The sequence below is a fragment of the Cheilinus undulatus genome, linkage group 4 (assembly GCF_018320785.1).
Source record: "Cheilinus undulatus linkage group 4, ASM1832078v1, whole genome shotgun sequence".
Lineage (NCBI taxonomy): Eukaryota > Metazoa > Chordata > Actinopteri > Labriformes > Labridae > Cheilinus > Cheilinus undulatus.
Window position 1 is genome coordinate 28,167,203 of NC_054868.1, and position 121,128 is coordinate 28,288,330.

A 121,128-nucleotide genomic window follows, 5' to 3' on the forward strand; every position below is an offset into this window, starting at 1 on the left:
TTACAGTTTGAGCTGAGCGCTGTGGTTCAGCTCTAATCTGTACCTTACACTCTGCTGCTCCTGGGTGCTTAGCTCTCTATTTGCTGTGGTGACTTGGTTAAACTGGGGCCTTATCTTGCTGCCTCTCCTCTAAACCAGGTGCTGGTGTTTCTTCCCCTCTTCAGTCAGCAAAGTCTGGCTTCTGTTTAATGAAATGATGTACTCTGTTTCATAACAACAGTGTGCAGCTGCAGCCTCCCATAGAATAATTGGCTGTTTTTTTTTTTTTTGTTTGTTTTTTTTTTGTTTTTTTTTTGCTTGGTGTTAGTTTGCAGAGAAAGATAAGAAACCTTTATTTGATATGATGAACCTCCTGTCTGAGTCTACTGCTCCCTCATGCTGCTCTCTGCATGTATAAATAGGGCAGCCAGGGCAAGATAGTAACTACAGTCCTAGTCAAAAACATTTACAAAAGATTTTTTAAAAATATTTGAATAACTCCTACAGAAAATATAAGAGGAATATCTTTGTTTTATTTGGGATTTTCTAAAAACTAATGGAAAACACCTTTTTTTTTTTTGCAATAATTGATGATTGTCAAATAAATTTCAGACACTTTGTCCAATTTTTGAAGGGAACCCTGCATCCTAATACAATTTTATTCTTTTGCCTTATAAAAAAACAAAAACAAAAACCCCACAAAACTTCTACATTTATGGAGAATGTAAAATATAAAGTCACATGTAAGATTTCATTGCTTCACAATGCACACTGGATGGTAATGCCAAGTGGTTGCATTGTTTTTCATTCTATTTTTCCTCCTTAAAGCCTTTTTTAATTTTACCTTTGTGCAGTCTTAGACAACTGAAAAAATAAATGTTTAGAAGAACAAAACAACCATGACTACCAAGAGTGCATGGAACCACAACCGCATTCTTTTATTTCTTCTTTTTCTTAACATGTAGAAATCTAGAGTGTTTGCTTGTTCAACATACATATAAAATAGATTATTTCCAATCCAACAAAGTCAATATGTCAAACTTTGCAGGGCTTCTGTTAAGAAAAAGAAGGAAAAAAATGCAATCTGGTCTAGGATTTTCAAAATCCTGTAGAAATAAACTGTTTTTTCCTTTGAGCTTTAGCTGACTTCTTTTAGTTTAAAAACTACCTATAAAACTCTTAATTTTTGTGAAAACTTGGTGATTATACATTTTTGGACTTTAATAAACACAGTAAGATAAAACTTTAGTTGGTTTTAGTATAAGGACAAACTGACAGAAGTACAGCCCTAACAAAGCAATAGCTACAAACACTCATGTAAAGTCATCTGCTAACTCCAGCTCCCTTTACTGTTAAAAATGATAAGATTTTCTTAGTTTTACCCAAGTTCAATCCTTAAACTCAATCTTTCTAAAAAATTCTGTTCTGCTGCCAGAGTAAACTGAAAGGTTGGGATAGACATCATAACATTATAGGGGAAATATATAACCAAAAGATACCAAAATAATGGGATGGGCTTGGTGGTGAATTCATAGAAGCTCCAGACTAACACATATACAGATTTCATGTTAACTACTGAGCTGAAATTTAGAATACAGTGTGTGATTTTGTTTTGCCTTGATCTTTGAGTTTTGTTTTATTTTGGTATTATTTTTAAGAGATGAGGGAAATACCCTTAAACTTATATTAAACTAATACTTGCACTTAAAGCTGTATAATATTATAGTTTTTAATAATAATACAAATAATAATGATAATAAAATAATAATAGTATAATATCAGTACAATACAAGCCTACTAAATAAAAGCATTCACTGTTTTTTCTGTTTTTTCTTAGGTTATTAGGCAGTAGCATGAGCGCTCCACTAAAAGGTGCTGTTGTGCTGTTCAACACTTCAACAGCTATCAGCAGATGTAGAAAACCCTCCTTTTATACCCATTAGTACATCATACAAGGTGCAGCCTCTTCCAAATAATATTAGAGAAGATAAATTGCCACTTTAATACTTGTTTTTTATGCAAGGCATGTGAGAGCACATCACAGCCAAGGGGAACTAAACAGCACATAAACCCTACTGAGCTCCTGGCAGTGCAGTGCTGTTGTCTGTATTGGGTGCAGCTATGGAATAAAATAACCATGTGGTGGGAAGTTTTATTTGTAGCTGAGAAAACCAGCAAAGTATCCATGTATGTGTTTGGCTGCAATGACTGCAATTACTATCATTTTTTTAGAACTTTATTTCAGGATTGAAATGTACAAACAATGTATGAATGTAGAAATTCGAGTACAACTTTCAAAAATAATGTAGCAATGAACTGACAAAAAGAATTATAAATTTAAGGAAATAAATCAAATTGAATTCACGGCAAAGGACAAAGAAAATTAAAGAGTAATGAAAATAAATTAGAGCAAAAATTAGAGCAAAAACAAGGGGGACAACTATATCAACACATTTTGAGGGAAAATAAATCAGTTCAATTTATCAATGACAAAAAACTTTAAACTGGGAGCATATGTTTACAGTTCTTATATCTTTCTTGTTTTTGAATGAATTGGTTCTAATATATAACTCAGTTACTTTCTAAAAAGCTGCAAAATAGGGTTTTGTTTTTTTAATCTTTACATTGTGAATGAGGAATGACTGCAAATCAACAGTACCTTACGTTACGTAATGACGTCGTCCAAGGATTAGCTATCGATAGCAGAGGAATCGAACAAGAACAGGAAATGCAGCATGAGAAAAAAAGAGATGTGTTGTCTGAAGTTAGTCGGCTAACGTTTACGTAAACTACACTGAAAGAACTTCTCACTGTGGCGTTTTGCTAAATGAAGCATTTACTTTCTGTTAGGTATAGTCCGAATTTAGTCATCCTCGACTAACTCGTCACCTTCCTTGACAACAGGAACAAACTGTCAGGTAACGTCCAATAACATAACGCTAACACTTAGCCATCGGCAAGCTAATGCTAACTAACACAAAAAGTGCCAGATTTTTGACGTGCCGTCTGCTATGCGTCGATATTGTAATCCTATAACCACACAGAAAAGGTGACGAATAAGAGAACATGATCTGTTTCTGGTTTTAGGTCACATTCAAACATCTATGAACAAAGCCGATTTACCAGCTAGTAGTAAGACGGCTGTCAAATAAATTAACCCAAGTAGTGTTAGCGGTTTAAATGTAGCCGTTATTATCAGTAGGCCTGCACCTCTTCAGTGCCATCATTCTGTGTTTATGCAGCGATAACCGGTATGTTAACTGCTATTTGGTGGGAACTATTTGCTAGTTGTTTTAAGTCAGATGGTTTAATGTTGACTTAAGTCAAAATGGGAAAAGCACTACGTTGGCAATAAACCCTGACCAGTAAGACCACCACTATTAAAAAGCCTATCACAAAAGTGCATGTAATGCATATTCTTAAAAACATGCCTCAGCCAGAAAAACCGTGATGCCAAATGACACATCACACAACACAGACTGATCTCTGATTTTATGCAAAAGTAAGCACCCTATTGTAGTCTGTGAGATGAGATTTTGGAAGTAACACAAGAAGGCTGGATAGGAGGGTGTATGGAGCACATGGTTCCCCTTAAATAGGAATACTTTGTGTCATTCACTGATGCTGATTTTGATCTTTTTTCCTGCGTGACAGGATGGATCCAGCTCTACTGAGGGAGCGGGAGCTTTTCAAGAAGAGAGCTCTGTCTACTCCAGCGGTAGAGAAGAGGCAAGCTGCTTCAGACTCTGGGTCACATAAGAAGAAGAAGCCCAAACCTGACAAGGAGAGTTCATCAGGGTCCAAGCACAGCAATGGTAAGTGAAAGATATCCGCTTTAAATGACTCACCATGCTTGAATGTTACAGGCTTCAGTGATGTAGATGGTAGTGATGGGAAGTCTGGCTCTTTTTAGTGATCTAGATCATTTGGCTCAGCTCAGCAAGAAGAGACGCCTCTGTTGGCTGCCAAAGGGCACTTCGTTTGGTTACCAGTTAGGCTTAATTTGCCTTGCCAAATTTAGCAGTGTCACGAAATATGATTGATATTAATGCTGGCACTTTACTCCAGTTATACACCATTTTTTAAACTGATAAAAATATTGTGTAATCATTTTTCAAAATATTCTGTGTCTTTAAAACACCTTATAGGTCAGATGAAATCTGCTAACTGGCTGGGCTGTAAGACACACCTGATAAAAAACACATTACACCATCAATCATGAGTCCTTAATGCATGGTGTGCCTGTGGTAGAGCAGTATTGAGAAAAGATCATCCCTACTGATCAATCACATAACACACACAACATTTGTATAAATAGTAAAAGAAATAATTATATTAAACTGCTCTCAAACTGGATCCGGACCTTATTGTTCCTGTCCAAAAGACGAACTTGCTTGTTTAGTAATGGCCCTGCGCTAGTAGATGGGTTTTGCAGAGATAGCAGCTGTGGCATTGAGGACAGATATTTTCATTTTTATACCTGATTTTGGTGACCATCATCAACACTTATTTGTTTTTAATACACTAGTTGATAGTCAATTCCAAGTAGGTCAGTTTTGCCATTCTATGGTCTGATGTTTTAATACAGCAGACTATTAAGTTTATTCATAATGTTTAGGGGGCTCACAGTGGCCCCCCTTAAGTGTGAAGAGCCCTAAGGAACAGTACATTTTTCCGAAATGTATGCTTAAATATGATTTACTGCTGATATGTGTGCTCCATGATATATCAACAGTATAATATCAGCATAAATGGGCATATCTGATATAATCTTATATAACATTAAACTTTTTGAGCTAAGAGGTATCAATATAGATATCATGTGAATAATATTGTGCATCCCTTCTTAAAAGGAATTTTAAAAAAATAACCATGGATAACCCTATCATTAAAAAAAAGAAACCATTTTACATTGATTAAATCATTTCAGAACCATTTCATATAGATTAAGGCAGCATACCTACATTATTTTCATCATTTTGATATTGAAGGTTGAGGTTCCTTTCTGCAGTATCACCTGACGTTCAGCCAATTTATCCCTTTAAACTGTTAACATTAAAACTACCAGGCTAATTTATGTGTCTAGATTACATATGTAGACATTTAGATGTGTTCTTATTCTCTGTCACCAACCAGAAAACAAATAGTGAGCATAGTTATCTAAGTTAAACAACATACACGGTAGAGTACTGGTAACTTTTCTGCTTATGGAAATACAGATTCTTCAGCTAAGCCTTCTGTTTTCAGGCACTTCAGAAAGTTTTTCAAAGGGATGCATGATATTACCAGCATAATATTGGTATTGAGAATTATAAGCGTAAATAGTGAATAATTGGTATTAACAAATTTGAACATTCTGCCAGTATTCACAGCCAGTAGTTGGCTATAAAATCTGACCTTTCACCTATTAATATTGGCTGCTTGGACAAATAAGTCAGTGGGATAACAGGCTGGACCAGCAGACCTAGTATGTCAGCTGAAGTCTTTTTCTTCATTCATCATCAATCCATACACTTTAAATGGTGTTTTATGGACTGGGATTTGTTACTTTGTTCATCCTAAAACTTAAAATTGTGTGTTTTAAGGACTGAAGTTTTAGATCTAAATGACAATAAATATCAGTATCAGAAATCTGCAAAAATCCAATATCCCTGTTTTTTAGCATCTGTCAGCTTCTAGAAATAATTTTACTGCTCTATTTTTTCTTCAACCGTGTCTTAATTGTTCATAGGACTAAAAAAAAGGTATTGATCATTTTCCATACTTGTTAAAGTTTGAAAAGAGATGCAAAAAATGTAATATTTTAGACCAAAATACCATCAGTTGTCCTGATATATGCTAACAGGCTAATTTTAAGCACATGTATAATATGATAACCACTACACTTTAATTTGCCAAATAATCTTTAAGATACAGAATCTTTCCTGTCATTTATCTGCTCTTTCATAAAAAAAACACCTCTATTACATTTGCAGTGACAGTTTATTAGGCATTTTGTGTTAAGGCATATGAAATCATACATTGTGCTCAATATGTCATGATAGATTACATCACTGTCCAGCAATCTTGTATGACTTGACTTGTCATGAGATAATGTTGCGATGCTTAACAACACTGAAATACAGTTCACTAAAGAACAGAGAAACACTGGCTTTGTCTAAAGCAATGATGCTCAGCTAAGCTTAATCACTTTTTCATTGTTTGCCAGGTCTCCTAGTGGTACTGGCAAACACAAATCCTTCAATTAAGACAGCACTTCTTGTCTATACAGCCTTTTTTTGTTGTATATAGTTGTTTTGTGTTGTAGGAGCTTATTTGCATCCAGCAGGTCACATGTATGTGCAGTACTCATAGGGACAGATGTTTTGACCTAACTTCTACTAAATCTAGCATGTGTGTTTTTACATTAATGTCACAAATTTCCTTGTCCAAATTTAAGTACCATCATTTTACTGTTAATACAAGACTAGCTGTGTGCACTCTTATTTCTTTTGGTAGTTTTTTGGTGGGATTTTTGACCTCAAAGTGCCTGCCGTGTGTGTTTAGTGGTAGTGAATGTAGCTTGTGTGGATTTAGTCCTTTGGTAATGAAAGGCCTAGCTCCAAATCAGTGTAGAACTGCCCCTCTCCTTTTGAACAATGTTCTGTTCTGTTGTCTTTCCTTTTACCCTCTGCATCCATCTAAATGTAAGCACTGGCACAAGTGTACCACTGTTGCCAGTTGCAAAAAGTTCTCTTCTCAGGGAATCAGGATCTTTGTTTTGATCATTATGAGTTCAACAAAGAGACCCCACTCCTCTTCTTCATCTCCGTCCTCGTCGCCACTATACCACCTCAGTGTGGGATTCTGGCTCCTTGCAAATGCTTGTCATAAGTTTGCTGCAGCCTCCTGGCCCCTCCTCCTGTAACTGCTGATGCGTTTTCCCTTTGGCACAACAGCCGCAGTCCAGTAGCTCATAAAGCACGGCCAAGGCCGCCAGAGACAGGACAGTGAGGATGAAGAGCAGGAGGATGATGAAGCAGGCCACATTCCAGCCATCATGGAAAGGGTAGACCTCCTGGACCTGCAGAGACACGTGGGAGAGTGGGGCTGCCTCTGGGTGCCATGGGAAATTACTTGGTTGTATTGAGGTGGTGGTGTTTGCCATGGTTTCTGTTTTGTAGACATATAAACAGAGATTGTTAATGGCTGCGATAGTGTTTGGTTAGAGGTTTCCCTGCATGAGATCAGTGACCGCATTGGTGGAGAAAATTACAAGGTGGCTATAAAGCAATTGTTTCTGCAATGAGAGAATCATTAAGAAAAGAAAAAGAAACAAACAGGTCTTAAGAATATAACATTTGAGAGTGTTTGGTTTATTAAAATCATACCTTTATAAGAAAAATCAAAAATTGAATGCAGTGTTTTATGTCATATTCCTGGATTCCATTCTCACTTTCACCCAGCTGATCGGCTGTTTGACAAGGCTAATGTTTCACTAGAGATAAACATTTGATTATGTCTCTTTAAACCATTCACTTCCTTTTAGCTACTTGACTCTAATGTGATTACAGCTGCGCTACGTCACTATTAATCATTCTATAAAGTGTAAATCTGGTGTGTCATTTACTCACAATAACCCCCTGCCTTCAGAAAGGACTTTAAATGAAACATAAAGACAGTTTTTAGGAAAAAAGGTAAACCCCTCTGTGCCTGAAAAAAGTTAAAAAAAAATGGTCTGCACTGTGCACATTAAAAGGCCTCTTGTGTCTCCTCAGCTCTTTCACATTGTCAGCCAACCATTTTAAATCCTTTGGGAACAGTGTGCCAAAACCTCTTCCAACACGCAACATTTGCATGTGAGCATACATGCACACACATGCACACAATCACTGCCATTTTTACAGACACCAAAGAAGCTGACCCAGATTACCAGAGTGATCCACACAAGGCAGTTGACAGAGAAACATAAGTGCTTCTCTTTACGCAAGGTTCATCCTCTGAGGGCACTTCTCATGTGCATTTGTGTGGGTGTGTTCCTTCCAGGATGTTATAACTGTATTTTATTTTAACCCACAAGCAGAGATAGGTGTATGCTGTCTGTGTAACAGTAAGGTGATATAAGCCTTGTTGTAGTGCCCTTATTTGTCTAAAGAGATTACACACTTTTGTCTCAGGACAAATAAACTGAGTAAAGGATTCACACTAGTGCCCAGACTCAGCATGATGCTGTGTTCTCTGTCAGAAGTACAGCAATAACAACGTCTGAGAAATAGTATCCTGAAAAATGTACGGTCTGGTTTTGTGGGATTGTTTTAAATAAGCTGTTATTGTGATTGAATTTTCGAGTAAAAAAGGAATTACATTCTGGACTTAATCTTTGGTTTGCATACTGAATGAAATGCTGTAAAACAAACATTAGTAGTCCAGGCTTTTATTTACTTAAGTTTTGAGATATAAAAAAAAAAAAAATAAATAAAAATAACCCTGCTTTTATTTTGTAAAGGCAGTCATATGAGCTGAGTTTTTAATTATTTTCAGTAAAACAGGTCCACAACAAAGATAAGAAAGACTATGTGATTGTAAATTTATATAAGAAATACAATTTAATTATATGCTACATGCTGAAAAAAATACTAGTACAAGACAATTTTGTACATATTGTATATAAAAATGACTACAATAATGTACGTACATTCAGGGAAGTAGTTGGTGATGGGTTTAATGGAGCCGACTGTACCACATTGTTTTACATTGTTTACAGAAATGTTAAATGTGTTTTGTGACGTTTTCTTCTCAATTGATGCACCTCAAACTCACAATATGTAAAATATGCTGCCATGGGAGCTCTCAGCTCTGTTAAAAAAAATTGCACCTCATAAGCCATATTTACTAAATAGAAAAATGACTCTTTGTGTTCATTCAAAAACTTCTCATTATGAAGGAGAACTAAATGCACTTCTGTGGTCATGCTTGAGGTGGTCCCAGAATGCGCACATGCTCTGGGATCCAAGGATGCGCCTTTGGTGTTGCTTTCAGTGTGAACGTGGAGGTGCATTTTGAAGTACATTTCTCCCTCATTATGAAAACTTAATCAATGAAAACAATGAACAAACACAACATAAATATGCCTTGTAGGTAAGGATGTTCCTAAGCTTCTATTTCCCCATTCGGCTAAACGCTCATAGAAAATAGTCAAATTTCTCACAGGGTCATTGTGTACTCTCTACAGCATGGCTAACATTAAAAGCTAGCACCGCCAGCCTTTGTTCCTCTTTGCAAATTAATACTGTGCTTTGATATGTGGCCTCTTTTCACTTTGGTTACGTAGTTATACGCGAGTTCACCCTTGACAGCCTACATACCACTTTATTTCCATTTACTACTTTAAAAACTGTCATACCGCGCTGTTCCTACTACATGCTAACTGCTAAGCTGCCGCTGAGCTGATCATATTTACGTCCGGTGAAGTGCCGTGGGAAAGCTCAGACAATAAGGCATTAACTGAAGCTACAGTGGCCTCTGGTGACGGAAGGTTCATAACAGTTTAAAAGTGCATTACAGGCCAGGATTTCAAGCCCCTGTTTATAAAAATTATGGGTAATTAGTTTAACCAACTTGTAATCACCGGCACCAGCTAATTTGATCAACAAATTTAACAGTTTAACCGTGCATCCCTACTAATGGGGTGCTGTTTTATCAAACAGAGTCCTCAATTCAGAACACGAAGTAGTATTGCAAAAGAGGCAGTGCTGGTGTCTATCAGCTAGAGGTTTCCAATTCATGTTATGGAGGTGAGTTTGGACCGATGGCAGCCTCCATAACAAGATGCATCCTGGTAAAAGGATAAAAATTATGGTTGCTCTGTCTCCGAAAACTTTTGGAAATATTTGAGATATGGTTATTTCAATAAAATAATTAAACAAATTGTATCTTCAATACTTCATCCCATATCTAGCATCCTGATGTACAAGACTCAGGTCATGTTATCAACTTCACTTATAACGATTGCCATGACAACTGTCTCTTTGAGTTGCCAGATATTGCCCTCCAACCCCCGCTTCCCAGAACAAATTGGCCCCCTGCAGCATCTGTTATTTGACTTTAAATGAGCACCACCCCATGCAGGCTCTTTAAGGTGTTGTAGGAACATATATTGCACTCTGGCTTCATAGCAGCTGCTCTCTTTCTCCATGCACACACACACATACACCAGACACACGCCTAATGCCCCTGGCTGGCTCCTCATAGATGTCCGCCCCTCATTGATTTGCCCTGAGTGCAGCAGTTTGCACCGAGCCATGCATCTCAACAAACACAGAAAGGATGAAAATGCTCACAGACATTTCTGTATGCCTGGCATTTTAAGTGTGGGAGTGCAGGCAGACAGATCCATGTTTATTTAATCCACTGCATTTTTAGTCCTGGCCTATTTATTTCTCTTACTGCCGACAGTGCTAATCTTTGTGTAATGGTGTAGAAATAAATAACAATTTGAACAGCTACATGGTAAATATGATAATGTTCAATTTGTTTTTTTCTAATGCACAAAGAACTAGCTTTTGGAAAATCTGCTTTAATTAAAAATGTATGACTGACCCTGTAAATGCTGGATTATTCATAAAAACCCTTAAAGTGGTAGCTACAACAGATTACAGCCTGTAGCTAAAACTATATCTGTGGATTGTGTTGATCCACCAGAAATTGATCTAATATTCTGATGATGTTATCCTAAAAATCATGTAGACTCACCTGTGTATGTGTAAGTGCGCCTCAGGCTTGAAAGATGCCAGACATCGGATGCAGTCTCTTATTTTTGATGCTTCACCTAATGCTCTGTCTTCCACTCTCTCCCTCCTCCGCGTTCACTCCTCGACCTGTTTTCCTCTTCGGCACTCTCATGCGCTTTCACCCACCAGTCGTGCACTTGCTCACTTCGCTTCGCCACTCCTTGCAGTGCTTCATGTCTCAGCTGAACAGGGGGGGTTCTCTTCATCATTGGCTCTTTGCTTTTAGCCCTGCCTCTGCACCATTCGCCAGCCAGCCTGTCACACTCCAACTGTCTCACCCTCTGTTTGGCTCTCACCAACAGAAACTCCCGCCCACACCATGAATCATTCATGAATCAGTGTCTGTTTTCAGCTTTGATTGGTGAATGCAGAGGCCAGACCTCATACAGTCCATGGGGTGAGCAATAACAGAGGACCCCCAGCAGAGACTCGGACCAGGTGCCACAATTAAAATCATTCTGATCTCATCAATCTTATGATATTGAAAGCAGTGCTCATAGGACATTCGTGAAGAATTGAGAATTGAGCTTGTGACATTTCTCTTTTTTTTTGTCAGCAAAACAAAACCAAATATGTTTGGCTGTGAAACAAAGTCATGAATGTCTTTTTCTCTTGTCTCTTCTTCTTGTTTTGAGTCAATCTCCTATCCTGCAGCTGTAAATGCTCACTAGTACATCTCAGTGGTTTAGGAAATTACATTTCATCAAAGAAACCCTTTAAGGAATATTTTTAACATATTTTAATTGATTTTACATGAGGGCTGAATAAGCCTTGTGCCTTCCCTTTCAGGTCTAAACCACAATTCTATAATGTAAATGCCTGTTTCTATTTAGGTTAAAATAACCTTACATACTGTTCACATAACGGAGGCAGTACTTGATATGTAGTACAAAGGAGCCAGAGATGCCAGGTTCTGTTTGCAAAAACTTTAGAAAATCACTTCAGATTTTTTAAACTCTCCTGGTTTGCTCCACAGGTGATACTAGTGCTTGAAAGTTATTCAAGTTTCAATTTCAATCTCAATCGCAGTTTTGGCTTCCCATGATCATAAAAAAACGGACAACCATGATTAAATGTTTACAACTCCACATGCTGTGTTGCACTTGTTTAATCCATGGGTTTTGCCATATCATAAAGGTCTTAGTACTGAAATTTTTGGCTGTGAGAGTAATTCTCTTTGTTTATTCATTGTTACTATATGTCATTATTTTACGTGTTTGTTTTTCACTCATTCATATAAATTCATCACTTGTTTCTTGGAGTATTAGCCTAAGTGTTTAAGTACCTGGAGATGTTGTAAAATTAATGAGTACCCATCATGTTTCTCTCAATAATAAGAAAAATAATTTTGCTGTTGATTTTTCTTGTAATTGAGCTGCCCTAGCTTGTACAGTGTCTTTTCATTTGGTATGCATGGTGATAATGTATCAGTTAATCTCTTAAATATTGGTGTTTTTTCCTCAGTCAGATGTAGGGCTGAAGGATTTGCAAAGACAATGTAATTGCGATTTTTTTTTTCCCAATATTGCGATTTTGATGTAATGTGCAATTACTTTTAGGTTCCTTATCTTACCTATTATTTATCAAACACAAGCATAACAAAGTAATTCTGTATTACAACCATCACAATATTAGATCAATTAAAGTATTGAACGATTTTGAAAAAAAATGTTTGAGATTATTTTGGCTCATACTGCATAATGAATATGAATTGCTGCTTTGAAGGAGTTGATAATTTCTGTGTCATTCTTGTTTTGATTAAGAAAAACATATGAAAGTGCAAGAAAGGTATGATTTTTGTTAAATATTCTAAAAAAGACTTACATTTTTGCAATGTGAGTAGAGTGTAATATCTCTCTTTTGCAAAGAAAATGCATTAAACTAGTATTTTAATACTTTACAGGTTAAATAAATATTGCACTGTCTGCGATTTCAAAATTGCAGAAGGCCATATTGCGATTTAATCTAATTTTCTATCGATTGCCCAGTCCTAGTCAGATGCATGGCTATACATTTGTTGGCTGTTCAAAGGCCAATTTTTGAAGTTCTCGTTTGTTTTCACTTGCATTTATAATACATGTCATCAAGAGAGTTTCTCCTGACTCCATGGGTTGTAACAGTTATACCTATGATATTATCAGGTCCAGCAAGTGGATGATCATAAGGGATTACATTTTCAGTAGGAAGAACAGGCTCAATTCGATGTGCTGCATCCAGGGAAAGGACAACAGGGCTATAATGACTACTTGGGTATGCAGCCAGAGAATCAGTTCTTTCATGGTATTTTTGGAGAATATGATGAATGTGTAATAATGTGTACTGGTCAAATATTTGATTAAAGAAAGAGAAATGCAAGTTGCTGTTTGTATTGTATTTAAAGCTGGTATACCAATCACATGTACTGATTGTAGACAGTTTTGCCAACATAAGACTTTTTACATACTGTATAACTGTGGCATCCATGAAGTTAAACAGCATCAGCTATGTAAAATGAATAATTCAAACGTAATTGTTGTGGTTTTTCTCTCTCTCCCAACAGAGTCTAGTAACGGTAGCATAAACATCAAGGCAAGCTCTGGTTACAAGTTTGGCTGCCTGGCAAAGATAGTCAATTACATGAAGGTAAGCTTCTTGGAAAATGTGTCTTTTAACAACTGAACACTCTTATGAAATAGTGCTGATTTAATTTCTCTTTGAAGTTCTGCCAAGATGCAAATGAGCCCTGTTTGAGACAAATGTGTTTGTGGAGACTGTTCCTTTTCAAATTGATTTAAGCTGTCACAACAGCATCTACTTAATTGCTAGATTTTAAGCTTGCCCTCATCCCCATCAAAGCTCTTTAAAAGATTGACTCGTTATCCTTTGTGTCAGCATAGTCCACTGCGTAACATTTGGTCCTCACTCTTGCTTTCGGTGAGTTAACAGCTTGATTATCATGCTGTGGCTCTGCAGAGAAGCAGCCAAGCCCTCTCACACGAGCTGTCTGACTCATCCCTAGCTGTAGAGCACACACTCAAGTTAACAGATTTTCTTTTAATGTGTGCATTTTTCGTGCCATCTGTTGCATATGCTGTGTTTCCAGCCATGTCAGATACGCTGACAGTTGGATAGCAGGCGGATAATTAATGCAGACATTTGGCTAAAACCCTGGTGAATGTGTGCAGCTAAGAAATACTTTAAAAATATTCAGATCAGGAAGACTGTCTGTATAAGTTGGTTCTGTCTTTCTTTTTCCTTGGTGTAAATCCATGTGTCTCTCTTTCCTTAACTTCTTAAGACAAGGCATCAGAATGGCGATACACACTTCCTAACACTAGATGAGATTCTGGATGAGACGAAACTTCTTGACATCAGCATGAAACAGAAACAGTGGCTAATGACAGAGGTATGTTTTTTCTTTATAAATTTGTATTATTTTCTACCCCAAACCCTTTATTTTCCTTCAAATACATCTAGAGGCTTGGATGTACAGGTACATCTCAAAAAATCAGAATATCATGAAAAAGTTCAATATTTTTTGTCACTCATTTCCGGAAGTAAAACCCATATATTATATAGACTCATTACACATAGAATGAAATATTTCAAGCCTTTATTTCTTGAAATGTTGATGATTGTGGTTTACAGATAATGAAAACCCAAAAATCAGTGTCTTAGAAAATTACAATATTGTGAAAAAGTTCAATATTGGAAAGTCATGGTGTCACACCCTAATCAGCTAATGAACTCAAAACACCTGGAAAGGTTTCCTGAGCCTTTAAATGGTCTCTCAGTCTGGGTCAGTAGGCTACACAATCATGGGGAAGACTGCAGACGTGACAGATGTCTAGAAGACAGTCACTGACAGCCTCCACAAGGAGGGTAAGCCACAAAAGGTCATGGCTAAAGAAGCTGGTTGTTCACAGAGTGCTGTATCCAAGCATCTTCATAGAAAGTTAAGTGGAAGGAACAAGTGTGGTAGGAAAAGGTGCACCAGCATAAGGGATAACCACAGCCTTGAGAGGATTGTCAAGCAAAATCCATTCAAGAATTTGGGAGAGCTTCACAAGGAGTGGACTGAGGCTGGAGTCAGTGGATCAAGAGCCACTACACACAGACGATTTGATGATTTCATTTTCCAGCAGGACTTGGCACCTGCCCACACTGCCAGTGGTACCAAAAGCTGGTTCAATGACCATGATGTTACTGTGCTTGATTGGCCAGCAAACTGGCCTGACCTGAACCCCATAGAGAATCTATAGAGTATTGTCAAGAGGAAAGAGAGACACCAGACCCAACGATGCAGATGACCTGAAGGCTGCTGTCAAAGCAACCTGGGCTTCCATTACACCTGAGCAGTGCCACAGGCTGATCGCCTCCATGCCATGCCGCAGTGATGCAGTAATTTATGCAAAAAGAAGTCCAAACAAGTACTGAGTGCATAGAAATGAACATTCTGTTCAGAAGCCTGGCATTTCTGTTTAAAATATCCTTTTTTATTGATCTTATGTAATATTCTAATTTTCTGAGACACTGAATTTTGGGTTTTCATTATCTGTAACCCATGATCATCAAAATCTCAAGAAAAAAAGGCTTGAAATATTTCACTCTATGTGTAATGAGTTGCTGTAATATATGGCTTTCACTTTCTGAAATGAGTGACAAAAAATATTGAACTTTTTCACGATATTCTATTTTTTTGGGATGAACTTGTATGTTAGCTTTGTAGAAATACTCTTTCAGTATAAAACTGCCTAGCCTGAAGATAAAAATTAGGGCTCCTGCACAACCTGCAGTTATTGCTGAAAGCCTTAAACAGCCTGTTTTATATGGTAAAAAAGATGGTAAACTCTTCTTTTAAAAAGAGACTGAAGTAGGATAGGATGGGAAACTATTTTAATGCCTTTTATTCATTGATATTTATATGACACTAATTATTATGTTTCTTCTTTTATTTGCGTATCGTGTAGCTTTTAATCTGCTAAACCAAAGACTTGTTAGAAGCTCTGTATTCTTCTTCCTGTTAATCCCAGGCCTTGGTCAACAACCCAAAAATTGAGGTCAGAGATGGAACATATGGATTCAAGCCAAAGTACAACCTCAAGGACAAGAAAGCCTTACTGAGACTTCTCGACAAACACGACCAGCTCGGCCTAGGAGGAGTGCTGCTGGATGATGTGGAGGAAGGACTGCCCAACTCAGCAAAGGCCATTAAGGTAACATAACATTAATTCAATTTATACTGAAGCACATGTAAAGTGTCTACCAACTCTTTGATCTCTAGTGTGTTCAGACACCACAGTTTTCCCTCTTCAGAGCTCTCATGTGTTCACAGGCTTTGGGAGATCAAATCATCTTTGTGACAAGACCAGATAAGAAGAAGATCTTATTCTACAATGATAAGCACTGCCAGTTTGTTGTAGATGAGGGTGAGTGTACTTCAGCAGCGAGATGGCTCGCTCTTTCTCCCGCTTTTCACATATTTACCTGCCAGCAGTTTTCACCATGAACTCATTTTTCAAGTGTCTTAAGTTTACAACAGTCTGAGTTCAGATTTGTCTTTCCCCATTAATGACTTTATGACTTTAAAATACCGCTGCGGTTTAAATTACCATAAAAAACTAACACTGGCCTTACTCAGGCTAACATTTTACCTGAGGTTGAGCAAAATAATGCAGAAATGATGTATAATAAAGGTAAAGGTGCAACCTCTCCACATAACACAGGTCTATTAGTCCAGTCACTCTGCTTCGCTTTAAAAGTACAGTGTGTAGTATTCGGTAGCATTTAATGGAATAAACTTGGTAAAAACAGATCATCATAGCTCCATAATATTTATATGTTTGAATTAGTGTTTAATCATATGAATATAAAAATGGTGCTATTTTTGATAACTTAGGACCAGCCTTTTATTAAACGTAAGGAGTGTCAACCTCCACAGACTGCCATCTTGCACTGCCATGATTCTACAGCATCACTGAAGGGACCAAATAACAGCTCCACATTTTTTAAAATTCCACTGGTTGCTAACATTACCACCAGAAGTTACCACTGCAATCTACAGTTGCAAAGTGAGTCATGTAATATTCCTCAGTTACTACCCAAGCACACACTGGCAGCACTGCACTAACCAGGAAATGCTCTCAGAGCTGCTACTGCATCAGCCGAGATGTACGAAACAGCTGTTCTCTCAGGAAAAACATGCCACCGCAGTAATAGGACAGTGGCTTGATTAACTACAGCCAGGTGGATCTAGTCACTGCCAGTAGGGATTTTTATGAAGAAAATAATAGGAGCAGGTGTTTGGAAGGTGCCAGTGTGTTTTGAGCTCAAGATACCACTAATATTACCAATCTTTCACGCTTCAGCCTAAAGTGTTTTTCTCAGAACTGAAGTTTGTTTCTTTATCAGTCCCTGAGCTTAAAATGGGTTTTAAGGACAAAGAAATCGCTCTAACTCTCTTTAATCAAGTTATGTTTATTCTATTGAAGGTCAAGATGCATTGAACTTATTTCAGGCTGATAGAAGTTTTGAAAATTTAGATCCTGGTATCTTATTGTGGTGGTGGTGGGTTCCTAGACTAAACCAGCTGAGAAACACAGATTTTAGCAACTTTAAATACAATGTTACTTTTAAAAATCCTAAAAATGACTTCAACTGTCACAAAATTAATCTGGTGCCTTAAGTATTTGTTTATTGCGTACGCATCACATTCTAGCCATGTATAAACGTATGCTTGTATCAGAATTATTTTTGGCTGAAATATTTTCAATTTGTAGAATTCCAGAAACTGTGGAGAAGTGTTCCAGTTGATTCCATAGATGAAGATAAGATCGAGGACTACCTGAAGAGACAAGGCATCTCCTCAATGCAGGAAACAGGACCAAAGAAAGTGGTGAGTGACCCCTTAGCCTTATTTTATTCCTGATTCTTTGATTCAGAATACTTCCTCTGATTTCACAAAAAAATCCTCACTGAATTTTAGCGTTTGTTCTTGGCTAATCAATGCTGATTGTGTTTCTGTGCTCCCTGCAGTTACCAGTTCAAAAGAGGAAGAAGCAAGGTGGGCAGAGAAAGAGACACTTCAAGACCCACAACAACCATTTGGCAGGGGTGCTGGAGGACTACTCAGATGGTGTTCCTGTGAAGAAATGAAATTCTTCCCCCTCTGCATTTCCCTCATGGGGGCAATGAATAAAATCTGTAAATCAGAAATGGTTTGGAATAGACCCTGGGTACACAGCGATACAGATGTTTTCATGAGTGTTTATCTCAAACCAACTAGCTTCTTCTCCTTTGTTTGCGCTCCTTTTGGTGATCAGTGACCTTGTATTACTTGGAGCGAATAGCAACTGTGTGGTGGAATCTTTTTTGTTAATTGATCTGTGATAACTGACGGACACTGGAGCAAAAAAGTAGTGAGACCATTATTAAAGGCACTGAACGGCCTTAACATAACCATCCTGACTGGGGGGCTCATCAGCTTTGTTAAAGTGAGATTAAGTTTAAGTGTGTAAATATTTTCTTTATTTTGTTCAGTTTTTGCTAAGACGTGTGTACTGAAGGTTTTCTTTGAGAACACAGCAGTCTTTATTCAATGACTGCCTTCAGTCCTGAAAAAAGGAACTGTTGAAAACAGGATTGTGTTTTACAGTGTGTCACATTGGGGTATTTCATCCAGCATGAAACATCTTGGACTTCAAGTGAAACTGAAAAAATATGACTCAATTTACTTTGTAGCGAGATTGCAGAGTGGTGTAAAACAAGAGAACTTTTTGAACTTATTTTAATAAATGATGCTGTTACAGAATGCTGCCCCATGGCCTGATTTATGACTTGATAACACCTGTCAGGGACCATTTCAAATGCAAACATGTGGCCTGAAATATTTCACTATATTTGTAATGGAGCTTGAAAATATGTTGTTTTTTTTTGTTTTTTTTAATTGTGGGGAAAATAAACTTTTTCCACAGTATTCTCATTTAAGACTTGCACCTTTACAACATAACCTCTGTAGCAAAAAAAAAAAAAACATTCTGAGAGTTTTTTGGTATTATTTAATTAATAATAGAAAACAGCATATCAGCAGAGTAAGAAATAGATGTTATGCCCAGCCAGCTGTTGACGTTAGAGTAGAAAAAATCAGCAAATAAGAAGAACTAAAGATGCTAGCTGCTAGGTAAATATTATATAATAACAATATACATTCATGTCTTTTTTCAGCAAGATCAGTTTAAAACAAGTCTGCAAAACATTTACAATTCTACTTAAAAGTGATAAGGCCTAGCTAGCATTGTGGCCTGTTTTGACAGTCTTCTTCAGATGATGGTAGTTTGGCAGAATCTTCATCAGAAAGTCGAGCTGAAGAGTCTGAGGCTGTGAAGATGACATGAAACAAACATGTCAATAGGCTGAGAAAACGTGGTGTTTTTACTGCTTCAAACTCAGACACGGGGCATGTTTGAAAATCCTGAATTACCAGACTCACAAAAAAGGATGCTTCAAGACAACAGTTTCTGTGTTGCTCTCTGATAAAATAACTAATTACACAGTGTTTCAATGATCTTGATTGAGAAAGAGAATAGGTCTTTGTTTTTCTGTTTAACTTTGGAATGATCTTAGATGGAAATTTACCAGCAAAAGTACATGTTTAACTGTTTTGTTTACCAGAATGAAAATAATGTTGCAAGTCAGTGGTAATAGATGAGAGTGATTAAATGTACATTTATTGTTAAGATAGTTACCATACACAAGAGGTGGTCAACCAACCGTAAAAATGTACATTTAATATGTAGGCTTCTAAAACAATAAGCAAAATAAGCACAACGTACTGTATTAGGATTGAAATTTCTACGTTTCCCTCATGCCTGCCTGATGAACCTATTAGCATCCAGTGTAACCTGCACATCCATACCTGCGGTCTCTCTGTCTGAACCCGCCTCATACATCCAGAGCCGTAGATAACCGTGTTCTCAGGTATGACCTCGCAGGTGTTCACCTGACAGAAGGCTCCAATGATGCAGCCACTGGTAAGGATTACATTCCTTCCCACGTCAGCTTCACAACAAAACGGAAATAGTCAGTTACTCTCTTTGTTAGTCTTGAATGCTGCAACCATGTTTGTAGATAGAGCTGTCCCTTTTTGAGACTTAGTGAGACCATGTGTCTTGAAACTTAACAGTCTCTTATCTCAATGATAGTACTGAAAAGAACATTGCAGTTAAACACTTGCGCAAATACACTGGGACGTTGCCAATGCATTTGTGCAATTTAGACAGTATGCAGGTGTTTCCTTGCAATCTATTATAAACATAAACAACAAATGATCCAATACAGGACGTCCAGGACTTACATTCTTTGTTTCCTTGGCATGGAAACAGTCATGTTCTGTTTAAATTTTCACTAATATTGTGAGAAATTTCTGATATTATGGCAACACTTTGCATGAGTTTTTTTCAGAATGAGAGCACAATGACGGCTAAACTGATTTTAACAGCCTACCTTTAGATTCAATCACGTTGTTGTCCCCAATCTTCATGGCTTGGGATACTGTGGTTGCAGCTCAGGGAAAAAAATCTTTTTTAACTTGAAATTTAAGAAATGCTTAGTACATTAAGATGCTTGCCTTTTAGAGTAAAAAAGGTAAGTTAAAAGGATACCACACCCAACTTCAAACACATTGTTCATGCCAATGGTCATTGTCTTTGGTTCCACTTCTGACTCTGGTGTGATGTTCTCTGGATAACTATGGAGAAGACCAGGAAAGGTCAGAGTCAAAACGTATGAAAATATCGCAAATCTACTACGTGTGATGTAAAGGTGCATCTCGGAAAATTAGAATATCATGAAAAAGATATTTTTATTGCTTTTTTAATTCAAAAAGTTACACTTCCATATATTTGAGATGCATCTCATACAAACTCAAATATTTCAAGACCTTTTTTGTTTAAATCTTGATGATTGTGGCATACAGTTCACAAAACTCTACTCTCTCAAAATATTATTGTGGAAAGGTCCAATTTTTTGTCAGTTATTTCTCTCATTTTGGTTCAATACACACATAAAAAAATTCATGGGGAAAACTTCTGACATGACATTTCTCTAGAAGACTTCACAGGACAATTCTGGTGTGGCGTGGCCAAACTGGTAATGGAAGAGCAAATCAGCACAGCTTGGTTTGGCTCGGCACGGTCAAAAGTCACAATGGAAGAGCCCCAAGTAACTGACACCCTCCATGAGGAGCATAAGCCACAGAAGGTCTTTGCTGAAAGGGCAGGCTATTCTCATGCTGTAACAAAGCATATTAATACAGACTGACTGGAAGAATAAGGGCTGTAAGAAAAGGTGCATTGATAAACGCAGCCTTCAGAAGATTACCAAGCACAGCAGATTCAAGAACTCAGGGGAGCTTCACGAGGAGTGGACTGAGGCTAGAGTCAGTGGATCAAGAGCCTCCACACACAGACATGTCCAGGAAATGGGCTACATCTTCATGTTCCTGATGCCAAGCCACTCTTGAACCCCATTATTCAACATTATATGACAACATTATAATTGCCTCATCTGAACTAAGGTGGGAAAGAACTGGACTGTCACTCAGTGGTCCAAAGTTCTGTTTTCAGCTAAAAGTAAATTTTGAATTTAATTTGGAAACCAAGGTCTCAGAGTTTGGAGGAAGATCAGAGAGACATGGAATCCAATGCGCTTAAGCTCCAGTATTTTCAGTTTCCACAGTCAGTGATGGTTCGGGGTGCCATGTCATCTGCTGTTGTTGGTCCACTAGACTTTATCAAGTCCAGAGTCAACGCTGTCAACAATCTACCAGAAGACTGCAGAGCACATCATGCTTCAGTGTGCTGAGAAGCTTTATGAAGATACTGATTTCCTTTTCCAGAGGGACTTGGCGCCTGCCCACAGTGAAGCCAAAATTACCAGAAACTAGTTTGCTGTCCATGGTATTATTGTGTTTGACTGGCCAGCCAATTGGCATGAGAGACACCAGACTCAATAATACAGATGGGCTGAAGGCTGCTATTAGAGCAACCTGGGCTTCATAACACCCCAGCAGTGCCCTGGACTGATTGGCTCCATGCCACGTCACTTTGATGGAATAATTTGTGCAAAAGGACCCAAACCAAGTGCTGAGTGCTCAAATAAACATAATTTTCCAGAGGCTCAGTATTTCTGTATCATAAATCCTTTTTTGTTTTGTATTTTGTGGTATTCTACTATTTTGAGATAATTAATATTAGCTCTTTGTGAGCTGTAAGCATCAAGATTCAAACAAAAAAATCATCAATCATCTAACTTTGTATGAGATGAATCTAGAATATAAACAAGTTTCACTATTTAAATTAAATCACAGCAAAGGCGCCTTTTTTTTCATTAAATTCTTATTTTCTTTCAGATGCAACTGTAAAGTCTTTGAATCTTTATAAATATGCTAGGAAAAGTGAGTCACCTATTGATAATAAGAGCTTGCTCCTCGATCAAATTGCCTTCTCCAATCACAATAGGTCCTGCCTCTGCGATGATACGGGCTTTTGGGTGGACAACTGTTCTGGGGCCTAAAGAAACACATGATTTAAAAGGTAAAGTTTTCGTTTCGAAACAAAAAAGTCTATATTAGATTAATATGCGAAAATGTTGACATGTTAGCCGTCACCATTTGCAAAAGACCCAAAAGAAAGCATCTTACCTATGGTGACATCGCCTCTTATTTCACTTTCCACACAAACAACAGCTCCAGCGGCTATTTTGACGCTGCAAAAAAAAAAGTAGAATAAAAAGCAGATAAAATCAGTGGTTAAAGGGTGAAACATTAGCTAACGTTTTCTGCTAGCTTATTCGCTTATCTGTCAAAGCGAATGTTGAGTATCTTCTGGCAACTTTGTAACGTCAACTCAGTCAAAGTTTTGTTTATAATTCACTTTTAGCTTGAGGGTTAAACTTTATCAGTAAGTTTACAACAATATTACCTTTTCTGGACGTTTTGTTTATCTGCCATTGTGATGGATGAAAGAGTGAGGCGTAGTTGGTTCGATCGGTATTCGATTAGGACACCCTTGCCTAAGCAGCGCATGCGCATGCGTCAATAGTGATTTAAACACGTCACTGTCCGGAAGGCGAGAAGAAAACATGTGAAATCAACTTCATCGTGTGGCGTGGTCGGAGAAAAAACCTGAAGCTTACCAGCAAAAATGTCACAAGCTACAAAACGCAAACACGTCGTCAGAGAAGTTCTTGGAAACTTCGTTACTCCCACAGAATCCCAGCAAATAGTGAAGATTACCGGCAGCCGCGGTAATAACCTCCATGAAACTGTGACGGCGCAGGGGGAGTCCTTCCTGGTCAGCATGCCAACCAAATACCGCAAGAACATCTGGATCAAGAGAGGGGACTATGTGATTGTGGATCCCATTGAGGAGGGGGAGAAGGTAAAAGCAGAGATCAGTTTCATTCTCTCCAAAGATCACATCCTCTACCTGCAGCAGCAGCAGCTCTGGCCAGAGGGGTTCACAGAGGAGCCATCAGGGAAGGATGGGACAAAGGAAGAGCGGACTGGACAGGAAGAAGAAGCTAGCAACTCTGAAGATGAGAGTGATCTTTTTGTGAACACCAACCGCTGTAACTACCAGTACAGCGAAAGTGAGGATGAGGACAGTCAAGAAGAAGAAGAAGAAGATGAGGAGGAGGAAAAGACTGCTGCTGGTTCTTAGTGCCAGAAGAATGGCAGTGACAGACAATCTAGATTTAAAGTGTAACACTCATGAGCTGATGTAAAACTGATTATCTTAGCTACAAGTTTTGCTAGAGCTTTCTGTTTCCTTCTCATCCTCCGTGCATCTTGGAAGTTAGTGAAGCTGTAGCAGATATACCTGCCTCAGCTTGTGGAGGGAATTTGAACAGTTTTCACACCATACTGTTTTTCTGAAGGATGCAGTTGCAACTAGCTGGATCCCATACCTATTTTGGACATTTTGTAATTTGTCAAAACTATCTGCCATGAAAATTTGATCTGATTAAGGTTTGCATTATCATGAACTCTTTTCACTTCAAATTGTTTTCGTGTTTGTCAAAACGTGTGCTTAAAAACCTGCTGTGATTCACTTAACCAAAATTACTAAAATTAAAGGATGTTGTTTTCCATAATTTTCTAAAAAAATGTCACCTCTGGAAAATTTTGTGCAAAAGTAATACAAGCATGTACATGGAAATACATTTTGCAACAACTGCTAAAGATACAGGGCGAGAAGGGAGCCGTACTCTTACTGCTAGTGCAAACAGCTCTATTAAAACTTGGATTTTAGAACAGCGCTGAGCCTGTCATTTTTTGTTTTTCTCAATTAAGCCCTTAATGTTGCAAAATAGATTTGTAAAATAAAAAGCGGTGAAAAAGAAACCTTGAATATGAGTGATATATTTGAAGTTTTTTTTTAAAATAAATGATAAAATACAAGGGTTACAATGTGCATCCGTTTATTAACAATGATGAGCATTTGAAACATGGTAAAATGTGTTGCGCTCTCATATTATAACTGACACAGTCCTTTTTCCTGGACATGGCTCTTGATCCACTGACTCTAGCCCCAGTTCACTCCTTGTGAAGTTTGCCTGAGTTTTTGAATCTGCTTTGTGTGACAGTTCTCTGAAGGCTGAGCTCATCCCTGTTTCTTGTACACCCTTTCTTACTACACATTTCTCTTCCAGTCAACTTTCATTGAAAATGCTAACAACAGCCTGCCCTTTCAGCAGTGACTTGTGGCTTACTCTCCTTGTGAAGGGTGTTAGTGATTGTCTTCTGGACAAGCTTCAAGTCAGCAGTCTTCCCATGGTTGCAATTGTGTGTACTGGACCAGAGTGAGAGAATGAGGGCTCCAGGAACCTTTGCAAATGGACTCTGCCATATTATACCAAGATAGTACATTTTAGATTTTTGTGAGTTGTAAGCCGTAGTCATCACTATAAAAACAAAAAGTCTTGAAATACTGTAGTTAAGTTTGTATGAGATAAATCTAGAACATATGGAGATTTAACTTTTTTAAGTAAATCACAGGAAATATGCCTTTTACATGATATTCTAATCTATTGAGATGCACCTTTATATCACTGTGGACTCCATTTCCTGTCAACCTATGCATTAATTATTAACTATACCTGCATATTAATGACCCATTAGAGCTTAAAAGAGCTAAAACTTTGTGTAACACCCTGAAAATGTAGTTGTTTTGTAATAATCTTTGCATTGATTAATGCTATAGAATCATCATGATCAGACTTTAGGTTTTTATGGATATTATGGAGTGTCTAAATATAGCTTTTCCAAATTGATTAGGGATGCACACTATTATCGACAAGATGTCAGTAGCTTGCTGGCAGATATGGCCTTAAAATATCAACTAGCAGTATTGGCTGATACAGAAATCTTTCTAATATTTACAAGCTATATCAGCTTTAAATATCTGACTAATTCAGCTGCAAATAGCAGCTATTTATACAAGTAAGTTTGTGGAGGACCAACAGACCTACAACAGCTGACGTCTCCTTTGTTCATCTTCATGAACTCTAAAGTGTTTATTAAGGACTAAAGTGTGTTTCTGGTATTAACTCCGAACTTAAAAATGTGTATTGAAGACATACATTTTAGTCCTGAACTTTATAAATATAGGTGTAGTGTCAGCTAAAACAAATATATAGGCCTTAACATCGGCATATCCAATATTGTCCAGGACTAGAAAATCTAAATCTTTTATTTTTCACTATGAAACATATTCACTGTAGAGAATGGAGAAATAGAAAGCCCCATTTTGATTGTTTCATGAATGAAATTAAACTTTATTTGTGTCAAAAACATGAACTTTTGCAGGATGTTCTGACTTGTCAACATTTATGTTTTGAATTTCAGACCCTTGTTTACTTGATCATTTGCCTTGGTCTAGTCTTTCTCTAACTTAGTGTGTCTGATGCATAATATTGAGATATATGCTTACATTTCTAAAAATTCTATCATATGTTGTATGCGAAAGTTGGTTGGTCTTTGTTAAAGAGAATGGAACACTGGTATATTTTATCTTTATCAGAATAAATTTCTGTACAATTTTACACAAATTACTCCTTTATCTCTGTTCTCTACTGATTCCAAAAACTGTTGGCGACAGTAAACTCCTTTCTCATGGGTTCATCAGGTATGAGATTCCTTGAACTCACTCTGTTTTTGTAAAAGAGCTTTTCATTTTTTTGCTTCATCCTCTCGTTCTGAACTACAGGGTCATCTTACGCTTAAGCCTTGCATTTGACCAGTGTATGCACATGTTTTTCTACTAAAAGCTGCAGACATGTTGACTAATGTAACCTTTGTTGCTATGTACTATCATTTAGTCACATGTGAAATTTCTCATGCTGCTGTCTTGGCCAGGACTCCCTTGTAAGAGAGATTTTTGTATCTCAAAGGGAATAAATAATAATAACACATTTTATTTATAAAGCGCTTTTCATGAAAACTCAAAGACACTGTACAATGCAGAAAAAGAGTAAATTTCATGAAGAGCATCATTAAAAGCAGGCAAAGTCAACACAAATGACAAAAAAAATGACAAAACAAGATCATAATCACAAATTAAAAGCCTGTATAAGGAGGTGTGTTTTGAGAAGTGATTTAAATGTGGGTAGGTCTTTGTAGTTTTGAATATGAGTTGGCATTGAGTTTCAAAGGGAAGGGGTGGCTATGGAGAAGGCTCTGCCTCCCCCCTCCAGGTTAGGTGCTTGGTTCTTGAAGGGGGAGAATGGAGGTTGGCATACTCATGGTTAAATAAAGGTAAAAAAAAAAAAAAAGTACTAAATAAATAAATGTTATATCAAACCCCTTTGCAAAAATGGATACCTGTCACAATGTCTTCAGGAACGGACACTTTTTGAGCCCCATAGCATTGATTTACAGCCATCAATGATCTCCTCAAGTAGGCAAACAGTTGTTGGCGTTATTCTGTACTTTGACCCTTGCCGCTTCCCCTACAATGTCAAAACAGGAAACCGTCGGAAGCGGCATCTGCTATGGCAAAAGGGAAGCTAAAGGGGGGCTCAGTAGACGCATCTTCACTCGCAGGGGTGAATGAAAGGCAAAAAGATATGAAACAACGAGAAAACAATGATTTGCTTTCCCTTTCTGCCATCGCTCTGGTTGTTTCCCTTTTCGTGGTACCGCTGACAGCTGACAGATCTACCTGTAAGTCTGAGGACTGTTGACATAAGTGACAGGAAAAGCTTCGTAGCTTGGCTAGCTTTAGCATCACCAAACGTCCAGCACAGTTATACACCGCCTTCACTTTTCATGAAATTGATTCAGTTCACAGCAACGAATGTGGCATTTATCAACATGTTGAAAACTTTCGTACACATAGATATGTGATACTTTAAGGTAATCGGGTGTTAGCTTGAGGCTAACTCCACCAGCAGGGAGACACAGCTGACAGTCAGAGAAGGAGCTCCAGTCGTTTGAACCTCCCTCCTGTGAGCTGTATACGGATTAATTTTGCATGTGACCATGGGTCTCTGCAGCCATAACTTCAGCCCTCTCACATGCTTTCTTTTCAAGACACCACGTTAGCTCACTAGCTGCAGCTTGAAGTTATATTACGCTTCTTATATAAACTGGGTTAACTACGGCTACCTCACATACGGCATGGAGGAGTGTAGTTGCCTGTAACTTTAGCGAGGTTTACGATTAAGGTAAGCTACAAGAAACAAGCTGGTGGCACAGCTGTAGCCTTCTTAAAATTGCACTAAATCTATAAAGTGTATTTTTTATCTTTTCTGAATTGTACGAGATCGTTCTCAACATAATAGCTATAATGGATACATGGGATAGACCTACTTATTTTATGTGAACAGGGATCTAACAAGAGCGTGGCAAACGTAGTAGTAAATGTGTTTGACTGTGTGAACAATGTTCATGATTTTTGAGTAATCTGAGGCTTCATACTTGGGTGTGGTCAGCTGCTCTGAAGTAATTAGTATCTTCTCCGCATGTTGTCATCTAAAGTGTAACAAACCGATTCGCTGCTGGGTTAAATATATTCTATTATGTGTGCTGCTACATCCTCCAGCTGGCGTCCCTCGTCAGAAGCACATAGTCCTGAGGATGGATGAGGCACTTCTGACAGTCAACAATGAGTTGAACACTGAGGTGTTGGTTTCTTGGGTGTCGGAGCGCTGCTACCAGGTACAGACAGATAAGAGTCTCCTGGGATTGATCATACGGCTGTATGCGTTAAGGATGATGGTAATCTAATGTGGACCATTGTTTGTTTTTTTTTTGTACTAGTGTTTGTTCCAGCCGCTAGGGGTGGTTCCTGCAGGGTCCATTCCTGGTCAACCCAGTTCAATGGACTTCATTGTGGGCACACAGCATCAAATTACACTACAGCTCAACAGCACTTCTGACAAAACGCAGCTCTGCAAGTGAGTTAAAGAATTTTGATCTACATACTCTATAACTGCAAATATGTAAGACTGATAGGTGTCATGATGGGGTTGTTATCTCAAAACCAAGTCTTTAATTGTAAACCAAAGATAATCTGCTAATAGGACTTGCACTTTAGGAAACTAGTAAGACGTGTAATTGGGTTTTGACCTTTGAAAAATGTTTTCCTTGGATCAAAAATCCTTATGATAAAGTTATGGCGTGTTATCCTACATGTTTGTAGAACCCTTTTGACATGATAAACAGCTTTGGGTAACAAGCGTTAACTGAACACTTGAAAGTCTTCAAACACTCTTCACAGTTCGACTTCACAGCTGAGTTGCTGCTGGATCTTTAAATAGTTTTCATGGACAAGCCATCCAGAATGTTTGGAAGAGAATATTTTACAAAAAACATTAAAAAAACTGCCTGCTTAAATTAAAAATTTGGACTTAATTCATCATGTATATGTTTATATACAACAGAGTTTCATGATATGTCTTTTTAAACTGGGCATGAGATGCAGTCTTGTAGGTTGTCATTAGAAAATGTAGAATGATAATGTGCATAGATCTGTTCATAGGGCTGGGCGATATGGCCTAAAATTGATATCCCAATATAGTTTTGCTATATCCCTATACACGATATATCGCGATATTTTGAAATGGCCTCTCAGCAGCTGTATTTAATTTGGCCTCAAATGATACTAGTTTGGTGATAAAAATAGACTGTTCTATTAGATTTTTAATAAAATTGTTTGCAGAAAGTAAAAATCAATTATGGCAGTTTTATTTTGAAAAGTACTTCATTCAATCTTTTACTAATGAATAAAAAATTCATAAACCATGAAATACTCGGTCTTTTACAGTGTGTGGAAAGTCCTGAAATGTTTTCTATGTTATGTTTACTATTGCTGATTATAAAATGATTATTTCCCTCATTAAGGGTGAAGCAAACCTACACAAAACTCACCAATCCTGCATGCAGTAAATGGCCAAAGTCCTGCCGTCTAGTCCACCATTTAGGCTCACAGCTGTGATTACGTATATTAGTCCGCTATCTGTGCTGATGAACGCTGGACCAATGTCTGACAAGTTCATAACATCAGAGCATCTTTAGACCGTATTCAAGAAGCTCTCCTGTGTGATGGGGGGGGGGGGGCTTGTCTGGAGGCGGGAACAGTTTAACTACTCGTTGTCAGTGTTTTGCACTGTAAGGCTGAGATAAGTCTCCGTAGTTGTGGAGAAGTGGATCACATTTGTCCACTGCTGGGCCATCTTCTCTCTGACATGTACAACTCTGGTAGGGAGTTTTCGGCAAAATGCTCGCACCCAGGCAATCATGTTTTCTGGGTTGAGTGTCTTTATGAGGTCTTTTAAATCCTGGCTTTTCAAAATCACTGGGCTCATGTCTTTAGCAGTGTGTTGTGTAACTGCCGCCGTTAGTCATTTCAAAGTCATCTTGCAACGTATTTTTATGATTACCACATGAGTTCGACCTCTTCCTTTTCAAAGTTAAACGACTGCTCAACGCTGCAGATCCAGCGCTGTTTCTCGTTGTCTGTCTCAAAAGTGAACTCCCCGCTAACTTGCCACGCTGCTCTGTTTACCTTCCTCTCCCTTGCTTCTCGCCGCTGATGCGCATGTGCAGAGGAGTTTTATGGATGGGTGGAGGAGAGAGAGTGAGCTCTCTGCTGTGAGAGATGTGTTCAGGGACAGTGGGAGAAGCGAAACTCCAGCAAGAAATGCACGCTGACGGCTCAAAACTTCCACATAATTTATACTCGGATATTCACAATATAGTCATTTTATATATCGTTCGTGGCAAAAGCGGGGATACATCAATTATACTCGATATATTGCCCAGCCCTACCTGCTCAGGTCCTATGCCTACTCAGCGATGGCTGGGATCAGCCCTGCCAGCCCACAATGCTGAGAGGTGCAGGAAAAAGAATGGATGGATTATAAACATATGCCAGAACCATAAAACAACTATGAATAATCTATATGTTTGGCTGGATTTTATACTAATCAAGTCTGATTGGTGACAGGGTTCCATTCCACTTTGGTGAACATGGGAACTACTCGCTGTGGGTGAAAAATCTGAACAACTCTGCGGTGGCCAGCTGCTCTGTAGTGACCGATGCAGAGGCCATCAACAGCTACATGCGTAAGTGTCACTTAGAATTATTTATTTATGAGCTTGTATAAAGTTCAAGATGTAATGGATAGTGCTACATTTAAGTAATACCACACTCTGTCCTCACAGCCATTTTGATAGCTTTTGTCATCTTTGCTGGACTTGCATTGATGTCTGCTATTGCAAGAACGATATATGGGTAAGGACTTTGATGCTTTTGTGCTTTTGTTTCTTTACACATTTTGTGAACATGACTCATTTCTGTTATTACTTACTGAATAACTTATAATTTTGGATAGAAAATATCTGTTCTAATATTGGGGTACTGCTGTATCTTCAGTGTGAATTACAGTTCTTCTACTGGTTGACTGCTGCTTCTTTTTGTTTTTTCTTTTTTAACAGGCTTGAAGTAGTCAGGGGACTTCTCTTTCGAATTGGAGGCTCAATGGAAACCGAGAGGCTCATTAACTCTGTGAGTTTTACACTCTCAATCACAAACATTAAGTCACCATTTAGGGGGGCTGTCATGATACCAGAACTTTGAACTCAGATATATTAGTTATTCTAGCAATACCTGTACCATTCATCATCATCATTTAAACTAAAAGAGTTTTATTGCTTTAAAAACACAGTATCAAAAAGAATCTAAGTATAAATAATGTTGGCAACCTTTCACAACCCTCTGTGTAATTCAACAACTTTGTGTACTGGCCAGTTATTGTATGTAATATAAATTTTTTTTTTTTTTTTTTTTTTTTTTTTTTTTTTTTTTTTTACTTTTAGGAATTAGGCTCCCCTGGCAGGATAGTACCACCAGTTACTGATAACATCCTCCCTCCACCGCCCAGCCCCAGCAAGAGGCTGCGGTCTCTGGATACATTCAGAGGGTAAGCACCCCCACCACCCCATATCTCAGCTTGATTAGAAGGGTTATTAACTCATAACTAGTCATTTTCATATTTTTCACAGTTAGTATGGTCTCTATTCTCCTCTGATGAGGTTCCCTGTAGTTTTATCAAAACAAAACCGTCTCAAGGAATTTAAAATTAACAGAGAAATGTGATACTTATTTATACTTCTTGGTCACAAGCTGTTACTGAACTCAGTTTTTTTTCAGCCAGATTAAGGGATTGAAGTGCAGCAGCAGCAGTTTCCTCTGTGTATTTGTCTTTGTATCTCAAACATTCACCCAAAAAAGAGGGAAAAGAGAGAAAAAGGAAGTGAAAAAAGAGTTCTTAGGCTGATCTGTCTTCATATGCTATCATGTGGTTGTTTCATAGTGTGATATTTTGGCTGCAAACTCTTGACTGGCTCCTGATTAATGATCCCTGTACTAACAGCATTAGCACAGTTCTAGTCCTTTGAGTTGTAGTTCCTGTTCAAAAAGCATTTTTCCCTTAAGTGAGTCATTTACCATTATATCGGTTCTTTTCTACATTTTAAGCTTTATTTTAAATAAGTACAACCATGTGATGTCGCTTGCTTAGGATAAACTCTTGCCTACAGCGCTGAATGCCTTTGAGTAATTATGTATTTTCTCGTTTCCTTTTAGTATCTCTTTAGTCATCATGGTGTTTGTGAACTATGGAGGGGGACGATACTGGTTTTTCAGACATGAAAGCTGGAATGGTAAGCCCAACTAACCTTTAAGAGTTATTATACATGTAACATATACTTCATTTAAATATTTTTAATACCTACTTTGCTGTTTGACTTATGTCATAGTTGAATTTAAACCTGTAATTCCTGTTTTTGTCCATACAGGGCTAACTGTTGCAGATCTTGTATTTCCTTGGTGAGTTCAAAATGAAATTTCCACTACTGCAGATTAGACAGACCCATGCTTGCTGGATTCTCCTCTCATGTATAAACTATCTCACAATGCTAGGCTTGTTATTGGATTATATTTATCAAAAAATAGTTTTATGCCTTGGCTTTTTTTTGTATCCACCCCCTGAATCATGCTTTTCAAACCCTTTTCTCTGAGCTGTTGGAGTGTTTTGTTTTTTTTGTCTTCATGGTGTAATGGCAGCCAGGAATACTGATTAACAAATGACTGCACTCAGGTTATCCCAATTTCACTAATTGTGAGACTGCTTGCACCATTTGGCTGGTCCTTTTCTGAATTAAGTCAGTTATTTTAAATGGGGTGAATATTTATGAACTTACTTTACAGTGCATTTATTTTTTTAAATCCAAGGAGGTGAATACTTTTTATATCCACTGTATTTCAGTAAATATGAGCGAAAACATGTCTACAAACACAAATTCTTAGCCTAACAATAAAAGTTTGAATTTTCTATATAATGGTTAGGTAAGCTCTTAACTTTCTATACCTCTAAAGAGAACATAAAGCTGAACACATCAAAAATCATCTCAATCACTGCTCTTTTTTGTCTGTGTCATGTTATTCCACAGGTTTAAATAATTTCTGTCACTTTCCTTCTTCTGCTAGGTTTGTTTTCATAATGGGGACCTCGATTGCCCTGTCAATTAACTCCCAGCTCCGTTCAGGCTCCACCCGTTGCTCACTGCTGAGGAAGGTTTTGTGGAGGAGCCTCCAGCTCTTCATCATCGGTGTCATCATCATCAACCCAAACTACTGCCAAGGACCATGTGAGCATGAACACATTTCTTTATGTTGACAGCAAGGTTGTGTCTCATTGTTCCTAAAAGCCATACCAAATCTTAGAGTTGACATTTTTTTCCTGTCTGTTTCTACCTCTATGTCTGCTCACCTCCATCCTCATCCAGTGTCTTGGAACAACCTGCGGATCCCAGGTGTGTTACAGCGTCTGGCCTGGTCATATCTAGTTGTAGCCTGCTTGGATTTGCTTGTGGCAAGAGGTCATCTCGACATCCTCACAACGGTCAGTCAATTGTATTAAAAATCCTCTGGCTTTATAATAACCGTTCAAATTTGACAAGATTTAAATGAATTTGCCTCGTCTGCTGTAGATACATAGAAAATTATTGACCTTACTTGTATATTTATTTCAATGTTTTTGTGCTAAATGTATTTCACTGGGGAAACATGGTGCCTGTCTGAGACGTGTATTTGTTCCTAGGATGCCTGTTGGTCCCCTGGTCTTGATATCCTGCTGTATTGGCCAGCCTGGCTGTGTGTGCTGCTCTTAGAAACTGTCTGGTTATGCCTCACCTTCCTCCTTCCAGTGCCAGACTGCCCAGTGTGAGTCACACAGGGCATTTTGTGGGTACTTTTTTTTTATCTATGAAAAAGGGAAGTGCCAAACAAACAAGAAAGATGTGTCCACTCATGAAAAAATATCTCCATATGCATTTTTAGTCTTATGTCTGTTTGTCAGCAACAGCAGTGTAATCTGATAGTCACACTAGGCTTCATAAAGCTTTGTCTCCAATAGTGTAAAAATACTGTTGAATGGGTTTTAACTCAAAGATGTTTGTGTTAAAATAGTTCTTTTCTACCAGTACTGCATTGGCATGTGTTTTAATAATTGGAATAGAACTAAAATTAAATTCAGAAAAGATTTAATTCCACAAAATTCTATTTCCCCCCCTTTTTTTTACTCTTAACCTCACTTAAATTTGTTCTCATTACACTGACCACTCCTCTGCTTTTGAAAACAGAGGCTACCTAGGCCCTGGAGGGATTGGGGACTTTGGCCTGTATGCTAACTGCACTGGTGGAGCGGCTGGCTACATTGACCGATGGCTATTTGGAGAAAACCACATCTACCAGACTCCCTCGTCACGGGTTAGTGAGTTGCAAAACAACCCAAACATACAGCATCAGTGGTTACATTTATTTAATAAAATGGGATGTTAGAGGTATAATATGCAGCATTTTAAGCATTAATGTAGCAGATATCAAATGTATCTTCAATAAAAAATTAGGGCTGTTATCATAAATGCGTTGTTTGTTGTGATTAAGGTCCATGGTAAGTGCATTCTTGTTGTTTTTAATCACATGCTTGATCATCCTTGTAGACACACTTTGGTTAAGTCAGTGCAACTTCTACCTGCAGCCACAGTGATGTAAAATATGGACTTCACTGCTCCCTAATGTCTCATTTCACTTTAAAAACTCACAAACAGCAACGTGTGTTATTAAACGTTTCCTCTTTACTACTCCCTTATTTCTCTTCTGTTGTCATTTTAATCAATAAGTTATTTTATTTGCAGTCAGGTTAATGTTATGATCTTCAATCTACCTGAAGTTCTTTATTTTCAAAATTAAAACAGAAATAGGTCTGTATCCAAACAGGAAGTCAGTTACACTTTGATTAAGACAGAAAAATCCAAAATGAATTAAAACAGTGTTAAATGCAAATATTGGAATTTTAAATCTCTCAAGAAAGGAAATGAACCATTAAGTATAGAAAATCTGAGATTAATGTCATTAGAAAAATTAGTTGTTTGAGAGTCTTAATGAACATTAAACTGACTAGTATCTCTCTTCATCTGATCCCTGCCTCTCGCCCTCTGAGGGATACTGAGGTATAATAGCGAAGTTTTGTCGTAAGAGTACAATTAAGGAGAACCAAGGGATTCTCTAAACCATAGAAAACACTTAGTCTGGTCTAAGAAACCTTTACATAAATAGAGAAATCAACTTTGGGTTGCGTATCTGAATGGACGTCAGTTCTACAAACAGCTAACCTGGCACGCCAGATGGATTTGTTTCACACATCCATCTGGAAAACCACTCATAGACAGTAATTGGGAAAGGGCAGAGCCTTTGAAAAAAAAACTCGGGAGGGTGATTGGATGAAAATTCTGTCTGTTGCATCTTTACAGGCCAATCAGAGCAACAAAACACGTGATGTAGCCGCTACCAAGCTGCGCCCTTACCGAAGGAGTAAACTTCATACAGATCTGCATAACATGAACCATGTCGACTGTAGACATGTCAATACACAACTTTTCTCAGTGCTGTTCTTTAATCTTCTTTTAACGAAGAAATGCCAAGTTCTGATAAAACTGGCACTTTAGCAGCATCCATGCTAATGACTTCCGCTATAATTGCACCGGCTTCTTGTTGGTGCTTGCTTACGTCACGATTCCGCCGTGCCAGAAAGCACTGCCCCTCAACGCTGATTGGTCCTGTCACTTTCTAACCGGGCCCAAATTGTTCAGATGGGAGCTTTGCAAAATAGATTTGCCATTGAGAAACACAGAAGCGGGCGTATCCATCTGTTTTGCAAGGTTAACAAACAGCTACTCTTGGTCACAATGTTGAGGTAGAAGAAGCAGTGCTGTTTGTTTTGGTCTGAGAGACCGGTACAAAAATGTAATAGCTACTGGACATCTACTCTAAAAACACATATTAAGCATAGGCCCAGATGGTTTCCCTCCATGAACCGCAACCATGCAAAATAGGTGATCTGAGGGTAAACAGTGTCCTAAGTCAAGTATGTTTACAAACCCTACATCTGTGTCTTTTTAATAAAGGTGATTTATGGAACTCATATGGCGTATGATCCAGAAGGTGTTCTTGGCAGCATCAACTCCATCCTCATGGCTTTTCTTGGATTACAGGTTTGTAATGTGTATTTTTATGGTTTGGTCCTTCTGCTGCCATCGACCTTATGTTTATTTTTCTTGTTGGAACAAAGTGAGTATTTTTTTTTAATCCTACCCAGGCAGGAAAAATAATCTTACACTACAGAGATGTCCACACAAGTATAATGTCAAGGTTTCTCATATGGGGTCTCATACTGGTAAGTGTTTTTTCCCATTAAACGCCAGATTAAAGTATCTGTGCAGATGTGTTTACTTGCTCTGTGTTACTTCTAGATCTTTAGTGAATAAGTCATTGTTGATGGGCTGGATCTCAGACTCAGTGTTCACTTCTACTTGATGACATGTGTGCTATCTTATGAGATAAAGTATCCAATAACTTACAGGGTGCGATATCAGCAGCACTGACCAGGTGTTCCACAGACCAGGGCTTCATTCCTGTCAACAAAAACCTCTGGTAAAGTTAATTTTTATGCATTTTAAATGGTTAAAATGTTTGTACAACAATTGATTTAGAATTTTTTATAAAGTTGCTACAAAAAATTGATAGATTAAAAGTTGGAACAAATAATCTTAGCCTTGTTTATGATGCGTACTGCTCTACATGATAGCTTTGTGTAAATTAAGAATCCAAATGCACAGTCCATAAAGTTCTGCCCCCAGGGGGCTCTAAACCTTAGCAATAACACAATATGATGAGTACAGACCAGCTGCTGCTTACTTTTTGTTTTGAATTGAGGAGTCTCTTCAATAAAAATTGCACATCACAAGGAGTATCTACTAAACAGAAAACCAACATTTTGTTTTTTGTTTATACCTTTCTGGTAATTAGGGAGAAATGCACTGAAAAAGGCATTACTATGTTGCACTGGAATCAGTCCCAGGGTCTCAAAATCATGTTTTTATTGAACAGTCTTCAGTTCAAACGTGAAGGGATGGGTGGAGGTGCTGGTCTTAACTCACTGAAAATGCAGAGTGTGTGTTACAAAAACCCCTTTTTGAGATCACTCTTTACCTAAACTCATACCTTTACATTTACCCATAAATCCCAGTGCAGGTGATCCTCAGCACAGTCAGCAGTGGTTAGCCACAACAAATAAAGTGCTTTAAAGGTCACACATTTTACCTTTTTAAGACAAGTTTATATTGTTCTCAGAGGTCCCCAAAACATCCCTGTGAAGTGTTTTGCTGAAAAAACACTTCAGTATTGGATTTTAGCCTGACTAAAAACCCCTCTGTTTTAGCCCTGCTCAGAACAAGCTGTTTTTGTGTCTGTGGCTTTAAATGTTAATGAGCTGCCCCTGACTACGCCCTATTCAGGAAATGGATGTGGCTAGCTGAGAGGATGATCAGGGGAAGAGGGTGGAACTTTTTTCCTAGCGGGGAGGCCAGACCCAACCTGGGGGGCGGTGCTAACTCCCCACATGACATCATGAGGGGAAATCTGAGAATGGGTTTGTTTCAACACACATTTTCTGAAAAGGCGAGAAAGATGGTGGGGGGGGGGGGCTGAATCTTTGGAGGATTGTGGACATGACAGGACAGGGGCACATATTTTTTGCTAGAAAAGCGTAAAAGTGTATTTTGCATAATATGTGACCTTTTAATCACAGATGTGGAGTAGTTGCAACCTGCAGAAAATCAATTAAAATCAATTAAAAAAATCCTCCACACAAACTTAGAATTTGCTATAGTCCTTAACAGTTTTGCATGTCTTTGATTGCTCTCCTTTTAGGTCTCTCTCCTATGTGACTACACTGGCTTGTTTTGCGTTTGTGCTGCTGGTACTCGTCTACTACACAGTAGATGTGAAAAAGTGGTGGTCTGGGGCACCATTTTACTACCCAGGTGAGCATTGTACTAAATTATTTATTTATTTAAATGTATTTGCCAGCAAAATATCATTAAGATAATGAATCTCATTTAAAAGATTGTTTTGACCAAAACAGGCACAGTTAGAACTTTAGAACCATGACAAATGAGACAATCATAACATTAACGCTGCCTACACTGAACTTTGTAACTTTAAAAGACAAATTCACCTCTTACTAATCTTTTTTCATAGACTGTGTATTAAGATGATCAATATAATTCCAATAAGCACACAAAATCTAGTTAAGATGAAGGTGTCGCCATGGCTGTGCCTTACGACTAATAAGAAATTCCCAAATAACTTTTGACCTAAGATCTCTCTTCTTGCTCTACACCAAAGATCACGTAGTTTGGATGAACGCCCTGGGACGATTTCGTTCAAATACGACCCCTAAAATATGCCTCGTTTTACCAAAAACTTTAAATTGGCTGCAAAAACCTGTTTGACTTACAATATGGGTCCAAGAGGCTTTTTTGTGCGTCCTGACATGACACATCTGCCCGCTCATGTTCGAAATCCTAGGTTAAACCTGCTGGGGGGGGGGGCTGAATTTTTGAAATGTTGTAGGGGGCGCCTTTTATCCAATAGGCCACGCCCACCTACAAAATGAATATCAATCATCTCAGAATGGCACTGGGAATTTTTATGCCAAGTTTCATTCCTCTTAAAGTGTCCTAAGAACTTGAAAATTCTTCTTCCTGTTGCATGGCCAACAAAAAATTGGCATGGCCATGCCTTTTGACATAGATCTTTGAGCTTCAATTATGTATAAGGTCAAAGATCTATGTCCTTGGAAACTGCCTGAGCAAATTTCAGCATGATTTGGCCAACCATGTTGGTATCGTAAAGCAAAATTCAGGTGTAGTGACTTTCTAATGCCAGAGGGTGGTGCTGCACAATTTTTCAAAATTTCAAATATGAATATGTTCTGGGTGTGACTGTTATCAAGCACATGAAATTTGTCTCAGATACAAGGATGTATGCCAGAGTTATGGCTGTTTAAAAATTGATGGCGAGACAAAAAAGCAACGTTTTTGTATATCGCCCTCTGACAAAAAGTCACAGATTTTTGTACAGACATAAATCCACTTTTTTTGCAATTCTTACTTTTCATGTTGGAGACCCAAAAACTATCAACATTTTCGCAAGACTGGATGCACCTGCCAAGTCCCTTGCGTTTTTGAATATGTTAAGGGCTTCAAAAGTCCAATGATGGAAAATTACACGTCTCAAACAAAAACAATTAGGTCCTCAAACCACTCGGTGCTTGGGCCCTAATAAATTTATGTCAAACCCAGATTATGATGTGAAGTTCTGATCATGCTGACTTTTGTCAAAGTTTTTTATAAATAAATAAATGCTAAAATAGACCAAATTTAAGTCCTGGTTGGCAGTGCTATCGGCTAATGAGTCTAAGTGCAGTGTGTCCTTTACCAGATTATCAGTTTAAAGTAGGAAAAAAGGGGAAGTGTAAGGAAAAATAACAATGCAGCCATAAAATTTACCAGAATTATGTCTGCTCTAAACTGACACAAGACTGTTCTGCTGTGGATGTACTGACCTGTGGGGTCTTTCACATTTATCAGTAAGGTAATTGTGTGATTCAGTAAGTAGAAGGATGTGGTGTCAGTTCAGTGATTCCACCAGCCTGCGTGTCTTTCAATATGTCGGTTCCTATCGTGGGGATCTATATCAGTATACTGTCAATAGTTATTTTTATTTTTAAAAAGTGTTTGCCTTCCATTACAGTATTTTGTTCTGGCCAAGTCATTTATTACAGACAGGTTTGATCTACCTTATTGACTAGTTCTTTAAATGGGTTTTTGGTGAATTAGTGTAAAAATCTCTAATCATTGGGACTTTTTCTTTCAGGTATGAACTCCATCCTTGTGTATGTGGGCCATGAAGTGTTTGAGGGGTACTTCCCCTTCCGGTGGCGCATGGTCAACAGCCAGTCCCACACTGAGCATCTTACTCAGAATCTCATAGCTACCTCCTGTTGGGTTCTCATCTCCTACATGCTTTACAGAAAGAGGATTTTCTGGAAAATATGAATGAAGAGACAATCCAATCAGAATACCAGCGGACATTTCTTTTTTTTCTTTTTTTAATTCAAAAATGCTGGAGTAAATATCTGAACATATTTGGAACCCAGGAAACAGGAGACCGATACTGTATGTTGTCTAAAAACTCTGAATGACCTCTGTGATTGAATAGGGGCTGCTTTCATACAGAAGCGCTTTTGGTTTATTTTTTTGTAGAAATTACTTTTTCAAAGATCATTAATGTATCAATGAATTTCCAAAGACTTAGATTGAGAGTGGTGTATCCTATATTTCCAAGTATAGTTTTAGATAAATAAAAGAATAATTTATGCTCCCTGAACACATGAAAATAGACACCTGTGTTTTAAAAGATTAAAGGTCACATATTATGCAAAACACACTTCTTCAGGATTTTCTAGCAAAAATATGTGCCCCTGGCCTGGCCAGTCCCCCCAAGAATCAGAAAAATCCATTCCCTCCCCCTCGTCTTTCTCCACTTTTCAGAAAATGTGTGCTGAAACAAGCTGTTCTCAGATTTTCCCCTCATGATGTCATGTCCCTGCTTTGAAAAAAATTTCTGCCCTCCTCTCCTGATCCTCCTTTCAGCTGGCAGCTGAGAGGAGGATAAGGAGAGCCACATCCATTTCCTGAGAGGGGTGGAGTCAGGGGCTGATTCAGACAGCTCATTAACATTTAAAGCCACAAACACATGAACAGCTTGTTCTGAGCAGGGCTGAAACAGAGTGGTTTTTAGACATGCTTAAATCCACTGGAGTGTTTTTTTCAGCAACACACTTCACAGGAATGTTTTAAGGACCTCTGAGACCATTATAAACTTGTCTTAAAGGGGTAAAATGTGACCTTTAATTTGTCACCACCCATATATTCATGTTCATTTACTTTAAAAATTAATCCACTCTAAGGCACAATCTCACATGGATCTTCCCTTCTCCTTCACTGCCATCCAAATGACATCTGACATTTCCCATCCAATCTCTGCCCAGCTGTAGCTGTCTGTTCCTATGCCCTGGCAAGCTGACATGTTTTATATGTTTATGATTCCCAACCAGCTTGCACATCTTTCTTCAAAGAGTTCCAACTTGTTTCAAAATGTTATTTTTGTCTTGTGCTGGTCTGGCTTGAACTGTCTGCTAGACTACTCAGTATTTTGCCCGCTGTTTACGGTGGTATTGCAACATGTTGTCTGCACCTGTAAGCTTCCAGAAAACATACAGAAATACAGAAGAAATGAACTCCAGATACTGACAGAAGGTTCTGTCTGTGTACATATGTGTATCCAATGTTAGAGCATTAGTGAGCCTTATGGCTGATAGTAAGTACTGACAATGTTTTATTCCTCATTTTGTACCACAAGCTTTAGCAGTGAGGGGCTGTGGTTTAACAGTTCTTTGTTGACTACCTTATAGTAGTATCCTAGTTTTCATCAGAAGTACTGTGGTATTCCTCTGAAAACTGAAGTGGGTGTTGGTGGTTTAGTCTTTGAGAAAGGAGATGGTAAACTCTGTTTTTTAAAAGAAAAGGCCACCATGGTATGAAAAACAAGTATATATGAATTGGGATTTTTGACACTGTAATGAAGTTAAACATCTTCATAACAGTGTTCCTCAGATGTCTGAGTGGGCATGATATTTTCATTAGCTGGTGTTGTGTGGTGTGGGGGCCCTGAGAGAACATTATTGTTCCTGTTACCTGTTTATCAGGCTGAGGAAAGTGAAGTCGTCATGACAACTGACTTTTAAAACCCACTAGAGATTGCATTTTTATTGCATCAGAACTTGTGTGTGGTTAGCATTTATGAGAGGTTTTCAGAAACTCATAAGGTGCATGAATGTACTTTTATTGCATTCCAAATGCCCGTGCTATATTTGCATTGGCAAAAATGTTTACCAAAAATTGTATCTGAGCACCATTTAAATAAAAAAAAACATTTGATTAAACATATCATGAGTTCAAAGAAAGCACTTCTACTTTACTTTAGTTTCAGTAATATTAACTAAATATCTGATGGGCCTTTCTCACCATGAAGTTGTGTTTCCATTACTTTGATAAACTTTTTATATGAAACATGCTCATGTTGCAATTTGTATAAACTTTACTCTCATAAACATATTTTGCAAAATCATGTTTAATTGAAAGATTACTCAAATATTATAGGACATATTTCATCTAGTACTGTTTTAACTGATGAGATTTTTCAGCAACCTTTTATACTTTTTTAATGTTCAACGTTTGAGAATGAATGAATGTAATAAAACGTACCATTACACATCATTGCTCTTTTATTGTTATATTGTTATTGGTCCCCTTTAACATACAAATTTCAGTTACACTGATCAAGTAAAAACAAACATCAAGTTAATGCTATTTCAGCAATAACACCAAAAGACAAACAACAAGCATGTTGTTGTTCTTGTTATTATCATTATAATCAATAAAAATAATAAGATTTCTTTTTTATAACTATGATTTAAATTATGTTGGCCAACAGTTATGGCCTATTTAACAGAAGCCAAAACTGTAAACGAGTATTTTCTGTTTTTATAAAGAATTAATGCAAGAATATTTATTTCCAGTTTGACAGTTAACATTGCATCACCCTCATGCTGTGTTTCCAGATTTCTATGTTGCGAGACATGCATGGCTTTATTGCTCAATAAGGCGTGGGAATCGAGTTACAGTGAGGGTGCCTGGCGAAAAAAAGGCAAGTCGTGAGGGTTAAGTCTTAATCTCGCGGTATTGCTGCACCGTTTGCGTTCATGTTTATTGTGAGAGTTTTCCCGATCTCGCGCGACTTTGTAACTTTCCCACGCCTGTTGTTTTGGCGTCTGCCCCTCTGCCCGTCGCCGCCCCCTCCCCCTCTTCTCACCTCTTTGGCCCGTCACACCTCCCCCTCTTTTTCTCCCAGCTTTCCCTTCCAGTCTGATTCTCCTGTTATGCCGTTGGCTGTGCTGAGGGGACTTGAGGAGGTGGGGGGATCTCGCGATTGTTGGATTTTTTTTTTTTTTTTTTTTTTTTTTTTTGAGGGGGGAGAGTTATTTGGAAGATGGCGCCCGTTGTTACGGGGTAAGTACTGAAATTTAAAGCTAAAAGTTACTTTTGAAAGTTTGTTTCTTGGGAAAAACTGATAGGAGTTAAAGCGTGTGAGTGATGTTTTGGACAATTCGTACTCTTTTATTTGTTACTCCTTAAAGTGCTGTTTTGGGTATTGGTGTGGGCTAAGTTGTGCATAACGATTCCTCGTAGTAACTTGTAAGGATTCACTCCAGATAGTTGAGTTGTTGTGCGTTATTATCTCTTTTTAAACTGTTTTAGAAACTTTTCTATTATCATTTCACAGTTTCGACGGAACCTTTTTGTCCTCTTCATGAAGTTTATGTTTAGCAAGGTTCAAATTGTTAGACGGATATTTTTGCAGTCGTTATTAAAACGTTAAAGCAGTTATGAAGTTATAGTGAAGTACTGCTAGGTAAGCTCAACATCACTGTTAGCGTTCCCTTTATGGTTTAATTATATATTTCTCTCTAAAAAGTTGCCCAGAGAGTTATCACGGCTTTACTTACTGTGCCACTTTACTGTAGAGCTCATAATGTTATGTACAGTTGTCTGGAAACAGTCTAAAATAGTGACAAGACTCTTCTTCGCTGTTTTGCCTGAAAAGTATGGTTGTACTGTTGCACCTGCATACAGTCCATGTGATGTCTCTCACTGTGCACTTTGGCACAGTTTTAATAAACCCCCTGTCAGTCAAGCTCGCTGGTTTATCTCCATTACCTTTCCCCAGCACTTAGACCACGCGTAAACACCTTGCACCCTGATGTTTTTGTTTTGCAGAAAGTTTGGTGAGAGACCACAGCCTCAGCGTTTGACAAGGTAGAAACAAATAATGCTCATTTTCCCTTTTCAAAATCTGAAACTTCAAAATCACAGGAAGCTTAAAGAAGTTTGCACTATGCTGTAATTGTTGAAATAATTGTTGAAATCTGTTTTCCCTTATTTCAGGGAGGCTATGAGGAATTATTTAAAGGGGAAGGATGATCAAACAGTTCTCATATTACATGCAAAAGTTGCACAGAAGTCATATGGCAATGAGAAAAGGTTTGTATTGGGCCGCGAAGAATAATAACTTTAAGTTTCTGTCTAGAATTTTGTCCAAAATAAGCGTTGCTTTACTTCTGCTTGTGCATTTCAGGTTTTTCTGCCCGCCACCATGTGTGTATCTGATGGGCAGTGGCTGGCAAAAGAAGCTAGAGAATATGGAGAAGGAGGGTTGTACTGAGCAGGAGGCTCAGCCATGTGCATTTATTGGGATAGGCAACAGTGATCAGGAGATGCAGCAACTCAATCTAGAGGGGAAGGTAAATATGCATTCATGTTAACATTGTGCTGGAGGGGTTAACTTCAATTTCACTTCATGTTATGGTTATCTTAAACACTCCCCCAGCAGTAAACAACAAGCTTGTTTCTTGCTCTGATTCACCACCTACGAACCACACAAAGTAACCACAACATAAATGCTTTGCTTTGCAGTTAGACCATATCCTCTGTTTGCCACTGCAAAGCCTTACTTTTCATTGCACCATGCCTCGATTGAAAATGTTCTCATTAGAGTCTAGAGGGAAGTGAAAGGGGTACAGTCAAGAACAAAAGCTCATAGAAAACCACCTAACTTGCGTCTTTCTCCCTGCGTTAGCACTTCTGCACTGCTAAGACACTGTATATCAGTGACTCAGACAAAAGGAAACACTTCATGCTGTCTGTGAAGATGTTGTACGGAAACAGCGCAAACATAGGAGTCTTCCTTAGCAAGAGGATCAAGGTCATCTCCAAGCCCTCCAAAAAGAAACAGTCCTTGAAAAATGCAGATTGTGAGTTGCAGGAAGTGTCAGCACTCAATAACATGCCAGCTGATACAAAGATCCTCTGTAACTCTCGCTCACTCTGTCTTTCTGCCTCTCTTGCCAGTGTGTATAGCTTCAGGCACCAAGGTGGCATTGTTCAACCGTCTGCGTTCTCAGACGGTTAGTACCAGGTATCTTCATGTGGAGGGTGGAAACTTTCTTGCAAGCTCCCAACAGTGGGGAGCCTTTTACATTCACCTGTGTAAGTCTCATAGTCTTCATCTGAGTTTCTTTTTGCCCCATTTGATCAAATCCCATGTGACATTTCTATTGGTTTCCCTTTTCAGTTCTGTACCTGCAGAAAGGAACATGCACCATGTTCCAGCTGTTAACATTTACATGATTTTTGTGCTCTGTGCCCTTCTTAAGTGGATGATGAGGAGTCTGAAGGAGAGGAGTTTGCTGTTAGAGATGGCTACATTCACTATGGCCAAACCGTCAAACTGGTCTGCTCTGTTACTGGCATGGCCCTGCCTAGACTGGTACACATATTCCTATGTTCATCTACTCACATGTGCATGTCAGGGTGTTTCCAACTGGTAATTATTTGTTGATGTGTATTAATGGTTGCTGTTTGCTTCAATTCCTTAGATCATTCGCAAAGTGGATAAGCAGGCTGCATTATTGGATGCAGATGACCCAGTGTCACAGCTTCACAAGTGTTGCTTCTACCTGAAAGATACAGAAAGAATGTATCTCTGTCTCTCGCAGGAAAGGATCATACAATTCCAGGTCTGCATTTAACACACACACACACACACACCCACACACACACACACGAGTTAAAAGCTCTCTCTTTGAGGTTGTTTGTTCAAGGCAGTAATGGTGTGTTTTGGGCATGTGGATACTAAGTGTATGCACTTTAGTATCCAAATGCCCGAACCATATTATGGGTTATACTACTACTGTTAATACTATGCATTAAAAGCCCATATACACCGTGGCGTTATTACTGTGGCTTTGTATCCCTACAGACTTTGTGCAATGTTGCGGCTGTTGATAAGAATGAATTAGCCACGAAGTGCCTCTTTAACAGCTTTACTCCCTCATGTTGTTGTAAAAGTGCTTCCATAGGACACCTTGATTTTGCAATAAAATCTTGTGGTATACTGAACAAATTAAAATGGCATTTCAAGTAGACCAGTTGCGAGGAAGTTTTCCCATTTTTGTTCTTGTTTTAAAAATATTGCACATAAAGAGCTGTTCGGGAACTGAATGATCTGCGCTTTTTGCTGAGCTAAGCAAAAAAAAAAAAAATTCTAAAAAGAGCCACAGTTCCCATTGCTTTGAAGGAGGTGGGACAGACATGAATGAAGCATTGCTTTTTGTTTACTAGCACAACACCACAGTTCATGTCAGTTGGTGGGGTGGTCTTTAATGTTTGCTGGTACTCACTGTGTCCACACAACCAGTCCAGTCCTTATGGAGGCATCCTAAACCACCTCAGGCTTCCAACTGCACTCAGAGTGAGCTATCAGATATTGAACTGTTTTCAGTATGCTTTAAGGTGTGTCCACACAGAGCACTTGTTATTCAACTGCTCACCACAAATATGAGAGGTGGCTATTAAAAAACAAGACTAATGCTGTAAAACAATTCTGTTAAACAAAAATTTTTCAGTACCTTTCTTTTTTAACATACTCCCCTTCTGCATTATCACACCACTGCATTTGGGTTTTGTCTAAGGCACAGGTGTCAAACTCAAGGCCCGGGGGCCAAATTCGGCCCCTGGAACAGTTAAAAAGATGACCTCATATTTCTGTTCTAACTGGCCTATCAGTATGAGGTCTGCAGATTTCCTCTTAAAAATGTAAACTTATCCTGATGATTCAACATATCCTAATTAAGTCACAAAATCTGAAAAAGTAAGGAGTAAAAATATTTAGATAAGAACTCAGGAATGTGGGAAAAGAAATTAATTTTTGTTTTAATTTCCTATTTTTAATTTAACATCTCACAATTAGGACTCAAACTTAGGATTTTGACTTTTAATTTCATACTTTAGGCATTTCAACTCATAATTTTGACTTCTCATATAATATTTTGAGCTTTAAGATTTATTTAAGATTCTAATTTTTAAGTGGTGTTTTGACCTTTTTAATCAATTCTGATGTGTTTGCCTCTAAAAACATTTTTTTTCAATTTCATGTTTTGACATTTCTGAACTAATAAATTTACTGTTCTCAGATTGTGAACCTTTTAACTGATCTTTTTTACTTTTTAAATGCCAAAATCGAACGTTTTTTTTTTTTTTTTTTTTTTTTCATATTTTATTACTGGTGAAATAAGGTTGACAGTTTCTGGTTAAAAAGGTGACCTGTTAGGCCCTCAGGTTAGTCCTGAATCCGGAATCTGGCCCCTGCTGTGACTGAGTTTGACACCCCTGGTCTAAGGGTTGTATTGGAAGATCCAATTTCATCGCATGCAATCAGTTACTCCAGGAAATTTGAGTTTCCTTAAATTTGTTCCGTTATATTTTCACAAATTTTCTTCCTTTTTCCTTTTAATCAGGAGTAGGGAGTTTTTGATGTGCATTGGCACCCAGAACTTCTTGGACATCCTCCTTACCTTCACAAACTCTTTTGTGCGATTAAAACACAAGTGCATGTGACATGCAGTGTTCCCCATACACCTCAGTTCATTTACAAAAAACATTTTGCTGCTGTTTTGTTCAATTTCAATCAGGTTAAAATTGAGTCCATCAATTTGAGTATTGAAACTTTGTTTCTCAGAAATTATGTGTGTCTAAAAGATAGTTTTGGGATTTTATTTCATTCAATGTTTTAAAAAAAGTTGTGTTTGCTGCTTTTTCTACCTTTTAAACAAGAGGATATTAACCTGTCTGCTGACAGCATTTACCTACTGTGGTTTGTTGCTGAATAAGCAGACACTTGAAAGGACCAACCATTTGTTTTAATGAGCATTCCAGGGCAAGGACTGTAATCTTTGTCTCAGTCATTGGAAAGGTCTCTACACTATGATGTCCCTCAATATTTTGTTCCTTTTGACAAATACAAAAGTCTGAAATAAAATATGCTTATGTTTTTCCCCAGGCCACACCATGCTCCAAAGAGACTAACAAGGAGATCATTAATGACGGGGCATCTTGGACTATCATTAGCACTGACAAGGCAGAATACACCTTTTATGAGGGTATGGGCCCTGTCCCTACACCAGTCACACCTGTCCCTGTAGTTGAAAGTCTGCAGGTAAATCATTTCTATTAACCTTACATTTTCTTTTGAAAATATGCTTCAAATACTTTATAGTTGCAAAAATGATGACTAAATTGGTTTACCAGCTGCTTCCAAAATCCTTTTTTTTTTTTTTTTTTTTTTTAACTAAGAATGTAGGGACTTTTGAAGACTTAAAAGTTACTTTTTGTGTGTTTGAAGTTAAATGGTGGTGGAGATGTGGCAATGTTGGAGCTGACTGGACAGAACTTCACTCCTAACCTCAGAGTGTGGTTTGGAGATGTGGAGGCTGATACCATGTACAGGTGAGTGTTTCTATCTCCGCATTAGTGCAGTGGATTACAAATATCACAGCCAAACGGAAACAAAAGCTGAGCCAAAGCCAGATGACAGATCCAGGGCTGTTTCTTGTTGTCCGTCTCTGAACGCTGCTAGCTCACCGCTAACTAGCCTTGCTGCTCTGTTTACTTCCTTCTCTCTTCCATGCTTCTCTCTCCTCTGCTGATACAAAAACGCACATGTGAGGAGGAGAGTTGTCTGGATGGGCGGGGGTGTGAGCGCTCTGCTGTGAGAGACGCGTTCAGGGACAATGTGAGAAACGGAACTCCAGCGAGAAATACACCCTGACGGCTCAAAACTTCCACATAATTTATACTTGATGTTCACGATATAATTAACCTTGCAAAGCAGATGGATACACCCGTTTCCATATTTCTCACTGGTGAATCTATCTTGCAAAGCTCCTGTCTGAACCGCTTGGGCCCGGTTAGAAAGTGACAGGACCAATCAGCGATAAGGGGCAGTACTTTCAGGTGCGACGAAGTCGTGATGTAAGCAAGCAGCAACAAGAGGCCAGTGCCGTTATGGTGGAAGAGATTAGTGTGGATGCTGCTAAAGTGTTAGAAGTTTTATCAGAACTTGATGGCATTTCTTCGTTAAAAGAAGAACAAAGAAGAGCAGTGAGTTGTTTTCTTTTCAAAAACGACAAAAGTTGTGTACTGACATGTCTACAATCGTCACGGTTCGTGTTATTCCTCGATAGCTGCGCACGCGCACTTCGCTATGTCGCGTGTTCATTTGCTCTGATTGGCCCGCAAAGATGTGACAGACAGAACTTTCAACCAATCACACTCCGAGTTTTTTTCAAATCCTCTGCCCTTTCCCAAACGCTTACTATTGAAGGTTTTCCAGATGGATGTGTGAAACAAATCCAACTGGCGTGTCAGGTTACAGTATAGTCATTTTATACATCATGCATGGCAAAAGCCGCCCAGCCTTATTTGAAAGGCAAAAACGTATGAACTTCTCTCCAACACAGCAGGATAGTTTGATGTATACTTCCTGAATACATGGTCACATGGCATATCTATGCACAGTTACCAAGACATAGGGGTTGGTTCAACTTACCCATTAGTTTATCTGACCCCACTCTTCCCTATGTACATCAAACAGCACCAGAATCAGCATTTGAAGCTGTGACCAGTGCATTGAGGATTGTAGCCTCTGTATATGGGCGCTTTCTATATCAGCTACGTTAAACCAGTGCCAAAAACTAAACTTAACAAAAACTAGAAGTTTTTCGGTGAAGAAAAAAATTGCTATAACCTACAAAACAAGTTTTTTTATGTGTTAGCTTTTAAAATGTTAAACATACTATATAGACACACTCTTCTCCTTGCATATGTTTACACTGGCTGTAACTACAGCAAGTGTCTAAATCATAAGTAACAACAAACATGGAACATGCATTTAACCCCTTAACGCCTGAAAACACAAATAATAGCCAGAAAATTCTAATTTTTTGGAACTGAAATGTTCATGTAACTTTCTACTGAAATTTTTAAAAATCCAAATTTCCATAAAATTTAAAAATTATATTTTTAGTATCTCATTTTATTCATTAGGTGTTTTTGGTAACTGATAATCCACTTAAGGGCATTTTCATCATTTATCAGATTGTATTCAGAAGTTTTTTTGAGTAATTTATTGAGCATTATTGCTGACTGATCAGAACAGATCAACTGATCCGATTTTGCAACTAGAGTGCATGCCAAAAAGTGAAATGATCTGAATAATCATTCATTTCTCATCTGTCTGTCCTTGTAGATGTGGTGAGAGTGTTCTGTGTGTGGTGCCAGACATCTCTGCCTTCAGGGAGGGCTGGCGCTGGGTGAGACAGCCAGTACAGGTTCCAGTCACACTGGTCAGAAACGATGGCATCATCTACTCCACCGCCCTCACTTTCACCTACACCCCTGAACCAGGACCCAGACCTCACTGCAGTGCTGCTGGGGCCATCCTGCGGTCACACAGCACCTCTTCATCATCACCAGCATCGTCATCCTCACCTTCATCCTCTTTGGGTGGGCTCGGTGACGGCCAAGGGGCTTATAGCAGTAGTGACTCAGGCATGTCATCAGGAGGGTCGACTATGTCAGTGCTGTCATAGTGATACTTATCCTATACATGTGCTGTTGTTGTTTGTTTGTTTTGACCACTGGATGACTTAGAGAAAATGTGTGCATGGACTTTTCCAAAGAGGGTCATGGACCTATGAAATAGCACACAGACTGAAATGTTTTTAACAGAGAAAGCAGTCATCATCGGGAAAGCTCCAGACTCCAGAGAGATGAGAAATGGACTCAGTCCCCTCTTTAGCTCCCTCTTGTGGTTGGTCACAGACAAGTCAAAGACTCCCAATCAGAAGACCTTTACACATCCAAGACTTGGACCTATGGATGAATCTTGTTCAAACCGTCAAAACAACAGAATTGTGTTTTTATACACTTGTGGGTTTAGAGCTATTTTCACAGTTCTCTCTTTCTACCAGGATCATGTTTTTTATTAAAAACTTGATTTGTCTGTTGTGTGTAAGGGAAAAATGTGTTATAAGAGTTACATAGTTTTATGGACCAAGGATTATTATTATATTATTTTATTCATATTGTATTTTATAAGCTTTTCCACGGTACATTTTACATATTTTGTCATGTTTCTTATGATACTGAATAATAGTTTCAATTTTGTTACCAAATAGATTTTACGTACATCTCCTACCAGGGTCGGATGTAACATTTAGTGTGTTTCTTTTAATAGTCTGAAGGCAGCTCCTCTGCTTTTCTCCACTTTATTTCAACTTCACTGGTGTGTTTGAGAATAATGATTACTTAACAGCAGTGCCTGTTTGTCCTGCATGCTGTGTAACTGTAAAAAGAAATGATCATAATTATGGCAATTACGGCACAAGCTGCTTTGATGGTGTAGCTCAGTGAACCTAACCAGTTAGTCTCAGAACACTTTAAAGATAGAGTTTTGATGAGAAAATGTTTGCATATGCATCAGGTATTAGTATATTCTCAGAAACCAGGGCCTATGTTTTCTTTTGAGTATGGTCAGTGTAAGTCTGAAGACTAACACTGAAATCATAACAAAATCAATCCCTCCTTTACAAAATTATGCACTCAACAAACTCCCTCTAAATGTAGAGTTCTACTAAATCAAGGAACAAAGAAGGATAACTATGTCTGCTACTTTGGATGGGGATTAAGTTGAGTTTGGGTAGGGGCCTTTGTGTTGAAGAAAGCTTTAACATTGTCTTTGCCTTTTAGCTGTGCCTTCAGCCAGCTTTGCTAATCAGTACATTGGGAGTGTGTCTTGTTGTAGTATATTTTTTTTTAATCATGGCTTCTGACTGCAAAGACATTGAAGCATTTGTTAAACATCGGCTTTGGATGCACTCTCGGTCCTGTGAAACTTGGTAACAACCTGTATTAGTCCAAAGTCAGCTTTTTTTCTGCCTCTATACATAACTTTCTCACCAGTTTAAACATATAAACTGAATTTTTGACCTGATAAATTAGTCACCTTTCAAATGTATGTCATGCTTAAAGTTTTCTAAAGTAACAAACTTTTTTTCCCTAATACTGCAACTTCAGTGTTTTAAAGTTTCTAGTAACCATCCAAACATGGCATTAGGAAGATGTTATGACAAAAACTATGATTTTACATAATAACTCTTCATTCTCCATTATTTTTCATGCTGTTATTGCACAGTTTTCTCCTGGTGCCTCATTTTTTAATTTAAATTAAGTTCACTTCCCCACAATTTGAGAATGGATGTCGTGTTATTATTCCAGTTACACTGTTGTTGTCAACAGGGGTGAAAGGATGGGGCACTCCTGGTTGGCCCTGTTTTTAAATCTTTGAATTTGTGATCACTGCCTGGGTCACTTTTTATGTTATTGGTCAGACATATTATCTACTAGCTGAGGTGTATTCTTTTAAGATAAACTGTGAGCTGGCCTGCTGTATCCATCTCATCATGTCATCATACTGGCAGCTTTATTGGCATGTTCATTGCTTTTGTTTTAATGCAGTAACTAAGTGTCTTTACTGTCATGTTTGTTTTGTAATTGTGAGCCCCTCTGTCTTTTCAGTCGGGTGTGCTGCCCTTTAAGTAAATCTCTCCTCTGAAAAATAATGAATAAAAAAACTAAAGCCAAATATTGAAATGTTTATCTATTTATGAAGATGCTGATGCTGTATTGGCTGTGGTGGTCATGTGGTAGGAAAGGCACAAGAAAATAAGATCTGTGTGCTAGCATGGTGGGGAGTGAGCTGGGATATTGGAACTCTGCTCAGCCCTCTTGAAAGGAGGCCTCCTCTGCTCAAAATGCTGGTGAAGTGCTGGCCTTTGGTCTGCATGGTTGACTTGCGAGGGCCAATATTAAGGGCATAATTGAATTTGGGGATTTTTTTTTCATTGAGTGCTTATACTTTCAGCAAGAGAGAATCTTCTTGTTTTTTTAATGTTTAGTTTGCCATAGAAGGCCATTGTGTTACTCTTTCTGAAAAAGGTCCACTCCTCAGTTCCATTATCAACATATATATGAATCGACTTATTATGCATGTATAGCGTATATACCATACTGTGCAGAAGTTTTGGCATGTTTGGGCCGAAATTTGAGGCTGAAGTAAGGCGTGTAAGTACGCCTACCTGAGGGCCCCATTGGGCGGGAAGGAGGATTGACAACCCAGGTCATGCTCTGGATGATGTCAGTATCAAGGGCATGGGAAAATAATCTGATCAAAACAAAACACAGCTTTAAGGCAGAGTTATGGGTAGATGTGGCAATTAAACATAGCCTAGGGTACTGTTAGGGCAGGGAGGAGGGTTGCCACAACCCCCTGGTTGTTGTGTGTATGTTCTAAACACCTGAAAACTTGGTGGTTGCTGGGCATACTACCAGGGGTGCAAAGGCCCGGACAAAAGAAAAGCTGTTAAGCTTGACCTTGGCTGCTGAGCATCACATGTACATGTCAAATGTGTCAACAGTGACTCTGGCAACCCTCCCTCCTCTCTTCTGCCCTGGGTTGTGGAACATTAGGACCTTTGAAGAACTGTTAGTGCTCTACATGCCTAAAACTTCTGCACGGTACTGTATATAGTGCAGGGATGGGAAACTGCAGACCAAGAGGGCCAGGTAGTCTCATTTTAACCATTGTAATTACTAGTAATTTAATGAAAGAGAATACAGTGCACTAACATTTAACATACAGGTATAATTTGTTAATTTCATAGGATAAACACAAAACTAAATCAATTTTAATCTGCTTTTTCAATGAAGTGAACATGGTAGTTACTTGTTCTTTTAATTAATTTTACTTGCATTTTTATTTTATACAAATAGAGCTCAGCAGAAGTTCAAGCAGTCAGACTGTTTCTACTTGTTCATTAGTCACCACTCGTTAATTATCTCTCTCTAGTAATAAGCTGATAATGGGTGTTCACACTCCTAAGTACTTAGCTGATCAGATTCTGCCACAACCTCATTTGACCCATCAGCATGCACCTGTCATAAGTTAAATCTGTCATTTCAGCGTAGATGCTGCAACCCTCCTCCACCCCAGCCATCTCCATTCAGTTTATCAGCATCTAGTCCAGATCCACATACTGTAGGTCTTCTGCTGATCTCATCCTGCTTAGCTCAGTCTCATCCTCCAAGCCACCTCACTGGTTTGCTGGTCCAGCTTCTCAGAAGTCTACTCCTCATCTGATCCTGCATCCCTCATAAACACCACCATCAGTGTCTAGGCTCTAAAGGGGGGTATCCCATGCCTGCTGTTTACTCCTATCCCCTTTAGGTAAACATAGTCATAATAATGGAGTCTAATTGCCAAAGACATTGCACATTTCTCTTTCATTAAAATTTGTAAAATAAATTACTGTTAAACTCATATTAAGTATCTCCTGATTGAAGTACATTTAGTGATGCATTTAAGTTTTATATTGTGTTTTCATGGTAGATTTAGTCATGCTTTCTTTAAATGTGTAATTTATCAGTGTTTGAAATTGAATGGGAGGCTCTATTGTGTGAGATGGAAGACTGCATTTGGCCCCCAGGCTGCCAGGCATTGACTTTCGCTTTCAATGTCTCACACAGCCACTTTTATCATGGGCTCCAAACATGAACGGGGACAGCATCAGGCAGACTGACAATGTTTCAACTGTGCAGGTGCTCTAGCAGTGGGTGCTCATGTTAAACAAAGTAGTCCCTTAACTCAAAAAAGCATGTAATAAGATACACTGTATAAGGCATTATATGTATACGTGGTGGTGGCATGACAAGGTTTAAAAAAGTTTAATAGTAAGAATTGAAAGCAGAAGGCAACAGGTGAATGCAGGATGTGATCAGGAAGGGAGTGCAACAGTTCAGTTTGTTCATGAGGGGGAGAAATTTAAAGAAGGCACTAGTCAGGCCAGCTAAAGGATGCTAATGACTTGGAGATGCAGGTAGATGTGGGAGGAAAACTTGTTGTGGCACAGCAGATATTTTGCACTAATTTCAGTGACCATGGATAGTTTACTTCATAAAACTGATTGTTCCATGGAAAAATCTTCCAAAAGGAAAAAGCTTCAACATGCTGATTAATGGGCAGAAGCTGAACGGAAAGGTAGGGTTTGTTTGGCAGTGGCAGAATGTAGGTGTTTATTGCAAGGTCAGCAGTTTTTATACTTTATTTAATTTGTGAAAGAAGGTTAGGAAGATATCACAGGAAGCAGATAAGTGCCTGCTGGGGGTGAAAATAAAGGTTGACAAGGACCCCTCAACTCATCGGTTCATTCCTTTTCTCATAAACTTTTCTTTTCATGAAAATGAGGAATAGAGCCTTAAAACCCATTCAAGTAGAGGTGAGTATCATACTTCCCTGCCCTCTTGCTAAGCTCTCTTTTCCCTCTTTTCTCTGTCTGGTTTCTAGTTTATCCTGTGTTCCTCACAATTTCATGTAATGTCAGGTATAGTTGTCTGTTTTTGTAATTACAGCTGAGTCATGCTGGTAGGTAGTATCAGTATTGTCACACTAGCTGGGTCTGTTGAGGGGGGCAGTGCCTTTAAGGCTCTGATGACCATGTGGAAGGGTAGGCAAGGTAGAGAATGTCTCCATGTTGGCATAGTGGGGGTGGCTCTGGGATGCTGGAGATCACTGTTCAGCCCTCTGGTGGTGTCATGAGACTCACTCAACAAAAAGCTGGCCAAGGGGAGTTCCCACCTGACAACCCCGGTGAAGTCCTGGCGTCTTGCTGCCCATCTAACTGCATAGTTGACTTGTGGATGCCAGTATTTATGGGTTAAGGATTTCTGCACTGACTACCTAGCCTTTATGTAGGGCACAAGTATCCTTGTGCTTAATTACAAAAACATTATTTTTACAAAGTGGTAAATAAGTTCAAATTGTTGCAGTAAGAAGAATTATGAACATTGCTACATATACTCACTCAGACCCTTCAGAGGACTTACTGGATACTTACCATTTGGGTATGCTCCACAGAGGTCAAATCTGCCCCTCTATTTTTAAACTGAAAGCCAAATTGCTGGAATGAAACCTGACACTTTTTCAGTTTGCTGGGAGTGTGAGGATTTGTGTGCATGCATGAGCAGTCTTCTTCTATGTTTGTGCCTCTCACACTCTTGAAATTTGAACCAATAATTTATAATAAAAGATTAACCTTTTCTGTTAAACTATGTTAAAGCCACTTCAAGCTACATATAGACACACTGTAAAGCCCATGAACAGGTGAACAAATAGTAAGTAGCTCTGCATAGCTTGAAGATCTGTGAACAAGTATACGTGTTTGACCCAGACAAGCCTGACCATGACATGACAAATGACGCATGGTTCCTGGCATTGATAGGCCTAATTCTTCCCATAGTAAAGTTTAGGAGGACTTTAATTGATCCGGTAACTGTTGATGGTTGAACACCAATACATTTGATTCTACTTTATACATTTTAGGAAGTTATTATCTTTAGAATTTTTTGACTGCTATTGCCAGGTGCCTACTCATGTTAGGTCTGTTGTAGCTAGATGTTTAACAAAAAAGACTGCCTCATATACATTTTTGTTTTAATTTGATGCCATGTATAAATTAAGATTTAAGATTGACATGTGGAGTAACTGGATCAGTGCATTGGAGGAAAGTCAATCCCTTTATGATGACAGTGTCAGATTTCGGGACTGCTTGAGTGACTATAATGACTGTTTGGGGTCCCTGCTGCTGGAACGAGAGAGAGAGAGAGAGAGGGAGGGAGAGAGAGAGAGTTCCCAGTAAGAGCGTCACACCTCGACGTCGCCGCATGTTGGGAAAGTATTGACCGAGAAGAAAACAGAGCTGGATTAGCTGTTTTATAAAGAGACCAGAGGCAAATTTAAGGCTCCAGCTGGACGCCAGGGGCACAAACGCAGCCTGCGTCATTTGGAGGATTACAGGCTTTCACGTTGCTTTGTCATTTACTCATCATCAGGAGTCTTCACGCGCCCTTAGAGTTGTTCCCAAAGATCTGCTGAACGTGCTTTAAAAACACCGGATTTTACAAACAATGGCTCTGCTGTGGAACTTTTTATCCTTCTTTTTGTATTTGGCTTGATGTGGAACTTAATCTCATTTTGCTGGAACACCACTTTAGGAATATGTGAGATTGGGTGCGTAACTCCTGAGATTTTTTCAGTATTCGTTTTTTAAAGTTTTAACCTTACAGAGCTGCTCTATATATCCAGCTGCTGGCCTTATTTATGAAGTGAATCATCAGTAGGCTATCACATCTCCCTTCTGGCTGTACCCGTAATAGCAACACAGATCGCTTAACACTTTTCGCAGACTGACACTCCTGTCCTCTAAACGGGGGCTGGTGGTGCGGCATATGTAGCCTACGCTGTCCCACTGTTTTTTTTTTTAGGATTTCCAAATCCTGTAAGAAAGTTTTATCAATCATCCAAGATGCTGCCCCTGTCCCTTCTGCTGCTCCTCGTTTATCCAGCTGCGCTGTTAGTGGCCGCGCAGGGCGCTGGGGACCTCCAGGGCTTCAGCTTTCCCGGAGGGAGCACCGCTTTCGACCCTACCGGTAGGCCCATATGAGTCTGCATGAGGCAGTGAAGCACAGAGATATTCAAACGGAAAAGCTAGACAAAGCTAGCTCCACTTAGCCGCATAATTGACAAATTCATCGTGTTTTATCTGCTTAAAGGACTTTACCCTAGGTATGTGTGCACTTTAAAGCTCCCGTGAGTTGTTTTTCAAAGGTTAACTTATTAAACATGATTAGATTTAAGCCTCTATATAAACAGAGGTAGAAAAACTACACGACTATTGCATTCAAGTAACGGTTGAAAAATACTGGGCTATAAATCTAAATAAGTCAAATTAAAGTACTGAGAAGCTACTGCGGAGTTGTACAGTAAAATATAATCTCCAACCAGGATGATCAGGTCACACCTGTAGCTATAATGAAGTAAAATACAGAAACAATTGACGGTGTTGATAAAAATCTTAAAGAGTTTAATTTGACATTTTAAAAGTGTCTTCATCAGTCCACACTGCATATAATTGACAACATTTTTGAAAGTGTTAAATATTTTACTCTATGAAAGCTGCAGCAACTCTTGAATATCTGTGGCAAGGTGGGTCTCCTCTGGCAAGAACAAAGCAGAGTCGACCACAAAGCAAGGCAATGCACACCAATGAGTATCAAGCTATAAGTGTAATCTAGCAGCACCTAAATTCACAAGGGCAAACTTGGTGGATAACTTCACTCATGGTGCAAATGTGTCACATTAAAAACAACAATCCATCAGAAACTTGGTGAGGGGTCTGCCTGTAGACTTTCTGATGACCAGTTTCACAGACTGTTCATTTTAGACATTGTAATTTGATGAAATGCAGTAATTTGTTGGTAAAATGTATAACCAGTTTTACATTTTTGTTTTTTAAGTCTTTAGTCATTAACATAGTCTGGCAGCTATGTTCATAAAACAACCACATTGCAAACATTACAGACTAAGAAAAAATTCATAAACAAAATAGAGGAAAAGGTCAGAGTGTAATCTGGGATTAAATTATGCATACATCTGTTCTAGAAGTAGACTTTGTTACATGAATGGTAGCTGGCTTTTGCTTATTTAGCTTTAGCTAAAGCTAACATAGCTATGCTAACCATGTAATTACGTTACTACAAAAGCCAATGTAGCTTAAGCTATCATACCTATGTAGCCTACCTGGCTGCTTTGTAAACTAAGCAACTGCTATGTTAGCTACACTACACAAATTGTTATCTTTACCAAAGTTAGCTTTAGCAATATGAGCTTAGATAACGTAGATATGTAGCTTATGTAGCTGCTTTGTGAGCTTAGCTTTGGCTCTGTTTGCTTTGTAACTCTGTAAGCTATGTAGCTCTGTTATTCAACAAGCATAAGGGAGCTACATATGTAAGTTACTGGCTGTGTTAGAATATTTTCAGAGAGGAGAAGCTTTGTTCCTGTAAGCAGATCATTTCCTTGGCTTTTTTAAACATTTTGTAATTAGGTTTCGCAGGCCGAGTTTTTAACTTTAACTTTTGGTATCCTAACCTGTACTCTAACCCTATGTGGAAGTTTGATCAAAATTTATTTTGAAAGTTTCATAGTGAATATTTCCATTCTGAGATGTAAGGCATCTCAGATGAACAGTCATGAGAGTGGCCGTCAGAAATGAGTGGAGTGCAACTACTGTAGACTCCAAACCCAGCAGAGATCACTGTACAACAGATCTTAGATCAATTGACTTTTATAAGAGTTGAACTAACACTGGTGGATCAATACTGTCAAATAACTTTAACACTGAAGACTATTTCACTGAAAACTGTTTCACTGGGAGTTGAAATCAACTCTGACATGTTTGACCCTGAGATATCAAGATTCTAGATTTTGCTGTGTATAGCAGCTGTTTTGGGATGTGATGTTGAATCAACATGTGCGTGTGAGTTAAATGTTATTCAAGTACAAGTAAAAGTCATGATTTCAAAATGTTCTGAAGTACAAGAACATGGAAAAACAACTAAATTACAGTCATTTAGGTAAATGTAATTAGTTACTTTCCACCCCTGTATATTATCCATCAAAGCAGTGAAGACCACCAGCAGATTTATTATTTTCAATATTAAGAACTCACCATTGCATGGTAAGTGGCAACAGGATAAAGAGCAAGCTGCCTAAACAGTCTCAGTTTACATTTTTGCTGCAATGATTATTTACAAGTTTATACATTGGACTAGAAAAAAATGACTCTTGCACAAAATTAGCAAAAGACTAGATATAGAAATACTGCTTTTTCCACTAGATGTGCTACAAACACAAAACACAAACATCAAGATCCTCAGAGGAGCTTTAAACTGATCTTTAATGCCTCAGTTTCTGAATTGCTGTCATTATGTTTTTACAAGACTGACTTCTTAAAAACATATAAAAATATTTGCAAATGCAAACATACCACCAAGATTAAGACCAATTATTTATATGCTTCTTTTTGATATCTGAAACCACTGCCTGGTAATAAGCCTCAGACTAAGGCTGGCTACACAATAGACTAGTGGTTCTAAACTGATGGATCGTGACCCAAAAGCTGTTATCAGTTGGTTGTGAATTTGTGCCTGGTTTAAAAAAATATGTTAAAGTATCTTACATGTACAGTAGTCCTGGGTAGATGTGCATCCATCTATTTCATTTAACACTTTAACTGGGCCAGGAATACATTGTTTGTTTTTGTGAGATCTTGATTTACTTATTCTATTATCCTGGATAGAAATATCTTAAAGACATTTAAGACATGATAATGTCGTAATTTCTAAAGATATTTCAAAACAGCCAACATCCATGATCATGGCAGAAGAGATTGAAATAAAATGACTGCATGCGTATCCTTGCAAATTTCTGTCCATTCTCATGTGCAGTCATTTGTTTTGTACCGTCTAATACAAATGAGTGTGGAAATAAAACTGTGGGAATATTCTGTCAAAAACCCAACTTATTTGCATATAAGACAAGGTTAGAGTAGAGTAAAGATGTTTACATTGTCTACATGGACTGCTCTTAGAACCATAGATCTTTTCATGAGGTTTATTTTGACGTTTTAACTTCAGAACTCAGCAGCTGTCCTCTGCTTTGAGCTTCCTGCCAGTAACCTAATAGTGTCAGCTCACCTGTGGAGAGGGTAAACTCAGGTCAGAGGTGGAGGTTCTGCAGGGACACCAATGACACACATACGCTATACAGACACTGTTCATGTAGACTTTGCATACACCATTGAAATTTGACAACCAATCCAGCTGAGAAGTCTATCAAGAAAGCAAGTTTTATAAACAACCTCCATGTTTTTGCTTGCTGTAAGAAGGTATTTTGATAAAATTCCTTCAAATTGATAAACAATGGTTACTTTCATTTATATCTCAGGTCAAAATTTCAATGGCATCTTATGTTTCAGAGAAAGATGTTTTTTTTTCTCTCCAACTTTTTACAATTTCTCTTTTAGCAGCAAACATGTAATGTATGTTTAATATTGAATTTATATGCCATCCATTCCTCAGTGGTTGCCAAATAGTTGCAAGAAGCTTGGCTCCATATAAAAAAATAAAAGAGGGGTCTGGCAGCAGACTGTACATCTCTGATAGTCCCTCTTGAAGACAGTTTATTTGAGACCCGTCTCTGTGGGAACAGAAATGCAAGCTAAAATCAGTTTTAACTTCCATTTAGGGTTAGGGTAAGGGTTAAGTTAAGGCTTAGGATACCAAAAGTTAAAAGTTAAGAACCTGACCTGCAAAACCTGATTACAAAACATTTAATGAAGCAGAGTAACCAATCTGCTTACTGGAATAAAGCTTATCCTCCATGAAAACATTCTAATGAAGGTCCATTAGCGACGTAAGCTATGTAGAAAATGTAGCTAATGTAGCTAAAGCTAAGCTCACAAAGAAGCCATTTAAGCTATGTAAATAGGTTATCTATGTAGCTATGTTAGCTGTAGCTACATTGGTTTATGTAGTAACATTGATTACCTAGCTAGCATTGCCATGTTAGCTTTAACCAAAGCTAACAAAGCTCAAGAGAGCCAACCTTGCTGTATCTTCTTCTGAAACAGATGGCTACATAATTTAATCCTAGATTAGATCTCTGACCTACAGTTAATCTCTCTTTTGAATATGAAATTTAATGTAGTCTGTACTTTTTGTAATGTGGTGCTTTTGTGAATGTAACTGCCAGACTTTTATGAACAAAGTTGAATGAAAAATCTAAAATTGGAAATATGGCACTTCCATTCTGACAGAGACAGCATCTCAAATAAATGTTCTGTGAGAGTGGCCATCAGAGATGTATGGTCTGCAGCCAGACTGTTTTGGAAAACTACCAATGAGCTTAATCATGCCATTTTTTTCAAGTAATCATGGATTTATGTAGAAAATGACAACTAACTTTTGTCGCAGGATCTCTTTTTCCCAGGGCTCCTACTATCTTCATTGTAGTAGGAGGATGTAACTGTCACAGGAGTTTGCTCTGACAGTAGTTTTACTTGCTGACCCTTCACCATCAGTCCCTACAGCTCCTTGGAATACCAAAACAGGAGTCACAGATACAAAAATGGGCTTTGACTCAGTATGACAGATGACAGAAAGCTGTGCATCATCTTCACATTAGTGACAGTAGTGTACTCTATCCTGGATGACAAAAGTCATACTAAAGCTTTATTATAAGTTATTTTAAAAGACAAATGGTTAAGATAACCAGACAATTTCCTCTACCTGCTATTGAAGGAGCAGTGAATGCAAGGCATTCTTCAGAGGAAGTGCTCCATGGATACCAATATGTAGATTTTAGCACTGAAATGTCTGCATAAAAAGACTACTGTATTTTATATGTACTGTAAGTTGACTGCTACAACATTTTCAAACAGTTTTAAACAAGAGAAAACATTATTTTTATGGTTGTATTGATCCATGTCTTGTCACAGCGGCTGCCATTACACTTGTTTAACAATGCCATTGAAATGCTGGACGTTTAGTGCTGCTTGGATGAACCACAATTATTCTCTGCCATTGGCTGCACATTTTATCACCATAAACATCCCTTGTAACATGGAACTCCAGCCCCTCACTACCTGACGCCTGTGAAGTGGTGGTCCCACCAGACATTTGCAGAATGAGTGGCGACCAGACGTGCTGTTCAGCTCCACCCAGCTTCATTTCTTGCCTCTTGTTTTGAATTCAGGACTGTATTCAATTAAAACCTATGCTCCAGCAGGTCTTTTTACCAGAGTTAACAAATGTTTTGGTTTCATGGATGAATTTTATGTAATGATTGTGAAAATCTGTTAAAAGTGGCCTTCCTGGTTAATACTGGGAGGTACTTGCAAACATTCTGGGATTGATCAAAACGTAAGCAATGGGAGCGGGCATAGTTAACTATGTTTCCATTGGTGGACTCAGAGGGTGTGCCCTCCCCCTCGGTGGCCTAATGTTTGAAAAATGCAACAAAATTGCTCTTCTGGATGGTACATAAAACATGATTCCCCATCAACAGTGTAAGCTGCTTCGGTAGAGCAGTCATTCTCCGAAGTGAAGCTGAACAAGACACAGCTTAGGAAAAGATGGGGGGAAGACAGGCCCTCTGATTTTATAATGCTATCCATTGAGAGGGACATCCCACCTGACCCAAACAAGGTCATTGATATCTTTGACCACCTAACCAAAAGAATAATACTACTTCAATTCCAATTCCCGACTGCCCGTACCTGGACGAAGCACCTCGGGTTGAATGGTTGAACAGTGTTCATATTTTCATGTCTGTTTTATTACAGAGGTGCAGCAGATATGACAACCTTCGTGCACATGCCCTTTTAATTATTAGTGCCCCCTCCTCTCAAATATCTGGAGTCAGCCCCTGTGTGTCTCTGCTTTCATCTTTTGTTACTTTGATTGATTGCCCCCTGGCAGGGGAAGTTATGTACAGTGCATTTAAGTGAAATAATGATTGACACAATATCACTGTCTTCTTGTCTAATGCAGACCCTTGCATGGTGGTGTCTCCCCCATGTATGAGTGAGGCGGACCGCTTCAGCCTGGAGGCCCTGAGCAGTATCCATCAGAAGATTGATGATGACCAGGATGGTGAGATTGAAGTGGAGGAGAGCGTGGAGGTACAGAGCTCACTCTTCATCATCAGATTTACACAACTGAGATGTGGAAATATATTTGTTTATTGCATGAAAGAGACATAAAGAGGAAAGCAGTACAACAACAGGTGTTCTGGCTGGCAGTAGAGTCAAGTGCTACTAAGGATAGCAACAGTATAACTTTGCTTCTGGCTCAGTGACAAACTTGGTTTGAACTAACAGAATACAGTTGACCTTCATAGTCCTCCTTAAGAATAAACTAGTCTTGAACTGTCATTTATGCTCTTTGTAATTTTTCAGCTGACATTTTACTAAGCCACTTAGTTTTGATTGACTAAAATAACCAAAGGAAATACGTTGTTCATATACTATATAAGCAGAAACTATTAGTGTAATTTTGTGAACTTGCATTAAAATGATTTTAAGCCACATTGTTGTCAAAACAAACCAACATGATTCAGCCATACAGGCCTAAAATAAAGACTTTTTGATAATGACCCAATCTGAGTGTATTGAGCCCATTCAATAAGACCTCTTCAATTACTTCTAAGTTATTGGATCCCCAAATGGCAGAACAATAAAGGGCACACATTTTTTGCACATTGTTTCAACAATTTGCAAGTTGCAATACTCCATCCATCTGCTTTTGGTGAAATAATTTATGAAATGAACTATATTAGATAACAAACAACATTGACGGAATTATTCACGTTTTTTATTTAATGATTGATTGATATCTTTATTTCAAACATGTGACACCTTATAAAACAGTTTAAAAAAGAACTAAAACATGTGAACAGCAAGAACAAAAAAATATTAACTCCCATCAACAAATACTTAAGCATCTCAGTTTCCATGATCCAAAAGGAGTAGGAAGAAAATTAAAGTCATTAGACCCTTAATTTTTTTTTATGTATTTAATTACCATTTAAATTATTTATTTATTTATTACTTTGGTTTAAACCCCAATGTAGTAGTAGTAATAGTAGATAGATAGTAGATAGTAGTAGATGAGTAGTAGATGAGTAGTAGATAATAATAATAATAATAATAATAATAATAATAATAATAACAACAACAACAACAACAACAACACATCAACAACAATAATAATGATGATAATAATTATTATTATTATTCACTTTAACTAATGTTATAGTTAAAAGTATTTTTTATTCCCAGCTTGTGTTAATAGTTGTGTGAGACATAGCGATTAAACCCTGAATTCTAGCATGCCTTGCCCTCTAGAATGTAGTTCAGGGACATAGTATCCAGGGGCTCAAGTTGCGGTAGCCATAGAGACATGAGGGGATGGGCTGGGGGCTCATCAGTACATGGCCCCAAGATTCCTCCAGCCATCATATGAAGCCTCAGTTTACAGCCAAGGACACATTCCAAGATAGCAACAACACACCATCACACACACAGACACTCACTAAAGTTTGCAGCTCACCCACATGCTTCAGAGTATTTTCTAAATAAATAAAGTCTACATAAATAAAGGTTGGATTCTAAGAACACCCAACAACCCCCTCACTTTATTTTAAGCTAAAAGGTTGAGAGTGGTTCTTTGACCCTGAACTTGCTTCATGAAAATAAATCTGAATTAGTTGCAACTAACTTTTCCACCTCTTCTTTGTTTCTGCTCTTTGTTTCTGCAGTTTATCATTGAAGATATGAAGCAGCAGCAGACCAACAAACACAGCCACTTGCACAGGGAAGACCAGCACATCACAGTTGAGGAGCTCTGGAGGGGTTGGAAGTCATCTGAAGGTGTGTCTAAGTCAGTATGTTTACATGCAGCAGGGAAAAGTAAATTTATTGTGGTAGACTTAGGATGCATTTTAATGTTTTTTTTTATTTATTATTTATTTAAGTTAATTTAACCAGGAAAACTTAATTGAGATTAAGAATCTTATTTACAAGAGTTTCCTGGCCAAGAGAGGCTGCATACTAAACAAAGACACAGACATACAATACAGATCAATTGTCATGTAAGTCTGACTTAAATTGTACTAAATTTAAACTCTTGAAGAAGGGCTAACACAAACTGATAATGCAGTTAGAGACTGATTTTGTCTGGCATATGTACAACTCAACCAGACTGGAGTGTTGTCTCTGAGTGTTTCTATGTATGCATGCACTGTTGAATTCAGAGGTGTATGGCTTATGGTCTTTGTGTGTCCTTTTTTGGCACGAAGGTGCCCATTTGGCTGTATCTGTATTAGAAATAGAAATAGTTGTATAAAGGTGACAAAAAGTGTTTGAAGTTTCTGCCTAGGTGCCTTCAGTGCTATAAATCATGTGGGCCTCTGCCTTTCTCATTATGGTTGAAGAAGTAACAGTTCCTTTTGGGTTCTATTAAAGAGCTGTGCTGGTTATACTTTTGAGTCAAATTAAAAAACAATTACAAGTCATCCAGGGTATGAGCTGTTTCATCAAAAATGCATCCCTTTACTCTGTTCACTGGTGTACCAGTGCTTGCAATACTGTAGGAAAAAGAGGGAGAGAGTTAGGGTGTATGCTCAGCTATTCATTGCGCTCCCTTTTTAAACTTTATTCTCTCCTGCAATTTCTCAGTGCATAATTGGACTCAAGAAGATGTGCTTCGTTGGCTGAAGGAGTTTGTTGAGTTGCCACAATATGAGAGGAACTTCAAAGATTTCAAAGTCAATGGAAACACACTCCCCAGGTGAGAATATCCATCCGTGAGTATGTTTTGGTCAATCAAAACTTGATCTCTTGTGTGCTGTTGACCCAGTGAGTCACTATTAAAACAAGACAGTTGTTATTTCTATCAACATGCTGAGCTGCCTATGTCATCTGTGTGCAGGATTGCAGCTAATGAACCTTCATTCCTGAGCGGACAGCTGAGGGTTCAGGACCAAAGAGACAAGCAGAAACTCAACATCAAAGCCCTGGATGTTGTTCTGTTTGGACCGCCTACACGTAAGACTAAATCTTTGTAACCTTGTCCCTATTTACTCTAATGTTCATGTTACAACTTTTTGAGCTCCTACCAGACTTTTCCAGTATTTGTCAGACAACTACTAACAACTTCCAGATTTTTAATCCAAACGAGCTCCTGTGTAGCTTTCACACACAATATATTTCAAGGTTATGATTGATCCCAAAAAGACAGGGTACATGATTTGTACAACAGAGGTTATAATTTTTTCTTCCACCTTTTATTCCAAGTGGGAACAATGCAAGTCAGCCAAGAATGGCTTTCAGGTTACCGCTAAAGGACCCCTTTGCAGGGCAGATTGGATATACAAACCCCCCGCTAAATAATGAGTCTCCCAGGAGTCTGGAGGGTTGGGACATGCCCAGACAATCTGAAAATGGAAGTGTCAAGGAGGCATCCTAATTAGATTCCCAAACCACGTCACCAGACACTTTTGATGTCAAGCCTGTACACTTAGTTTTCTCTAAATGTCTGTGCTGCTTATCCTGTCTGGGGTTACGGTTAATTTGGCACCTTCAACCATAACTCCATTTTATTGGTTACTCAGAGCTTGTGATTGTGGTTGGGAATGGGAGTGTATATTACAGATAAATCAAAAGTGTTGCCCTTGTGGTCACCCACCTTTTCACTGCTATGACTTGATACAAGTCTTACTTCTGGTACTGTACCAACCAATTTGTCAATCTCAGATTACTACAAAAGACTCCAAATTACCTCAACTCTTTTGACGGAGGAAGTATTTTCCAGACAAAAACCTTATTACCTCCGCCAAGGAGGTTATGTGATCGGCAGGGTTTGTTTGTTAGTTTGTTAGCAACATAACTCAAAAAGTTATGGATGGATTTAGCTGAAATTTTCAGGAAATGTCAGAAATGGCATAAGGAAGAACTGATTAGATTTTGGGAGTGATCTGAATCATCGTCTGGATCCATAAATTTCAAAGGATTCTTCACTATTGGGAGCTACCACAGCATAACCACAACGTCATAGCTACTATGATGCGACCACTATAGTGTAGCTACCACTGCATAGCCACTATGGCTTAGCCACTACGACATAGCTACTATGCCATAGCTACTATGGAATAACTACTCCAACGTAGCTACTATATCATAGCTATGATTTAGCAACTACTATGTAGCTACTAAAAAGCAGCTACTTTAATGTAGCTTCTACGACATAGTTACTATGATGTAGCTACTAATGGCTACTATGCAGATTCAACACAGAAGTATATATACAGCGCAATGAGGCAAACACTAGTGTATGCGAAGGCATTGACTTTTATCCAAACTGCTGGGCTCTCTTAACTAAAACTCGCCCTTGTTCCCTCTGATAGCACAGTATGATCAAACCAACAGAACCACGTCATTTACATGAAGCAGAGGCAGAGGGGCAGTGCTTAAATCCCAAACCTTAACACCCTTCTGAATACACTTCTCACATAACTGGGCCTTAAAAATCACTTAACACTGACACAGGACAACTCTGGCAGAGGCCAAAGTCCCCGATCCATTTGTCTTTTTATGATGAGTGGGGAATGACTCTCAGCTCATTATACATGGACAGGATGGTGTGCAGCCTAAGTGGCCCTTGCAGAATATGGTTTTCCATATTCCTGCAGCAATTTCACTGGTGTTTTGTTGATAGGAGTGTTTAAATGTGACTTGAATGATGGGGTTCAGTGTCTTGCATACTGCTAACCTAATGTGCTATCTGCCAATTGCTTAGTCTTTGATATGTTTATGATCCTTTTTAACATCCAACATCCCTTTAATTCCTCTTTAGGTCCCCCTCATAACTACATGAAGGACTTGTTGCTGATTGTATCAGTAGTAATGGGAATTGGAGGCTGCTGGTTTGCCCAGGCCCAAAACAAAGCCAGTAAAATCCACATAGCCAAGATGATGAAAGATTTGGAAAGCCTGCAGAGGGCTGAACAGAGCCTCATAGAGCTTCAGGAACAGTGAGTATGGAGAGTATGTTTTTGCACATTATTGCATTCTTTCTCATATGTGACTGCTTTTAATTTTTTTAAACTTTCTCAGGCTGGAGCGAGCTCAGGAAGAAAAACGTAACGTTGCAGAGGAGAAACAGAACCTGGAGGAAAAGATGAGAGATGAGATCATGGGGGCGCAGGAGGAGGCTCATCGTCTGCACCAGCTGAGACAAGGAGCTGTCAGTGAGCTCAGCCGCCTACGATATGCAGAGGAAGAGCTAGAGCAGGTAGACACACTGCATATTAAATGAGAGAGAGATGCAACTTTACAAATGCTCTCTTAGCTTTTTGTTATGTTTGTGATAGTTTTGACTTTGTTATAAAAGAGGGCTTAAGGTTTAATTGTATTTTTTGATAAATCTTCAGCATATTGATCTGTAAAATGATGATGATGCCATGCCCTCAGGTCCTTGGAGCACTGAAGCAAGCAGAAAAAGATATGAATGCGAGCTGGACTGCCTCAGAAGCACTTCAGCAGTGGCTGCAGCTGACCCATGAGGTAGAAGTGCAGTACTACAACGTCAAGAAGCAGAGTGCAGAACAACAACTTGCAACGGCTAAGGAAGAGGTAAGGAAGAGTGACTGCAATGATTACATGAGCAAGTAATAACAAAAAAATGTAAATGCATGCTTGGGCACAGGATTCTAAATTAGGAAGTATTATGGTTTCTTGTAAATTGCATATGCACTGTTCATCTGACCTACGCCTTCATCTGCTCGCAGGCAGAGAGGATTAAGAAGAAGAGAAGCTCTGTGCTTGGGACTCTCCATGTAGCCCACAGCTCTTCTCTTGACCAAGTTGACCAAAAGATCCTGGAGGCAAAGTGAGTTAGAAAATAACTTATGCAATGTGTATCCATTGCAGAAAAGGTATAGCATATGTCACAGTGATCTTTGTATCTCCTAAAGGAATGCCTTGTCTGAAGTGACAGCCTGTCTACGTGAGCGCCTTCATCGATGGCAGCAGATTGAGCGTCTCTGTGGCTTCCCCATTATCAAGAATCCGGGCCTAGCAAACCTCACAGCTCAGCTCTACTCAGAGTCAGCTGCTGTAGGGTTACCTCGAGGGCTGCAACCACCGTGCTCATACCATAGCTCAATCCATGGATCTATCGAAGATCTGTTGGAAGATCCTACTTCTCCTTTAGTACCACAAATGCCTGGCAAGTAAAATTTACAATACATGTTTGATTGGTCTTTATTAGGGGTGTAAAGGTACACGTCTGTACCGTACCGATTTGGTATGGGCCTCTCTGTACGGTACAGACATGTACTGAATGAATACATGTGGACCGAAGCTCATACACAGATAGAAAACCAGAGCGCAACTCACTGTCACAATGTCCTGGCAACCACACAACCACAGCAAACGACAGCAACAGCCTGAATATGCCCAGATAAAAGTGTCCTGTTGAGGAACACTGTTGCCCAGTAAAATACAACAGTGTACAAAGACAGCAACAATAGCGCTGACATTATTCAGCAGCTGACAGCACGTTGTCCGGCGGACCAATGAAAGCATTTAAAATCACTCCACTCAAACTAGAACGTCACTGTAATGAGGAGGATCATCAAAAAGTCTCACCAGCCAGTTATGAATTTCCTATTCTTTAAGATAGTTTTAATTATAACACTGGTGCTCTGGCTCTGTGAATCAAATTAATTTTACTTTCAAATGTCAGCCTCGGAGGGGGGAGCGAGAGGACTCCTTCATGTCTGCAGCTGGGTCATAGGTAAAGTTATACTCAGATTTCCCACGGCTCTAACCTCTTTATCTGCCTAGATGGGTTGTGAAAAGTTCTCTCAAACTTTGTAGTGGGTCCCATTGGTTAAAAAAGTAATTCAGTGCTGAAGTCTGTGTTGAATTCAGCAGGAAAGACGCTAATTTGTATATTTAACAAGCTAACTCGTGGTTGTGTGATGATGCGTTCAAGTTGGCTGGGAAATTTTAGCGTTTAAAGAATGGGTATATATATCGATTTAAAAAAAACAAGTAAATGACAATATATTTATTTATTAATGTTTGTAATCACTGAAAAACTTTTGGAAGGAGGTTGCCGCATTATTTATAATTTAAATGTAATTTATATAGCCATTTATTTTAATACAATTTAATTAAAAAATTTAAAATTAAATTTTATTTATTCGCTTCAACTACCATACCAAATTTTTCTGTACCGGTACACCCCTAGTCTTTATACTATCAACTGTGTTTCCCTGGTGTTAAATCATGTTCAGAGACTGAGTCTTTGGCATAACTTGCATGAATGATTTTTTTGTGCATAGGAAACTCATACATAAAAATATGAACCAGTAGTAAATGGTTGGAGTAAATCTTTATAGAAAATCTGGGCACTCACAAGTTCTGAGCTGTAAGCTAGCTATCAAGATTAGCTTATTTTCTTAATTGTGTTCACTTTTTAGAGTCTGGTCACAACACTAACCCTAGAATAGCTGTTTTGACTGAATAGGGTTAAAATATTTTCCATGGCTAGCATGTAAGTGGTTAGCTTACTTATTTCATCTGAATGTCAACAAGAATTATGCGTAATTTTGAAGCTGAAAAACTTCTTGCACCATTTTTTCACAACTTTGGCTCTTCCTGTTCCATTGCTACCTGCTTTTTACTAGTGATACATATCAAGGGGGCCTTGGACCTGGGAATGAATCCGTCTAAACTTTAGCCCCAAGTCCACTTCTGTTTGGCTGTCAATAATGCAAAGGTATACCTGGGCATCACACTTGAGTCCACTTGTAGGTGGTCTTGGATGCAATTCATGTGGTCCCTGGCACAGTACATAGGGGATGTGATTGCAACCATGCCCCAATGTGGGACAGAGTTACAGCAGCTGTATGATGGCATTGTAACAACAAGATTTCTTCACTGGTTCAGCGGCTTGTCAACATTTTTAAACACACAGTCATGAGAATCATTAGAATCTAGACAACAGACTGTCTGTTATGACTTACATCATCTCACAGATTACTGCACTTTATAGTCACTTAGTGGAGTTGCAAAGGCAACTCTAAACATCTCCTATCTCCAAGAAAAATGGAGAGGGGTCTGGCTGCCGACCGTTCATCTCTAGGGATGGGGATTGAATCCTGGGTCCGTAAAGACCCAGTTCTGTATTTTTCAGACACCCAAAAATGAACAACCTTTTAGCTTATCAATCCTGTCATCGAGTCTGACAGGCTCTGTGATATAATGTCATTTTAAGATGTAACTGATGTAAAAACATGCATCAGTCCTTTCAAGGGGAACATACACTTAAAGCACATTAATGATGTTCATCACATTAAACCAGAACGCCATACCGTCAACTGTCAACCATCTCGAGCCTTGTCCTCTACCAAATCATATGTGAGAGAATGCATTTGTTCACGTTAGGTTTATTTTATGTACAGGCATTAAAAATTAGAGGATATGTAGGATATGAATCACGAACACATTTTGCATGAATCACGCATTTCGACCTCTAACCAAAATGTGAGCACAAATATGTCAATTACGCACATATATAAATTTACTGCATATTTGAGATATGACATATTCTCTTCTATTGGTTGAAAGGACCCGTGCATCCTCATGCATGTCCATCCACTTGCTATGAAGTGAGGGCAAAGTTGAAATTGTCCAAATTTCCCCCTTTCTTAGTCCCTGACTGCAGAATTCAGAAGTAACATTTCTGACTGTAAACACACCACTTACGGCATGTCCTGCTGTAAACATAGACGCAGATTCACACCCGAGAACACACATAGGAGCACACAAACTTTTCCTTACACATGTAGCCCACTCTCAGACATCCATATCTAGTGGCATGAATCGGTTCATTTAATTCTGATGATGTTTGGTGGGTGAAACAGCGCTCCAAACATTCTGAGTCCATGGAAGGACAACCATGTGTGCATTGCCGAAGGGATTAAAATGCTGTGCTGTTGTGATCTGCTGGATCACTGTGGAATGGGGAAATTTAGATCCCTGGTGATCGAGTGACTGCAAAGAAACAGTTGCTACAAGTTGTTTTGGTGCTATAGATACACTGTCAAAAATTGTGTTTTTAATGGAAGTCTATTTGTCCGATTTTGGACAAACACGGATGGATGGAGCCATTTCGCATCAATCGGGTTGTATGGGCACACGTTTTTTTTTTTTTTTTTCCATTTTAATTTTTCTTTAATATGAAGAAAAATAATAACTTTGGCCAAATATGATGCCTCAATCTATTTAAGTGTGAATGTCCTCAAAACGGACATAGTAGGATCCGAGGGTTAGACCACTTCTGTTATAAATATTTGTCCTCATTATGTCTTTCTATCAAAGTATAGAGAAGTATCAATAGTGGTATCGATAAGGACTCGGATTGATAGGAGAGTTGATCAAGGTATCAATATCAATAGAAATTAACAATCCCTGTCCCTTTTAATCTCTGACTGCCGCTCTCAGACTGTCATCTGATACAACATATTTCCCAGAAAGGAAATGCCATAACTTGCCAATAAAATGTATTTCTAGTTTTATTTTATTTCAAATTCAGCTTCACAATGATCAAAGACTGGCAGTTACATTCATGAAATAACCACATCACTAACATGACAGACTAAGCAAAATTTCATAAATAGACTAGAGAAAAAAGTCAGAGGTGTAATCTGGAATTATATATATATTAGAAGTAGTTACACTAGGGTGACCATATTTTGATTACCAAAAACCAGGACACTCGGCCTGGCAATGAGATACTCAAATGATACTAGAAGTTTACTCAAAGATGCCTTATAATTTCAAAACATTTAAAGTATGCCTCCTCTGTATGGATAAAAAATTGTTATATTACCAAATACTATCTATAACCAAAGACACAAATTCAGATAGGCTTCTTTGAGGTTACTCAACATGTTTTATTATGACAAGTTTCAAAAATAATGAATGAAATAATGATAGAAATAATGTCTCTTCTGTATTAGAAAAAAAACCCAAAAACAAAATATACCTCTGCTATATTAGCAATCCAACTTCAACAAAAATAGCTCACAAACTTACAAAAACTAACAAAAAATCTATATCTTCAGTTTTATTCTTCATCCTCATTTTCTTCTTCATCCTGTTTTTCTTCCTCATCCTCCTTGTTTGCCCATCTATATTTTGCTGTAGAGCTGATCTTTCCAAGCAGTTTATTGTTGCTTAACAACTAAGCATGAAAGTCTCTTCAAGAAGTGTCTTTGAAGTTGCATTGCACAAATATCTTTCAATGATGCATCAATTTAGCGGCCCAATGAAAAACAATGAAAACCAGGACATTTTCATCACTTTATAAAAAACAACCAAGACGGCCAGGACAGGATGTGAAAACAGGACATGTCCTGGCAAAACAGGACGTTTGGCCACCCTAAGTTACACAAACGATGGCTCACTTCAGCTTCATAAGCTAAAGTTAGAGCTAACATAGCAATGCTAGCTATGTCAGTGATGTTACCACATAAACCAATTTAGCTAAGTTAGCTTTAGGAATGTGAGCTTTATGAAATGTAGCTAAAACTATCTTTGCTATAGATAACATAGATTACGTAGCTGCTTTGTGAGCTTAGCTTTAGCTACATAGCTTTATAAACTAAGTAGCTTACGCAGTTAACAGAGCTTCATGGGCTATGTTTTCATAGAGGATGAGCTTTTTTTTCCTGTAAGCAGACTGTTAACTACGTGTTATTAAACATTTTGTAATTAGGTTTTGCTGGTCAGGTTTTTAACTTTTAACTTTTGGTATGCTAACCGTTACCCTAACCCTAACCCTAAATGGAAGTTTGATATGATTTCATTTCTTTTAGCTGTATTTCCTTTCTGAGATATACAGCACCTCAGATGAATGGGCTGCAGCTGGACTCTTAAAAAACATGCAGCATGAGCCCATTTCAACCTCTTAGCTGCAAGGCCGATATGGCGTCAGACTGTGTACATAATGCACATGTGCTAGGGCACAGATTGATGTTACTAGTGTGAAAGCAGACCAGCAGGGTCGAGGAGAGGGTGGGCAATCATGCTAGTGCATGGTACGAAACAAATTTGAAAGCACTTTTCTTGTTACTACACACAATTGTATGAGCTAATGTGTCCATCTCTGTTCTTTGTCCAGTTCCAGTTCCACCACTGAAGCGCTCTCCTAGAACACAAGGATCCACCATATGTCGGTCACGTCGTTCAGGCATACTCACTCAACCACAGGCTGCCATGATCTCTTCGGACCCTGATCTTCTCATCCCCATTCGAACCCCTTTTCCTTGTCTTGATGAAGAACAAGGGGTCTTCCTTAAAAACCTCAAAAAACAGTACGTCTTACTGTATAATCTTGCAAATACTACCTGCTCATGTTAGACTGCAGTATTCCTTTCCATGTTCTCCCCTTGTCTTCTCTTTCTCTTACTCTTGTTTTTTTTTCTCTCTGACAGAGATTCTGAAGAGAGGTTTTCAGACACAGAGCATGTGACTTCACCTCCCCTGATTAAAATGTTCCCTAGTCCAACTGTGGATAGTTCTTCCCAAAAGTTTTATCATGATGAAACCGAGCTGCTTTCAGACACCTCCATCATAAAGGCTCTGAGTAAAGAAGCAGAGGCTGCTGTTGAAGCTCCGGTTCGCAAGATTTTTGTGGAAGAGTTTGAAGCATCTAGTGATTCGTCTAACAGGAAGATGGCGAAAGACCTGTTGTTGGATGCTTCTTTGGAAACACCTTCTTTTAAGAAGCCCCAAGAGGATTCTTTGATGGAAGCTGCATCCAGGAAGATATCCAGAGAGTGGAATGATGTTCCTTTAAATGTTTCAGTGAGAAAGTGCCTTTCCAGTGAGTTGGATACAGAAGTTCCAACTAGGAGAGCAGAGAGAGATATGATAGGGGAACTGAAGGACACTGCATCAAGGAACGTGTATCGAGAAAGAGGTGATTTTCCTGTGGATGTGAGAAAGATTATTTGGAATGAAATAGAAGCAAAAACAGATGTGGCACCTAGGAAAATATCAAGAGATATGATGGGGTCTTCAGTGGACAGTGCTTCAAGAAAGGTGCTACGAGATGATATTGACTATCCATTTGACGCAGTACCTAGAAGAAGCACAAGAGATTCAAAGGGATTGCCTATTGACACAGGATCAAGAAAGCTTGTTCGGAATAAAGCAGAATGCCAGCTAGATTCTTCAGTAAGAGCTTTAACTGTGGACAATATAACGGAGACCACAAGAATACCATCAAGAAAGATATCCGGAGAAGAATTGGAGGAGTTTGTTGCAGATACTGCCTCCATAAAGATTTTAAACAGAGAGAAATTTGAATCCCTAATGGATAGTGTATCCGCAACAGAAAAGCAAGAGTTTGGTTTGGACCCATCACCAAGTAGGAGGATACTGAGAGATGATCTTGAGATGTCTTGCAGTTCTCTTAGAAGGAGAATGCCAAGACTGGTAAGGGAAGACAGTGACAGTTCTACAGACACCCCCCCAGGAAAGATGTGCTGGGATAGACTTGATGTCCCACTTGAACTACCAAGACAATCCATGATGAGGGAGGAATTGGAAGCATCTGAATTAAGTTCATCCCAAGGTCCCGTTGAACAGCCAGACCTTATGGTTACCTCTCAGGTGCCATGGAAGTCATCATCAGACTTTTTTACGGTTGGCCCATTGAGCCAGCTTGTTTATGATGGAATCCTAGAGAAGTCCTGCAACTCCATGGCTACAACTCCACCGGGCCTCTCTGCATCAACACCTAACCTGCCTCAGAGCAACCTTCTTGCAGAGGTGGAACAACCTCCTACAAGGATTGCTTTCCCATCTCCTGCAACACCACAGGAAACTGGAGATGAGAGGCACAAGGAAAAGGAAAAGAGCAAGAAATCCTTGAAGCTTAAAAATCTATTTAAAAAGAAAACTGAGCCAACTCAAGAAAAGCTTCAAAGTGGTCTTCAGAAGCTCTAACAGTTGACTTTTCTTCTTTTTGTTTTAAAATTGAGTGAACCAGTCACCCTACATTGCATGAAAAGCAAATGTACCTATGGTTACCTGTGTGTGCACGGACATTTAGCCCTTAAATGAGATTCAGCCAGGATCAATGCTGGTGTTTCGCTGTCTACAGACAGATACTGTACACAGTTGCCAGAAGGCAGCAGTGCCCTTAAACAAGACAATCTTGATCCATTCTGGAACTTTCTTGATTTTAAAGGGTGCTTATCTTTTGATGATGACATGTACATTTACAGGGTGATGTAAAACACATGTTCCTCTGGTTCCTGTGCATGTTATGTAGGTGGATGGGCAGCAGTGCTCCTAACCCTATCAGTGCATTATCTGCTTTTCAGTCAAATTGTTGTTAATTGATTGAATACAAAGAGTAGTATCCTGATGTTATATTTGTTTTTGCATTGTTTGACTATTTAGAAGATGCCAGGAGATTAGGACATGCTGACTACTCCTACCTCTCAACTCTTCTTCACCCCATGTGCCAAAAACCACAGACTGTGCCTGTCACCAAGCTCTCCTCTATATGAGTTATCTATGATTTATGGTCTTGAACAGGTCTTGAATCCACACAACACTGGCAGACCAGACCAACTGAGTGGTATCTTTATTATGTGCCTCATAACTACAAATCCCATAAGAAATCATAGCACACATATCAAAACAGACAATGTCTGTTATAGTAGGGGCTCAGGCACAGGTGTCTTGTGAAAGGGGAAAATTTAGATAAGAAATAGTTAAATGGAGCTGGTATTATAAAGGCTAACTGCTGAAAAGTGCTGCATCGGCATGTTGGCCTGCAGGTGTGCTGTTTTTGAAATGAATGGGACACGACTTGTTATTGGTTTGATTTTTTTTCATGCCCTAAACACACTTTTGAACGATTTCGAGACTCAAGACAACCCTTTTTGTACTTGCACCATTCTTTTTGTCCAAATGCAGGCCATTGAAATCCCAAACGAGGGGCAAGCACACCCTAAATGCACTTGCCAGAGCGCTTAGGCCATACCCTTATATTGTTTGAAGAAAGCTAAAACTGTCTGAGAGTTGGGGGATTTTGACAAAGCTTATTTTATGTTTGAAGCGTATTTGTTATGTGTGACAAAGGTTGATACTTTCTATGATTGAAGCTTTGTCCATTTTTTGGAAGACAAGTTGATGTTTTAACTGGCAGTGTTCTTCTGTTTAACAGAGACAATGCTTAAATACGATTTAAAAAAAAAATTACTTAAGCTGCACACATCATAACTGGTAAGATCATTCAAAGGGTTGGTAAACATATCAGTAACCTTCCTATCATAAAATTTGTGTCATATTTTATTTTTTTAATGACAAGAACTTATTCAATAATTATTAAACCAATAATTAAAATCATAGGATATACCATGTTTCAACTGACAAATCCGATTTTGACATTTCAATCAGAATACCACTGCAGTAGTGGCCCTGACTGGTAATGAAATTACCCCAGCCTCAGTCCTTAAGAGAATTTTTTCTTACTTTTAGATTTGATTGACAATTGCCTTTAATGAAAGTGATTACCACTCAGCATTTACTCGGGATTTGAAACTTTTTAAATCTCCAGAGGAAGTCCATGTGCACTCTTAGTCATGAGTGATTTGTAAATGTTGCTAAATAGACATAGTGCAAACTTTGGTAGGCATAACTGAGGTTGCTTGCTGCTTTTTTTCTTTATTTGGGCACTCCATCCTTAAAATGCACTCAGCTATTTTTCGCTGTTTTCTTGAGGTGCAGTTTCAACAAGTTCTCCATCACAAGAGCAAGCTGCCTTTTAATTGAGTGCATTTCTATGTGTACCTTACATGTTTGAAAATATGATGTTGAAAAAGGTTTATGTTTCCTTAGTTATTAGCTGTAAAGTCTTTATATTGAGTAGTTCATTTCAATTCTCATTGCTCAGAAATGTGGGTCGTTAAAGTTTTAATTGCTTATTTGAATAAATGTTTTTATGTCTTAATATTTTTGTTTCATACAAAAGTTTAAGGACTACATGGAAAAAGAAAACTCTACCAAGTCTTATTCAATGGAAACATAAATTGCCATTTCATTTATTTTTTTCTATCTCTAAATGACTGCGGAGAAAATAAACAGGATGATAAAATGTAGCACAAATTGTACATTGTTTTATTGAACACTACACAAAAAAGGAAAGTGTGTTGTAATATCAATACTTTGTCAAGGAATCATTACATCAATAGTAATCATAATTACATCAAAAAAATCACAAGAAGGATTCTGAAAAGTAGAAATCTTCAGTACATTTTTTATGGAAATATTCAGAGAAACTTGTAAATTTTTTACAGAGCTTTTAGAATCTTTAGGTTGGAAGTTTGAAAACTTTTAGTATTCTAATAAAGTTTAAATTGAAATGTATGATCAGTGTTCGACTATGACATTTAAAGTTTCTTTATTTTTTAAAGTCTTTAAAGAAACTTCAGGACCTATTTAGAAAGCATTTTTTTTATGGGTGTTTTGGGTGGGGGTGTAGAAAATGTCATTTCAATGTTCTTTTACTAATTTTTTGTTTGTTTTTGCCACTGATAGGAACTTTAAGTGGAAATTAGAGGAACATTGGAATTTGAGAGGGATTCTGGAAAACTTTTCCTGCTAGCTTCTGAATTTAAGAGGAAATGTTGGGAATTTCTCATTGGTTATTTTCAGGAATTTCAATGGGAACTTTTGGACATCTTAGTAAAATTTGGGATTTCAAGTGGAAAAAAATTGTAATTTTCATAAACTTAAGAAAATTTTAGTGGAAATTGGGGAATATTAATGGAAATTCTTCAGAGTGTTTTAAAATTTCACACAAATTTTCAATATTTTATGAAGATTTTAAGATTTATTTGGAATTGAGGCTTTTTGAGCTCTATGGAATTATTTCAGAGATATTGAGGAAAATGCATGAAATATACGAAACATTTTTGTTATTGATTTTTCAATAGATTCTTTTGAGGGGAAACCTCAAATTTAAGGAATTTCAAGTGGAATTTTTAATGGTAATTGAAGAGTTTTCTGCTGAAAATTTTCAGGAATTTCAATGACTTTTACAGGATTTATCTCGGAAACCTTGCAGGATTTTCATCAAAAATATCAGGAACTTTTTCTCATGAAAAGTTTTTTTGAGTTTACAAATATTCCCCAGGATTTTGAGAAATGTTTACTTCAGCAATCTGGTATTTTCTTGGAAACAGGGAAATTTAGAGTTGTACTTGTGACTTGTGAATTTTTTTTTAATGTTTTCTATTGCATTTTTAATATTTGAAATTTTCTTTAAAATATTTAACTATTAACTGAGTGCTCGTGAAAATTTCCAGAATACACCTCGAAGGTTTTTGGGATTTAACTTAAAACTTGAGACTTTTTTGGAATTATTTTGACACTTTATTTTTTTCTTATTCAGTCTCTTAAGGATTAAAGAAAGATTCTAGAAAATTTAAAACAATCCTTCATGAATTTTTGGACATTTTTTATGTAATTTTTGTACACCCATCCCGCCCCCATTTCTTGGAAATTTTTAGATATCTTGAGATATCTTTGGGAATTGTAAGATGCTTTTAGTGGAAACTTTCAGGGAAGACATTTTAGATCAATTTTCAGAGAGAAATATTTCAGAATTTTAGAAAATGTTCAAGTCCTTATTTTCAGGAAATTTTCAGACATTGTTATGCCCTAATTTTAAATGTCTAGAATTTTCTGAAATTTCAAGGAAACCTTCAGAAATGTTAAAAGCATTTTTATGTTGTTTTTTTTAAAGGAATATGAATAAATTCAAGATTGCACTTGTTTACCCGTATTTTGCATATTTCTGACAGTGATGAAGTAGTTCATGTTACTTTCCTTTCCATACTATCTGGGCATCCCCATAATTTTTTATGTTGCTTAACATGAACAACATCACTTTTATGAATGTCATTTCATGATACTTGTTACACATGACTTTCCACTAAGAGACTCTACAACTAAAACACAACATGAGTAGATGTATACGTACTGTGATCATACATTTAAAGCAGATGAAGCATTTTTTAGAGAGAGTTTATTGTGTTGTCTCTCTAGTGGGTGGCCCAAGGTTGATCAAAATGGGTGCACATTTGTTTCTCACTGACCAAAAATAAAATCAGGAGCAAATCTGTACTGATGAATATTCAGTAAAATAAAATGCCATCAATGTCCCAGAGCTAAGCTAAACTGATTTCAAGTTTGTTTAATCAAGTTAGAGGATTACACATAAACAAACACATGCCATTCCAGTTTGCAGTAGCTGGAAGTGAATGCATAAGAAAGGACACTGAATTTCACAGAGTAAGTACTTTGAAACTGAATCATGGTTTAAGACCACATTGGTGTACTACAGCACTAATTTAAGACATAAATCCAAAAGTCAAGATCAGAAAATATATCACTTTGCATTCATTTGATATCAAATAAATATTGATTCAGAAATTCTAAGACCAAAACTTATGTGCCCTTTTTTAATTGTTTCTCATCCTGTTCACTAGGGGTCAGTAGAGGAGCTCAGCAGTGCTGGTTTGCATCATATAAACAGTGTGCACATTTTTGCTTGCAAAATTGACCCTTGGTGTCAGTTTTACCAGTGCAAAGTTAAACTGTACACTTTGTCCTTGAGAAGAGGTTGTGATAATGTAGATGGTGTGCACCAATTCTTCAGCATGACACCTGCAGCTTCACTTCATCTGCAAGCTTGTGTCAGTGTGGGTTTCCTGTAAACAATACCTCTCAGACCACTGTCTTAAAGTGTTGAACTTCACTCTCCCATCTTACAGATGGTTTGAAACAAAAGATGGTGAAATAATGGGACAAAAAAGAACAGAAGCGAAAGATCACTACATATTACAAATGTTTAAAATGATTTTATGTTGCTTGCTATAAGATTTGATCAGCAAAAAAAACAAAAAACTTTTTTTTTACGGTGTTACAGGTGAAAATTCTGTAAAGAGTCAATGAAGACTTTCTTACAAGAAGGTTGCTGTTGTTTACAGAAATGTTTTTAATGAGCAGGATTTTTTCATGTCAAAAATGAATATCTGACAATAATATCAGATCAAAAGATTCTAAAGACACAACATTAGTTAAAAAAAAACATAACAAAACACAGTCACATGTTTTCAGATGGTTCCATTTCCTGATTCAGGACATTGTTATTCTGACATCAGTGCATTTACAGGTTTAAGTCATAATATTAAGAACAAATGAAGCAACAAAAACGATGTGATTAACTAATCTAGATGGCGACTAACTGTTAAAAGCTGGTACTGCATTTCAAATGACACATGAGCAAATAAACCAAAACGGGACTGGAGCTGGTCATCTTGAGAGCTTCATCTGTTCACTGGTAAGTTTATGCATCCTGAGGCAGGAACACGACCTGTGTCCAGCACACATCTTTATCCTAAAAGACAATCCTCACTTTGAGTTATAAAGCTTCTGACTTTGTGCCATTGTAAAATTTGCCAAATAATAGCAATGGAAAAATTATAAGGGCTTAAATTCAATGAGGTCAAACAGTTACAAAAACTCTGTTGTTCATTACCTGATTCTGACTTGATATCATCCTGGTTTTAGTCCGTATTTTGGCCCTTTGAGATTCTGCAGAATAGAAAAGTCACCTCCAAGCAGCACCCAGGAAACACATAATGATCAAAGAAAGGCAAAAAAAGGGTTGACAAGTACCTGTTTTCTGGCAGAAGAGATAAACCAGAATGAAGGAGATGAGGGAGGAGAGAACAGTGATGGCTGGAATGATCGGCAACATCCAGGAGGACATGTGAGGAACGTTATCTGCAGAGAGGCTGTCTGCAAAATACATACAAAGATTACACTATGGTTCCTGCAGTCAACAAACAAAACATTTAGAAAATATCTTTACCATCATCATGTTTAAGATGAGAAATGTATGAAATGCTATTTAATATAAATAAATACATTAATAAATAAATAAATAAATAAATTCACTATCAGTAAAGAAAAACAAACAATGAAATATGGTTGTTCAAAAATGTAGCACTTGGACTCATGCAAAGATAAATCAAGCACAAAAACTCTCTTGAACAGTTAAAATGTGTTTCTTTTCAGGTAAATGCTTTCATAAAACGTGGCTATTTTTTGATTAAGCAATAAATATAACAATGTAATGCTATGCTGATCCCTTAATCCCCAACCGCAGAAATCTTCATGAAGAAAGGATAATAAACAGCTTAAAAACAACTCACAACATATCAGACCTAAAGATTTTTAGGAAATCTCTGTTTACTTTTTTATTTCAGTGGTTGTGAACTGAAATTTGAATGCTATGCATTATTGAAACCAGTTATATAAAATTAAATACCATATTCAGTACTGTGCATAAGGTTTTAGGCATTTGGGCCAAAAAGTGAGGCTGAAGTAAGGCACAGATGTGGTAAGTAAGCAGCAAGAGGGCACCATCAGGTGGAAAAGAGGATTGACACAACCCAGTCATGCTTTGGATGTCCTTGCCTATTACCAGGGGCATGGGAAAATAATTTGTCAAAATAACAAGCTCCTTGTTGTGCTGGTGATGTCTAAAGGCCCTGAAACCCGCTGGTGGTCTCAGGCATATTACCGGAGGTGAAAAAGCCCAGACAAAAGAGACGATGTTGAGCCTGACCTCGTCTGCTGAGCAACATGTCTGTGTCTACATGTGCCCAGCATTACCCTAGATGTTGTGCGTTGACACTGATATACGTTCATATTTTGAATGGGATCTTTTGTACAAGGAACATGAAATAACACAAAGACGCTCACTTCTCAAATGAAAAAAAAGTCCTTCTTTAGGTCAGACCTAAAACTTCAGTCCTTAGGGCCTATTTTTAAGTTGAAGAAATGTGAATGAAAAAGGAAAAACTTCAGCTGGGTTAGATCTTCTGGTTAGCTAAAAACTAACTTTTTCTGGCATTATCTCTCCATCCCTAATGTTTGTACTGACTTATGTAGATTAAAAAAAACAGACCAGAATGCTTCTGTAATATGATTCTTGCTGTGGTGTTGCTATAGCTGAAAACATCTCTGGGAACGATGTATCCATCCTTATCCTCCACTCTTCTCTCTCCAGTTCCACAGTAGTAGATGCCTTCCTCCGAAACAGTGATGTTATGGATCAGCAGGTCATAAGATTCAGAGGAAAAGTTTCTCACAAACTGAAAACGATCTAAAATTGTAAGAAGATCAGAGTTGTCTGCGTCTATAAATATTCCACGCTTTGGCTTAAGGACAAGAGGAGGCTGGTTCTCATGTGAGCAGATCCTGTACCATGCTATATACACTCCAGGTGATATTTTACAGTCACAATAAAGAGTGGCATTCTCTCCTGGCCTGACTATCACCTCCAGGACTGATGCCGAAACACAGTCATGACTGCAACACACGGCTGTAGAGATGCAAGCACAACCATAAAAACAGTTAAAAACAAGCACAGGATTATATTAAAAACAGGGTTAGAGTGAGTTGTTAGATAAAAAGAATTACCCAGGAAAACAAGCAGGACAGGGTGCAGCCCGTTCATGAATGTCAGTGACAAGAGTCTAAAGGAAGTGAATCTGGTTTTAGCCACAGATATAACGACCTTTTTTAAAGGAAGTCATTGTCATAGTTCCTTCGCTGGCTGTCTTCTGTGGTAAAGCGTTTTTCCACGCTTCGGACTTACTTTTATATACCTCATGCATGAGACATATGATCACTCTAGTGTATTTTTTTTATACCAAAATGTGTTGCCTTGTGATCAGGATATCAACAGTGGCAAAGGACATTCAAATAGGCCCTGATGTTTTGGGGTTTGTTCATCATCTTTTTTCTTAATGTGAAAACTGCATTATTTCTAGGATCATGCAGTGAGTAAATTCAGGTCAGGTGAAATTTTATTTATACATGTGTAGTCCATTCTACTATACATACATATTATATACAGACAATCAATCTTTTTTGGGAAGCGTCAATTTATAGTAAATGTTTTCTTATGACATAAGACCTAAAATGGTTACAAACGTCAAACATTTATCTGAGGCATGTAGGACATTTTTGGCAAAATAGCAATATTGACAAATAACAGCTTAAAAAGTTAACTATTGATACCAGCAAATAAACTGCACATGTAAACAGTCAATATATCAGCTATACTGTACATATCGGCAGAATGGTATTTAGAGACCGTGTGCAATTACAGTGATACTTATGAATAATCAGATTTCTTTAGATGCTAATTTCCATTGATGCAAGACATGCATAAAATGCCCACACAGGAAGGACAATACCGTTTACAAGACAAAGTATATAAACGGCATTGCTGAACATTATAGAAAACAATAAGCAAGTCTTACTCAGTACAAAGTGTAAAAAGTAAGAACCATCTAATTTAAATTAGTGGATCTCAAATTGTCTAGCCTAAAGACCCATCACAGTCTCTTTATTATATTTATTATACAGTACTTTCAAAAATGAACATCTATTTAAGTAAAAATGATTCAGTTCCGATCTTGTAGGAACAAAATATATTACAATTTTACACCCCATTTTCCCATGATGATGAACTTTTTTGGCCACTGTTCCCAGATATCTTGTGGAATTACCTCATTAACATGGAACAGCAGCTTTGTTATGCCAAGAAAAGGATATACACGAGTTCAAATACTGAGAAAACATTTAAATTTTCCTATTATCTCTGTAAAACAAATTAAGATTCACTAGCAAGGACCACACCACAACGGAATGTGTTTAAAGATTTAATCGAGATTGATAAGAATGTGCAGCGAGACTGTTGTCTGTTGTCTGTTGTCTGAGATGAAGATGAGGGATGTTGGTAAGTAGCTTTAGTCTAGTCTGGGAGATGCATGGAGGCTCAGCATAGGGAGACTCAGGATGGGGGTTCCGTCTCAGGCGTCGTTCTGCCTGAGCTGATCTCAACCCCCAAAAGAGTTATGATTGATGGTGCTGAGTTGAGCGTGAGCTTGACACGGATCGTAGAGGTTGTTATGGGCGCATGAGTGGTAAGCTTGAGGTGGTCAGCGTCCAGAGATCTGGATGGTTTGTCTGAAGTGCCGAGTCTGTATACTGAGGAGGCTGGATGGACGTGATATGAATGGGCTGAGTAGTGTTCTGAGGTTATGCCTGAAGCTGATTTATCTTGTCAGTAATTCGTATGGGCTGAGGTAAGACTTGAGGCAGAAGACGTAAATTGGTAGGACTCTGAGCAGTCAGTTCACAGCGTCTAGTGCGGATAAGAAGGAATCTGAGGTATGCATGGAGATGTCAGATAGTTTATGATGATTGGATGGATTAATGGCAAATAGAGTTCGAGCGATTTTGGTAACATCTGAAGTATATGAAGGAGGTCGGCAGGAACATGGCTTCAAGGGTTGAATGTGCGGCTGGGGTTAAGCCCCCTGAATGGAGAGAGTGGATGCATAGGCTGAGTTAGTTAGAGGCAAGAGGCAGGCGTTTTGTGATTGAGGCAGGTTTCTGGTTCCTTAAACCTTTGATTGACGTTGTGGATTGGGAATGAGAGATTGAAGATTATTGGAAGCTAGTGGTGAGTTGGATGATTTATTCCTGCTAGAAAGGTTTGAATGATGAAGGGCTGAATTGGATTTTGTAAGGATGCAAGATGAAGTTGCGGATGGACGTGATGTCCAGGATGGAGAGAAGTTTGGTATGTGGATGGTGAGACTTGAAATGGTTCCAGCCGGCGGGTTAAGCGGAGAATGTTGAGGGAGCTACGCTGTTGAGGATTGCATCCTATGAGGCTTGAGAGATTAATTAGCTGTGGAGCTAATTCAAGGTAGTTGCTGAAGATGTTGGGACTGGAAATGAATAAGGATCGGAATCTGGGGCTGATCGCCTGAACATCTTTGTTAATGATCTGACTGCTGATTGCTACTGAGTATCAGAGTGAATGAGTATGGATTTTCTTGACTGTTCATGCCCCCAAAATATGGCTGCAATGATGATGGGATGGAGTTCATAGAGGGTGGATAAAGGAGACTGAGATTCAGAGTCTGATTGTAGTTTTAGTGGCCGGGGAGCGACCGTCTTCCCCTTAAGTATCCTCTGAACCTGGGGACAGAGCTGCATCTGGATGGATTTGAACTTCTGCAGGTTAAGTGATGAAGTCGTCGTAGAATAGAAATGCCATTCCGAGGAGACCAGAAATGTTACTACCTTCACGTTTCTGTTTCCGTGCATCATCGAGGATGATTCTGTTATACGAGGAGGGGATGCCTGCAGCTTCTATGAGAAGGTTGGACGTCAAAGATTGTCCTGAGGGATGATGCGAATGACGTAGATGAGATAGCTGAGAATTGCTGACAGCTTATGTTTGATACATGTTTCTGTTGAGATACAGTTTGAGAGGAGTGAAGTGATGGCACTGAATCTTTTGTTGAGATGGTAATATCTGAAGAGAGATTGAGTCGATATATTCGATGAATATATGAGGCCCTGATGTCTTTTCCTCGGAGAAGGGAACGTCTTACTCCGAGAAGGCCCTTGTAAGGATGTCGAGTCTGATCTGTGCGCTGAGGTTCTGTGCTAGTCAGTCAGCAGGTGTAGTAGAATTGTGTGAACAGGTGCCTGGCGTGGGCGCTGCCGCTGAAGCACAGATGTGTGAAAGATGGCCGTTAGAGAGGGTGCATCCGAGGTGGTTGGAGTTGCTGCTCACCATCCTTGCGCTTGGTGGAGGATTGGTCTTCCTCTTATGTCAACTCCTTTAGGTCTGGGGGTTGGGAGGGGTGGTGCTTCAGGTGATGGACTAGGTAGATAGTTGTTTATTGTCATTGCATTGTGAGAATGCAGCAAGGTTACATTTAATGATCTCCTCTATAGCAGAAAAGGCAGTGGTCCATTCAGTGGTTGGAAATCCGCAGCTTCACGTTGTCCATCCTGCTGGCGAGGGAGCTGGCGTCCGGGAGAAAATGCTTGGTAGGGGGGTTTGTGTGGGGCGACTCTAGCTAAGCCTGCAGCCCGGCTTGTTTGCCCTGCTTTCACCTTGTCTAACGATGCCGTTGCTCCTCTCCACTGGCTGTGGGTGTTGTGCTGCTCTGCGTCCTCCTCCTGTTAGTCTCCGAGTGCCCTGTTGTCTGGATAATCTCCATCAGGAAAGATGTGAACTCTGTGGGCTCACTGTCTGTTCTGGTGTAAGAGTAGGGCTTGTTTTGCTGCTAGTGATTGAGCGCTGCGTTCAAACGCGCCGCCCCATGCTATCTCAATAGATAGCATTCGGTAGCATCCTGTTGATCGGGCAGTGTTCCCTTGTAGTTACTGGCAGTTGTTGTTAGCTTTAGCTAGCCATAGGTTGTAGTTGAGACTGAGGTCTTCTTTTCATCTTTTTTAGAACTGTTGAAGATAGGAGTGTTGCTTAGGAAGGATGAATGGGAGTGAGGTGGAAGGGTGCTGACAGTGCATGCTGTCATGATACGGAGCGTCGCGTGGCTCATGTGAGAAAGCGGTGCAGGCTGCTAAGATGTGACTGTATAGCTTAGAGTCGAGTGTGCCTGAGCATGTTTCCTGATTAAACTACGCTATGTGGCTGAAAGTTTGGTTGGCGAAATGTACAAGGTAAAGAGGCCTGTACCTCTTTACCAGAGGTAGAGAGGTAGAAGTGTTGCTTGGGAAGGATGAATGTGAGTGAAGTGGAAGAGTGTTGACAGTGCATGCTGTCGTAAAGGGGAGCTTTGTGTAGCTCACGTGTGAAAGAGGTGTGGGCTGCTAAGATTTGACTGTATAGCTTAGAGTCGAAGGTGCCTGAGCAGATTGAACTGCACTACGTGGCCGGGAGCTTAGTTAGCGAAATTTACGTGGAAAAGAGGCCTGTGCCTCCAAATCGGAGAGCTGTGTCTAGAACGATTGTGAGATAATCGTGAAGCTCATGTTGGTATGAAGGAATGGCTGAGCGGAGAGTGTTGTGATACAGTGAAAGCAAAAGTGAATTTTACTGGTGTTGATCTTTAGATTTAGTGAAAGGTGAGTGAATCTACCTAATCACTAGTTCAAGGTAATAAGATTAAGGGCCGAGTGGTGAAGGGATAAGGATAAGGGACGTGGGATGAAAGGATGAGGGTAGGGTTCGAGGGATGAGGGGATGAAGGTGAGGGTTGAGGGATGAGGGGATGAAGGTGAGGGTTGAGGGATGAGGGGATGAAGGTGAGGGTTGAGGGATGAGGGGATGAAGGTGAGGGTTGAGGGATGAGGGGATGAAGGTGAGGGTTGAGGGATGAGGGGATGAAGAATGAATTTATGAGGGACCGAGTAGAGTTGCGCAGATAAGTAAGGTGCATTTATATGCATTGGCACTGGAAATAGGTTTAGGGGTTGTTCCTGAACGAGTTTATAAAACTATATAAAGAATTTGGTGGCGTAGTGCTGCTGAAATGAGAGTGAATGGCAGAAAAGGCTGGTTGCACAGGTGGTGTTTTGATAGCTTGAGTGTAGTTATTGATGGGAGGAGAGAAAAACATTTGGGTGTTGGGAGAGGGAGGGGGTTGATAGATAGGCAAGAAATGGAGAAGGTTGAGGATAGCCAGCCTGGTTATTTTTTTTTTTATTTTATTTTATTTTTTATCTCATTTATTTTTTAATTATATCATTATTATATTATTTATTTATTTATTTGTTTATTTTTTAATTAATTTAGTTAGTTAGTTAGTTTATTACTGGTGCTCCTTAAGCTGCCGCAGGGTTGGCTTTGGCAGAGAGAAGGACAGAGCCCACATTGCTGTCAGTGGCTGAAAGAGGGGAGGAAAGAAAAGGACGAATTGAGAGAGACACAAAGGGAGCAGGCACAGGGTAATACGACCTGATCACCAGCAGAGGGAGCGGATGAAGGAGGTCCTGGCTGTAGGAGCGGCTCTGTGGCGCCACGCTTGACGACGCTCGCGGTGATTGGCTCTGGCGAAGAACCAGGAAGCGGGGGAGGCCAGGTAGCGTTGTTTTGGTTTTATGAATGAATTGACAGAGGATTGTGAACGAGGAGTCAGCGTTGTCGACGAGGATGCCCCGTGTAGACTTGAATGACCGGTGGCTGTGAGTGGGAGACCGTTCTGCGGGAGAGTGGTGTAGGTGTCCATACCTTTGATGTCTTCGAGTTCCGTGTCGTGCCGATGGAGGAGATGAGGCTGATGGTAGTCGGAGGGATTACTTTAAGGGATGTTGTGTTGAAGTCGCGGGTTCGATGCAGGCTAACCACTGACGGTGCGCGGCTCCGCCATGATTCCTGACTGTGGTCGAGTCGGGCTGCGTTTCTGTGCTGACTCGATGAGCGGGGGATGATCTATTTGGTGATGGAGTTCAGAATCCATGGTGAGTTCTTGTTTTTATTAATGCGATTTATAGATATTTATACTACTACTACTACTGCTTCTACAGCTACTACTACTATTATGATAATAATGGTGGGAATTACGGCTCTGTGATTCAAGTCTGCTCAGCTCAATAAGCAGATCCAGCTATCCCAAAGGGATCTTTATTTGGGTACCAGTCGGGTTTCGTTTGACCTGACAAATGTAATGTCATGACTATAAAACTGATATTTGTGGCTGGTATTTTATTTAGATTATCCTTGATATTTTTCCCCCCTACTAATCGATCACATAACACAAAAACACATACAAAATATACAAAACAAAAAAACACATCTGATTATAATAATGATATAAGACTGTTCTCAGGGGCGCAGCCCCATGTACGCGGACGGCCCGGGCTCAAATCAGCCCCTCACTGCATGTCTCTCCCCCACTCTTGTCCCAGTTTCCAGCTCTATCCACTGTCCTCCTCCATCAAATAAAGGCACAAGAATGCCCAAAATAAACCTTAAAAAAAAAAAAAAAAAAAAACTGTTCTCAAACAGGATGCAGATCTAATTGTTCATGTAAAAGGGCCGTCTCTTTGAACTGGCTTGTTCATGAACGACACATCCCTAAATGAAAATAATTACAATTTCAAGTCCTTTAAAGTGAATTTTCAAACACAAGCACTGTTTAAAAACCTTTGTTAAGTCTGTTTTACAAAATTCAGCCCCATCTAGAAAACAGAACACACTAAGAGACAACTTTGAGCTGTGAAGTCCCTCCCCACCACTGCATCAGGAGAGGGGTCTGAAGAAAACCACAGTTTCCTTTTCAATCTCAACCTTGTTGCTTGTATGAGCTGTTTGTGCACATGTATGTTTGTGCCGAGAAATATCTTAAAGGAAAAAAACAGACAAAGCAATAAGTCAAATTCATTGCTTCTATCATGAAAGGCTTATGTTTGCTGTTGGGATTCAGGCTCACAACAATTTTTGAATTTTAGATGAAACTGCACCAGACCACAACCTTCCACATCATCCTTTTTATGTTAAAGGCTCACGGGGGATGTTGACTGAAAAATGAGAGTATAACTACAGCCATTTGGAATCATGTGAATACAGACAAGTCAACCCCTTTTATTATTGTCAACAAATATTGAGATATTTAAGCCAAATTATGAAGTTTTTGACCTTTCTTTGTCCATCCTTAAAGCCAAGGTCAGACTTTTTCAACATGATTATGTTGACCTGTCAACCCTGAATACGTTTGTCCTGGTGGGTAACAATTAAGAGAACTTCTGAGATGCCTCCCAGCCTTCCCACAGAAAGTCTAGCCCGCGTTTTGACATGTCTACGATGATATGTGACATCAGTGCTCAATAACATGCAGCAGCCACAAATGTGAACAAAACAAATGGCAAAGGAAAAGAAGAGTGATGAAGTTGGTGCTGTGAGATGGAGCTCTTAGAGAGAAGAAATGTTTATTAAGCTCTGACAACATCTGTCTTTTTGATGTGTCAAAGAGGGATGACCAAAAAAGAGTAAAAAGGGCGAGGATTAGCAACCAGTAAATTACTGCCGTAAACATTACCATCAAGCTAGAGTGTCATTCACCTCTGTTTGAGGATGCATTGCAAACACAGTTGATAAAGAATGTGTTTTAGTCTTTTCGAGAAGTAATCCAGCCTAAACTTTCTTCCTTACAAAATCATTATATCAGTTACAATGACTTATTGCTCACATGTAGTCTGTCGTATCTGCCAGTACAAATGTATGGCTCTACAGTCACCAAACCTGACATAGGGACCATTTTCACACACAGAAAAACAAACAAAACATAAAGTGCCATCTCAGCTTGGCTGATGAGACAGACAGTTTATAGCTTTTTTCCACGGTTGTACTAAAGTACAAGCACAGGCTTGACCCAGGGTTATAATAGTTTTAGATTTTTCATTAGTTTCTATTATTTTGTTTTCACTGTCTGTGTTGGATTTCAGATTAGTTTTTATTAGTTTTGACTGCTGGTTTGTTAGTTTCAGTTTAGTTTTAATTTTGCAAAAATGCTTAGTTTTAGTTTAGTTTTGATTCATTTTAGTGTTAGTTTTAGCTTTTTACAAACAGATGTAAGGGCTGAGTGAGTGTAATACATTTCTAAAAACATATAAAAACATGCTACTCTTTACTTATCATTTATTTATTTAATGATGATGTTTGAATATAACTGGAGACATAAAACTACCACTATGTGAAGTCTTAACCAATCAGATCAGGCAATCCCCAGACTTGTGTGTTGGTGCAAGTCAGTATGGTTGTGTCAAAGACTAAAACTAAGGATATTTTATTTTAGTTAGTTTTGTAAGCGCACTATACAGTTTTAGTTAGTTTTAGTTTTTTTGGTAATTGGCTTTTTCTTTTTTTTTGTTTCAGTTAACTAAAATGATTTTTGAATTTTAGTTTTAGTTATTGAGATAGTTTTAGTTTTCTATAACAACCTTGATACAGAGCCATACTTTTTTACCGTAATTTCCACATAGACAGAAGGAGAGCCACCTTCCACACTTGAAGTGTGTGTAGAATGCTGTGCAACGCAGTGCAGCCCTGCAAGAGCTGATTATGTAAGTTGTTCAGTAAATTTAACAGAAAGAAAAAAATTTCAATTCACCTAAATGCAAGAGCTTCAAGCAAACATAGGAAACTAACCAATAACACTGCATTGTGTTAGTCATTTGTAAGAAACTAAAATTTTAGTGCACACTGTAAAAATAAATTTCATTTTGACTTCAATTTCATATTCTGACCTTTTAAACTCATGAATTTAAATTTTATCTCACGTTTTGACATTTTCAACTCCTATCATCTACTTTTAATCTCATATTTTGACATTCCAAACTCACAGTTTAAAGTTTAAACTCATATATTGATCTTTAAAACTCATGATTTCAAATTTTATTTCATATTTTGACCCTTTAAACCTAGGATTTCTATCATCTATCCTATTTTCCTTTTAAAAACATTATTTTGGCTTATTTTGGTGTTTTGACATTTTAAACTAATAATTTTGACTTTTTATCTGCGATTTTAAGGCCTCTAGACTTCATTTTTACATTTTAAAATCTCAAAATCATTTAGCATGGGCCACCTGCTAGGCTCTCAGGTTAGATCTAAATTCAGAATCCGGCTTCTGCTGTGATTGAGTTTGACACCCCTGGTCTAGAGGAATTAATTGAAACGAATGCTAAAAAGTGCTCAGTCCGCACTAACATTTAATTTATTTATTTATTTATTTATTTTTACAACAATATGATTAAATCCAATTACTTTCTATTGGCGCTTAAGCTTTTGCAATATAGTTGAATTTTTGAAATCCATCCGAGAAAATGAAGACCAACAAAAGATACTGAGGCAAGAAGGGAAGTCTGCACACTGTATTAATAAGCCCCAAAGTGGATTTGGCAAAAAGTGCAAAAGTAAGAATGATATACAAGAAATGCAGCATAGGATGCTGAGTAATAATAGATCAGCCCACATCCAGCATACTTAAAGTATAGAATTTTATCAAAAGTTACTTTTTTTTAAAACACTAAAAAGAAGCAATTTCTATGTTAATCCATAATAAAATAAAATTATTACACTTTGAAGAGAGAAGAAAATCTTGCTTCACAATGTAATAACAAACACAAATGTAATGTTTTTAAAATATGCACAAATGGTTGTTAAATTATGTGCTGAGCATTTTGTTACATTGTCAGCCAGTTTTTACATTATGAGTTTTTATTCCATTTTCTGTAACATTATGCTTCATTGTTACATCACCAGCTCTGACAAGCCCAGAGCAGCTTGAGCTGAGAAGGCAGAAATCACGGGAGGAGTTCAAGTTCACTCAGGAATAGTATGTTAACAGCGATTCCATAATTTTATTGCTTCTATCATGGGTGAGTACCTACCTTGTCAAGTTAGAAGGTAAATGTTTGCAACAAAGGATTGGTTTGTGTGAAATTCTGTTATTTTTTATTTATTTATTTATTTATTTTTTACCTCAACAGTTAGCTACCCTTTGACAATGACACCGTTGTAACTTTATGACCCGCAGACCAACCAGTGACTTGTTACTTTTGCCACAGGATGAGAAGTTGGTTGATGTAGTCATGATCAGTTGTCTGTGCATTGTGTTGTACTTAAAGTTGACTGGATAACTGACACATTTTTTAGGCTATATCCAACATTAACCCAGAATTGCCACTCCGCTCTGCTACCCACTGCAAATATGCAGCAGGTCTATTTTCAATGCCAGCCACCACCAAACGGTTTTAATCTACACAGAGCAAGCCAATCCAAACAACCATAAAAACGTGTAAAGTATCTGGTCAGCTTCAAAATACAGTACAATTTAAAGACTCCATGTGGTAAATCATCACTATATCAACATTAAGTCTCACTGGTCAGTCAGTGGGTCACAGAGCTACAACGGCACCATAGACATAGAAAAGTTAACTTCTATGGTTGAAAACCACAAAAAATTACATGAAACCAAACATTCTCAAACATAAACTTCCAAATGTAATCACCCATGGTAGAAGCAGGTATCATGTAGAAATGAAGGACAATCCACAAAGTTTACTTTAAAGGTGAAAAACCACAGAAATTTACATGAAACCACACTCCCTGTGTAGAAAACATTCACGTTTTTACTTCAAAATGTTCCACCAATGGCAGAAGCAATAAAATCATGGAATCATATTGAAGCAACCCCAAAAAGGCAGAATAATCTGCTGTTGACATGCTACTCCTGCATAGTTCTCCTGTGATCTTGTGGCCCTCATCTCAAGTTGCCCGGGGCTACAGTATGTTCAGTGATCCAGACTTGCAAAACCACTGTGCCGTGTAGCATGGGGCAGCGTGTGTATGAGGAAATTATGGTTTAGTTTTCCTGTAAAAATACATGAATGGTGGTAATTTTCACAAGAATTCAACTTAATGATCTTTATTTGTTTTTCTTGAGATTACAAAGCTGGTTTTCACAAGATAATAAGTTAATTACTTGAGAAATTACCAAATATTTGCTATCTTCAAGGAAAAACGAGTAAAAAGGAAATGTATGCATGCTCTTGGGTGCTTTTCAGAGATGTCTGCTTCATCATCTCTCTTTGTTCAATCATGTTTTCCTCCATCAAAGATCCCCAAAATTTTTTCATTATTTAAATTTGTATGGTTGAAAATTGTAATTGTCACAAAACACATGATTTCAGACAAGTTGGTGGACCATTTAATTCTTTATTAAATCCTGATTGTGTTTAAAGTTGTAAATGTAATGAATTCGCTCCTTCTTTCACGAACATGTAGGCATGTTAATCACTGTTTCTGATTTAAGTCACTTGCTTGTTGTAAATGAAAAAAAAATTCAAAAAATGTCATCAAAAACAGCATTAATGTGCATACTTCAGTTTGGTTATTCCACTCCTGTTTTAAAGGCAAGTTTACTTTTGCATGAACAATATTTGTCTGCGTGGTTAAATTCACTAATACCACAGTAAAAACATCGTAGACATACTTACTGAACACGATCCTTGTTGTGAGATTACCATAGCTGTAAATGTTTCTGCTGTAAATCTTATCTTGGTCCTCCACCTTTGGTTCTGTAGTTCCACAGTAGTAGAGGCCTTCATCTGACTCAGTGAGATTCTGGATCAACAGGTCGTAGGATTCAGAGGACTGGTTCTTCACAAAGTCAAAACGAGGAGGGAGAGTTCGACTTATAAGAACAAGTGAAGGCTGGTTGTTGTGAGAGCAGTTTCTGTACCATATGATGTAGACTCCCACTGATGTTTTGCAGTCACAATAGAGAGTGATGTTGTCTCCCTGATTAACTGTCACCTCCATCACTGATCCACAAACACAGATGTGACTGGAGGAAACCAATGCTGGAGCACAAACACATCATAACTACAGGTTAATATGTGCAAATACATCATTATCTAAACACACCAACAATCAAAATGTATATGAATAAATATTCTTATAATATCAAAAATCATTCCAATGCAGTCATTAAAACTTATCTTCAGAAGAATTACCTGAGACAATGACCAGAAAAATGTGCCATCCCTCCATGACTGCTGATGTCAGAGATGTAAAAGACAAGGAAACAATTCTGACAAACATCACACTCGCACAGGCTTTGCCATGAAAGGAAGCATAAGCAGTGATTGGCCAGTCTTAGAAATCAGGAAGTTGAAATACCTATCTGATAGACTTTTGTATGCTGCTTTGTAAGTCTGGACTGGATTTTATACAAAGAGAGATTTTGATGCATTAGTTAGAAAAGCAGACAGTAGCAGTAAGATACAGATATGTGATAGATGCATGTTTCAAAGAGTTGAACAGCAAATTTAACTACGGTATTATGCAATGTTTGGTGAAGATTGTAATATTGTTTTAACTGTTTTTCTGTGGTTGTTTACAGTTGAAATTGTGGTGTTAGGAAGCACTTGGAGTTTAGCAAGTTCGGGTGTGGGTGCCAAATATGAGTGTGGCCGTCACAGTAGCTGTACTGACTGCAACTGCAGTTAAATATGAAAAGAAAAGTTGTCTCTTATTCAAATTTTGTGCCCAGAAATGAAATCAACCTGGTTTTTATTTAAACTGTTTATTAGAGCACACAGAAATGCCTAATACATGCCTAATAAATGCCTAATATATATGCCTAATTACACACAAAATTGATACATTAATACAAATGAGTATGTCTAAAACCTTAAATAATCTCACCTATAAATATTTTTCTCTATTCATTAGAGCATAAAAAGCCACTGATACAGTTGGTGTCTATGGGTGTGTGTATACATCTTGGCATTTTACGTTGTGGTTCTATGCAGCTCCTGACTCTATAAACAATATGACCACATTAAAGCATAAATCTCTGTGACTCAGAAGTTTTCTGTCTGAATGAGAACAAAAAACTTGTGGTGAAGGTAGACATCACTGCTGCGGTATGAACATAAATGTTATTTAAAGCAAATAGCACCTTTTCTCAGCCTTTCTTGTTCCTATGTCGGCCCTTGACCACTATGTGAAAAACTACAAAACTTTCCACTCCAGAGTGACAAGAACAGACACACAGTCATGATTTCCCCCCTTTGAGCCAAGTGCGTGAAACAGAGACTTTTGGAGAAGATTGGGCAATTTTAAGTCCATGTGTGAAATTCGTCTTAATCTAATCTATCTACTGTAGTCAAATACTGCAAGTAATTAATCTATCCACTGTAACTCAAATACTGCAAGAAGGCTCTCTGTGGTAAAATGTCTCACCTCATATGTACATTGCACTAATCAACTATCCTAAATGATTTTATCTCCTTCATGCGAATTTGCCTATATCTTTGTATGTTTTATTCTCTGATCATGTCAAGTCAGCATCCATGCACCCTTTACCAATCTGTACTATCAATGCTCACAGACTTGTAAGAATTAGAAATAATACAAACAAGAGCTTTTACATGTTTAAATCATATTTTTTTGTATTTGTCAGTTTATTTATTTTTTTATTTAATATTTAATTCCTGTAGATTGAGAGCATAGCCAATCGGAGTTAAATTATGTGTTGTGTAAGTGTATTTGGCAAGTAAAGCTGATTCCGATTTGTGACGTGTTGATAAATGCGACACTGACACCAACAAACAAACAAGTAAACAAGTAAAGCATTCAAATTGAGATGATGCCAAAAAGAGAGTCATTCCTGTTGTTTTCATGATAATTAAAGATGCTGCCTGACACTTTACAAAGGAAAAAGTGCCCCAAAGTTGAGGATTCTGCTTGTGGCTCAACTCTTGCCCTGGGAATAAATGCAGACCTCCGTCAAAATATCAAACATGCCAGGACATCCATCTGAGCGGTCAGGAGCTGCTGTGAACTTTTGTATATCATTGTTATATTTCGATAATTGTTTGTGCTTGAATCTTATTTTTTAGTACAACGATTGGCTCTTTAGTTTGCATCCATTGTCATTTGCTTGAAATGTCAAGAGAAGTCTTTTCTTTTTAGTATTAGCAAATAAATAATTTTTAACTTGGCATCTTTCATCCATGTCTTAGTTTTGGGACAGAGAAAGAAAAATCTTTTCTTAAAAATGTATGTTATAAACCTAACCCCTAGACAGGTGCACAGCCTGCAGTTTTAACATGTAATATTGCATTATCCCCATGACAATATTTCTACCATGATGCCACTGTGATAAGATGACACATAAATCCTTCTCAGCCTTTGTAAGGCTGCGGAAATATGCAATTTTAAATAAATTTCCTGAAATGTGGGTATTTTGTGTTATTTTCAGGGGTCATATTTACCTTGGTGTACAGCTAGAGGAGACCTTGATGATGAAAAGTCAGGCCGGCGTTTTTTCTTTGCCATGAAACAGAAGAGAACACTTATAGAGAACTGGCATCTTGCAGAAAACATCCCACAGGAAAACGAAGATGATTGATATACGAATTTGAGTATGCATGAATAAATGGCTCAGTGACGCCCCCCTACATAAGAGGAAAAGTTTTTTCAAAGTTCGTCAACTTTTCAATGCTTAAAGTTTGTGGCTAAGACCGCTCCTCGATGTTTGATGTCTTCCCAGGGCACACAGTGTGGCTGTGACTCTTACTCAAGCAAACAAACGAAGAAACCAAAAAAAAAGAAAACAGGATAATTCTTATACCAGGTTTGTCAGCCATCAAAACATCTGCACAGTCTTTTCTCTGTTGTTTTCAGATTAACAATTCACATATAAAGAATGGAGAGGAATTTATCAAACCTTAACTTAACTACACGGCCAGCTCCCATTTTTAAAATGCTTTATTTGAAGACAGTTAAAGACTTGTTTTCTTTTTAAACCAATAAAAAACAAAACAATTTACCAATGGGTAGCCAGTGTTGGGGTAGTTATTCAAACAAATAATGCACAATTTTGTTACTTTTGAATAAGGATTTCATTGAAATGCTTAATTATCCACAGCCAAAAGTAATCATTTACAGTGATCAGTTAGGACACTGCAGCCCTCCACTGGCTTATAAGGCTGAGAGGCCATCAGGTTCTTGGTTACCTCTCTTCCTAAGGCCCGTCTCCTCAGGTTTCTCAGTTTGGCTTAGGGACCAGCTCTAAGAACAGCCCTGGTTGTGCCAAATTTCTATTTGAGAATCATGGAGGTCAATGTACTTTGGGAACCTTCAGTGCAGCAGACATTGTTTGTAGAATTCCTCAGAACTGTGCCTTGCAACAATCCTGTCTGAGCTCTGCAGGCAGTTCCTCTGACCTCATAGCTTTAGCTCTGATGTACATTGTCAGCTGTGAGGCCTTCTATAGAGGTGTTTGCCTTTCCAAATCATGTCCAATTTCTTCAATTTACCATGGTTGGACTCTAATCAAGGTGTAGAAACATCTCAGAAAAGATCCAGAGAAAGGGGAGGAGCCTGAGCTAAATTTCAAGTGTTATTGCAAAAGGTTTGAATACTCACGCCAATATGATACTTCATGGTTTATTTTTCCCATTGCAAACATTTCTAAAATCTGTTTTCACTTTGTCATGATGGGGTTCTGAGTGTAGATTAATTAGAATAAGAATGATTTTAAATGATTGTAGCTTCAGGCTGCAACATAAGAAAATTGAACAAAGTGAAGAGGGGTAATGCTCTATGTTGTCTTAATCTCAGACAATATAGGTTTATGTTAAACACATTACTCTTGTTTTCTTTAAGTAAAGCTATATAACAGGGGTATTTGACCTGAACGCCACATAAGGGATTACAAATTTTACAATAAATGTAGTTACTTAAAAAATGGCACAACATATATTTATGATCCCTACTTTACATGCAAAGGTCATTGATTTCCCCTCATAAAATATCTTTGATTTCCCTTCATTTATAGCCACAGCCCTGCTATTGTATCAAACAGAGTCTACACTGATCCACTGATCTACATCAGTGGCTTTGATTCAAATACATCCCCTGACCAAACAGTTAGTCCTCACAAAACTGGGACACACAGATAACGCTACTGGCCCAACTCCAAAGACAAATTCCTTTAATGAATCTGTATGTTAACATAATAGACAGCTGGGTATATGGATTCACAAAGTCAAGGTACTGCAGTTCAACCTCTAATGCAGTTACACTAAAATTATTTCATAAACATTTTAGAGATCTGAAAAGCACATCTGCCAAGTCCACAGCAGTTAACCTGACAGCTTATGTACCATCTTATTGTTGTTCAAAAATTTAGCACTTGGGCTCATGTGAGGGTGAATCAAGCACAAAAACTCTTTTGAACAGTTAAAATGTGTTTCTTTTCAGGTAAATGCTTTTATAAAACGTGGCTATTTTTTGATTAAACAATAACTATAACAACTCTTTTGACACCAAAGATAAGGTTGATTTGATGAATTCCTCAAAGGAAATGATGCTAGAATGACCCCCGGAGGTGACTATTTTCACCAATATCTCTACAGAAAAAAAATTCAAAATGGCAGATTTCCTGTTGATTTTACAATGAGGGTCCAAGAGGCCTTTTTTAGATCCCAGCATGATAAATATGCATATCTAATTTCCAAATTACAGGATAGAAGTGGTGCAGGAGCTTTTTAAACTTTTATAGGGGGTGTCACTGAGCCAATAGGCCACACCCACCAGTCATATCCTGCTTCCCAGGATCTCAAAGGGATTTTTTCCACCAAGTTTCATGGCTGTACAAGAATGTTAAGCAGATGGAATAAACTACTTCCTGTTTCATGGCAAACAAAAAAATCACCATGACCATGTCTTTTGATGTAGACTTTTGACCTTCATATATGTGTAAGGTCAACATCTTGGGAAATGCCTGGGATGATTTCAGCAGGATTTGGCTAATCTTGTTATTAATGAGATTTTTTCTGAGGACCACACACTTTAATGACATAGTAAAACATCTGATTTTGATGAGCCGCCATGGCCATGCCCTTTGAGCTTGGTACAACATTTCGCTGACTTTAATCCTGGAAGGCTCTTCTTGTTTCACACCAAAAATTTGGTATATTGGAAGAATTCCTCAGCGAATATTATGCAAGAATGACCCCCTGGAAATGACAAATCTGACCAATATCTGTACAAACGAAAATTCAAAATGGCGGACTTCCTGTAGTCTTTACAACATAGGCCCAGATTACTTTTTTGAAGATCCTGGCATGAAATCCTACCTAAAAAGGCATGCAGAGGCTGATTTTTTTTTTTATTTTCTAGGGGATGCCACTTATCCAATATGCCACACCCCCCCAGCTTAAGCCATATCATTCTTTCCAGTTTGTCAAGGAAATTTTTCCACCAAGTTTCATGACTGTGCAAGCATGTAAAGCACATAAAATTAACTTGTTCCTGTTTCAAGGCGAACAAAAAATCCCCATGGCCCCGCCTTTTCACATGGACTTTTGACCTTCAAATATATGTGAGGTCAACATCTTGGGAGCTGTGTAAGCAAAGTTTTAGCAGGATTTGGCAGATGTTGTAATAAATGGAAACTTTTGCAGTGAGGGACAGCCTCTATTATGACAAGGAAAGACATAAATTTCATGAGCTGCCATGGCCACGCCCTTTGAGTTTTGTACATAATTTTGCCAACTTTCAATCCTCCAGGTCTCAGCTTATAGTACACCAAATATGAAGTTGATTGGATCAACACAATGTGCCACAGGAGCTGCTTTTTTAAAATATTGGAGGGGGCGCCACAGTAATTCAACCACGCCCACCAACAAAATTCATATCATTCATCTCAGGCCCCTCTGGGCATTTGATATCCATAGTTTCATGTCTTTACAAATATGTTAAGCCCACGAAAAAACGACTTCCCGTTTTCTGCAACAAAATGTCATCATGGCATCACAGGGGAGGGGTCTGAAGAAAACCACAGTTTCCTTTTTAGTCTCAACCTTGCTGCTTGTATGTGCTGTTTGTGGACAGGTATGTTTGTGCCGAGAAATATCTTACATGACAAAATAACAGACAAAGCAATAAGTCAAGTTCATTGCTTCCATCACGAAAGGCCTTTTGTCACTGTTGGGATTCAGGCTGCAGTCAGTTTTTGAATTTTAGATGAAACTGCACCAGACCACAACTTTCCACATCATCCTTTTTATGTTAAAGGCTCACGGGGGATGTTGACTGAAAAATGAGAGTACAACTACAGCCGTTTGGAATCATGTGAATGCAGACAAGTCAACCCCTTCTATTACTGTCAACAAATGTTGAGATATTTAAGCCAAATTATGGAATTTTTTGACCTTTTCTTTTCCATCCCTAAAGCCAAGGTCAGACTACACATTTTCAACATGATTATGTTGACCTGTCAGCCCTGAAAATCTGCCGTTTCATATGTTTGTCCTAGTGAGTAAAAATCAAAAGCACTTCTGAGATGTCTCCCAGCCTTCCCACAGAAAGTCTAGCATGCGTTTTGACATGTCTACGATGATATGTGACATCAGTGATGCTGTTCAATGACACGCAGCAGCCACAAATGTAAACAAAACAAATGGCAAAGGAAAAGAAGAGTGATGAAGTTGGTGCTGTGAGATGGAGCTCTTAGAGAGAAGAAATGTTTAGTAAGCTTGACAACATCTGTCTTTATGATGTATCAAAGAGGGATGAGCAGGAAAAAAGAGACAACTGGGCGAGGATTAGCAACTGGTAATTACACATTAGCATCATTTACCTCTATTTGTTGATGTATTGCAAACACGGTTGATAAAGAATGTTTTTTTAGTCTTTTTTGAGATGTAATCCAGCCCAAACCTACTTCCTCACAAACAGAAAAAACATAAAGTGTCATCTCACCTTGGCTGATGCAAAAGACGGTTTAAAGCTTTTTGTCATGGTTGTACTTGCAAAACATCTAAGCAGATTATAGTTACTTCAGATTCAGACAACTCTATTCACCCCCCACCCCCTTTAGTAATGGCACACCGACAGTCAGGCAAGATTAAGATGCATATTTAAAGAACAACAACGGATAAAAGTAGATAAATAAGATACACTAAGATTGCATTGTAAATCGGCTTTCAAAGACTGTACGAATGAACCACCAACATCCAAATACTGTAAAAAAAAAAAAAAAAAAAGGTAAATGCAAGACAGTGAAAACAAAACAATACAATTTTTTTTCTGAAACTACTATTTGGGTTTAACAGCTTGAAGGGCAGAAAGAATGAAAGATTTTCAAAAACGATTTGTTCTCCTATAGAGTGCGCTATAAAGCGGCACCCTGAGGGCATTAAGGTAAGCTCAGAGGACAAGATGTGGTCATGTTCGAAAATTGTTCCTTTAGCTTTCTGGACAACCTGCTTCTCACACAGAGCACACGCCTGCTGCGATCGGATTATTTTGTAGCAGACCTTAAAAACACTGTAAATGTCACTCCTGTCTCATGCAGACAGAACATCAAACAGATAAATAAAAGAAAATGGTATTTTCAGGTGTGTTTGAGGTTGGCTTCAGGAAAACAAAAGGAATTCACACTGAAAGGTAGACATGGAACTTTATTAAAGAATCATAAATAATGAATTTTTTCATTCATTAAATATTGCATTATCCCTGTCTTTTAAACCATTTCTCCTTTTTCTGTAAAACCTTAGCTCTCTGGTGTATCTTCCTCCTTAGATGTGAACACAACTCGTGTGAGAAACAAATCTTCATCCTGTAAAAAAGATCAGCACCAGCTGTTTAGAATTTTTACTTTGTAACTCCTACTGCTGCATTATTGTGTTGACGCATAACTGAATGTGGTATAAGCCTATGTCTGCCATGAGATGAATTAAATTTCAACTTCTTGCTGAGAGTCCTGCCATTACCTGACTCCATGTAATTTGGTCTCCGTTGTTACGTCTTTGCTGATGACTTGGTTCTTCCTCTGCAGGAATAATACATAATTAGTGTATATATTTCTGCCAAAACCATTAAAGAAGCATTCTTCTGAAGCCGCCACAAAATATTTAGATTAAAAACCATTCAATATCTTGCATGCTTCATATAGCATCTAAAGGACGTACCTATTTTCTGATACATGCAATACACCACAACAAAAGAGAGGAAGGAGGACAGGACAGTCACAGCTGGAGCGATTGTCATCATCCATGATACATTTTGGCGTTTGCTGGAGCTGCTTGAGTCTGGGTAAAATACACAAAATTGAATTATTACTTTTACAGTAATGTACTTTTTCTTACTTTGCTGAACAGGGGTCTCATTTAAAAAAACAGTGCACAGAATCTAGACTACAAGTGCATGTGAGCCAAACCTCAGACAGAGTATGTGACAAAATAATTCAGATTTATAAAACACGTCTGCCCATCTCTCAAATATACTGTTTGTAGTGGGAGAAGTATACGTATGTGCAAAGAGAATGTATGTAAGAGAAGAATGTACTGTATGTATGTGAAAGGTCCAGAATGAACAATGTCTTGCACGGCCCCTCATAGTAATAACAAGGAAAATGTTACATATTTATTTCAGTACTGGCTCCATGGTCTGCAGCTTCTCTTGGTGTTTGGATGTCTACAACAAATGATGATGTTACAGTTTGGCCACCTATGATCAGGATGAATAAAGGTGAGACCTCGATATTAAAACATATAGCAGATTTATAAATGACAAATATTAACACATTTTTGGATCAAGAAGTAAAACATGGCTCTCTTAAAGGAACATTTCAGGATTTTTGTTATTCCTGTAGCCTGCAGACCCACACAGCTGATCAGAGGATATCAGTGTGCTGTGGAAGGAGACAAAATGGCGAGAGCTGCACCGTAAATTTGTGCCTGACACAGAGGGGTTTTTGGGAGAAATGAAGTGCTTTGCACATTTTGGACAGTGTACAGGCGAGCCAACATATTTTATTGGCCCATTTTTATGTAAAACTGATTAAACTATGCAGATAAAATGTTCCCATCTACAGCCATCATGCGCCGGCGCTCTCTGAGTTCGTAATAACCACAGGAGCAACTTTCACAGAAATCACCGGAGGCCAATGCCTCTCCTACAGCCAAGTACCTCATACGACCAAACTTTAAAAATTCCTAAAATATCTCTTTAACTTTGCAAAGCAGATGGATATGCCTGTTTCCAGATTTCTAACTGGCGAATCTATCTTGCAAAGCCCCCATCTGAACCGTTTGGGCCCGGTTAGAAAGCGACAGGACCAATCAGCAACAAGGGCCAGTACTCTTGGGTGTGGTGGAGTTGTGACGTAAGCAGGAAGTGAGAAGAGGCCAGTGCAATTATGGCGGAAGACATTAGTGTGGATGCTGCTGAAGTGTAAGTTTTATCAGAACTTGATGACATTTCTTCGTTAAAAGAAGAACAAAGAACGTCTTTTCAAAAACGACAAAAGTTGTATACTGACGTGTCTACAGTCGCAGTGGTTCATGTTAGGCAGCTCTCTTTGGGGTTTATCGTCACATGTTTTGTTACTCTGATTGGCCCGTTAAGATGTGACAGACAGAACGTTCATCCAGTTTTTTTAAATCAATCAATCAATCAATCAAACTTTATTTATAAAGCGCTTTTCATACATGACATGTAACTCAAAGTGCTGTACATAGACAAATTAAAAACATTCCCTCAAACCCACACACCCGCAACCACCCTATCCCTCTATCAACCACCCTACAGACAACAGTTACATGTGAACCCGCTCACACCCACTCACACACACACCTTCACAAACACACACACACACTAAAATAGTGGACATTAGGCTGAGTACAAGAGGCTGAGTACAGATGAACCAGTTGAGAAAGCGCCATCAGAGGGGCCGTCTGCACCAGGAGCAGCGAGTCACCCACAGCTACAGGACACCGACGCAGGACCCAGAGGAGGGATGAGGCAGAGACACCAAACCTCCACCAGGAACCCACGAGACAGACCCCTGCAGCCATAGTCGACCACCGCTCCAGGTGCAGAGGGCTCCCCCAGAGGAAACACTGGAGATCCTAAAAATGATAAAAGGATAAAAATAAGTAAAACCTCAGTACAAATAAAACCTAAGAACTAAAATATAAAATAGCATAACTAAAAAAATTAAGGTAGGAAAAGAATAAAATACATAAATAAATACAGATTGAAGGCCTAAAATAAATAAATATCATAAATAAAATAGATAAATATTAATCAAAAGCTAAGCTGGTCTTAGTCAGGACACGTGCTGCTGAATTTTGGAGTAACTGTAGACCTGAAATATTCTTTTTGGGAAGACCAGAGAGCAGGGCATTACAGTAGTCTATACGACTGGTGATAAAAGCATGCATCAGCGTCTCCGTGTTGGCTTGAGAGAGAATGGGGCGGACTCTGGCGATGTTCTTTAGATGATAAAAACCTATTTTTGTTACATTCTTAATGTGTGGAATAAAAGTCAGCTCAGAGTAAAAATTACGCCCAGGTTTTTTAGTTGTGATGATGGATTAAAAGACAGTGCTTGTAGTTTGGGTAAAATTTTCTCTCTCAAGGCCTCAGGACCGATGACTAAAACCTCAGTTTTGTCCTGGTTAAGCTGGAGAAAGTTTTCTGCCATCCAGGATTTGATATCTGAAATGCAGTTAAAAAGAGCATCCATTGGCCTGGTGTCATCAGGAGACATGGAGATGTAAAGCTGTGTATCATCAGCATAACTGTGGAAGTTGATTCCATGTCTCCTGATGACACCGCCAAGAGGGAGCATGTACAGGTTAAAAAGCACAGGACCTAAAATCGAACCCTGGGGCACACCACATGTGATTTTATGGACTTTGGAGGAGCATGTGTCTACACTTACCATGAATGTTCTGTCTGTGAGGTAGGAAGTAAACCATTTGTGTACAGTACCAGAGAGGCCGACCAGATGTTTGAGTCTATTTAAAAGAATAGTGTGGTCTACTGTATCGAAGGCAGCACTTAGATCCAGCAGAACCAACACCGTCACCTTTTGTGAATCATAATTTAATCTAAAATCATTTAAAATCTTTGTCAAGGCAGTCTCTGTACTGTGGTTTACCCTAAAACCAGACTGACATTCTTCATGAATACCATGTGTGTCTAAAAAATAATTCAGCTGAATAAAAACAAGTTTCTCTAAAATTTTACTTAAAAATGGTAAGTTAGACACTGGTCTGTAATTGTTAAAGTCATTAAAATCTAAATTGCTCTTCTTCAACAGGGGCCTCAGCACTGCCGCTTTAAAGGCAGCGGGAAAGACCCCCGTCTGAAGTGAACAGTTCATCATGTTTAAAAGCTCATCTCTAAAAGATCCATAAAATGACTTAAAAAAATGAGGTTGGAATTGGATCTAAAAGACATGTGGTGGGCTTCACTGAGGAGAAAACTTCATCAAGCATCTCAGCATTAACCAGGACAAAACTGTCCAGTGTTTCCTCTGGTAAAGATAAACACTCAGACGTGTTAAAAGCAGAGGTTTGGCTGGATAATATATCACATCTGATAGTGTCAATCTTTCCCCCGAAGTGGGCTGCAAACTCCTCACAGAGAGTGTTTGTGGGAGTTATTTGAAGTTGAATAAAATCAGGGTTAAAAAGATGGTCAATGGTGGAGAAGAGAACTTTTGGGTTATTTCTATGGTTTGTGATTATTTTAGCAAAGTATGCATTTCTGGCATTTCTGACTGCATAATTGTAGGCTTTTAGATGTTCATTGTATATTTGAAAATTTACTGTTATTTTACTTTTCCTCCATTTTATTTCTGCCGCTCTGCAGTTTCTTTTCAGTTTTTTGACTTCATTTCTCCATGGGGCTATAGGCTTAGGGCGAGCCTTTTTCAATTTAAGTGGAGCAACTGAATTAAGTGCGTATTGAAGTCTACTGGTAAAATTATCAACGATAAAATCACAGGGGGCTGGTAAAACAACTGGAGGATATTTTTCTAAAACTTGAATAAAATTTGCAGCCACTTCAGGGGTCAGATGACGCTTCCTCAGTTCTCACAGAGGTCTCCCGCTGGATAAAAACGGTGATATTAAAAAACACACAGTAGTGGTCAGAGACAGCCAAGTCAACAACAGAGGACACACTGGTGGACAGGCCATAGGTGATGACCAGGTCCAGAGTGTGTCCTCTGTTGTGAGTTGGCTGCATGACGTGCTGAGTAAAATCCATATAGTTAAGAATATTTAAAAATTCACTTGCAACAGGGTCTAAAATGTTATCTATGTGCAGGTTAAAATCACCGATTAAAATAATCATATTGTAAGAATTGTGTAAAATTGATAAAAACTCTGAAAATTGTGGGATAAAAAGACTGCACCTTTTTGGTGGTCTGTACACTGTCACGCATAAAATTGTAGGGTTGTTAAAAACAATAGAGTGGTATTCAAAACTTGTGTAATGTTCAAATAAAATAGGTTTGGTTGGCAAAGTGTTTGTACTAATAGAAGCAGTGCCACCTCCCCTTTTACCACTCCTAGTTGAAAATGCAAAGTTAAAATCAGGTGGGGAGGCCTCAGTGAGAACAACTGGTGCATCTGCACCCAGCCATGTTTCAGTTAAAAATAAGCAGTCAACTTTGTGCTCTAAAATTAGGTCATTTATAATAAAAGTCTTGTTCAGCAGAGAGCGGACATTTAAGAGGGCCATGTTTATGGTAAGGGGGGGCTTAAAGGCGCTGCCCTTTCCCAAACGCTGTCTATGAGTGGTTTACCAGATAAATGTGTGAAAGAAATCCATCTGGTGTGCCAAACTATGTTTAAGCAGCAGGCTGCAGTCTATTCAGAGAGGTATAATAAGATATCACAAAGCAGAAAGATTTCCTGTCACATGGGATAGAGAGGTGCAGTAAGAGAAAAATCCCCCCAAACTGGGAGAGTTGATCACATCAAGTGTTTTTATGGACGCTGATCCGAATGAGGATTGACATAAACCACCCTTCTTGTTTGGAATTAAATTTCATTCCAAATGAGCCGGATCCGAAGGTTTTATTCTGAATGGAGTGAGTATATGAAGCATTTTTATTCAAATCAGGCATTTATTATGATTACAAGTTGTCCATGTAAACATAGCTACTGATCAATTGCACTTTTCCGTTCATCCAATCACCCTCCAGGTTTTTCTTCAAATGCTCAGCCCTTACCCAAACGCCAGAGGTTTACCAGATGGATGTGTGAAACAAATTTATCTGGCGTGTCAGGTTATGCCTCACATATGTGTAAGAATGAAATTGATTATGATGATGTGAATGTGGAATTAAGTTTTGTATGTAGTGAAATTAATTGTTTTGAGACACATTAAAATACAGACTGGCTTTAATTCACCACCTCATTGTGTTTGTTGCTGCCAATTTTGCTCCGCCTCCAAAATGTTCATACACACACAGGTGCGTTACCCATGACGTCTGTTTTTTAAAGATCACATACTTTGTGTGGGAAGTGGCGCACGCTAACTTCAGCCCTGTTTTGCATTTGCTGATCTGCACAATGTGTTGATTAATTAATTCCATGTGTTGTCATGGGGAATAACAACGGAATCAACAGGTTGTAGAAGATTAAATATGCTAAACAGTGCAATAGTCAAATAAAAAATATTAAATAAGTCTCAGAATATCAACTCATTGCATTGAACAAGTGATGCCATCTCCTCCAGACAACTGTTTCTTTCTAAAATGCCATTTTCTTTTCTTGAAGCTGCATGAGGAAGGTACCAGCCTGATCTTAAACATGTCATAATGTCATGTCACCTTCTTTATTTTGCTAACTTGTTTTTAATTGTGGATTTTAACTTGGATTTCAACGTTTAAGAATTTTAACTCACGATATGCAACGCTGATATGCTTAATACCTGATTGTTTTTTGCAACTAGCTTCTACAAGACAGTCCTTCTCTTTGCGACAGACAGCAGAGCATTAACTACAGGTGATTGGCTTTTTTTTGATAACATGCTTTTCTTTCAGTGCTTATCACATTTTTATTGAAAACAGATTGAAACAATCATCTTTAATTCATATTGTTTATGCTTACTCTGCTACGCTCATCTGGTCAGTGTTTGTCTTGTAGGCAAACTGACTGTCAAAGGTTTATTAATTTGAAGAGATTTAATGAAATTAAAGGAAAAAATAGATGAAAATGCTTGTTGAAATACATTATAGCACTATAGTAACAAATGGTTCATGATTTGAATGATTGCTTGGAGCACTATCTAATGTAAAACCAGTGCCTATTTAATCTAAATTTTTCAATTTTAAGTTAAGATACAAAGAGCAAAATCTCTCTCCATGTACTGATCTGATCTTTTGATAAAGAATGATTAAGAATACAGAACACTTACTAAGTTGGACCCTCAATATGGTGTTGCCGTACTCATAAACATATCTTGAAGTGCCGTTAGTCTTTTCTTCGGGGTTTATCTCTTCAGTTCCACAGTAGTAGACGCCCTCTGCAGAATCACTGATGTTAGTGATTAACAGGTCATACGAGCCAGAAGACTGGTTTAGTAGCAAATGAAAATAAGGGAAAGGGGTCAGGAAGTCTTTGGTGTTTGGGTCCAGATGTACATCATATCTTGTCCTAAGGATGAGTGAGGGCTGGTTCGTGTGAGAGCAGTTCCTGTACCAAACTATGAACACTCCAGCTGATAACTTGCAGTCACAGTAGAGGGTGATGTTGTCTCCAGGTGTCACTATCACCTCTGATGTTGATCCAGAAACATGATCTTGTCCTAAGAAAACAACTGTAAGACAATCATAAAATACTCTTCAGTTAAGAAAAATTGTGTATCATGTTACAGCAAATTACTATACGGAGAAACACAGACACTAAAGACATTACTGTTGCTCATGATAAAGTACCAGTAAGAATAATGCGAATTATCTGCAGCCAGGCCATGTCATTACTGCAAGGCAGAAAAAGAGCAAAAAGACATTTGACACCCACACAGGAAAAGACACATAAGCCATAGCCTTTTCACCTGTGGTTATTTTTTTGAAGTGTGAGAAAGCTTCATTGCTTTGAGGGTGACTCAAATGTTCCCCAAAGACCCTTGCCTGGCACTGCAAGAAATATTCTTAGTACATGATCATCATATCTGAAATAGGGAAAATGTTGACTGTATGCATTGAAATTAGACAATCTCCTTGTCAGTTTTAGTTGTAAGTTTAAAGCTATTTAAATATGAGTAAAAGTTTGGGAGCTGTTAAGTGCAACTTAATTCTGCTTCAAAGATGAAACCAGTCTTGTTTAATATTTGCTTTAACAAAGGGTAGGACTGTTAATGGTATTATATAGAAGTTGTACGCTTTCTCTAACACTGTATGAAAAATCAAGCATAAATTCTCTCTTTTGGCACCATCATGCTGTTTATTCTGATAATAGAAGCACCAAAGGTCTCTACCACCCCCGAAAAATGCAAAACATAGAAATGGGTAATCTCTCTAACAAGTTACAACACACAGATCAAATTACGGGGGAGCTAAGGAAGCCTCAAATAAGACACTCTAAGAAGTTATCAACATCCGCCCATCCATTTTCTATACCATTTATCCTGTTGGGGTTCGCAGGGGGGCTGGAGCCTATCCCAGCTATCATCGGGCGAGAGGCGGGGTTCACACTGGACTGATCGCTAGTCAATCAAAGGGCTGGCATATAGAAACAGACAACCAGGCACACTCATATTCACAGCTAAGGCCAATTTAGAGTCACCAGTTAACCTAATGAGCATGTTTTTGGTGATGGGAGGAAGCCGGAGTACCCGGAGAGAACCGACATGCACGGGGTGAACATGCAAACTCCACACAGAAAGGCCCTGACTTGGAAGTGAACCAGGGACCTCCTGCTGTGAGGCAACAGCGCTAACCCTTGCATCACCATGCAGCCCAGTTGTCAAAATGTAGGTTGTTATTTTATTTCATGTGCATTAAGTTTCTCTCCCCACAAATCTACAAAATTCTGCTTCTATTCCTGCTGTGGTCACTTATGCATGGTGGTGCTTCACTGAAATAAGCCCAAGAATCACATAGGTACCTGAACTTGTCAGTGAGTTGGTGTTTTCTTCAAGGATTTTGTGGGTCTAACAATGTGTTTCTTGTGATTTTCTGGGTTTTTTTTTGTATTTTTTTGCTCTGATTTTTCTCTTATTAAACTTGTTGGGCGATACTTGAGTTGTTATTGTGCCTAAATGGCAGGTTACAGACAGCATTAACTCCCTGCTGCAGAATGGCAGAATCAGGGTCACCAGGTCTGGATGACAATTCTAGCTCAATGGCTGAAAAAACTAGTCCAAAACCAGCCCAAAGCTGAAATTCAACATAAGCCAGTAAAACCTCTGCCACTCCACAAAGCGGATCACTGGTTGTGTGTCATGTCCAATGTTTTCCTGCTTCTCTGCTGGTTGATTTAGTTGTATTTACTTATAAATAAAGTTGTTTTTTCTGCTTTGGATATTGAATACATGTACACAAGACATCAAAAATGGGTTTGCTCATCCCACGGACAAAAAAAATCTACCTGCTGCAGTACATAAAAAGTAGCCCAATCCTTCTGGAAAACCGAGGACCTGGCAACCCTGGGCAGAATGACTGTTAACTCTGATGTTGACCATGCTGCACTTACGTACTATATGTGCGTACAGTGAATGTGACTTGGAGCACTGTAGTGCACATTGGAAAATGGAGCTCTTCAGAAAGCCACTGTAGAATTTGACTACTGGTAGCACTGCCCCTTCCCTTTAGCCAATCCATTACAGTATGTTGTCAGATTGCCTTCATACACAAGGGTTTTGTGATATTGCTGCTTCATAGTTGCTTGCTTATTTGCTTGCCATTACTCCCAATTCCCTTTGCCACCATGACGAAGAGGAGACAAAGCTCAGTCTGAAAGGTGCCCCAAAAGAAAGAAACTACAACGGCTATGCTCCTTCACTATTGTTCCTGCCATGACCTGGCTCGTACCGGTGACTACTATAGGTCATGTAAAGTTCAGTGAAACATGACAAGTCAAAACAAAAGTAAATTTAGCTGCAATGAAGCATTACTTCTTGCTTTTGCTAGCTCAAGGTGACACAGCTATTTAGTGTTTGCATATTTTAATGATGAACATAATGTTTCATGCTTCAAACATATGGAAATATCAAGGTATGGATAGCAGCGCTGGACTGTGACTTACTATGTTGCATGTTTGTAACTATGCTAGCTATTGTTACAGCCATTATGTTGTGGGGACGGGCTAACAGTTACATATGTGTGACAATAATGCTGCCGTCTGTGTATAATGTTTCCTACTGCTAGCGGCCTAACCATTAGGTGAAGTCAGAGGGAACGTTGTTGATGATTGGGTTTACACCAAGCCATGAAACATAAAAACATGAAAAATGAACCCTAATATACAAGGAATATGGTACGTTTTAGCTAAGTTATTGCACACCTGAAATCACTAGTTAGAGTAATAAAAAAATGCTCACATCACATCAAATTTGGCTAGCTCATTTATTTCCCTTAACTCTTTGGTCTCCCTCATCATGGCTTGCTACAGTCAAAGTGCACTTTCAGCATCATTGGAACATTGACTCACAACAAACATAAATATCTCTTAGATAACCACAGACGCATTGTTCTTTGAAACCAAGGATAAAATATGCATACTCACTCTGTCATGCTGCAATGACACTTTTGCCACAGAAATGTTGTTTGAGTAGTGGATTTCTTCCAGAGTGTACGTCACGACAATGATGATCAAGTTTGAATTTTTGCACAGGGCGGTAGTGCTGAAACCGCTGATGCTGAGGACATGGAGGCGCACACGGGAGGAGGGGAGATGTCTCTGAATGGGAGAGAATGCCCCTTGGAGGATCTGAATGTTATTTTGGTGAAAACTTGTGCATCATACAGTCATGTGCTTAAGTTCTAGGCATGTAGGGTGCTAAGAATTCATTGCAGGGCCTGATATGCCACAACCTGGGGCTAAAAAGAAGTGGGAGGACAGCCAGAGTCAAGCATGACACATGTCAACACATGTCAACACGTGTCACTTGGCAGCCAATGTCAAATTCAACATCATTTCTTTTGTCTGGGCCCTATCCCCCCTGGTGATACATCTGGACACCACCAGAATTTTTTGGGCCACTGGAATATCCACAACATGACCAGGGACTCATAGCCTCCCACCTGGGTGAAAGCCAAGTCCTTATTTACTGTATGCAACCCTAAAAGTGTGGACCTGCCTCCAGATCAGAAAATGTAAAATTTGACTTGCAGTAGCTGGGCTCCAACCTGTAGAGGGCAGTCACAATGTGCATGTCTAACAAAGTATGTAGAATTTAAATACTTTAAATTCAGGTCCAGTGTTAGAATTATATCTGAATTAATCAACAATAATAGTTAATAGTCATAAACAAAGGTTTAAGCTGAAAAAAGAGGTCGACCTCATGCACTGGTGGGACCTCGAGACCACATCCAGGATGTCATACACATACTTTTACCGAGAATTACTCAGTCTCCAATAACTCCACTAGAGGTCAGCAAACAGTTTCATGAGGTTGATTTCAACATGCAGGCCTTCCTCTAAAAACACTGCTTTAATTCAACCCAACCAGGTGACAAGGAATCCCAAAAACTTCTCCATATTTTAATAAACTAATCTGCTTAGTTCTGGCTTAGTCTGTGGTTCAAACCTGCAGCTGGTTGCTTCAGTTATGTCTGTTATAGTATAAGGTCAACACTAACCCCTTCTTTGAGCTTTACATGTTGTAGTTTAAGTTGTGTCATTGTTACCAGGAAGTAACATGATTTATCTTAACTTTCAGAGTGCAGCATCCAAACTAACCAAATTACTGTTGCAGTTGTTACAGTGTGCATTCTTAATGCAGTTTTTGTTACAGTGCTGTCTCCTATTAATTTTCTCTAACCAGGCTAATAGCTTGAAATAACTTCTGCCAACTGCACTTAATCCTGAAACAGCCCTAAAAGCGTACACAAACTATGTCAAAGCATTGTGATTAGGTGATACTAAAGCCTACATCCTAAACCAGTATGAAATAACATGTGAGAGTGACTGTTGAAATCTTTGATAACATGATATTTAATTGGTGCTCTGTTGTTGGATGCCTGACATTTCCGTTCATGGAAAAGTGCAGTTGATCAGTAGCTATGTTTACATGGACCACTTGTAATCGTAAAAAATGCCTGATCTGAATAAAAATGTTTCATATACTCACTCCATTTGGAATAAAACTTTCCAATCTGGCTCATTCAGAATTAAATTTAATTCCAAAAAAGAGTATTTTTTTTAATGTTGATCCTCATTCAGATCAGCGTCCATAAAAACACTTGATGTGATCACCTCTCCCTGTTTGGGAGAGTGACATGACATCTTTCTGCTTCCTTATTATCCCCCTCTCAGTAGACTGCAGCTTGCTGCTTAAACATAACCTGGCACTCCAGATGGATGTGTTACATCCATCTGGTAAACCACTCACTGACAGTGTTTGGGAAAGGGCAGAGCCTTTGAAACAAAAAAAAAAAAAAAACTCAGAGGGTGATTGGATGTCCGTCACATCTTTACAGGCCAATCAGAGCAACAAAACATGTGACGTAGCCGCTATTGAGCTGCGCCCCTACTGAAGGAGTAAACTCCACAACTGCATAATGAGAACCATGGCGGCTGTAGACATGTCAGTACATGACTTTTGTTGTTTTTGAAAAGAAAACAACTCAATGCTGTTCTTTGTTATTCCCTGAACAAGGAAATGTTATCAAGTTCTGATAAAAGTGGTGCTTTAGCAGCATCCACGCTAAGCTCTTCCGCCATAATTGCACTGGCCTCTTGTTGCTGCTTTCTCATGTCATGACTCTGCCACGCCCAAAAGTACTGCCCCTCTCTACTCCCACTGCTTGGTCCTGTCACTTTCTAACCGGGCCCTAACAGTTCAGATGGGAGCTTTGCAAGATAGATTCACCAGTGAGAAACACAGAAACGGGCGTATCCATCTGCTTTGCAAGGTTACCTAGCTCATGGTCCTCTTCCAAATTATCCAACATTTCTAAAGCTTAATAAGACAAGAGAACATACGAGGTAGGTGTGTGATTCAAATTATGACTCAAGACTATGTTAAAACTATCTCAGCTGGTGAAATACATTAAATGTCGAGCAAAAACTCGATTGTAAGAACTTGCATTCAAACCATGAACGAACCCATAGCTGGTATAAAAAATGTTTAGAAAATATTATATATAATGTAGAGCAAAACAGGTTTTAATAAGTAAATTTGGTTTTACAGTCTTTTACATTTTTTTCAGCAAAAATTTTTAAAAAAATGATCAGTCATATTGATTTAAGTACCCCTATCAATTTCACCCAAAATCCAAGCTTCCATATGCCCATGCATATACAACACATCTGTGTTTGTAGGGTCTGTTTTTTTTCTGTTAAACTCAGGTTAACTGGTTTAGCAACAATACTACTTTCTTTTCTAAGCAGTTAACTTAACAAAGCAGAGATTAATCAAACTTGTGCACCTATCTGTCAGTATGTAGTTGTATGATGGCCTCTTTTTCTTGGTGGGTTTCCTGTAGTGTGGCTTCACATTAACTTGATCAGTGAGGTGTTTTGTCATTTCTTAGTGACTTGGTGGTAATCCGATCCAGGGTATAAAAAGATATTTAATCATATTTTTAAAGGGGAAATTGCTGGATTTTTTTTTTGGGGGGGGGGGCGGGGGGGGGGGGGGTCTTATTGCAAACAATTTTTTCCATAACCATTCTCCTCAAAGTCTACGGAAGCGAGAGCCATAAACACTTTTTCCAAATTCACGCTTTTTCTTTGCATCCAACCAAAGTTATAACAGTTTTGGATTTTTCACTAGTTTTTATTTTTATTTCAGTTTCACTTTATGTGTTTAATTACAGTTTAGGTTTAATTAGTTCTTTCTGGTTTGTTAGTTTAGTCTAGTTTTAATTTAGCAAAAATGCCTCTTTTTACTTTAGTTATGAGTTTTAGTGTTAGTTTTTGTTTGTTTTTTGGTTACATGTCAGGACTGAGTGAACATCATACATTTTTGAAAACATATTCAACAGACTACTCTTCACTTATCTTGATTTAATTGAAAGATGATGCTTGATTACAAATCCAAAAACTAGAATGGCCGTCTGAGGCGGCAGACCCACGCCTAAGCAGCGCCACCAAGGAGCTCACGCTGCCATTGATCACTATGGTGTTCAAAATTTCAAAGTCCAAGAAAAACCAAATGGGGGCGCGGATCATCACCCAAATCTAATTGATTCTTCCCTGTCACTATCCCAATATTCCCTGGAAGTTTGGTGAAGATTCGACATCCGTTCTCGAGTTATCTTGTACACATACAAACAAAGAAACAAACAAAGATAAAGAACCCTTTACATAACCCCCTGCCGATTTCATCAGCGTGGGTAAAAATCAAACAATCACTGTGTTTAGTCTTAACCAACTGATTCAGGCCATTTAACACTCCCCAGTCTTGGGTGTAGGTGCTAGTCAGTACAGTAGAGTCAAAGACTAAAACAAAATTTATTTTGTCTCTATTTTAATTTGATTTTAGTTGGTTTTGTAAGCGTACTTGACAGTTTTAGTTAGTTTTTTGTTTTTTGGTAAAGCTTAGTTTGTATTTAGTTTCAGTTAACTAAAAAGATTTTTGAATTTTAGTTACAGTTAGCTACTTTTAGTTAACTATAATAACCTTGCATCCAACGCACACTGCAGTTACATGTAACTGGGTAGATCTCGAGTTTGGGCAAAACAAAAAGTTGTGAAAAACTGTTACTCTGTATAAGTTTGTTGATCTAATGTCAGAAAGATCTCATTTTCTGTATTTATGAAGGTCAACAGAGAAATTTCTGAACAGAATACTTGCCACAATGGACCCTTGTTGTCATGTTGCTGTATCTGTAAACCGTTGTTGCCATAATTTTTTCATCTTCTTGCACCTTGTTCTCTTTTGTTCCACAGTAGTAGAGACCTTCATCAGAATCAGTGATATTCTCAATCAGCAGGTCGTAGGATCCAGAGGACTGGTTCTTCACAAAGTGGAAGCGAGGGAGAGGACTGAGATAATCCCAGGCATCAATGCTTTGTGTCCGTTTATCAGGCACTAGTTCCAGGACAAGAGGAGGCTGGTTCTCATGAGAACAGTTCCTGTACCACATTATATATACTCCAGTTGGTATTTTGCAGTCACAATAAAGAGTGATGTTATCTCCTGGTTTGACTGTCACCTCCAATGTTGACCCAGAAATCCCACCATGATTCAAAGAAACAACTCCTGGAAAACAAACAGCCACAAAATAGACAAAAATGTTTCCAAAGTACTGTTATTTCATAAATGCAAAAATAATAGTAGCCATTGTGGAAACTAATTGTTCAGTAGTGATAGGTAAACACACCTTGAAGAACAGTCAGAAAAACAAGCACTCCGTCCATGTCTGATGTCAACCTGAGGTTGAAAGATAAAGAAACAGATCAGACAAAGGGTTGTCTTAACCCTCACAGAGTTTTCCATTAAAGGCAATGTAAGATATGATTGGCTGGTTGAATGCAACATTTTCTTTTGTGTTAGATTTTTTTGGTGTGCTGAAATATGACAGCCAAGATAAGAGTTCACTCACAGTTTATTAAACTTGTTGTTCAAATGGTTGAAATGAAAATAAAATAAAAGTTCACATGGTGGATAATGACATCCTGTGGAATAGTTATGTTACATATTCATACATTTGCACTTTGAAAGATAAAAGAGGACAAAACTAGTATGACTTACAAGCTGTTGTGATGGAGATATAGTATAGATTATTTTATTCTGGCCCAGTAGGTTTCTGCAGTTAACTGACTGGTAGGCAGTTTTGTTGCAGTTGTTTCTACCAGTTAGTCTTACTCTGCTCAAGGTTCTTGTCAGTCAATAGCAACATACATCCCTTTTTAGAGCTGTGGCAATTTCTTTTTCTATGGTTTTTCTCCCAAAAGTCTTATTTAAGAGTGACAGGGAGATTACAAATAGCATAAAGAGATGGCACTTTGTGGCATAGCAGCCAATGGCATACCACTAGGGGGTCATAGCACCAGTTTCCCTTACACTACTACCTCCCATCTTCACACCTCCACTCCGCATATGTAAATTAATACCAGTAGTTTTCATAGACATAACATTACAAAGACGCCACGTTATCTGTGTTGACCCACTGCTGCAATACATCAATATGTCTGCCATATTGCCAGAGGCAAGAATATGAGGGAACTTGGGATTTTCTGAATAAAAAGCACTTGTGTTTATATAAAACAGATTTTACCCACAAGGCAGAAGGCTGCTTTTGTAAGCAGAATACAGTGATATCCAATAGATCAGACAGGAAAATCATTACATACAGCCCAACATCTCTGCCATTCATAAATATGCCATATTGTCATATTACACCTGCTCAAACCCATCTTTGTTGGGGTTTGTTTATTTAGCATTTTCCTTATTTGTTGTTCATGAAGATTTTGAAAAAAGAAAGCAACATAAATGTCAGTTTTTCAGCTGACCTGCTGAAAACAACACATGCATGTAAGGCCTCCCAAGAAAATCTTAAGTAGGCTTATTAATAAACAAGTCTTTTTCAGTCATTTCTTACTTGCTGTGAAAGAGAATCTCTCCATTTAAGTTGAGATCTCTGAATGACAAGATAAATCTAGAGAGTCTTGTGTTGAACTTCCTTTGAGCCAACATGGTCTTACCAACGTAAACTTTGTTAACTTATTACTCAGGGACGTATACCACATTAAAATAATTATTACAATAGAAACCATGCTAAAATTAAGATTCGTAAGTGCTTTCATTTAATAATGTAAACCATGACAAAATAAGATAACCCCCCCTTAAAATTACAATGTTCTGTGGTTGTCAGGCCTTTAATCTTCAGTCTGCATCTTTGGTTTGTCTGCAATGTGTGAACAGTAGTGAGGGTCTGTTTGTCAGTGTGGCTGTGTTTATATTGAAAAGGTAACCACCAACTTTTAGAAGAATTGAAAATGACAATGTGCCTCCTTACCTCAGACACATAGTTCTTTAAAATGATAGGCTTTCTCCATTGAAGGCAAACATTTTTGAAATTTTACACACACATACAGTAACGGATTGGCTACTTTGGCTAGGTTATTCAGCCTTGAGTGACAACTCGAGAAGCAGCAACTGAACTTTCACCACAGAAAGGTTGTTTGAAATAGACATGGACATGGATTGACACGCAGGAGAGGATGTGGGACACCTCTGAATGGTGGACAATGCCCTGCAGAGGATTTAAATGTAATTGTGATTCTGCACATTTCTAACAAAATATGAAGAATTTAAACACTTTGTACTCAGATGTTGAGAACTGAACCTGAATTAGTCAACAACACTCATAAATAAAGGTTAACAGCTGACAAAAGTGGTTAGGGGAATCAGTCTTTAGAGCACAGGTCCCTTGAACTGATGTGGCCCCCAAACCACATCCAGGAAGTTACATGCATCATACTTTCCACTCCAAACCATCCCTGCATGACAAGAAAGATGAGAAATGTTTGCACAGACTTCTCACAAAACATTAACTTTGCAAAACATTTACACAGATATTGCCAAACACATTTCTACACTCATTTTCTATGCAGTTTTTTTCCCCTTGGTTAAATCACGATTGTTTTGATAACCAGACTTGAAATGACAGTTGTAAAAATGTGCTGTTAATTTAAAAAAAAGATATATGTTGGTTATTCTTAATTAAAGTCAGGAGAAGTGATGCCTCTACCACTGGTAGCTGCTCCTTAATTAGGAACTGATGAGCTCAACCATTCTTTTTGTTTTTAATCAATTTAACTGCTTTATTCTTTTAATTTGACCTCAAGCATTTTTGATTTTTGAGTTGCTGTTTTTTTATTTATAAGAAAAAGATATATTTAGACAAAAAAGTGGATGTTGACAAGCTATTTGAAATTATAATGTCATCTATACTTTTACATGTTTTAATTTCAAGACAGCAGTGCTATTTAATTTTTAGATTTAAAATGTGTTTTGCAGCTCTGAAACAAAATAACTCAGCCTGTGTAGCACTTTCTTTTTCCATTCACTTACTCTTGCAAAAATGATTGTTTTTTTATCATTAAATATCATTATTTTTATTTAATGTGGTGTCTTCTCACACCAATAAAATAAGTAAGAGTAATTACTCCACTAGAGGACAGCAAAGCTGTTCCATGAAGGTGATTTCACTACACGACTTCTTCTATAAAGACTGTTTTGATCATTCTCAACCAGGAGCCAAGGCACCAACTGGTTCAGCTATACCTTTGGATCAGTCTTTGTAATTTAAAGACTTTCAACTCCTCTACAAATCATTGAAACGATCTTTTTAGTTCTGACTACGTTCGTGTAAAATTACCTTGTGTAATGGTTTTCATATATTTCACATCTCCCCACCATTATTTAAGGGCATTAAAGACAAAAAAGGTTCACTTCCAAAACAATGGTAAAAGTATTTTAGTTTTAACTTTCTGGGAT

The 121,128-nt window shown here is 38.4% G+C and overlaps 9 protein-coding genes across 10 annotated transcripts; 5 read left to right on the forward strand and 4 right to left on the reverse strand.

The window, feature by feature from the left end:
* Window positions 1-2,694: 2,694 nt before the first annotated feature.
* gtf2e2 (general transcription factor IIE, polypeptide 2, beta) lies at window positions 2,695-18,537 on the forward strand. The gene is made up of 8 exons (XM_041786379.1): window positions 2,695-2,897; window positions 3,634-3,794; window positions 13,288-13,370; window positions 14,026-14,133; window positions 15,761-15,943; window positions 16,063-16,156; window positions 17,507-17,622; window positions 17,763-18,537. Exons 2-8 carry the CDS (start codon window positions 3,635-3,637, stop codon window positions 17,880-17,882), a joined length of 864 nt encoding a protein of 287 aa, XP_041642313.1. The 5' UTR covers window positions 2,695-2,897; window position 3,634; the 3' UTR covers window positions 17,883-18,537.
* Window positions 5,957-12,081, reverse strand: smim18 (small integral membrane protein 18). Its single transcript, XM_041786380.1, has 2 exons — window positions 10,711-12,081; window positions 5,957-7,131 (listed from the first exon to the last, which is right to left on the reverse strand). The coding sequence occupies exon 2, from the start codon at window positions 7,124-7,126 to the stop codon at window positions 6,803-6,805; it is 324 nt and encodes a 107-aa protein (XP_041642314.1). The 5' UTR covers window positions 7,127-7,131; window positions 10,711-12,081; the 3' UTR covers window positions 5,957-6,802.
* Window positions 18,538-18,767: 230 nt separating the features above from the next.
* Window positions 18,768-22,860, reverse strand: LOC121507722 (dynactin subunit 6-like). The gene is made up of 7 exons (XM_041784039.1): window positions 22,706-22,860; window positions 22,426-22,490; window positions 22,189-22,294; window positions 20,387-20,472; window positions 20,229-20,276; window positions 19,642-19,784; window positions 18,768-19,103 (listed from the first exon to the last, which is right to left on the reverse strand). The coding sequence occupies exons 1-7, from the start codon at window positions 22,813-22,815 to the stop codon at window positions 19,011-19,013; spliced, it is 651 nt and encodes a 216-aa protein (XP_041639973.1). The 5' UTR covers window positions 22,816-22,860; the 3' UTR covers window positions 18,768-19,010.
* eif1ad (eukaryotic translation initiation factor 1A domain containing) lies at window positions 22,833-24,176 on the forward strand. The gene has a single exon (XM_041784040.1). The coding sequence runs from the start codon at window positions 22,928-22,930 to the stop codon at window positions 23,444-23,446; it is 519 nt and encodes a 172-aa protein (XP_041639974.1). The 5' UTR covers window positions 22,833-22,927; the 3' UTR covers window positions 23,447-24,176.
* A 2,595-nt stretch (window positions 24,177-26,771) lies between these two features.
* On the forward strand, window positions 26,772-40,232 carry hgsnat (heparan-alpha-glucosaminide N-acetyltransferase). The gene is made up of 18 exons (XM_041784426.1): window positions 26,772-26,949; window positions 27,830-27,945; window positions 28,048-28,184; window positions 30,236-30,354; window positions 30,454-30,523; window positions 30,727-30,796; window positions 31,108-31,211; window positions 31,877-31,953; window positions 32,089-32,119; window positions 32,780-32,940; window positions 33,079-33,194; window positions 33,393-33,514; window positions 33,934-34,060; window positions 35,758-35,844; window positions 35,949-36,026; window positions 36,213-36,283; window positions 37,562-37,674; window positions 39,572-40,232. The coding sequence occupies exons 1-18, from the start codon at window positions 26,778-26,780 to the stop codon at window positions 39,751-39,753; spliced, it is 1,953 nt and encodes a 650-aa protein (XP_041640360.1). The 5' UTR covers window positions 26,772-26,777; the 3' UTR covers window positions 39,754-40,232.
* Window positions 40,233-42,795: 2,563 nt separating this feature from the next.
* LOC121509022 (recombining binding protein suppressor of hairless-like) lies at window positions 42,796-52,353 on the forward strand. The gene is made up of 11 exons (XM_041786210.1): window positions 42,796-42,828; window positions 43,597-43,635; window positions 43,765-43,860; window positions 43,955-44,120; window positions 44,456-44,630; window positions 44,728-44,865; window positions 45,033-45,145; window positions 45,255-45,395; window positions 47,717-47,872; window positions 48,059-48,162; window positions 49,964-52,353. Exons 1-11 carry the CDS (start codon window positions 42,809-42,811, stop codon window positions 50,304-50,306), a joined length of 1,491 nt encoding a protein of 496 aa, XP_041642144.1. The 5' UTR covers window positions 42,796-42,808; the 3' UTR covers window positions 50,307-52,353.
* A 4,138-nt stretch (window positions 52,354-56,491) lies between these two features.
* Window positions 56,492-79,972, forward strand: stim2a (tromal interaction molecule 2a). The gene is made up of 12 exons (XM_041785852.1): window positions 56,492-57,258; window positions 63,223-63,353; window positions 64,991-65,102; window positions 65,910-66,021; window positions 66,163-66,278; window positions 68,086-68,263; window positions 68,346-68,523; window positions 68,703-68,864; window positions 69,020-69,120; window positions 69,206-69,459; window positions 74,428-74,620; window positions 74,741-79,972. The coding sequence occupies exons 1-12, from the start codon at window positions 57,135-57,137 to the stop codon at window positions 76,257-76,259; spliced, it is 3,180 nt and encodes a 1,059-aa protein (XP_041641786.1). The 5' UTR covers window positions 56,492-57,134; the 3' UTR covers window positions 76,260-79,972.
* Window positions 79,973-81,205: 1,233 nt separating this feature from the next.
* LOC121507731 lies at window positions 81,206-95,738 on the reverse strand. Of its 2 annotated transcripts, none has more exons than XM_041784058.1 (5): window positions 95,700-95,738; window positions 95,181-95,546; window positions 82,011-82,133; window positions 81,871-81,926; window positions 81,206-81,729 (listed from the first exon to the last, which is right to left on the reverse strand). In XM_041784058.1, exons 1-5 carry the CDS (start codon window positions 95,734-95,736, stop codon window positions 81,679-81,681), a joined length of 633 nt encoding a protein of 210 aa, XP_041639992.1. In that variant the 5' UTR covers window positions 95,737-95,738; the 3' UTR covers window positions 81,206-81,678. The 2 variants fall into 2 exon arrangements, with proteins under 2 accessions (XP_041639992.1, XP_041639991.1); XM_041784057.1 differs by lacking the exons at window positions 95,181-95,546; window positions 95,700-95,738 and adding exons at window positions 83,308-83,724; window positions 83,823-87,491.
* A 7,332-nt stretch (window positions 95,739-103,070) lies between these two features.
* On the reverse strand, window positions 103,071-118,051 carry LOC121507751. Its single transcript, XM_041784084.1, has 7 exons — window positions 118,007-118,051; window positions 117,474-117,885; window positions 110,450-110,493; window positions 109,930-110,331; window positions 103,677-103,796; window positions 103,479-103,537; window positions 103,071-103,324 (listed from the first exon to the last, which is right to left on the reverse strand). The coding sequence occupies exons 1-7, from the start codon at window positions 118,041-118,043 to the stop codon at window positions 103,259-103,261; spliced, it is 1,140 nt and encodes a 379-aa protein (XP_041640018.1). The 5' UTR covers window positions 118,044-118,051; the 3' UTR covers window positions 103,071-103,258.
* Window positions 118,052-121,128: the final 3,077 nt, after the last annotated feature.

What these genes read in the sequence shown, in the direction of transcription:
- gtf2e2 (XM_041786379.1), top strand. Translation starts at nt 3,635, where the DNA reads ATGGATCCAGCTCTACTGAGGGAGCGGGAGCTTTTCAAGAAGAGAGCT. An exon ending in AGGGTCCAAGCACAGCAATG is followed by an intron (nt 3,795 to 13,287) that starts GTAAGTGAAAGA and finishes CTCTCCCAACAG; the next exon opens with AGTCTAGTAACGGTAGCATA. An exon ending in ACTCAGCAAAGGCCATTAAG is followed by an intron (nt 15,944 to 16,062) that starts GTAACATAACAT and finishes ATGTGTTCACAG; the next exon opens with GCTTTGGGAGATCAAATCAT.
- smim18 (XM_041786380.1), bottom strand. Translation starts at nt 7,126, where the DNA reads ATGGCAAACACCACCACCTCAATACAACCAAGTAATTTCCCATGGCAC.
- LOC121507722 (XM_041784039.1), bottom strand. Translation starts at nt 22,815, where the DNA reads ATGCGCATGCGCTGCTTAGGCAAGGGTGTCCTAATCGAATACCGATCG. An exon ending in CAAGCTCTTATTATCAATAG is followed by an intron (nt 20,473 to 22,188) that starts GTGACTCACTTT and finishes TCTTCTCCATAG; the next exon opens with TTATCCAGAGAACATCACAC. An exon ending in TGTGTTTGAAGTTGGGTGTG is followed by an intron (nt 20,277 to 20,386) that starts GTATCCTTTTAA and finishes CTGCAACCACAG; the next exon opens with TATCCCAAGCCATGAAGATT.
- eif1ad (XM_041784040.1), top strand. Translation starts at nt 22,928, where the DNA reads ATGTCACAAGCTACAAAACGCAAACACGTCGTCAGAGAAGTTCTTGGA.
- hgsnat (XM_041784426.1), top strand. Translation starts at nt 26,778, where the DNA reads ATGGCAAAAGGGAAGCTAAAGGGGGGCTCAGTAGACGCATCTTCACTC. An exon ending in TGTCGGAGCGCTGCTACCAG is followed by an intron (nt 27,946 to 28,047) that starts GTACAGACAGAT and finishes TTTTTGTACTAG; the next exon opens with TGTTTGTTCCAGCCGCTAGG. An exon ending in ATTGCAAGAACGATATATGG is followed by an intron (nt 30,524 to 30,726) that starts GTAAGGACTTTG and finishes CTTTTTTAACAG; the next exon opens with GCTTGAAGTAGTCAGGGGAC.
- LOC121509022 (XM_041786210.1), top strand. Translation starts at nt 42,809, where the DNA reads ATGGCGCCCGTTGTTACGGG. An exon ending in GTCCTTGAAAAATGCAGATT is followed by an intron (nt 44,631 to 44,727) that starts GTGAGTTGCAGG and finishes CTCTCTTGCCAG; the next exon opens with TGTGTATAGCTTCAGGCACC. An exon ending in AGCCTTTTACATTCACCTGT is followed by an intron (nt 44,866 to 45,032) that starts GTAAGTCTCATA and finishes GCCCTTCTTAAG; the next exon opens with TGGATGATGAGGAGTCTGAA.
- stim2a (XM_041785852.1), top strand. Translation starts at nt 57,135, where the DNA reads ATGCTGCCCCTGTCCCTTCTGCTGCTCCTCGTTTATCCAGCTGCGCTG. An exon ending in AATGGAAACACACTCCCCAG is followed by an intron (nt 66,022 to 66,162) that starts GTGAGAATATCC and finishes ATCTGTGTGCAG; the next exon opens with GATTGCAGCTAATGAACCTT. An exon ending in TTGCAACGGCTAAGGAAGAG is followed by an intron (nt 68,865 to 69,019) that starts GTAAGGAAGAGT and finishes ATCTGCTCGCAG; the next exon opens with GCAGAGAGGATTAAGAAGAA.
- LOC121507731 (XM_041784057.1), bottom strand. Translation starts at nt 83,859, where the DNA reads ATGAACGGGCTGCACCCTGTCCTGCTTGTTTTCCTGG. An exon ending in CATATTACAGAAGCATTCTG is followed by an intron (nt 82,134 to 83,307) that starts GTCTGTTTTTTT and finishes TGTATTTTGCAG; the next exon opens with ACAGCCTCTCTGCAGATAAC. An exon ending in TCTCTTCTGCCAGAAAACAG is followed by an intron (nt 81,927 to 82,010) that starts GTACTTGTCAAC and finishes TCTATTCTGCAG; the next exon opens with AATCTCAAAGGGCCAAAATA.
- LOC121507751 (XM_041784084.1), bottom strand. Translation starts at nt 118,043, where the DNA reads ATGGACGGAGTGCTTGTTTTTCTGACTGTTCTTCAAG. An exon ending in AATTCGCATTATTCTTACTG is followed by an intron (nt 110,332 to 110,449) that starts GTACTTTATCAT and finishes ATTGTCTTACAG; the next exon opens with TTGTTTTCTTAGGACAAGAT. An exon ending in CATATTGAGGGTCCAACTTA is followed by an intron (nt 103,797 to 109,929) that starts GTAAGTGTTCTG and finishes TATTTTACCCAG; the next exon opens with ACTCAAGCAGCTCCAGCAAA.